This window comes from Megascapheus bottae, chromosome 13 (assembly GCF_031878675.1).
Source record: "Megascapheus bottae isolate mThoBot1 chromosome 13, mThoBot2.hap1, whole genome shotgun sequence".
In the NCBI taxonomy this organism is placed as follows: Eukaryota; Metazoa; Chordata; class Mammalia; order Rodentia; family Geomyidae; genus Megascapheus; species Megascapheus bottae.
In genome coordinates this window covers 20,299,668-20,415,976 of record NC_143521.1, presented here as the reverse complement: position 1 = coordinate 20,415,976, position 116,309 = coordinate 20,299,668, and the positions used below count along the sequence as shown (strand labels likewise).

The window sequence follows — 116,309 nt, the reverse complement described above, 5'->3', positions numbered from 1 at the left end:
CTACAAGCAAATCTTAAATGATTTCAGACAGGGTGTCAATACCACTCTATAGGAAAGGTATCATCCTCTTTTACCAAATGGTGTTAGAAAAATGGGGATCCAGAAGTTTGGTCTAGTGATAGAGTGCTTGCCTAGCATGCACGGAGACCCGGGTTTCTTGGTATCACATACATAAAAAAAGCCAGAAGTGCTGAGGCTCAAGTGGTAGAGCTCTGGCCTTGAGAAAGTCCAAGGACAGTGCTCAGGCCCTGAGCGTAAGCCCAGGACTGGCAAAAAAAAAAAAAAAAGAAAAATGGGATATCCACATGAAAAAAAAGTGAAGGAACTGAAGATGTGGCTAAGTTGGAGAGTGTCTGCCTTGGGAGAAAAATGCCATGCAAGAAAGAGTTTAAAGCTCCAAATTCCAGTATCAGAACAACAAAAAAAGGGGAACTGAAGTTCACAACAAATACAAGATGTAAAATAGGTTTAAAAAAAAGAAAAAAACCTAGTATGCTGAAAGTAGAATGCAAAAAAGAGTTGGCAGAGTGGCTCAAGTGGTAAAGTACCTGCCTAGCAAATGGAAGAATCGGAGTTCCAACTCCAATACTGAAAAAGGGGAGAGAGGTTTAAAAGCTTCAAGACATTGGATTTCATGATAATTTCTTGGACCTGTCACCAAAAATACAGGCAAGAAAATAATTAGCAAAGAGCTGAGTACCTGTGGCTCATGCATATAATCCTAAACTACCTTCATGAGGCTGTGATCTGAGGATCGTTGTTTGAAGCCAGTTTGTGCAAGAAAGTCAAACACGTCTCCAATTAACAACCAGAAAACTGGAAAGAGTACTACTGTGACTCAAAATGGTAGAGCACCCAAGCCCTGATCAGGTTCAAGCCCTACAATGGACACACAAAAAAATAACATTAAAGACATGTACAATATCAAGCCAAATATGGCAAAACCTGGGAAAAACCAAGAAGACAGGGCTTAAGACCAGCCTGGGCTATCTCAAACATAAGAAAAATTTTAAAAAGAAAAACATGATCAACAGTTTCGAGGCAACCTAAGTTTTACAGCTGCTAAAGGATATCACATGTATTGCAAAGGACATATACTTTAAAAACTCAACAAGAGGGGCCGGGAGTTTGGCCTAGTGGTAGAGTGCTTGCCTAGCATGCACAAAGACCCAGGTTTGATTCCTCGGTGCCACATACATAGGGGAAAAAAAAAGCCAGAAGTGGTGCTGAGGCTCAAGTGGTAAAGCTCTTAGCCTTGAGAAAGTCCAAGGACAGTGCTCAGGCCCTGAGCTCATGACCAGGACTGGCAAAAAAAAAAAAAAAAAAAAAGCAAATTACTTAATTCACACACACAAAGAACATAAATATTCCATATGCACAAGCTAAACACCAGTAATCTCATTAAAGAAGTACAGATCATAAAAACAACAATGAAATACCATTATGCATATTACAATGGCAATTAAGACAAAAAGTTAATTCGAGGGCTAGGAGTGTGGCTTAGTGGTAGAGTACTTGCCTAGAATGCAGGAAGCCCTGGGTTCAATTCCTTGGTACCACATGCACAGAAAAAGCCAGAAGTATTGCTGTGGTGCTGTGGCTCAAGGAGTGTTAGCCTTGAGAAAGCTCAAGGACAATGTCCAGGCCTGGAGTTCAAGCCCCAGGACTGGCCAAAAAAAACCACCAGCAACAAAAAAAAATAATTCGCAAAACAAACTGGAACTTCAGAATACTATCAGTGGGGATGGAAAATAAAGGGCTTTTTTTGCCTTTGAGACAGGGTCTCACTTTGCAGATCAGGCTAGTCTAGAATTCACACTATCCCCAGGCTGGACTTAAATGTATAATTCTCTTCCCAAGTGCTACAATTATCATAAGACATGATACCCAGTCACTGGCAACTTTCTAAAAGAACTAAATGCAAAACAATGTAAGACATCCAGGCACTGGTGGCTGGCCCGGCATCCTAGCTGCAAAGGGCAGAGACCTCAAGAATCAAAGCTCAAAGTCATGCCAGCAGAAATGACTATTTTCCATCTCCAATTAGCCAGCAAAAAGCTGGGCTAGAGGAAAGGCTCAAATGGTAGAACATCTGCCTATAAGTACAAGACATTTAGTTCAAATCCCATGCCAAAAATAGTAGCTCACACCTATTACCTTAGCTTCAAGAAGATGCCTAGGGCAGGAAATCCGTAACTTTTACCTCCAGTTAACCACCAAAAAGCCAGACATGCAGTTGTGGCTCAAACAGAGTACTACCTCTACTTTAAAAAAAAAAAAAAGAAAAGAAAAAAGCAGGTGGGGAGAAACTATCAAAGGAATTAAACAGGAAGTTCAGTTTCACTAAGGGCTCAATGTAAGTTGTTAGAGAAATCAAAATGCACAAAATATATATAATGCTTTAAATTATAGACTGACATCAAATGGTATGGATTCAGGCATATTTGGAACTCTGGGAATGTGAAAGAGGATAACATTTTGGCAATTAAAATTCAAATATGTTAACTTGCAGCTCAGGATGTTTTACTCTTAAGTGCTGAAAGAAATTAAACTGTCAAGTGCACAAAAATGATTGTACATGGTATTCATAGCAACTTTATTCACAACAAAAAGTGGAAACAGCCCCACTGCCCAGCAACTGTTCACCTAACAGAATAAAGGAAAAACTGGCATACCCATACAGAGAATTTTACTCAAGGACTGAAGAGAACAAAGCTAGGACACTTGGATGAATCTCAAAACGTGCTGAATGAAAGAAACTTATACAAGAATATAGATCCAATGATTCCATTAAATTCTAGAACAGGAAAAATTAAAGTTCTACCAAATCCTAACAGTGCTTATCTACAAAGGGAGAGAAGGGATAGGAGAGGTGCAGGAATTTTGACTACACAAAATAGCTTCCTGATATAACAGAACCATGCCATAGCTTTCTTGAGGAATTATACTACAGTGCTGTAACAGCTAAACTAATCAAAAGATAAACATTTGTAAATTTTCCTTTAAGAAAAAAAACCTCTAGTCATGATATGTATACACAAAGCTCCAGAGCCAAGAATATATATGCCTACAACTTTCACATACAAGAGAGCATAGTATGTGGACAGGTACATTCGATACCTGAGATAATATGACCAAATATTACTTACAGAATCTAAGTGATGAATAAAAGGCTTACTGATCATTCAAATTTTATATGTAATTTTTTATTTAAAAAATGCTTCAGGAGAATACCTATTTTAGTGCACAAGTGCAATGTGAGGGATTATTTGGATCCTGAGTTAAAGAAAAATCTTTAAACTTGAGATTCCACATAATTGATTACAAGAAATAATTTTTAGGAAACAAAGATGTACATTGAAATACTTAAGTATGAAATAATGTCATGTAAGATTTGCTTTAAAACAAATGAGAGAAAGAAAAGCAGGCAGATATGATGGCATGCACCTATACACCCAACTACTTGGAAGGCTGATATAGACTCACTTTATCCCAGGAGTTAGGAGACAGAAAGAAAGCTTTGCTTGTTTCGAGCAGAATCTTAAAAGACCAGACTGGCTTTGAGTTTCAGGTCTTCCTACCACAGCCTCCCAACTACTGGGATCCCAAGTGTGTTTCACCATACATCATAGACACTCTACACTCTATACTCTCTAAAATTTAAAAAAAAAAGGATGGAAGACAAAACAAAGCTCATCATATATATAGATAACTAAGTTATCTAATTTTGTGTTTGCAACAATAGTTTTTTAAGAAAAGGAAAAATGGAAGAGGATATTAAGACAATTCACGGAAAAAGAAGTTCAAAGGCTCTTAATTACAAAAAAAGAAAGACTGCTTCATCATGTCACACAGAGAATGGACTGCTAATCTACTATTAGTAAGACTAAGGGAAATGGACACTTGCACTGCTGGTGCAAACTATGAAATAACTCTAGATATACATTTAAGTTCAGATATAAATACGAGTACACACAATGTCACCATTTACCCACAGAGAAATTCATGTATATACAATATAAGTTTATACAAGGTAACTCACAGCAAGAATGGGAGCAATTTACATGTTCATCAGTAAGGGACAGTTTATATCTTATATATCCACACTATACAATCACAAAAGAATGAGTATTTTATATGCTGGTACAAAATAATTTTTAGGCTAACAGGAAAAAATAGAATGGAATTGGAAATTCTAATATTTGCTTACATAATACAGTAAAAATCATTACATCACCACAGAAACTGATATAAGAGCTGCCTGAGAGCTGAGTGGCTACAGTTTATAACGGGAGGAGGATACTCACTGAATATACATCAAACCTCTTTGTTCTTTCAAACAACAAAATATAAACAATCTTAAAGTTAGTCACTGTTTTTTATTGTCATATGATCAAGGCCTAAGACAGACTGAATCCTCATCCATCCCCTTTCCCAAGTTTAATAATTTCCCAACTAAAAAAATGAGAGCATACTTCAACCAAGATGATTAACAGCAATTAAGTAATGAAAAGGCATTTGACTCTTTATGGAACCAGAAATCATAAGTGAGCTAACACACCACCCCTATTTAGACAGCCAAAATCAAAGCACTGATACCATCAAATGGAGAGGACAGAGAATAAAGACTAGAGACTCATTCACTCATTGCTGGTGGGAATGTAGTTTAGCTACTTGGAAGACAGCAGTTTGCTACAAAACTATACTTCTTTTTCTATACAGCCTAGCAGCTATACTCCTTGGTATTTACCCAAAGAAACTGGAAACTTGTCCTCACAAAAACCTCCCTATAAATGTTCATGGCAGCATTTTTTCCTCTTAGAAATTTCAGAGATTATTTTCTAATCTGCTAGACTTAGAGAAGGGAAATAGATTTCTCTTACAGTACAACAGTGTTATTTTGCCAAAGCCCCAAGAACATGGACCTGCCTTTACTAATTTTGGTCCTACCAACCTGAAGTGCTTTCACATAATTTATGGGATATTCTTGGAAAAACAGAACAGTTTAAATTATAAAATAAATATTATGCAGAAGAAAAAAGTCTCCAAATAAAATTTATTAAGGAAAATTTGTTAAGGGCAGAGGATGCTATAGGACATGCTGGCTAACAAGCAAGATCACCACACACCATGTCACCTACATGGAAGTCAGTTTCATAAGCTTCTTCCTCCGCACAGTAGTCAAGTCTCAGGAAGGATTTGGGGCCTTCGCACATATGCTTACTCTCCCTTACCACAAGGAAGAAGCTTCAGCCATTAATGCTCTGGCTCTGCTTCATCTTCTGATATCAGGGATTACACTGGATCATGAACTTCAGGAATTTTGTCCTTGGTATTTCGTATACTTGTTATCAGAATTGTATTCCCTTGCAGTTCCTCTGCTAGGCCAAAGTGGAATATGGGTACAATGACCACAATACTCTTTTGATACATTTTTACAGCAAGGACTGTAAAGATATACAGCCTCCAAATTTAAGAAGGAAATTCCTTATGATTGTCCTTCAATAGAAAATCATGTAAGACAGTCTTAACAAATTTTGGTATGTAGAAATATATCTTTGGATATAAATATTGCTTTAGCCGGAAGTCGCGCTTTGGCTCAGGTGGTAGAATGCTAGCCTTGAGAAAGTCCAAGGGCAGTGCCCAGGCTCTGAGTTCAAGCCCCAGGACTGACAAAACAAAAATAAGAATAAATATTGCTTTAATCACTTATTCACTAACCTAAATTGTAACAACAACAAAAAAAGTGAGTAGAATATATATGAGTTGAGTTCATATGATGACTTCCCAATAATGGACCTGTTTTGTACCAAGAATTCCACCTGTACTAAGGAAGATACATCCCTTCAAGCTTACCCATAACAAAATCATTTAATGCTTTGGCTCTCATTCTCATCCCAGAGATATGCAATGACACTGACTAAAAATCAACTACTTACATATGAATTCTCCCAACCCCTGTTCAAACTGAAGTTACAGATCTCTCTTACAGCATCTTTGATACCAACTATGAAAGGAAGAAAAATGATCTCACCATAACAGATCATATAACTCTGAACATCAGTTCTCATAACTTGCTACATTCAACCACGTATGAAACATTTTCATTTAAGTAGTACAAGTGTTAAGCTAACTAAGTCATGTTTTAGTAAGATTTTGTAAAAAATAAAACTGAAATTTATCTATTTCTTCTTTTATTAATATACCAGGACTAGATGTAATAAAAAATATATTCAGTTGAGTCACACATTCCAATAATAAATACTCTTTTGTAATCTTCAGCCTGAAACAAGCCTTCATTTATTCATTACTTACAGTACAGTGATTTCATATTTTAGCTGGTAATCAAAGATGGTTTTATAATGAGAGAAGACATAATCTCTCTTCCAGGTATCACTTCTCTGAAATTTAGAAAATTCAACTTTAAGAACTTGTAGACTTGAATCTCCTGGTGGCAGCTGTCACCCTGAGAACAGGAACAAGGCAAGGAAAGTGTACAGGACTTCAATTCTCCTACACAGGTGCACATGAACTTAAGTTTATTAATGACTACATTTTGAAGCCAGCCATTATGTCCAATATCTAAATAACAAGCTGTTTAACATTAAAGCAGAAGGCACTGCCACAGTGTGACAGAAATACAGCTTTGTCAATAAACCCTTCACACAATTATACAGTAAATGCTATTTTTTAAGCAAGACACCCCTACTTGTTCTAAAATATGGGATGTGCTACCCAATGATAAAGCAAATGAAGAGATTAATTTTTTTTCCTTATCTAGAGCTGGTTTAAATTCAAGTGAAGTCATTTATGTCCTTATCAGGTTGGTCTGCCTTGATATATCACTTTACACAATTCCTAGACTAATAAACATCCTTAAAAAATATACCCCAAACCAAAAGGAGGTCACTCAGAAAACTTCTATGAATAGACCTCCCCCTTAAGTAGACAGGCACCAATGTTAAATGCCTTTAACATAAGGCTTAGAAAGACAAAACTCTAAAACTGCCAAGTTGTTATTAGCACTCACTAACCTGTGTGTTTTTTTGTTTTGTAACATTCCTACCCCTATTTATGCAATCAGACACAGCTAAAAGTAAAACTATATTGCCAAACCATACTTATTTAATGATCTGAAACGTTCTCTTGCATTGGTGTTTGGTAATAACAAATCATTATTTTACATGAGAAATTTTAGATTGGTGCTCTCAATTGGTAGGCCAAAAAAAAAAAAAAAAAACTGAACTGATTACTTTTGAAATGAGAGGAAAAAGACCTTCAAGTATAATGCAGAATATGTACTCTTTACAACTGGTAGCAAATCCTCTAAGAAAAAAAACTGTTTAACTAATTGTATAAAATAAAGACCATATTTTCTTAATCAAATCCTGGACAGTTTAAATGGAAATTTAAATTGGCGGTCTATTTCATAATTCTAAACTATCTTTTTAAACACTCCACTATGAATTTTTCTTATAAGTAATAAATCCAAAATCCCAAATCCTTTCTCTAGTAGTTGCTGTCAATAAACTGGAACTTAATATCCCACGTCCAAGGACGATGTGCAAATGAAATGCTTCTTGCTTCACCCTGAAAATAAGACAAAATAGAAACCGTTCCACATTTACCATTTAAAATTACAAATTCAAATAACTTTTTCTGATTTAGTCTAAGTTATATGAGGAATCAGTTAAAAGTACAGAAAACCAGTTGGAAATTGGTATATTTAGCTGGTATGAAGACTTTCAGAATTGAGCACAGAATGTATCTTCATAGAGAATTGAACCAAAATAAATATATAACATCATGGAACTGCAGAAACTGATGTTCTAAAGGAGCCCATGATAGTTATAGGAATAGAATTACCTGTGTACATTCAAAAACCAACAAACAAAATCACTGCACTAAGTGGTTCCAAAAAAAAAAACCCAACCAACAAACAAACAACAAAAACCATGTAAACAAATAATACGAAATATTCAAATATTTTATGGAAAAAGAACTGTACCACATCAAGTTAAGGCTATAGCTTTTTCTGTGTATGTGGTACCGAAGAATTAAACACAGGGTTTGCGCATGCGAGGTGAGCACTCTACCACTAGGCTACGCTCCCAGCCCAGTCATGTACTTCTTTAAGAAAAAGAAAATCACTTTCATAACCCTTCTTTTTTGTTGTTAGTCACAGGGTCTGAATTCAGCGCCTGCATACTATCTCTGAATTCTTTTCTTATTTTTTTGTGGGTCATGGGGCTTGAACTCTGCCTGGGCGCTGTCCCTGACCTCTTCAGCTCAAGGCTACCACCCTACTCCTGGGCCTGGGTGGTATGTCTGAGCTCTTCAGTTCAAGGCTACCACCCTACCCTTGAGCCAAGGCCACTTCCCATCAGGTCCTTTTGTGCTTTGAATCTTGATCCTCAGATCTCAGCCTCTTAGAGTAGCTAGGATTACAGGTGTGAGCCACTGCATATCTGTGAATTCTTTTTGTACTACCACTTTAAGCCACATCTCTGCTTCCAGATTCCTGGGGGTTAACTGGAAATTAAGAGTCTCATAGATGGGCCGGGAGTTTTGCCTAGTGGTTAAAGTGCTTGCCTAGCATGCATGAAGACCCGGGTTCGATTCCTCGGTACCACATATAGAAAAAAAAAGCTGGAAGTGGTGCTGAGGCTCAAGTGGTAGAGCTCTTCCCTTGAGAAAAGTCCAAGGACAGTGCTCAGGCCCTGAGCTCAAGCCCAGGACTGGCAAAAAAAAAAAAAAAAGAGTCTCATAGACTTTCCTGCCTCAACTGGCTTCAAACGGTGATCCTAGAGGCTGGAGATAGCATACAAGGGCTGGAGAAAGCATAACTCAAGTGGTAGGAAATACAAAGTCCTGAGTTCAGTTACTGTCAATTTACCTTATTATCTTTAGTCCACGAAGTCTTATTTTCCTTTTGGACATGAATTTAGGAACAGCTCAATATATCGATGCTCTGAAAACAATAGGAAAAAATAAATTAGTTCTAAACAGTTGAAATGCAGAAAAAATAGTGGGGAAAAAAACCTTGTATTGAGAAAAAAATAGGAAGCCGGCTGCTGGTGGCTCACGCCTATAATCCTAGCTACTCAAGAGGCTGAGATGTGAGGATTGTGGCTCAAAGCCAGCCTGGCACAAAAGTTCATGAGACTCTTATCTTCAATTAACCACCAGAAAACCAGAAGTGGCACTGTAGCTCAAAGGTGATAGCGCACCAGTCTTGATCTGAAGAGCACCCAGGCCCTGAGTTCAAGCTCCATGACAAAAAAATAAAGGAAATGCAAATAAAAACGACCCTAAGATACCACCTTACCCCAATAAGAATGGCCAAGATTTTGAACTCAGGCAATGACAGTTGCTGGCAGGGTTGTGGAGAAAAAGGAACCTTACTGCACTGCTGGCGGGACTGTAAGCAAGTTCAGCCACTCTGGAAAGCAGTGTGGAGGTTTCTTAAGAACTGAAAATTGACCTTCCCTATGATCCTGCCATACCATTCTGGGCATCTACCCTGAACATCATAACCCAAGATATGATAAGGACACCTGCTCAGCTATGTTTATCTCTGCACTATTCACAATAGCCAGGTGATGGAGACAATCCAGATGCCCTACTGCAGATGAATGGATACAGAAAATGTGGTGTGTGTGTGTGTGTGTGTATATATATATATATACACATATATATATGTATATATATGTATATATGTATATATACATATATGTATATGTATGTATATATGTATATATGTATATGTATATGTATATATATGTATATGTGTATATATGTATATACGTATATATATATATGTATATATATATATATACATACACACACACACAATGTATATATACACAATACACACACACACACACAGCAGCCAACAGACAAAATAATAGCATTTGCAGGGAAGTGGATGAATCTAGAGCAAATCATGTTGAGTGAGACAAGTCAAGACCAAAGGAACAAAAGGCTAATGGTATCCTTAAAATGTGGTTATTAGATCCAAATAGTGCAAGAGCGAGGACTCAATACTTGCATACCCAATGCTACGGACATGGTATTGGAAATATAAACATAACTACATAGACATAAAAACCTATGACTCTGGGGGCTGGGAGTTTGGCCTAGTGGTAGAGTGCTTTCCTAGCATGCACGAAGACCCGGGTTTGATTCCTCAGTACCACATACACAGAAAAAAAGCCGGAAGGGGCGCTGAGGCTCAAGTGGTAGAGTGCTAGCCTTGAGCAAAATAAAGTCCAAGGACAGTGCTCAGACCCTGAGCTCAAGGCCAGGACTGGCAATAAATAAATAAATAAATAAATACCTATGACTCTAGACATGTTTTATTTTATAAATTAATATGTATCTATGATATACAAACCCTTAGCCTAATTTTGATTATGTTCTAAAAACTAAGTGCCAATGATTGTATACAGAGCTTCCCTTCTTGAACACTTGTTTGTTAAACATGTCATTTGAAATATGATGTAAAAACCAATGTTAATAAATTCTTTAATAAAAAAAAAAAATCAATGGGCCGCGAGTTTGGCTTAGTAGTAGAGTTCTTGCCTAGCATGCATGAAGACCTGGGTTCGATTCCTTGGTACTACATACATAGAAAAAGCTGGAAGTGGCAGTGTGGCTCAAGTGGTAGCGCTCTAGCCTTGAGAAAGTCCAAGGACAGTGCTCAGGCCCTGAGCCCAAGCCCAGGACTGGCAAAAAAGAAAAAAATCAATAACCAAGTAGGTTACATTTAGAACCAGGTGGTTCACATCTAGAATCCTACTTTGAGCACACTAAGATCTGAGTGTCTATAATCAAAGCCAAGCCAATCAAATACTCTAGACATGTATCTACAATAAACCAGCAAGAAGCTAGAACTGGAAGTGTGGCTCAGGTGGTAGAGCACCAGTCACAAGCGGAAAGAGTTCACAATAAAAATAAAGTTGTAAAGAAGCAGGTGAGCCAAAAGACTCAATGTAAGATAAAAACATGCATTAAAAAAAAAGCTGTTCATAATACTACAGAATTAAATCCTTAACAACTTAGCATTACCAAGGAACAAGTTTAGACAAGTCTCAAAACAGAGGAAGGCGTTTGTAATCCTAGACAAGTATCAAAAGCCAACAGAGAAAAGCAAGGGTAGTACTTACGAACATGGGATCGATCCTTTAGCATGGCTGCCATAGCATCCTCATGGGTATCAAAGTGCACATCTGCTTCTCCAGTGGCCTTCCCACTGGAGCTGTACTCCATGGTGATTCTTACAGGCTTCAGCGGAGCAAAAAACTAAACAACAAATACAACAAGAACACATTAAACTAGCCCAAGGTCAGGCACCAGTGGCTCACACCTGTAATCCTAGCAACTCAGGAAGCTGAGATCTGATGATTCTAGTAAGTCGATGAGACAAAAAAAAAGCCAGAAGTAGAGCTGTGGTTCTAGTGGTAGAGAGCTAGCCTTAAAGCAGAAAACAGCTCAGTGACAGTACTCAGGCCCTGAGTGTAAGCTCCATGACCATCAAAAATAAGATTCCAGCAAGATAGGATAAAGCAAGCCTATAATCACAGCTACCCAGGAGTAGGAATCAGGAGTGAATTCACTGTTAGCCTAAAAAGTTAGCAATCTCAAAACGTAAAAATAAATAAATAACAGGGGCCTGGAGTTCGACCTAGTGGTAGAGTGCTTGTCCAGCAGGAACAAAAACCCCAGTTTGATTCCTAGGTACCACATACATAGAAAAAGCCAGAAATGGTGCTGTGGCTCAAGTGGTAGAACTCTAGCCTTGAAAAAGCCAAAGGACAGTGTCAGGCCCTGAGTTCAAGCCCTAGGACTGACAAAACAACAACAAAATAGTTAAGAAGTTTGGCTTATGTGGTAAAACACTTGCCTAGTCCTACGTTCAACCCATTAAAAAAAAAAAACTGGAAATATTGAGGCTTCACTAAAGATTCTACGTTGTGGGGCAGGGAGTCTGGCCTAGTGGTAGCGTGCTTGCCTAGCATGCATGAAGCCCTGGATTTGATTCTTTGGTAACACACACATAGAAAATCCAGAAGTGGTGCTGTGGTTCAAGTGACAGAGCTCTAGCCTTGAGGAAAAAGCCCAAAGACAGTGTCAGGCCCAGAGTTCAAGCCCCAGGACTGGCAAGAAAGGTGCTATGCTGCCAACACTGGATTTAAATGCAAGTTCAAGCAATACTCCTGCCTCAATCTCCCATTTTCCGGGAGTACAAGTGTACTCACTGTGCTTACCTGCACCATACTTTTCAGCTACAGAAATGATAGTCTCTGCAACAAGGCAGATGCTAGCTTACTGCCCAGACTAATGAATAATGCATTTTCCTCTCTTCCCCAAACAAATTCAAGTTCAATTTCATGGGTTTTTTCCTGGGAGGGAGGGAGGGTTGTTTTCCAGTCCTGGGGTTTGAACTCTGGGCCTAGGCACTCTCCCTGAGCTTTTGTGCTCAAGGTCAGTGCTCTGAGACCAGCTGAGCTACAACTTCACTTCCAGCTTTTTGGTAGTTTTAGTGGAGATAATTCTCACAGATTTTCCAGACTGGGCTGGCTTCGAACCATGAAACTTACACCTCAGTCTCCTGAGTTGCTAAGATTACAGGCATAAGCCACCAGCACCTGGCCAATTTTAGATTTTTGTTCAACCTTATTAGTATTAGTTATCTTACTGCCACACACATTTATAATGTCCTGGGCATTGGCTTGGAAAGGCAATCCTCTCATGTGGACAAAATGCATTGAAGGTGTAGTTCCAAAATCTACAGCCTCTGGAAGCTTTTCTGACATCTCTTTAGGCAATTCTAAAAAGTGGAACAAAAACACAGGTAAAGAAATAAAAGCTTCAAATCTATGAATACAATATAATCAGACATGAGCTTATGTCCAAACCTTCAACTCACCTTGAACCAATATCTCATTGCAACTCCCCTGGCTTAGCAAGTACTACCTGAATGAACGAACATATACATGCATTCCACACCTCACAACACTACCAAATACAAAACCTACCTTTTGCAACAAGAGGGAAAGTTAAATAGTCTTGAATTAAAACTATACAACAAGGGAAAATGAACAACAAAACAAAACTCACAACTTGGGTAATAAGAAAACCCCAGAGTACTATTTTTTAAATCATTTATGTAATTTCAAAGATCCTAAATATTGCTGTGGAATTAGGAATCAGAGAAAAAAATTCAGAAATAAACAAAAATTTAGCCAGTATTTGTGCTCTGTGCTGAAATCTTTCCTTACTTACCTTCAATGGTGACATTTCACTTCCTTTTCTTTCTACATTTTTAATGTAGAAAAATGATTAATTGAAAAGCCTAACAAGCCAGTGCAAATGGCTGCCTGTGATCTTAGTTAATCAGGAGGCTGAGAACTGAAAATTATAGTTCAAAGCCAATCAAGATGGGAAAGTCCATAAGACTCTTATCATCAATTAACCAGCAAAAACACACAAGTGGAGCTGTAGCTCAAATGGCAGAGCACAATCCTTGAACAAAAAATTTCGGGATAGTGAGTAGGCCCTAAATTCAAACACCAGGTTCAACATAAAACAAACAAAAATCAAAATAACTAACAAAATAGCTAAGCCCTCCTCCAAGTGCATTTATTCCATGTATATTCTATATTCCAAGACATGAAATATTTAACCCAATTCCTTTCTCCTGCAATCACAATTTCAAAAAACATGACAACACACAAAGTTGATCACCACCAAAAACATACAATATAATCCCAAGGGATTTTGAGAAGAGGCAGGCTCTTACCTATCTCCTTCTCACTTTCAAAAGCTGCCATGGGTCGAATATCCTCATTTACATCATGTTCTTCAAATACCATTTCTGGCTCAGTTATGTACTTAGTAGTAAGAGAAGATACCATTTTCTTTCCCTTATGAGAGCCAACATGTGTTCGAACTTCATTCCTTCTGCTTGGAAATATCTCTATGTATCTGTCAAAGTAAAAATAAATACGCACAATTGTTACTGGCTAATTTTACACTGAACTCCTCAAAAATAATCAGGTATATATCATATTTTAAAATACTTAAAATTATCAGGTATATATTTCACTGCTTGTGAGTCCAAAAATAACAGGTAGTGGAAAAATTTAAATTAGACATAGATTTGAAGGCATGAAAAGGTACTCTCAATAGGTCAATAAATTAGTCAATAAATTAATCTTTTTTGCTTCAAGGCTTTACCTTGAATAAATTTGCTTAATACTTTTTGTGCCGGTACCAGGATATGAACTCAAGGCCTTGAGTTTACTCAGCTTGTTGCTCATCTGGTACTCTAAGTCACACCTCAAGCCCAGTGTTTTGCTGGTTATTTTGGAGATGGAGGCTCTTGGATTTTTTTCTGCCTGTACAAAGTACAATTCTCTGTTGCTTGAGTAGCTAGGATTATAAGCATGAGCTACAGGTATCTAACCTATTTCCTCTCCACCCCCCCCACCCCCCCCCCAGGCCTGGAGCTTGAACTCAGGGCCTGGGTACTATCCCTGAGCTTCTTTTGCTCAAGGGTAGCACTCTACCACTTGAGTCACTTGATACTGAGGAACCTAATCCAGGGCTTCATGCATGCTACCTAAGCTCTCTACCACTAACCCACATTCTCAGCATCATATATATTTTCACAATACTTTTTACTGTTTCCCTTCAAAATAACAACTATACTAATGTTAATTGTGCGCATAAGAAATATTCTGGTAACAGTTATGTTTATTTGTTTATCAAAGTTTTCCATTTTGAGTTGAGTCACAAGAGTGAATATACTGGAACCTTAAGTGATAAGTGATAAGCAAAGAAATAACTGGACTTCTGTAAGCAGCATAGGCCAGTAATTCTGACCCTGATATCTCTGCTTTCAGTTCTAAACTATGTTTTGGGGTTTTTTTGCTTGTAATAGTTTAAACTCAGCGTTTTCTCCAGCAGCTTTTTTCGGGCACTCTACCAGTTAATTCTGCCATGCCTCAACAGTTCAGCCCTGTTTAAAAATGCTGGTTATAAGCTAGGCGAGATGACTCATGCCTATAATCCTAGCTACTCAGGAGGCTGGGATATGAGGATTGAGCTTCAAAGCCAGCCTGGGCTTGGAAAGTGAGACTCTTACCTCCAATTAGCCACTACAAAAGTGCAAGGGGCACTGTGGTTCAAGGGGTAGGTCAGTGGCCTTGAGCTAAAGAGCTCAGGGACAATGCCTCAGCCCAGAGTTCAAGCCCCATAACCAACAACAAAAAAAGATTTTTCAGTACAGAGGAGTAGTAGTACTTGCCTATACTCCAGGCATTAGGGAGGCAAAGGCAGAAAGATTACAAATTGGAGGCCAGCCTGGGCTGTAATTCTGTAAGCAGATGCTACTGAAATACACTGGTTTTGGAATGATTTTGTTTGTTGTTTGGGTTTTGTTTTAATTACAAAGGAACTGAGTAAAAAGACTGAAAGTGACTAAAACAGTAATTTAAGATAGGACGATTTTTACTCTTATCTCTAAACTGAGATTGACATAAAACACCTACATAATAATGTGCATTGTACTGTGAACAGAAGACACAGTGTAAGACAACTGACCCAATTCTTCCAAAGCCAATTGCATTTAAGAAAAGCAGAAACAAACAAAGGGGAAACACTCTAATAAGGATGAGAGATGTAGCAAATGTAAAATGTGGCTTATCTAGATTCTATTTCAAACAAATCAACTACTAAAAAGTCATTTTTGGCATACTTAAGAAAATTTGTTTATGTTTTACTAGATAATAAAACATTATTAGATGTGATAACATTTTGACTATGTAAAGTAATGTATTCTTGCCAGGCATGGTGGCTCATGCCTGTAATCCTAGCTACTCAGTAGGTTGAGATTTGAGGATCAAAGTTCAAAGCCAGGTTGTCACACAAGGACCTGAGATTCATTTCCAATTAACCTCTAGAAAAAAAAGGAAGTAGGGCTCAAGGATAAGGTGGTAGCCGTAACCTGAAGAGCTCAGGGGCAGCTCTCAGGCCGAGTTCAAGCCACATGACCCACCAAAAAAAAAAAATATTTTTTAAAATACATACAGGGCCAGCCATCAATGGCTAATTTATAATCCTAGCTATTCAACAGGCTGAAATGTAAGGATGGAGGTTTGAAATCAGCCCGGACAGACAAATTGTCTCCAATTAACCAGCAAAAATCCAGGTTCAGCTCAAGTGGTAGAACATAAAGAACACTAGTCATGAGTGGAAAAACCAAGAACTCTAAAAGCCCTAATTCAAGCCCTAGTACTAACAACACAACAACAAAAATACATACAAAACTGAATACCACAAGTGGTAACCTGCCTAGCCATTCAAAGATCTGAGTACTACCCCCTCCAAAAAGGCACATACGAAAAAAAGGAGAGAGAGCTGCGGAAGATGGCGGCGGTTCAGTGTGAGTCTTTATGAGCTCTTGCCAAGATTCCAGTTCTGGCATCATTGGGGAAAGTTCATACCCAAAGATCGATCTTAAGTAAGCTTTAGCACCACAGAGATCTCAGTCAGAGAGGAGAAAGGCAGGAAACCAGAGCAAGAAGACAACATGGAGCGGCGCTAATCACTCAGAGCTGCCAGGGAGACAAAGCCTCCCTCCAGCACCTAAGCAGACAGTGCTTCTTGGTAGCACAGAACTGCTGGCTCCAGACAGAGCCCGACAGAGCCTGCGCGAGCCCAGAGCCGTCACCTGGCTGTGGCGCAGACCTGTCAGCTTCACGGAACCAGAAAATACAGCAATTTGTGAGTAACTCCATGGAGAAGTTTCCTCTTCTGCTCTCAGAACAGCATTGGGAAGGAATCCCCTTCCCCACCAGCTGAGAGCTACGCCATCTTGACTGCTGTCAAAGACCCTGCCAAACCAACTGGAGCCTGAGAAGTGGTGCTGGCAGCACCGTCATTCAAAAGGGGAAAGGTTTTCCCAGAGGCAGCTTAGCCAGACGTCTGCTCCCAGTGCTGGCAGAAGATCCTTCTCCTGGGAGGGGCTGTGCTCCTGGTAAACAAAGCGCCTCTTGCAACTCCACCGGTTTTCTACTGCTGTACATTCAAGCAAACTGATCAGAAAAACCGCAAAGCCAAATTGCAGGAGAAAAAGACTTTTTGAAGTGTTTGGATGTTGAATTTAGTGGAGACACAAGTTTCCTATCCTGCCCCTGCCTCCCCAAAAAAACTGAAGAATACCCACTTTTTCTCAACCTTTTTTCATTTGCATTTTTACGTGTTTTTTTATCTTATGATTCTTTCCATTTCTGCCCCCCCCCCTTTCCTTCTGTCATTGTGGTCATTCCTAGAAATATAGTGACAGCACTGGGTATAGACTGGATACAATTGATATTTTTATTGATAGTCACCTGCTTTTAATCTGGTTCTTAACCCTAGTATTCCTTGACTAAGAAATCACAATTGTGTAGGATCTCTCCCACCTTTATTTTTTTACTTTTTAAAATTTTTATCATTTATCTTTCCTAGATATATCTTCCTCTTTTCTTTATATATTCTTCTTATTGCTCTTCTTATTTTCATAAGTTTTACCTTATTTTTTCTAAATTTCGTACTCAACTATTTTACCTTTCTATCACCTTAGGTCAGTTATCCTTACGCTATCCCATTTTTTGATTACTATATTAATCTTACGCTCCTACATTACTCTTTTCTTACCTCCCATCTTCTCTTTCATGCTATTTTTCTATCTCTGTTCCTCTGTTCATCCTTCAACTTTTATAATGCATAGATCTATAGTTGATGGTTGTTGAGTAATACTGTATATGTAGGTGTTCAATTATACTGTAGGTCCAGAGGGACTTAAATACAATAGAGATAGGATTATGGGGGGGGGGGGGTTGGTCATAAAACGGTGACTGGTGGTGGTATTATATTTGTAAGTGCACAAAAAGAGAAAGAATGATAGTACCAATCTAAACTTGTGAACATCTATTGTCTGACCAGCTAAAGAGCACTAGGTTGGTTATATCTTAAAAATTGTAATCTTGTGCAGTATTAACCTTGCTCCCATTTACAAATGGGCAGAACAAGAAACAAGAAAAATGGCAAATCAAGGAATAGCATCTCCCACCCAATATAAACAGGCAATGGAGCAGTCAATGGCAAAACTAGGGGAGTCCTCTAAATGCTACTCAAATGCAATAGATAAACATTATTAATGAAAAGTTTGAAAATATGCAGAAAGATACATGAGGAAGCCATATCTAAATGAGATGAAACCATAAAGAAGGTGATACATAAGCATGAGGAAGCTAAAGAAAAATGGTAAAATTCATAGAAGCCACAAACAAAAAGCTGACCAAACTCCAACAAATATCCAATGAGAGTAAAGCTGCTGACCTAATAACTCAAATGGAAAATCAAGGAGTTATAAGTCCATACACAATCTAAAAGAAGAGATGCAAGCCATCAAAAATGAGCAATTGGAAGTAAGGATGATGAACAAAGTAGAAAGTATTGATAGCAGGTTAGACAATGCAGAAGACAGTCTCCAGTGTTGAAGATAATCTAGTTGGTATAGAGAAAGGATAGAATATGAGTCAAACCAAACCTAGGAAATATGAGAGAATGCTTCAGGAGGTCCAAGATATAATTAGGAAGCCTAATTTAAAGCTAATCGGTACTGAGGAGGGCCTGGAGAAAAGAGGTCAATGGTATGGGAAATATACTTCAGGGAATCATCTCAGAGAACTTCCCAAATATCCAGAAGGGCAGGCCCATCCAGATACAAGAAGCTTTTAGAACCCCAGACTTGACCAGAAAAAGACATCCCACTGCCACATTATAATCCATACAGGATCAATAGAGACCAAAGAAAGAATCCTAAAAGCAGCCAGGCAGAAGAGAACAATCACCTACAAAAGAAAACCAATCAGAATAACCACAGATTTCTCATCAGAGACCATGCAAGCACAAAGAGATTGGAAGGATGTCATGCCCTTAAGACATAACAACCAACCAAGAATACTATACCCAGCTAAGCTCTCATTCATAACTGAGGGAACAATAAAAACCTTCCATTCCAAACCAGCATTACAGAAAATTCTCAAAGATGTTCTACACATTGAAAACCAACATAAACATAATACTGACAAAGAAATGGCACCTAAAAATCATACCAGCTAAAGTACTGCAAGAACTGTCAAACCACAGGCCCTAATGAAAGCTTTTAAAAATGGTTTCAATCCTAACCCTCAATATCAATGGACTTAGCTCTCCAATTAAACGGCATAAACTGCCTAGTTGGATTAAAAAGCAAGATCCATCATTCTGCTGTCTTCAAGACACACATCTTGCCCCCCAAAACGAACATTTTTTGAGAGTGAGAGGCTGGAATAAAGTTTATCAAGCTAACTGCCTGCATAAACAGGCTGGAGTTGCCATCCTCATATCAGATAAAATAGACTTCAAACTAAAATTAGTGAAAAAAAAACAAAGAAGGTTATTATATACTAATAAAGGGATGTCTCCTCCAGGAGAATCATCCTAAATATCTACACACCTAATCCCGGAGCACCAAACTTCAAGCAAACTTTACTTTCACTTAAACTACACACAGATCAAAACACAGTGATTGTTGGTGACTTTAACACACCACTCTCACCTATGGACAGATCAACCAGGCAAAAATTCAACAGAGAAACCTCAGAATTGAACAACTGTATAGACCAACTAGATCTAACAGACATCTGCAGATTATTTCACCCAGCAACATCACGATATATGTTTTTTTCAGCAGCACATGGTACATTTTCCAAAACAGACCCCATTTTAGGGCATAAAACAAACCTGTGTAGATTCAGAAACACTGAAATTATTCCCTGCATTTTGTCAGACCACAAGGGCATAAAATTGGAACTGAAGACCAATCTCCACCAACGAAAACGCTGTAACTCATGGAGATTGAACAACACATTGTTGAATCACCAATAGGTCATATCACGGAGATCAGAACATAAATCCAACAGTTTATGAAATTTAACAAAAAGGAGCACACAAAATATCACCTCCTTTAGGACACAGCCAAGGCAGTACTCAGAGGAAAATTTACAGCCCTGAGTGCTTACATTAACAAATCGGAAAAACTGCAAACCAAAAATTTAATGTCGCACCTTAAGCTCTTGGGAAAAGTGCAACAAACCAACTCAAATCCCAGTAGAAGGAAGCAAATTATTAAAATCAAAGCAGAATTAAATGAATTGGAGTCCAAAAAAAAACTATAGAAAAAAGGAGTTAGTTCTTTGAAAAAAAATTAACAAAATTGACAGACCCTGAGCAAATCTTACCAAAAAAAGAAGGGAGCTCACCCAAATAAAATCACAGATGAGAATTGTAATATCAGAAGGTCCAGAGCATCATGATGGAATACTTTTCAAACCTTTATGCCAACAAATTTGAGAATCTAGAAGAAATGGATCAATTTCTAGCCAATATTAACATACCCACACTGAACCAAGAAGACCTAATCCAACTAAACAGACCTATTTCAAGCACTGAAATAGAAATGGCAGTAAGAGACCTTCCACCCAAGAAAAGTCCAGGGCCAGATTGATTCACAACTGAATTCAAAAAGGTCTTTAAAGGGCCGGGAGTTTGGCCTAGTGGTTAAAGTGCTTACCTAGCATGCACGAAGACCCGGGTTCGATTCCTTGGTACCACATACACACAAAAAAGCCGGAAGTGGTGCTGAGGCTCAAGTGGGCTCAAGTGGTAGAGCTCTAGCCTTGAGAAAGTCCAAGGACAGTGCTCAGGCCCTGAGCTCAAGCCCAGGTCTTTAAAGCAGAGCTCACACCAACACTCCTCAAGCTCTTCAACGAAATTGAAAACAAAAGCTCTTTGCCAAACTCATTCTACAAAGCCACCATAACCCTCATCCAAAAACCATACAGAGACTCATCAAAGAAAGAAAACACAGCCATTTCTTTCATGAATATTGATGCAAAACTTCTCAACAAAATACTGCCAACCGTCTTCAGTAACTCATCAAAAAAATTATACACTAGGATAAAACAGGACTCATCACAGGGATGCAAAACTGGTTCAACATACGCAAGTCAATTAATATAATTCAACACATCAACAGGAGCAAGGACAAGAATCACATGATTGTCTCAATAAATGCAGAAAAGGCATTTGACAAGATCCAACATCCCTTTATGCTAAAAGCTCTGGAGAACCTAGGAAACCATGGAACATTCCTCAGTATAATAACAGCTGTGTATGACAAACCCACAGCTAGCATTATACTTAATGGCGAAAAGCTAAAGCCATTTCCTCTAAAATCAGGAACGAGACAAGGATGCCCACTCTCTCCTCTTTAACATAGTATTAGAATTCTTACCCAGAGCAATAAGGCAAGAAGCAATCATAAAGGGGATCCAAATAGGGAAAGAGGAAGTAAAACTTTCCCTCTTTGCAGATGACATGATTCTGTATTTAAAGAACCCTATAGACACCACTCCCAAGCTGCTTGAGCTGACTCAAAACTTTGGAAGGGTAGCAGGGTATAAAATTAACCCTCCAAAATCAACTGCCTGGGGCCGGGAGTTTGGCCTAGTGGTAGAGTGCTTGCCTAGCATGCACGAAGATCCGGGTTCGATTCCTCGGTACCACATACATTAAAAAAAAAGCCGGAAATGGTGCTGAGGCTCAAGTGGTAGAGTTCTAGCCTTGAGGAAATCCAAGGACAGTGCTCAGGCCCTGAGCTCAAGCCCAGGACTAGGAAAAAAAAAAAAAAAATCAACTGCCTTCCTCTATGCCAACAATAAGAGGAACGAGGCAACAATCAGGAAAGCAACGTTTTTTGCAATAGCCTCAAAGAAAATAAAGTACCTAGGAATTCACTTAACTAAGAATGTAAAGGGCCTTTTTGATGAAAAATTTTAAACCCTGAAAAAGGAAATTAAAGCTGAACGGAGGAAATGGAAAAACTTCCCATGCTCCTGGATTGGAAGAATTAACATCGTGAAAATGGCAATCTTGCCAAGGGCTATCTACAAATTCAACACAATAACCATCAATATCCCAATGTCATTCTTTAAAGAAATAGAAGAAGCAATCCAAAATTTCATATGGAATAATAAAAGACCCCGTATAGCAAAAATACTTCTTAGCAGAAAGAACAGCGCAGGAGGAATTTCAATACCAAACTTTAGACTCTATTACAGAGGTATAGTAACCAAAACAGCTTGGTACTGGCACAATAACAGGCCTGAACACCAGACATTAGCTCACAGACCTATGGCCACCTAATCTTTCATAAGGGAGCCAAAAAAATAGAATGGAAGAAAGACAGCCTCTTCAACAAGCGGTGCCGGCAGAAAATAATGTTGGATCCTTCTTTGTCACCCTGCACCAGGATTAACTCCAAATGGATCAAAGACCTCAAGGTAAAAGCAGATACACTGAAAACTTTACAAGAAGGAATAGGAGAAACACTAGGTCTCCTTGGCACAGGTCGAAACTTTAATAGGGACCAAGAAACAAATCAGAGAAAGGCTGGATAAGTGGGACTGCATTAAACTGCAGAGCTTCTGTATGGCAAAGGACATAGCTAGCAAATAACTAGAAAGCCTACAGAGTGGGAGAAGATCTTCACCAACCAAACAATGAACAAAGGCCTCATATCTAAAACATATCAACAGCTCCAAAAATTGAATCACTGCAAAACTCATCTCCAAAGAAACAACCATCCCATTAAAAGATATGCCAAACACTTAAAGAGTCTTCTCTAAAGAAGAAATAAGACACATGAAGAAATGCTCCACATCTCTGGCCATTAAAGAACTGCAAATCAAAACAACTCTAAGATTGCATCTCACTCCAGTTAGAATGGCCAGGATCAAGAAATCTAATAACAACAGATGCTGGAGGGGATATGGCCAGGAGGGATTACTACTACACTGTTGGTGGGAGTGCAAACTCATGCAACCACTATGGAAAGCAGTAAAGTAGTTCCTCAAAAGACTAAACAGAGAGCTCCCCTATGACCCAGCAATTCCACTACTTGGCATTTACCCAACCATCCAGAAACAAGGGCATGCTAAATCCACTAGCACAGTGATGTTCATTGTAGCACTATCTACCATAACAAAGATATGGAACCAACCCAGATGTCCCTCAATTGATTAGTGGATCAACAAGATATGGTATTTATATACAATGGAATTCTATGCTGCTGTCAAAAAGAATGACATTGCCCCATTTGTATGGAAATGGAAAGACTTGGAAAAAATCGTATTTTGTGAAGTAAGCCAAACTCAAAGGAACATAGGCTCAATGGTTTCTTTCATTTGTGATAATCAGTAGAAACCTTGGGCTCTCCTAGCAGAGATTTACAATAGAACAAAACCTAGATTCATAAGGCCATATAGAATGATGCTAAATGAAAGGACCTCCAGGATATAGAAACAAAAGCTGTATAATGAGTGATTGTTGTTCTTAATGTACTGTTATCTCCCATCTCTTTTGCTGTCCCTTGGTTATCTCATATTGTTACAGTATTTCACCTTGTTATCTGATATATTGTATATATGGGTATTTGTTTACTTGAAATTAGATAGCAAAGTGGGGAAAAAAACAAGATGAGGGGTGGGAGGTGAGTAATGGGGACCAAGACATGAGAAAGGGTATCAATGTATGTGAAGTAATGTACCTTCTATCTGGTGAATATAATGTAACCCTCTATTAATTACAATAAAAAAATATATGGAAAAGGAAAAAAAAAGAAGAAAGAAGCTGGGCGTGGTAGTCCATGTCTGTAATGCTAGCTACTCAAGAGGCTGAGATCTGAGGATCAGGGTTCAAAACCAATCAGGGCACAAAATGACCTGAGACTCCTATCTCCAATTAACCTCCAGAAAGGAGAAGTAGGAGTTGGCTCAAGGATAGGGCAGTAGCCTTGAGCTGAAGAGCTCAGGGATACCATCCAGGTCTAGGAGTAGGGTGGTAGCCTCGAGATGAAGAACTGACAGCACCCAGGCAGAGTTCAAGCCCTGTGACTGGGGAAAAAAAAAAGAAATGTAAAATACGTTTAGTCATTCAAGTGTTGGGCATTTGGAGACTCAGTATATATTTTCCCTCCTTTCTATGTTTGGATAATTTTCCAGTCCTATTAAATGCCTTCATCTTGATGACCTCAAGGGTAATACCACTGGCATTACTAGTATCTGCTTTACTTACCGGTTACCAATTTCTTCCCGGTGTTTCAGAAGAGCTTGGCTGGCCATTTCTGGCTCTTGAAACTGGACGTAGGCTTCTCCTGTTTTTCTTCTCCCTCTATAGTCCATTACAAAAGTAATGTCTACAATATTCAGTCCTAGAAGAAAATAAGGATTACAAGTTTGTGCTTCTCATACAATATTTATCTTTAATCCTTAAAATTAACACACCCCTTTATGTACTAATAAAATTTGCTGTTTGTATACTGTTTGGCCAAATCCATATGCTTAAAAGAGGAGACAGATTTATGCAGCCAAAAATTACCTCTTTTTTACTTGGATTTCCAGGATGTTTAGAGTCTACACAACTTTCTCTTCTTAAGGTTTTGGGTTTTTATGTTTGTTTTTGCTGGCCCTGGGTCTTAACTCAGAGCTATATAGCACAGTCCTGGGGCTTTCTCAAGGCTAGAGTTCTACCACTTAAGCCACAGTACAACTTTCAGTTTATGTGTTTGTGGTGCCAAGGAGTCATAACCAGGGCTTCATGCATGCTAGGCAAACACTCCCAGACCTTGTTTTTCATTTTGTTTTTACCCATTGTAATTGTTTTAGGGAACAACAGGCATCTAGTCTAACATCACTACTAATATTGCATATTTTTAGCTAGGTACCCATGGCCCATGCCTACAGTCCTAGCCACTCAGGAGGCTGAGACCTAGAGAATCTCAGTTCAAAGTCAGCCAAAACAGAAGTTTCTTTAATCCTCTATCTCCAAACCAACAAAAAGCAAGGCTGGAGGTATGGCTCCAGTCACAAAATGCCAGTCATGAGCAAGAAAAGCAGAGCAATAGCTGGAAGCCCTAAGTTGAAGCTACACACAAAAGGAAAACAATATGACAAAAAAACTGTATATTTTATAGTCAGCAATTCAGTAATACTGTGGGGAGGAAAGGAAGACTTAAGCTCAGATACTGGGTGCTGTCACTGATCAAGCTTTTTTGTTTTGCTCAAGGTTAAAACTCTATTACTTAAGCCACATCCCCACCTCTGGCCTTTTTGGTGGTTAACTGGAGATAAGTCTCATAGACTTTCCTGCCCAGGGTGGCTATGAACCATGATTTCCAGATTTCAGCCTCCTGAGTTACTGGGATTAAGACAAGTATCAGCCACTGACTCCCAGCTTAATATTTTAAAATTATACAAATTGCTCTAGAAAAATATGGCCACTATTCTAAAAAGGTATACTTTTCAATAGTTAAACCTTTGACATCCCAAAGGTTTACTTGACAGACAGAAACACTTCTAAGGATAAAAGCAAGAGATAGCTGAGTAGGATGGCTCAGACCTAGCAATCCTCGCTACTCAGGAGGCTGAGATCTGAAGATAGAGGTTCAAAGCCAGCATGAGCACTAAAATGTCCATTAGACTCTTATGTGACTCTTATCTCCAATTAATCACCAGAAAACGGGCAATGTCACTGTGGCTCAAGAGATAGGGTGGTAGCTTTGAACTGAAGAGCTCCAGGACAACGCTCAGGCCCAGAGTTCAAGTCCCACGACTGACAAAAAAAAAATAAATTCATAAAATAAAGGAAGAGATGGAACAGGGATAAAATATGAGACCCTCCAAAAAACAAATAACTGCAAAGCACCTGCAAAGAAGTCTATAATGTCTTTCTCAATGCAACTGTAAGGAAGTCCTCGCAAACGAACCACACCATCATTTACTACAGGTGATGATTTGACCTGCAGGTTCTTCATTAAGGCATCTACATCTTCATTATTTATCTCATAGACTAGAAAGGAAAAGGCAAAACAGTTGCAAAATTTATGTTACAAAAGAAGATTTTAAAGATTCAAATATATTACACCATGGGTTGCATTATTCAAGAATTTAAACACAGTTTTAATCCACATGTTCTTCTCTAAAGACATTAGCAAATAACATTTAATAATTGTGAGTATCAGAAACAACCCATTTAATCTTCACAACTTTAATATAAACTTAGTCATTCTCATTTAGGAATAAGAAACAGGCCAGGCTCCTATGGTTCATATCAGTGAGACCTTTATCTCCAAAGACGAGATGTGGGTCAAGTGATAAAGTGCCAATCTTGAATAAGCCAATCAATGTCTCAAGGCCCTGAGTTCAAGACACAGATCACAAGTTGTTATTACAACCACCTTACAATTGTCAATGATCAAATAAAAACTGCCTTGAGATAAAATCTAATGTGATATCTCAAAAGGCCAGGCTCTAATTTCACATACCTTCCACATACCGCTGGCCCATGTACATACGGTGCTTTTCTAAGGCTTTCTGCACATCCTGCTCTGACTCCATTTCAATTAAGGCATCTCCCCTTCGTTTCCCATCTCTATTTAAGAGGAAATGTATTCCATTCTCACTATTTCGGATTCTGCAATCTAAAGACAGATGAGTACAGTCAATTAAAAACAAATGAAACACACACCTCAATTATGCAAGTCACTAGACTACAATTTTCCAACAATGCCAGAACCAAAATGTTTATCGCACATAACGAAAGGGTGCTGTTTGGTGAATGATGGGAAGCAGTAGCAATATAAAGATTATAGAGATAATCAAAATACATCATATGTACATACACACACATGAGCACCATAACAAAACCTGCTAATAACTTAAAAAAGGGGAGAAGGAATAAGGGCAGGAGATTAAGAAAGAACAATAAAAATGAGTATGATTCAAAATACATTATAAGAATATGTGTTATCACAATAAAACCTTTGCATAATTACTTTTGCTAATAAAAATGAATTGTCCATTATTCTTTTTACAGAAATCCTCAGTTACTGAAGTCATCCAAATGCTAATCAAGTAACAGTAACTAAAACATTTATAATTTCAAACAAGCAAACTTTAGCACAGATGCTTATGCTCACCTAACCATTAACAGCAAGTGAGACTAGGCTCTACACAAAATGATTTGTACATCTCAATGTCCCAACATTAGTTCCAAATCACTTAAAGAAATGAAGTATGGGTTGGGAGGAGTTTGGCCTAGTATTAGAGTGCCTGCCTAGCATGCACCAAGACCAGGGTTCAAATCTGAGGTACCACATACATAAAAAAAGCCAGAAGTGGTGCTATGGTAGAGCTGTATCCTTGAGAAAGCCCAAGGACAGTGCTCAGGCCCAGAGTTCAAGCCCGGGACTGGGGGAAAAAAACAGCCAACACAAAATGGGGCAGGAGTCATGGCTCAAGTGGTAGAGCACCTGCCTAGCAAGACAGAAATGAGTTCAATCCCCAGTACTACAAACACACAAATATACACAAACACACACACACAAACATAATAAACCTTTGCACAGTAATTTAACTTTTTCTTCTTTTCATTACATGTCTATACTGTGTATTTCTCATAATGCAAGTCAAAGACATAAATTGCAAATGGCTTTATACAATGCTTAACTCACATATACTACGTATATTTAAGGCATAGACTCAGTTCTATCCTCCAAAAACCTTCTTAAGGGGAAAATTTAAGTATCACAGAAGCCAGGTTTCTGGTAGTTCATGCCCACAATCCTATCTACTCAGGATGGCGAGATGTGAGGACTGAGGTCCAAAACAAGCTTAGGTAGGAAAGTCCATGACAGTCTTATACTCCAATTAATCACCAAAAGGTTGGAAGTTATATTGTGCTTAAGTAATAGAACAATAGCCTTGAACAAACAAAAACAAAAAAAAACCTAAGAAACAGCACCCTAGGTTCAAGCCTTACGACCAGTACGAAAAAAGGAACTAAAGAGTAACCACAGTATTATTGTATTTGTGCATGTAATCTTCTACTCGAAAATAGGCATGGGGGGCTGGGAGTTCAGCCTAGTGGTGCAGTGCTTGCCTAGCATGCACGAAGACCTGGATTCAATTCCTCGGTACCACACACATAGAAAGAGCCAGAGGTGGTGCTGTGGCTCAAGTGGTATGGTTTTAGACTTGAGAAAGCCCCAGGTCAGTGCTCAGACCCTGAGTTCAAGCCGTAAGACTGGAAAAAAAAAAATGTGTATTATATAAACACTAATTTTTCTTTTTTCTTTTTGCCAGTCCTGGGTTTCAGCTTACAGGCTAAGCACTGTCCTTGGACTTTCTCAAGGCTAGAGCTCTACCATTTGAGCCTCAGCACCACTTCCAGTTTTTTTCTACATATGTGGTACATGAGGAATTGAACCCAGGTCTTCGTGAATGCTAGGCAAGCACTCTTCTACTAGGCTAACCTCCCCGCCCATAAACACTACTCTTAAACCTCAGTAAATCTGAGTTTTTGTTATGCATCATGCATTAAAACTTCAGAGAAAAGCGATTTAATACCCTGTATTTTTCACATTATTTCTGTTATATTCACAAAATCTTTACATCTGTACACCACCAACACAGTACCTACCTATCATGTCACATGGTCTGAATATATAACTAACCAGAATGAAACAATTCCAACCATCAAAAATGGTACCTCCTGCAGAGCTGGACTTCAGTTTATAAAAACCACATTTCATTCATACAAAATTTAAAAACACAAGTAATATATACCTGAGAAAAAGTTAAGCACATCCTCCACAGTGCATGACCAAGGTAATCCTTGAGCGCGAATGAGATAAACATCATCCACTTCTTCCCCTAACTTAGATGAGGACAACTCGTACTCAGGCAGTGGTGGAAGGTCTTCCAGGTAGGTAGTTTTGGAATCCTTTCAGGAGAAAAGAAATGTAAAAATATTTTTTAACCATCTACCTAGAAAACGTTTATTTCTACAAATAAATGTTCTAGATGTTCATATCATTTTGGAAGTGGGGGGAAAAATCATTTCACAAGGTGGGCATGGTGGCTCATACCTGTAATCCTAGCTACTCAGGAGGCTGAGATTTGAGGATCACAGTTCAAAGCCAGCCTAGGCACTACAGTCTGTGAGACTCTTTTCTCCAATTAACTACCAAAAAGCTGGAAGTGGTGCTGTGGCTTAAGGGGCAGGGCAGTGTCCTTGAGATGAAGAGCTCAGGGAAAACTTCACATCTAACATGTCACATTTGGCTTACATTGAATATACTAAATATGTGTAATGTAGTAGTTTGGAAGTCATGAATTTTATTCTGAGCTTATTCTTAAATTCATCAACTCCAAATTTATTTATTTACTTATTTTGCCAGTCAAACTCCTGGCCCCATCAACTCCAAATTTTACCTAGTGACTTTTTTGTTTTATGACAGGACCCTCCCTGCTCTATCCTCCTGCCTCAGGGATCCCAGAAATAACTGTTTTAGTTAAGGCAGTACGAGAAGGACCCTTTGGGACCAGGAGTTTCGACTAGTGGTAGAGTGCTTGCCTAGCATGCACAAAGACCCAAGTTCAATTATTCAGTACCACATATATAGAAAAAAGCCAGAAATGGTGCTGTGGCTCAAGTGGTAGAGCTCTAGCCTCGAGAAAGCCCAAGGACAGTGCTCAGGCCCTGAGTTCAAGCCCCATGACTGGCCAAAAAAAAAGTCCTTTCAATAAATGAGTGCATCCTACTGACATTGCACTACCATATTAATCCCCATCTCAAAGACTTTCGTCTCTTTAATGAGTACACAAGATAATATATTGTAAGGGATATAATCAACATACAAAATCCTATAGAAATTTAAAAGAGTACTAACAGAAAAAGAATCAGAGCATGAGGGGCCGGGAGTTTGGCCTAGTGGTTAAAGTGTGTGCCTAGCATGCATGAAGACCCGGGTTCGATTCCTCGGTACCACATACATAGAAAAAAGCCGGAAGTGGTGCTGAGGCTCAAGTGGTAGAGCTCTAGCCTTGAGAAAGTCCAAGGACAGTGCTCAGGCCCTGAGCTCAAGCCCAGGACTGGCAAAAAAAAAAAAAGAATCAGAGCATGAAATGAGCTCTGAAGGAAACAGCCATTCCAGTTTTAAGAAATGAGGGGAAAGCCAGGCATGTTAGCTCACACCTGTAATCCTAGCTACTCAGGAGGCTGAGATTTGAGGATCACGGTTCAAAGCCAGCCTGGGCACTGAAGACCACCGATTAGCCATCAGAAAACTGGAAATGGCACTGTGGCTCCAGGGGTGAGGCGGTAGCCTTGACTTGAAGAGCTCAGGGACAACATCCAGGCCCAGAGTTCAAGTCCCACAACCAACCAAAAAAATAAAATAGAGGGGAAGAAGCAGTATGAACAAAGGCGTACTTTGGGGGTGGGGGGAGAGGAGTCTGTCTTGGGGCTTGAACTCAGGGCCTGAGCCCTGCCCTTGGACTTTTCTCATGGATAGTGCTCTACCTCTTGAGCCACAGCACAGTTTCAAGCTTTATCAGTGTATGTGGTACTGAGCAATTAAAGCCAAAGCTTCATGCATTGTAGGCAAGCACTCAACCATTAGGCCACACTCCCAGCCCGAACGCAAACTTTTGTTTGGGATTTTTTTTTTTGCCAGTTGTGGGGCTTGAACTCAGGGCCTGAGCACTGTCCTTGGACTTTTCTCAAGGCTAGTGCTCGACCACTTGAGCCACAGCACCACTTCCAGCTTTTTTTCTATGTATGAGGAATCAAACCCCGGTCTTTGTGCATGCTAGGCAAGCACTCTACCACTAGGCCAAACTCCCAGCCCCAAGGCATACTTCTAAAAATGCAATTAATCCTACTTTTCTGATCGGCAGAACACAAACATGAGCCAAAGAAGATGACTGGCAAAAGGAACTTGGTACCACATAGCAGGAAGGCTTAAAGTGTGGGATTAAATGTGTGTCCTTCACTTGATAAGCAAAAGAAAGGTAATGAAGACAATGGTGAGTGGGTTAAGTCAACAAGGCAGCAGGAGGCCTTGGAAAGATCAATCTGTCAGACTAAATAAGGGAAATATAAAAGTCAATGGCTTCAGTGTGAGGTAACAGGAGCCTGAGACTTACCTAGAGTACTCTATTTTATGACTAAGCCAAAATGGTAATGTGGAAGTAGTTCTTACTACTTCCACAAAAAGCACGACATCCATTTACAGAGCAACAAGGCTCTAGTACTTAAAAATCTACGGGGCTAGGGTTAGACTATCTGTGCTCTATTCATGTTTCATACAAAACTGTCTAATTTTAAGGTCCCAAGGATGAATGCAAGCAATCTGGATACTAAATAGGTCTTGTCACCTTCGCTAATTTCACCGGGGGGTGGGGGGGAGGGGAGTATAGGGTAAGGGAAGCCAGTTGTTTTAAAGCAACTTTCCTCATTTTCCCAGAATTCTGTAAGCATCACAAGCTTTTGACAGAGAAGGGCAGCAGAAGCATTGGGCCAGGATTCAAAAAAAATTAGCTCAGCTACTGGCAAACAGAAGCCTTCATGATTAGCCTCCTAGTTTCCATAAATTCAAGGAGAAGCACAAATTGAATAAAATAAACACGACCCAAATAAACATCAGGAGGCAGGCAATCCAAAAGGGAGCAGACACTTCCCAGGTGCCACGTAACCAGCATCGAGAACGCTTCATCCGAAAGGCACAAAACAATTGCAATCTCATCTCTTAATATAAAATAAAATAGGAGATAGGGGGAAAGTATCAGAAAATTACAGACAATTGGGGCCCCCGAACACCCTCGCCCCGCACCCCTCCTCCCCCCACCAATCTCACAACTGTTCTCAGAGCCCGCAGCGACCCACAGTCCTAAAGCACCTTCTGCCAAAGGCCGTGGAGGTGCAAAGGTGACCTTCAGTAATGTGGGGCAGCCCGGCTCTCGGAGGGACCCAGACGGGGCACGTGGGGGCGAGCCCACGCCGCTCGGAGCGTGACCCGGGCCTCCGGGCCTAGAGCCGCGGCAGGCCGGGGAACTCCTCACCCACCCTCCCTCCCACCCCGCGGGTGCAGAGCTAGAAGGATGCGGGGTCGGGGAGCGTCGGCAATCCCGCAAAACCTACCATGGGCCCGGCGGAAAACAAGGCCTCAACATTCACCCCAGCCACACTTACACTGCCCAACCGACCGACCCAAGTGGACGGGGGGGGAGGAAGAACAAAACAAGGAGAAAACCCGAGGCCCTGAGACCGCGTCCCTAGTCCCCGTGCCCAATAGGAGGACGGAGGGAGGCGGGTGTGCGGCGCGGGGGGCCGAGCCCCGGGCGCGCGCGCGCCACGCACGCGAAGGGACGCGCGCCGAGGAGGGTCCCCGGCGCGGCGCCCACGTACCTGGCAGTAACCCTGCGCCGGCCCCGCCGCCGCGGCCAGCGCCTGAGGCAGCAGAGGAGCGCGCAGGGCCGCGTAGGAGGCGGCCGCAGGCGGAAGGCCCGCCAGCCTCCTGGCGGGCACGGGCCCGGAGTGAAGGCCCTGCGTCTGGGAGGCGGCGGCCGCGGCGGCCCCGAGGAGCAGCAGCAGGCGGCGCCGGCCCGACACTCCCGACGGGAAGGAGCCGGCCGCCGAGTAGAAAGGCAGACAGGCGGCACCGGTGCGCCGGCAGCTGCTGCAGTTACAGCCGCAACCCCGGAGCAGCGCCCCGAGGACCCAGCGCGTCCCGGCCATGGACTCCACAGGCGACCCGGGGTCGGAAGGCGGCGTTTACCGCGGCCGCGTGAGCGCGGGGAAAGCGGAACCCAAGGCGGGCGAGACGCGAGCGGCACATGCGCCGCGGGGGCGGTGCGAGGCAGGCGGGGGCGGAGGAGCGCGCGCAGCCCCGCCCCGACTCCGCCCCCGAGGCCGGGGCGGGGCTGCGCGAGGGCGAGTGGGGCGCGGGACCCTGCTAGAATGTTCTCCCTGAGGCTGGGAGACTGGAAGGCCCCAGGACCTTCCCCCTGTGGATGGGGCCGAGACGCGCAGGGCAGGACGTGCTCGCCCAGTCAGTGATAGGCGGGGCGAAGGACCTGTGCTAGGTAGGACTGGTGGCACCCCACTCACCCCCAACTTGCAGGAGGGCAGCTTTCTTTGTTTTAAAATGAAATGCTTGCTTTATGTGGATAATGCGAGTTGCAAAGATGAACCCTTCCCGAATGATACCTGGTAGTCACAAGTGCACAGGTGGAGATTGCCAAATAAATGATGACTGGCTGGCTCTGTTTTCACTTTACCTCCAGTGGCCAGACCCTATCAATGACGAACCTGATAAAGGTGAAGGCAAATGCAAAGTCTTAAAAGTTTAAAAAAGGGGGGCCGGGAGTTTGGCCTAGTGGTAGAGTGCTTGCCTAGCATGCACGAAGACCCGCGGTTCGATTCCTCGGTACCACATGCGTAGCAAAAAGCCAGAAGTGGTGCTGTGGCTCAAGTGGTAGAGCCCTACCACTTGAAAAATCCAGGAACAGTGCTCAGGCCCTGAGCCCAAGCCCAGGACTGGCACAATTTCCGGGCACCAGTGAATCTGACTCCAGTTAACCACTAGGAAACTGGGAGTAGCACTGTGACGCAAGTGGTAGAACACTAGCCTTGTGCTGAAGAGCTCAGAGACAGCACCCAGGCTCAGACTCCCACCCCCAACTCCCACCACCAAAAGAATCATGGAGTAAACATTGTGAAGATTTAATTTTTATATAAAGAGCTTAAAAAGTCAAGGTTTTTGAACTAAAATAAAATGCTTTTCCTGTTTTTGTAAGAGGCAAATTAATGTCTCCTTATCATCACATAAAATATCACACACACACACAGGCACTCCTCTTAGGGCTGGGGTATATAGTCCAGCAGTAGATGACTGGCCTAACATGCCCAACACTTGATTTCTATTCCTAGCACAGTAAGAGGGAGAGGAACAAAACTACACTTTTTTTTTCCTTTTGTTTTGCCGGTCGTGGAGCTTGAACTTAGGTCCTGGGCACTGTCCTTGGACACTTTTTGCTCCAGGCTAGCACTCTGCCACTTGTGCCAAAGTGCCATTTCTGGCTTTTTCTGTGTATGTGGTACCAAGGAATCAAACCCAGGGCTTCATGAATGCTAAGTAAATACTCTACCATTAGGCCATGCTCCCGGTCCCAAAATTGCCCTTTTTATTGTGGAAAATCATAGTATACAATGAGCTTCCAGAACAAAAGAAATTCTTAGCACTTTTTAATTTTTTTTTTAATGTTTCATCTTTCCTTATTTTCTTGTACAGAACAGGGTAAAAACTTCAGTTACTTTTTAATATTCATCTTAAAGTAATAATATCTTTTTTCTGTATAGAATCCTAATATGTAGCCCGGGCTGGCTTCAAACTCAAAATCCTCCTGCCCTAGCCTCCAGAGTGCTGAGACTGTAGAAGTGAACTATTATGCTCAGATCAGGTTTAAGGGAATATCTAAAATCTCTTGTGTACCACGGGTTCAGGAATAGAGTCCATGAATGAGCAATATCTAAGCCTAAAAAAGTCAGTTGTTTCAGTGCCAATCACACACAAAAAAATTCCCGGTTTTTTTTTTTTTTTTTTTTTTTGGTCTGTCATGAGTCTTGAACTCAGCCTGGGCATTGTCCCTGACCCCTTCAGCTCAAGGCTACTGCCCTACCCCTTGAGCCACTTCTAGTTTTCTAGCCATTGGTTGGAGATAAGAGTCTCACAGAGGACTTTAGTGCCTAGGCTGGCTTCGAACCATGATCCTCAGATCTCAGCCTCTTGAGTAGCTAGGATTACAGGTGTGAGCCACTGTGCCCGGCTAAAAAGTTCCAGTTTTTACAAATAAAAATGTAAAGTTGGGCTGAGAACATGGTAGCGTGCTTGCCTAGCATGCTTGAAGCCCTGGGTTCGATTCTTCCATATCGCATACATAGAAAAAGCCAGAAGTGGTGCTGTGGCTCAAGTGGTAGATCTCTAGCTTTGAGAAAAGCCCAAGGACAGTGCTCAGGCCCTGAGTTCAAGCACTGAGACTGGCAAAAAGAAAAAGGTCTTAACAATCTTATCCTTTTTTTGTTTTTAATATCAGTACTGGGGCTTGAATTTAGGGCACAGGGCATTGTCCCTTTTCTTTTTTGGTTAAAGCTAGTGCTTTGCCACTTGATCCATAGCTCCACTTTGTGCTGTCTCATGGTTAACAGAAGTTAAGAGTCTCACAGACTTTTCTGCCTGGACTGACTTTGAACCTTAATCCTCAGAGTTCAGGGTTCTGAATAGCTAGGTTTACATCATAAGCCAAGATTATTTGAGGTAGTGCTGACAAAGACCAGACAAAGCAGAAGTGAAGAAATGGGGAAGTACAAAATAAAAACTGCTTTTGTAGGCAAAAACAAGAATAAGGCAGTAGTAAAGTCTTGTTTTATTTGGACTGAGTGTGATGAAATTAGAGTGTGCTAAAAAGATGTTGGGAAGGACTTGGTTGATAAAAACTTAAGTAGCCAAGAGAAGATAAACATTGAGTTGATGTGTGGATCCTGAGTAAAGTAAAAGAAGGCATCAAAGCCCTAGTGTAAGAATTAGCTTTAAACGGAGATTTTTTTGCCACCCTTTCTATAAACCATAAGTCATACTGTTTTCTAGTATAGTTACTTTGCACTTATAGTAATCTTTACCTCATGGCACGTACAGGTTGTCATCTACTTCTTTGGTGGTTTTAGAGGCAGAACCAATTTTGATTTCAAGGAGAACAGGAGAAAGGAGAAAAACAATGATCTCTAGGAAAGTGATCAAAATAAATCCTCACAGTTATAAAGAGTACATTATTATGAGCTGGGAGAGAGGCTAGCAGGGAGTAATGGTTCTGGTGACTAATAAATACATGAGGAATTCATTTTATTATCTGTGTCCTTCAATTCTCAGAGGTGAACATGCTTTTCTTCTGATATGCAAGGAAGCTGCATTCATCTGAAAGGGTCCCACGGAACAACCTTCTTTGCACTTGAAAGAAGTGAAAAATCATGAACTATAGATGTCAACAAGCCTAGGGTAGCAAAAGGAAAAGGAATTAAAGTCACGCACCATAAAGAAATAGTGCCCATTTGTGTAACCTGTGATTAAGGAGCTATTCATCACTCAAGATTAAAGGAAGTTTATTAGGTTGAGTATATTCAAAGAGATAGGAGAATTGAGGTTACCAGTTATTTTCAAAGAAAGGCAAAGAATGCATTTTATAATCACTCTCATTACCTTATTCTCCTTTCTGACAAGAAAAAAGATCTGCCAGGTCCACAAACTCAAAGATTTGCTTTGACTACATTCTCATGTGTTCCTTAGATTAGCTTTGTAAGTGGCTTATATTCATTATTATTAAGCCCATACTTAAACAGCTTTCGTGACTGATACATGAAGTGCTTTTTTTTCTGTGAAGAAATAAAATACAGGTACTTTGGATTAACACCTAGCCAACCATTGCAACTTAAAATACTGTTTCTTAGAATCTTCACTTGTTGAAATTAAAATAGAGGGGGCTAGGGGTGCGGCCTAGTGATAGAGTGATTGCCTGGCATGCACAAAGCCCTGGGTTCAATTCTTTGGTACCACATACACAGAAAAAAGCCATAAGTGGTGCTATGGCTAAAGTGGCAGAGCGCTAGCCTTGCGCAAGAAATATCGAAGGACAGTGTCCAGGCCCTGAGTTCAAGCCCCAAGACTGGTTAAAGAAAAAAGAAATTAAAATAGAGTACTGGGAAAGATGATTGGCTGATTTGTTATCTAAATGAAATAATCCATCAAGAAATAGAAAAATCCTGGGGTGCTGAATGATGAAAGGGGTTACTCTGATTGAGATGTATTGTGCACATAAATTGACTTGTTAAACTGAAACCTCTGTACAACTGTCAAAGTAAAGAAAATGAAGGAAGAAAAGGAGGGGGGGCAGGAGTTTGGCCTAGTGGTAGAGTGCTTGCCTAGCATGCACGAAGACACGGGTTCGATTCCTCGGTACCCCATATACATAGCAAAAAGCCGGAAGTGGTGCTGAGGCTCAAGTGGTAGAGTGCTAGCCTTGAGAAAGTCCAAGGACAGTGCTCAAGCCCTGAGCCCAAGCCCAGGACTGGCAAAAGAAAAAAAAAAAAAGGAGGGGGGGAGGATGGAAGGGAGGAAGGAAGGAAGGACTTGAAAAATAAAAATGAAAGCATTGATTTAAATTGGAATAACATCTTTGTTTCTATTTTTCTACTTGATAAAGTTTTGCAGGCTTACTCTGGGGCTCAAATAATCCTTCCAGCCTCAACTTCCTGAGTAGCTGTGACTCCAGGCAAATGCTACCACATCTAGCTCTAAAAAAATATGTGGGACTGGGAGTAGGGCCTAGTGGTAGAGTGCTTGCCTAGCATGCACAAAGCCCTGGGTTTGATTTCTTAGTACCACATGCACAGAAAAAGCCAGAAGTGATGTTGTAACTCAAGTGGTAGAACACTAGCCCTGAGGAAAGCCCAAGGACAGTGCTCAGTCCCTGAGCTCAGTCTGCAGAACTTGTTAAAAAAAAAAAAATTGTACTTCCAGGTGCTGGTATCTCATGCCAATAATACTAGCTACTCAGGAGACTAAGATCTGATGATAAAGGTTCAAAGCCAGGGAGAGAAGAAGAGTCCTTAAAACTTTTATTTACAGTTAACAAGCAAAAAGCCAGAAGTAGAGATGAGGCACCAGTGGCAGAGCACCAGCCTTGAGCCAAAAAGCCAAGCAATAGTATGAGGTCCTGAGTTCAAGCCTCAGTAACACTACACACACTTCTTCCCTAGTAACACTACTTAACACTAAACTATTAAATATGTATATTGTATTTCTTAGTGAATCTTAAGTGTCAGCATCTTCAGTATCAGAATAATTATAAGGAATTGGTTTATTTCAGATAAATGAGGCAATAAGAAATGATTTATCTATGACTGTTAAGATAGTACTTAGGCCCTGAATTCAAGCCCCAGGACTGGAAGGGAAAAAAAGAGATACTTTGTGTCCTATATGCAGTTATTTCTATTTTTTTCCTGTGTTAGTTTTCTGTACCCTTTGTTTTATATATAAGCTTATCTGGTGTGTGGAAAGGAAAAGAAATCACAGAAACTGGAGAATAAAGGATTAACTAATGCAACAATGATATTCACTTGACAGTATGTTGCAAATGAACTATACAACTTGGGGGTAGGGGAGTAGGAAAACTAAGTGGGAGAAAATGAGGGAGAGAATAACAGTGTTTAAAAGAAATTACTCACTATCTTACTTTTATAACTGTAACCTCCCTGTTCATCATCTTTACAATAAAAATAACAATAATTTTTTTAAAAGACAGTAAAGTTTGGCCTACTGGTAGAGTACTTGCCTACCATGCACAAACACCAGGATTCAATTCCTCAGTATTATATACATAGAAAAGCCAGAAGTGGTACTGTGGCTCAAGAGAACTAGCCTTGAGGAAAAAGCCCAAGGACAATGCTCAGGTCCTGAGTTCAACCCCTAGGATTAGCAGAAAAGAAAAGAGACAGTACTACTATGTGAAGCTCAAAATGAAATGATGGAGAATAGATAGATAGATAGATAGATAGATAGATAGATATAATTTATTTATTTTGCCAGTCCTGCCTGAGCACTGTCCTTGGACTTTCTTAAGACTAGAGCTCTACCACTTGAACCTCAGTACCACTTCTGGCTTTTCCTATGTATGTGGTACCAAGGAATCTTTGTGCATGTTAGGCAAGCACTCTACCACTAGGCCAAACTTCTGGCCCAAGAATAGTTATATTTAGAAAGGTACAGTGTTAGTCTTTTGCAGTGTAGCTCCTAGGCAAGTCAGCAACTAGTAGTGTAAAACCAGGACCCAAGACTCTGAGCATCAAGTGAGGTAAGATATAAATGAAGCATGTGAAATCTCAGTGAACAGGCACTATGCCAAGTAATCATCTTTTTAAACTTAGCACAAAACCTAAAGCATGCAAAATTATGTATACAAGTAAGTGTGCAGATGCAAATAGTTTGCCTGTAACCACTGCACTCTAGCTTTCCAGTTATCAAAGGTACGTACTGTTAGCAGTTAGTTGGGCATCCTTTCAAAGATGATTTTTGCAGTGTTTTGTCACTTTTTAAATTTGATGATTCCAGCAGCTGCTGGTAGCTCAGGCCTGTAATCCTAACTAGATCTCAAGAAGCTGGATTCTGAGGATCAAGGTTCGAAGCCAGCCCTCTTGTGTCCAATTAACCACCAAAAAAAGTGGAAAATGGAGCTGTGGTTCAAGCGATAGAGCACTAGACTTGAGTCAAAAAGCTCAAGGACATCCCTAGACCCTGAGTTCAAAGTGTGTGTGTGTGTGTGTGTGTATGCGTGTGAACATACAAATTGATGATTCCTCTATGCTTGACATTTTGATAAGTTTTCCACCTACTATGAAAGCATGTTCTGAAGTCACTGATTCTAAGTTGAGAGCAAAAGGAAAAGGAAACAAAATACAAATGAGATTTTGTATCACAAAAACAAAAGACACTGTAGGAAAAAAGGATATGAAAGAGAAAGGTAATTCTACCTTTTGAAGATCAATCCCCCCTCTAAAAACAGAGTTTAGTTAGAGCTTAACTTTAAGCTTGATGTTTTCTTTTTCCATATTTTTTCCCAAGGAAAATGGGGAGAAAGCTTCTTTCAATCCGTTAAAGCCAAGAAAGATTATAAACAAATAAATAGTAACATGGAATTGGAAAGAAGTAGATCAAAATATAACACAAGACTTCAGAGTCAGACATGTAATAAAAATCTTAGTAGGGAAGGTAAAGAAGGATTAAGGGAGGATTTCAAGTACTTTGTAGATTTCCCTTTGACTTTATTTGCGCTCTCTTCTTAAAATTCATCTCAGTACAGTGCTAGATGATGTGTATATAGGACAAAATGTATAAATTCCCTTAGTCATCTTTTTTTTTTCCCCCTTAGTAGTCTTATGTGAGGTCAGGAAGCAAAGTTTCTCCTCCTTCACCCACCCCCACCCCAAGGTATCATAAAGTCCCAGATCCCACCATTAGCATTTCTGAAGAAACTACATCAAACTAAATCACATGAGGGTGTTAATGACATATTAGATAGATTTCATCCTGGCATTGGGACCCTGAGAAGTAAAGAGCCCTCAGTAAAAGAAAGAGTACTAAAAGGAGAGGAGAGGAGTAGCTGTATCAGTCTTTTTCTGTATCTAAAGATGAAATCTGGGGCCGGGAGTTTGGCCTAATGGTAGAGTGCTTGTCTAGCATGCACGAAGACCCGGGTTTGATTCCTCGGTACCCCACATACATAGCAAAAAGCCGGAAATGGTGCTGAGGCTCAAGTGGTAGAACTCTAGCCTTGAAAAATCCAAGGACAGTGCTCAGGCCCTGAGTTTAAGCCCAGGAATGGCAAAGAAAAAAAAAAAAAAAGATGCAATCTGAAGGATTGAGTCCTGCCATATTCCCCAGAGTCCAGCAAAGCACCTCATGCATGCTCTCATGCTTGTCTGCAAGCTGGTCATTCTGGCCCTGGCTCCCAGGAAACAATAGTCCCTGGGACTATTCCACCCACCTCCGCCCCAAAGAAACCATAGCCCATATTTTATTTCCCCCCCCCCCCCCCTGGTCATGGGACTTGAACTCAGCCTGGGCCCTGTCCCTGAGCGCTTCAGCTCAGGGCTACCACCCTACCCCTGGAGTCACAGCACCACTTCTAGTTTTCTAGTGGTTTATTGGAGTTAAGAGTCTCATGGACTTTAAGTGCCTGGGCTGGCTTTGAACTGTGATCTTCAGATCTCAGCCTCCAGAGTAGCTAGTATTACAAGTATGAACCCCTGTGCCCAGCCATTTTTTAAATTTTTTTTGCTTCCTTGTTAAGCACACCCCCAAAATAAAGTCCCTTGCACAACCTCCAAACCTGCGGGAAGGTCTGTGCCCCTAGCTGGCAATGAACAGTCCTCACCTGTTCATGATTGAGTCCAACCTATTCCTACTTAGTTCTTCTCCATTTCCCTAATATATGGTGAAGACCTAGAGAGAAAAAGTGCCAAAAATAACTGGGTCTCCTCCACCTGCCTTCTGGCAGTTCTCATCCAGCCTTCTACTTTTTTCTTTCTGAGGCCTTTCTCCACCTCCATTAGAGTGCAGAGCACTCTGAGCTTACTTTGGGCTGTCTAAAACAACCTTATGGCCATTGCCTACTTAAGCGGTGCATGCCTCGAGGACAGCCACCCAGCATGGCTTGAGATGTTATTGGTTATCAGTGAAAACCAAGAGAAGGCCTTATTTCTCCCCCTATTCTGTCTCCCTCACCCTGTCTCAGGACTCTCAGTTTCAGGGCAGGAAGCTCTTCACCATTTGACCCACTCTACCCACCATCCAAAAGCCTTCAGGACAAGGTAACCAGCCCAGCCCATGGTGGAGGCACTCAGGCACAGATCTAGGGACTCCAGGAGTCCCTCTCTCCCTTCCTGTCTGTGGGATCCTCAGAGACTCCAGGAGTCTCTCCCTTGCTGACCCCCTGACATTCTTTAATTAGGACTTTGGATATGTAATCTCCTAATTATTGAGATCCATCAGCTTGCCTTCCCAAAGCCCTCTGGTGATGCCTGGAGCAGTGGGACAGGTCCTGTAGTCCTACCAAATACTCCTAGAGACAACCCATTGGTTTCATTGTAGTCTAATCTTTTTTTTTTTTTTTGCCAGTCCTGGGCTTGAGCTCAGGGCCTGAGCACTGTCCTTGGACTTTCTCAAGGCTAGAGCTCTACCACTTGAGCCTCAGCACCATTTCCGGCTTTTTGCTATGTATGTAGGGTACCGAGGAATCAAACCCGGGTCTTCGTGCATGCTAGGCAAGCACTCTACCACTAGGTCAAACTCCCGGCCCTGTAGTCTAATCTTAAGACTCTCTGGCTGGCTGATTTACAAAGAAAACTTGTTTATGTACTGGAATCTGACCTCACTGTCACGTCAACAGTGGCCACAGTTGGCCTGAATTTGAGGAGCTGAAGTTTTAAGGGCATCTCTTTTCCATTGAGGAGTTGGTATCCTATTGCCATGAAGAACTTAACTCCATCACTGTCTGGGAGTTGAAAGTTTGGACCCATTCTTGGAGAAAATCAGATAGACATTTGATAAGACAGGGTCCCACAGGCATCACTAGTAAAGTCATGATATATGGGCCCAGGAAGGGGGTTAGCCAGGGACTCCAGGACATCTAGGCATCCTTCCACAAAGAGGAAGAGGAGGAGGAGCAGGAGGAGGAGGAAGAAGAAAAGGAGGAAGAGGAGGAGGAGAAGTAGGAGTAATGGGATGCCTCATACTGTTTTTATATTTTCTAATAGTTGCTTAGTATTTTCCATGACAATGCCAGATTGGTTGGTATAAAAACAGCACTAGTCTCCCAGGAAGGCACAGATTCCTCCCTTTTGGGCTGTTATTAAGTTAATCCTTTCTGGTTTGGAAGAACCATTTCAGCAAGTGAGTCCAATTGGTTCAAGGTTTTTCTGGACTAGAGAGAGGTTCTTGCTTACCTGGGCTTAACATTGCTTTTTACGCTTACTGATTTAAACACTTCTCCAACAAAATGGTGAGGGGTCCAAGGTCTCCTACACTCAAGTCCTCCCCATCTCCACTCCAAAGAACCCATTGCACTCTCTTGTCCCCCAGAGCCCAGGCCTCAATGACTCATACTTTGCCTGCCCAAAAGGGGTCAATACTTGTTATCCAGGGGACCAGTATAACACGGTTTTTCTAGCTCCAGACCTAAACATCCCATTTTGTCCTGAGGTTAATGATTATCTCACACAATGCCTAAGATGAAAAAGGGTCCTAGTTCTCTTACCTGTACTTCTAGGCCTGGCTCTGACCACCTCTACCGCCCCGATAGGGGAGAGGGCACTACCATAGAATGCTGATATTTTATGTATTCAGTGCAATACATTTTATGAAACTCTACCTAAGAGTTCAAATGAGAATCCACATGAATTCACATGTCCTATTCATATTATTATTATTATCTCATTCTTACCAACTCTAAACTAGCCAATAATTCTAATGTTACTCAAATTCTGCTAGGTCAGTAAACCTTAAGTCTTCAAAATGAACTATACAGTTCTGTAACTGCAACTCTTCTCTACAACTTGATTTAAATATTTGCTGTATTTTCCCATTATGTATTTAAACATAAAGTACAAGGAATTACATTAATGCAATGGTCAATTTTAGCATCATTTTTCATAGGTGATGTGTTTTCTACAGTGATATAAGATAAAAATGTACCATATCATTCATTGTAACCTAGGCAAAGATGTTTAACTTGAAGCTATGTAAATCTTTGCTTTTATTTGTTTGAGGTACTGGAGATCAAATCTGAGATCTTGTTTAGGCAAATGCTGTACCACTGAGCTCATTCCCTAAACCTCTTTGTAAGCCATTACATTGAGTATTCAGTTTATAGGAAATAGAGGGGTTAAAAACAAACTAAGGCTGGGACTGTAGCTTAGTGTAGAGCCTAGCACGCATGAGGCTTTGCGCTCGATTCCTCAGTATCACATAAGCAAATAATAATGATAATAGGAAGAAAAACAAACAAAATGACTTCATGATAAAGTCAGTTGACAAATTCTGAATGGAGTACTTTATATAGAGTAGCTGGCTCCTTCAGCAGTTCAGTGCATTGAGGAGGGGTGAGCTAGAACAAATCCTGATTCAGAGTATATCAAATATTTTTCACTATCTCAAAATAGTCTTTGGCCCCTTCACATTCAGGGCAAGAGAGCAGTTGTGGACAGCTGTTGAGAGAAGTTCTATAGAGCACCTAAATAAGTACCATCTAGTACAATGTGGGTCCAGCCATAATGGTAATTCATCGTATGCAGATGCTTTACAACTTGTCTCCTATTCACAGTTTTCCTGTCATGATGGGGCATGAGGTTCTTTGTTCTGCTGAATGTCCATGCATTTGAAACCCCCAAAATAAGTAGTAATGACTCACAGTGCAAATCTTTTGACTAAATGGAAATGAGTAGTGAGAGGTAGATTCATTGTTTTTCCTCCCCATGGGCTTTTCTGAAACACTTCATTCATCCAGTCTCCCAGAAGGTGGCCCCACAGGAACAAGAAATCAATCACCCTTCATCAAAGTCTTGATCAATTTGGCACAGTCCATCTTCCTAGTTTCCTTGTCTCCACTTCTGTTTCTCCTCCCTCCTGCTGATTCTAGAAATGGCCCTCATAAAGTTTGGCTTTAAGTTCTACTTTCTGGCTAAGGCAAACAGATATAGGGACAAGACTACCCTACATATAGTCCCATAAAAAAAAAAGAATTTTATGTGTATCACTGACAAAACAATACATTTAATAAAGTGAGATCAACCATAATTTAGTCTCAAGGGACCAGGAGTTTGGCCTAGTAATAGAGTGCTTGCCTAACATGTACAAAGACCCAGGCTTGATTCCTTGTTACCAAAAGCATAGAAAAAGCTGGAAGTGGGGCTGAGGCTCAAGTGGTAGAGCTCTAGCCTTGAGAAAGCCGAAGGACAATGCTCAGGCCCTAAGTTCAAACCCCAGGACTGGCAAAAATAAAGAAAAAAGAAAAGAAAAAAGATTTAGTCTCAAGATGTTTATATCCCTTTTCTAAATTACAGAGCTTTTGTTTTGTTGTCATTATTGTTTGTGTATGTCCTGGGACTTGAACGTAGCGTCTGGACCCTATCCTCTAACTTTTTTGCTCAAGGACCACTTGAGGCATGGCTCTATTTCTGGCATTTTTTGGTGGTCAAATGCAGATAAGCATTTCAGAGACTTTTCAAACTTTGATCCTCTGATCTCAGGGTCCTGAGTAGGTAGGATTACAGGCATGAGTCACTGGTGCCTGGCTCTAAATTATATTTTATTGAAATCTAAATGCTTGCTTCTTGAGGAATGAATTACCAGATAACTCAGACCTTTTTCTTCACTTCCTTCTTCCAAGAGTGTCTTACTGTATAATTAATGTACTACTACTACTACTACTTCTTCCTCCACCCCTTCCCTATTCTCCTTTTAGAAATGTCTAACCAGATAACCATGATTAATACCTTCCAGTCTTCCTTCTCTGATTCCCTCTCCCCTTCTTCTTGTGCTAGGTATTGAACCCAAGGCTTCACATATACTGCCTAAGGAATCTACCGCTGAGCTACATTTCCAGTCCCGATCAACTCTATTGCTAGTCCTCTTATAATTTGGAAGTTTTTGGAAGGGTGGGGGAGTTGAGAGGGGTATTACTATATAGCCTAGGCTGGCTTCCAGGTCATTATGTGGCCCAGACTGGTATTGAACTCTTGATTATCCTGACTCTGCCTCCTAAGTGTTGGGATTACAAGCATGCGCTAGCAGCCCAGCAACACTAGAATTTTGTTATACCTACCTAGTCACAGTATTACAACTACCTGGGTCCATTTCTCTCAAATTCAGGCTATGGGATGTGAGTAAAAGTGATTTCTGTCACTACCAGATACTTTCCTTAGGGAAACTATCATTTCATCATTTTGTTCTTTCTTTTCTGGTTAGGTACAAAAGTAAGCCAGTTTAGGACAAGAGGAAATAGCTATATGTTGACTATGGTAGAGTCTCTTATTAGACCACTTATTTCTATTATCACTATTAGGTGAAAGAGAAACAAAAGTCTCTGCTGTTAGGACATAGTATTTTTTTATTTATTTACTTACTTACTTATTTTGTGCCATTCCTAAGGTTTGAACTCTAGGTGTTGTCCCTGAGCTTTTTTTTTTTTTTTTGCTTTTTTTTTGCTTAAGACTAGTGCTTTACTATTTACCATAGCAAAGATATGGAACCAACCCAGATGTTCCTCAGTTGATGAGTGGATCAACAAGATGTGGTATTTATACACAATGGAATACTATTCTGCTGTCAGAAAGAATGACATCGTCCCATTTATAAGGAAATGGAAAGACTTAGAAAAAATCATATTAAGTGAAGTAAGCTAGACCCAAAGGAACATAGGCCAAATAGTCTCCCTCATTTGTCATAATTAGTAGGAACCTTGGGTTCTCCTAGCAGAGATTCACAATAGAACAAAATCTAGATACATAAGGCCATATAGTATGATGCTAAATGTAAGGACCTCCAGAATATAGAAACAAAAGCCATATAATGAGTGATTGTTGTCCTTGATGTACTATGTTATCTCTCATCTCTTTTATTGTCCCTTGGTTATCTCATATTGTTACAATATTTCACCTTGTTATCTGATATATTTTATATGTGCTTAATTGGTTGTTTGAAATAGGAGAGGGAAGGGGGAAATCAAGTTGTGAGGGGGGAGGGGAAGAGGGAAATGGGAAACAGGACATGAGAAAGGGTATCAATATTTGTGAAGTAATGTACCTTCTATCTGATGAGTATAATGTAACTCTTCTATTAATTACAATAAAAATATATGAAAAAAAAGAGACTAGTGCTTTAGCTGGGCACGGTGGCTCATGCCTGTAACCTAGCTACTCAGGTAGCTAGGATCGATGTTCAAAGCCAGCTGAGTTACTAAAGAATGTGAGGCACTTATCTCCAGTTAATTGCTAAAAAACAGGAAGTAGAGCTGTGGCTTAAGGGGTAGGGTGGTAGCCTTGAGCTGAGTTCAAGGCCCAGAGTTCAAGCCCCTTGACCCACAAAAAAAAAAAAAAAAAAAAGGCATGCTTTAACGCTTGAGTCACAGCTTTACTTCTGGCTTTTTCAGTAGTTAATTGGTGATAAGAATCTCATGGAGGGCCAAGACTGTGGCCTAGCGCTAGAGTGCTTGCCTGGCATACATAAAGCCCTGGGTTCAATTCCTTGGTACCACATACCCAGAAAAAGCCAAAAGTGGTGCTATGGCTGACATGGAAGAGTGCTACCCTTGAGAAAGTTCAAAGACAGCACCCAGGCCCTGAGTTCAAGTGGTCATTCTCAGGGCCTGCGAACTGTCTCTGAGTAGCTAGGATTACACATGTGAGGCACAAGCGCTGCCCTGTGGGACATTGTATGTTTAGATCTTTTGTTATATGTTAGGCCGACAATAATTACAATATCCACTGAAGCCAAATGTCTAAGCATTTTCATTTGCTCATATGCATCGCTTCTTGTTTACATATGAACACATATACAAACACCAAGGGCTTTGTGGGCATCATCATTCAATCACTAAAGGAGTATAGAAATAACTCATAAATATGACCAAGGAACTCTGAACCTCCCTTGGATTTTTTTTTTTCTGTTCACATCATTCCAAGGCTTACAACTTGGACTAAACTAAGCCATAGATGTATCATTACTTTCAAAAGAGAAAGTTTAATATACAGAGAGGAGACCACTAGTTTATCTAAGACCATGTGGCAAAGAGAATAATAATCCAGGAAAAATGCCTGCTCTGCTCTTTTGCTCTTTTCTGCTCCACTCGGCTGCTTTCCCTTACTACTCTTCTGATATTCAGAGTCTGGGAATTAAAACCATTATCATGTCATCCACAAATAGATGATATATGTATCTCTTCCATTCTCTGAGCTCTTCCATTCTTCTTTGTCATCTAGCTGTTAGGTATTGGTATTTTTAAAGTTCTGTTGTTTTCTACTTGAAATTTAGTTTTATTTGCCCAGAACTGAATAAAAGGTAGAATTTGAATTGCAGAAATGTTGAGGAAATTTCTTAATACAACGTAAGTGTACCTGAAAACCACCTTGATGTTAACTACTAGTTATGTCATTCAATTAAAAGAAAAAATAAAGTGGTATTTTTATGCAGTTAAATAGAAACATGGGTCATTTCATATTTCTTAGTAGATGTAGGCTTAACTTTTCTTTGATTTACTAGGAAAGTAAAACTGAGATAAATTGTTACAAAAATTAATCCTGAGTACATCCAATCCCATTAGTTGTTGGACAGACAGTGGTTTCCTTCCTTCCTTCTTTCCTTCCTTCCTTCCTTCCTTTGCCTTTCTTTTCTTTTTTGCCCATGGGCTTGAACTCAGGGCCTGGGCACTGTCTCTGAGCTTCTTTTGCTGGAGCACTCTACCACTTTGGGCCACAGCTCAACTTTTGATTTTCTGGTGGTTAATTAGAGATAAGAATCTCAAGGACTTTCCTTCCTGGGCTGGTTTCAAATAGTGATCCTAAGATCTCAGCCTCCTGAGCAGCTAGAATTATGGATGTGAGCCACTGGCTCCCATCAGAGTTCTTAAAAAAAGCAAAAGTCACAAATTGTATAGATTCTATTACACTGTATAGATTTTATTAATGTATTAACTAATTATCTTTTCTCCCTTCAGACTTGACCAACTTTTGTCAGAATAGAAAAATAAATCCTCTTGTTACTATTTTGTTTGGTTGTGGGGCTTGAACTCAGGGCGTGGGTGCTGTCCCTGAGCTTCTTTTGCTCAAGGTTAGTGCTCTACCACATTGAGCCACAGCAACACTTCCAGTTTTCTGATGGTTAATTGGAGATAAGAGTCTCATGGACTTTACTGCCAAGGCTGGCTTTAAACAGTTATCTTCAGATCTCAGCCTCCTCAAGTCTCCTAGCCTCAGCTGGAATTACAGGCATGAGTCACCAGTGCCAAATGAATATTGGAAATTTTAATTTTATTTTTAATATAACACTTTAATTCAGAATTGTGTAATATATAAAGCCAGCAATTATATTACACCAGTGCTTGTGTATAAACACACACAAAACACACATTTGATCCAACTCTAATAATTCACATATTGGGCTAGATCATGATAGTATTTCAGGAGAACTAAGCCCCTTTAAAATACAATGTTTTTCTCAGAAGGTAGGGTGAGAGTTTTTATCTTCCCAGCAGGCTGGATCCATTATTTGACCAAAAGGTAATTCTAAGGTAGTGTAAGAACTTACAAACCTCAGCTAGAGGAGTGTCCCGTCCGGCGGGACGTCAACTAGGGCCAAGAACCTAGAGGGAGGAATGAAAGGGACAGGAGACACGAAGAAGGCAGCAAGACAAGCGTTCTGATCAAGCTGCGAATTTTATTTTTCACACAGGGGTTTATATGCCTCTTCAGGAGAGGCAGGAGGGGGTTGGGGTGTGGGAACCGCTTGGGGCAGGGGGTGTGGTAATGGGATGTTTGCTTCTGCTCCGGGTAGAGGCCAGGTGGTAGGATGTTTGCATATCAATGCAAGCAGACATGCAGGCACCAAGAATTCAGGGAAGGGGAGAATGTCTCCGACAGAGGAGCAGTTCAGCAACTATTTCTTATCAGTATCAATAAAGGTAGTGAAGAGCCACAGTCTCCAGTACTGCCCTAATAAATGGGTTAGTGTAGTCCGCAGCTCCCAAACTCCTGACTCTTGAGTTCTTTATCTTTTATTTTCTTATTCAAATTTATCTCATACAAGACCTAATACGTGTCATAAAATAAAAAATTCTGGGGCCAGGAGTTTGGCCTAGCGGTAGAGTGCTTGCCTAGTATGCATGAAGATCTGGGTTCAATTCCTCAGTACCACATATATAGAAAAGCTGGAAGTAGTGCTGTGGCTCCAGTGGTAGAGCTCTACCTTTGAAGAAAGTCCAAAGACAGTGCTCATGCCCTGAGTTCAAGGCCAGGACTGGCAAAATAATAATAATAATATAAAAATAATTATTTTTGGTGGTCCTCATGTCTCGGAATAGGATGAAGGGAGAATTCCTCCCAATAAATTCTTGGTCCTGCTGATTCCTGCTAAATGTTTTTTAAAATTAATTCCCAGATTCTATCCATTAGAATAAGGCCTACTGAATCAGCACTACTATTTTCCCCTGGCCAAAGTTCAAAAGATCCTGTATCATGTGATAATACACCAAGGGTAATGAATAATGAAAGCTTGCTGACATTTTCCCCACTCCACTTCAATCAGCTATTGAGAAAATTTGGCTCACTTGAAATAGCAATTCTTTACTACCAACCAGATATTCTTTGTCCTAAGCAAAAAGTTAACAATGAAGTCATTTATCTTTGAGGATACAAAGTAAATGTTTCATCTTCATAGCTTAGAAAAGTAAGGGAAAACACAGTGTCAGCTCTGATGGCATAGAGAAATGGACTAAATTAATAGTAGAGCATACAAACATTCTTTGTGCATCTAACCAGATTAAAAGTGATGGTGAAGCTGGGTGCTATTGGCTCATGCCTGTAATCCTAGCTTCTCAGGAGGCTGAGATCTGAGGATAAGGGTCCTAAGCCAGCCCATGCAGGAAACTGTAAGACTCTTATCTCCAGTTAACCAGAAAGCAGGAAATGGAGCAGTGACTCAAAGTGGTAGAGCACCAGCCTTGAGCAAAAAAGCTCAGGGACAGGGCTCAGGCCCTAAGTTTGAGCCTCAGACCTGACCAAAGAAAGTGGTAGTGAAGTTCCTATTATCATTATTATCATCACCATCATCATCATTATTGTTGTTGTTTGTCAGTCATGGGCTGGAGCTCAGGGCCCTGGAGTTGTCTCTGGGCTAGCACTCTACCACTTTGAACCACAGCTCCACTTTTAGGTTTGTTTTTTTTTTTTCGGGTCATGGGGCTTTAACTCTGTGCCTGGGCACTGTCCCTGGGCTCTTCAGCTCAAGGCTATCGCACTACCGTTGAGCCAAGCCCACTTCCTGTTTTCTAGAGGTTAGTTGGAGATGTCTCAGGTCCTTGTGTTTCCGGGCTGGCTTTGAACCGCCATCCTCAGGACTCAGCCCCCTGAGTAGCTAGGATTACAGGTGTGAGCCACCGCCACCCGGCTTCCACTTTAGTTTTTAAGTAATTAATTGAATATAACTCAAGGACTTCCCTGCCTGGATTGGCTTTGAACCATGATCCTCAGATTTGAGCTTCTTTCATAGCTAGGATTACAGGCATGAGCCACCAATGCCTGGCCTCTTAGTTTAATATATCAATACAGCTTGTTTTTAAATTACAAATGTGATTACTGTGTGTTCTAAAAAGAAAAAAAAAACAAACACATGATTTTTAACCCTTCATTTACTTAGGCTGCAAAACTAGTCATGATTTGGTCCCAGGTAGCTCTGAATAACTTCCATTCCTACAGTTCTCCAATAAATGCATTTGCAACCTAGATGCCCAGTGGTCTAAATTGCTTTCTGAACAGACTTTTGTTATAATGTTTTTCTTTCATAATATAAAAGACATGCAGGCATCCTTAGAAAATGCTGAAATGGGGGAGGGAAATGGGGACAAAAACATGAATATGAATGTGCTGATACCTGATGAATGTAACTGTAACCCCTCTATACATTACCCTGACAATAAAATTTTTAAAAAAGAAAATACGGAGATAAAAGAAGGTAAAAGTTGTAATCTCACCAGAGTTAACAAAATGTTTGTCTTCAACTTTGAAAAGTTTTTACTCCTTAGCTCATGGAAAGAATGCAGGTAGCCTCCAGGAAAATATGAGGAAATAGATTCTGTCTGAGAAGTGTGGCTAGAAAAAGTGCCTTGAGGACACCTTGACTTTTGCACAGCAAAGACTTCCAGCCTCTGGCCTTCATAAATGTATACTAGATTTGGGTTCTTTTAAAGCTATCATATCTCTGATTATTTTACAACAGCAGTAGGAAACTTACATAACAACTTATAACATTTAATATACAACAAAACAGCATATTACATGTTTGTTATAGATTTTACTTCAGTAATAACATTTAATCATTATTTAGCTTCTTCCTTCCCTCCTTTCTTCCCTCCCTTTTTCCTCTTTCTTTCCCTTTCTCTCCTTTTCTCTCTCTCCCTCTTAGAGGCCAGGCTGGCCTTTAACTCATTATGAAGTCTCGGCTTGCTTTGAACTCATTATGTTACTACTGCAGCCTCCATAGCTCTCTGGGATTACATTTATGTACTATCATACCTGGCTTTGATCTAATAATAATTATTATTATTATCTTTAAATAGTTGTACAGATGGATGTGTCATTCAAATAAACAGTTTATGAATACACTGAATCTTGGCCAATGCCATCTCTTTGAACATTGTCACCCCTCCCTCCCAACCCCCTCCTTCCTCTCTTTTATTAATTTTATAATAACGTGTGCATTGAATTTTTTTTACTGTATTTCCTCCCTTTCTTCTTTTCATCTATCTCTTTTTCCTTGACTCTACCCCTTTCAAGTATCCCTTTCCTGGTATTTACTTTGAAGTAGCATTTCTAAGGAATATTGGAAAAGTTTCACACTGATATACAAATTTCACAGTGTTTAACAATGGCTTCCATTATAAACTAAAGAAAAAAGTTACTTATATAATGATACTACAGGGCCGGGAGTTTGGCCTAGTGGTTAAAGTGCTTGCCTAGCATGCATGAAGACCTGGGTTCGATTCCTCGGTACCACATACATAGAAAAAAGCCAGAAGTGGTGCTGAGGCTCAAGTGGTAGAGCTCTAGCCTTGAGAAAGTCCAAGGACAGTGCTCATGCCCTGAGCTCAAGCCCAGGACTGGCCAAAAAAAAATAATGATACTACATAGCAGTAATCCTGATTGTTATTTTATTTTAGGTGATTTAGTTTATTTAATTTTTTTAGTTTTCATTTTATTATTTTGTTTTATTTCATTTTGTAAGTACGTACTGGGATTTGAACTGAGAGGCTTGCACTTTCCAAGCAGGTATTGTACCACTTGAACCACACCTCCAGCTCCACAGACATGATTTTGGGTAGACACTATGTTGATTTTGTTCAGTAGTACACATCTGTACCTATAGAGTAAGATGTACATGGTAAGCATTCAGTAAATAGGTCTGGGATAAGCTGAATGAATGAAGTTAAATTCTTAAACATATTCCTGATACAATATGAATGTGCATCGATTGGCTATTATTGTGTTGTTTTGAACAGTGGCCATAGGAATAAGTGGACTTTTTTTTTTGTCAGTCCTGGGGCTTGAACTCATGACCGGAGCACTGTTCTAGGGCTTTTCCCAAGCACCACTTCCAGTTTTTCTATGCTTTTGGTACTGAGGAACTGAACCTGGGTAGGTAGACCTTTCTATAATGCCAAAGACACAGTTCCAATCTTTAAATAATACACATATGCACCCGAGTAATTGTAAAAAAAAATTGTATGAAAGAAAAGAAAGATTAATTAATGAAAGAAGAAACCCTTCAGAAAAACAAATGCCAAGATTTCCAGAGTTCAGCAGCTTTTCTGAGGTGAGTTTTGTTTCTTTGGCAAGATACACCCACTTATTCTTTCAGCTATTTGACACTGTCACAGCAGTTTACAGTGTAGACATTCCATGAGAGACTTCTGGACCAATTAGAATCTTTTGTTTCTACCTCTGGCAGAACTTAAGTCCTGGAAAGATTATTCCTTCCAAATTATTGCCACTTTAAACACTTCACTGACTACGTAGATAACCTTGTCTTCAGGTCAATTGCTTGAGTTGACTCCTGTTAACTCAAACTGCTCTGTTGTCATAGTGATCAAACCCAGGGCCTTGAGCATGCTAGGACAAGAGCTCTATCACTGAGCTATCCCTAGTCCCAAACTCTAGGTATGCCATGCAGATTCAGTGGATAAGAGAGAGGCTTGAGTAAAAAAGCTGGGAGCCAGGCACTGATGGCTCATACCTGTAATCGAGTACCTAGGATGTTGCAACCTAGAGAGTAGAGGCTGGAATCCAACTAGGGTAATACAGTCTGAGAGATTACATCTCCAATTACCTAGCAAAAAGTAAGCCTAGAGGCATGGCTCATATGGTAGAGTCCTAGTCATGAATAAACAAACACAGAACATGAGGCCTGAGTTCAAGACCCAGTAAGAACAGAAAGAAGGAAGGGAAGAAAGAAGGAATGAAAGAAAGATGGAAGAGAGGGAGGAAAGGAGGAAGGGAGGAAGGAAGGAAGGAAGGAAGGAAGGAAGGAAGGAAGAAAGGAAAGAAGGAAAGATGAAAGGAAAGAAGGAAAGATGAAAGGAAGGAATAAAATAATATGGTACTTTATGAGCCTTGTAAATGTTTAACTAATCCCTCAAGTCAGGACTTTTTGTTACAAGAAATAAGGAGGACAAAGATCTCACAAAATACGTTGTTGGAAACTTTCCTAGGATTTATAAGATCAGTACAAATCTAAGGATAAGACATGAAAAACAAAAAGAAACCACAGTTCTTTCCAGTTAAAAAAGACAGTACAATAGACAATTTTGGTGAGCTCAGAGTGGCCTCCACCATGGAGGGAAGCTTCTGTGCATTCTGGTGAATAGAACTAAGCATTTGCCTCTGTGGGGCTGCCTCCACAGTCAGTGCCCTGAGCAGGAAGATTGGTTTTCTTCTCCCTAGTTTCCATGGTAAAAAGGGATCATACTAGTCTCATACTAGTCGGGTGGATGCTGTGGTATAAGCCTATAATCCTATCTACTTAGGAGGCAGAGTGTGTGTGTTGGGGGGACGTTTCTGTGCCAGCCCAGCCAAAAAACTAAGTTTAAAAGATTCTATCTTTACTAATGGCTATCACAAATAGGGTTACAGTCCAAGGTGGCTGGGCATAAAGTATGAGATTTTACCTCAAAAATAACCAGTGTATAAATAGGCCTCATTGGGGGTGGATACCAGCAAGAAGTGGTAGGGACAACAGAGAGTATAAGTTAAGGTCAATATAAACTCAATATTTTATGTATATTTATGAAAATAGGATGATGAAACTTCTTGAAATTGTTTTAAGTAATGGGAAGGTGAAATGAGGTAGAGACATGGAGAGGATATGTTTGATAGATGTATACATTATATGTATGAATAGAAATGCCACCAAGAAATTTACCCTTTGTACAAGTAATATATGCAAATAAAGAAGAAACTGGCCACTACAAAAAGGGATGGAGGGAGGCTCAAAATCCAGGCCCTGAGCACTGGCAAAAAAAAAAAAAAAAAGAATATTGGGGCCGGAAGTTTGGCCTAGTGGTTGAGTGCTTGCCTAGCATGCACGACGACCCAGGTTCGATTCCTCGGTACAACATACATAGAAAAAAAGCCAGAAATGGTGCTGAGGCTCAAGTGGTAGAGCTCTAGCCTTGAGAAAGTCCAAGGACAGTGCTCACGCCCTGAGCTCACGTCCAGAACTGGCAAAAAAAAAAAAAAAAAAAAAAGCTGGAAGTGGTGCTAAGGCTCAAGTGGTAGAGCTCTATCTAGCTTTGAGAAAGTCCAAGAACAGTGCCCAGGACTGGCAAAAAAAAAACCCACTGGGCCTATGGCCACCTAATCTTTGATACTAATCTTTGATAAGGGAGCCAAAAAAATAGGATGGAAGAAAGACAGCCTCTTTAACAAGTGGTGCTGGCAGAACTGGTTAAACACCTGCAGAAAACTAAAGTTGGATCCTTCTTTGTCACCCTGCACTAGACTTAACTCCAAATGGATCAAAGACCTTGAGGTAAAAGCTGACACACTGAAAACTTTACAAGAAGGAATAGGAGACACACTAGGCCTCCTTGGCACAGGTCGAAACTTTCTCAATAAGGACCAAGAAACACAACAAATCAGAGAAAGGCTGGATAAGTGGGACTGCGTTAAACTGCGGAGCTTTTGTATGGCAAAGGACATGGCTAGTAAATTAATTAGGAAGCCTACAGAATGGGAGAAGATCTTCACTAACCATACAATGGACAAAGGCCTCATATCTAAAACATATCAACAGCTCCAAAAATTGAATCAATCCAAAACTCATCTCCAAAGTATCAACCAGCCCATTAAAAGATGGGCCAAAGAGACTCTTCTCTAAAGAAGAAATAAAAATGGCCTATAGACACATGAAGAAATGCTCAACATCTCTGGCCATAAAAGAACTGCAAATCAAAACAACTCTAAGATTCCACCTCACTCCAGTTAGAATGGCCAGGATCAAGAAAACTAATAACAACAGATGTGGAGGGGATGTGGCCAGAAGGGATTACTACTACACTGTTGGTGGGAGTGCAAACTCATTCAACCACTATGGAAAGCAGTAAAATAGTTCCTCAAAAGACTAAACAGAGAGCTCCCCTATGACCCAGCAATTCCACTACTTGGCATTTACCCAACCATCCAGAAACAAGGGCATACTAAATCCACTAGCACAATGATGTTCATTGCAGCACTATTTACCATAATAAAGATATGGAACCAGCCCAGAAGTTCCTCAGTTGATGAGTGGATCAACAAGATGTGGTATTTATACACAATGGAATTCCATGCTGCTGTCAGAAAGAATGACATCACCCCATTTGTAAGGAAATGGAGAGACTTGGAAAAAATCGTATTTTGTGAAGTAAGCCAAACTCAAAGGAACATAGGCTCAATGGTTTCCTTCATTCGTCATAATCAGTAGAAACCTTGGGCTCTCCTAGCAGAGATTTACAATAGAACAAAACCTAGATTCATAAGGCCATATAGAATGATGCTAAATGAAAGGACCTCCAGGATATAGAAGCAAAAACCATATAGTGAGTGATTGTTGTTCTTAATGTACTATGTTATCTCCCATCTCTTTTGCTGTCCCTTGGTTATCTCATATTACAGTATTTCACCTTGTTATCTGATATATTGTATATATGCTTATTTGGTTATTTGAAATTGGATAGGGAAGGGGGAAAAATAACATGAGCGGGGGGGGGGGGAGGGAATAGGGACCAAGACATGAGAAAGGGTATCAATGTATGTGATACCTTCTATCTGGTGAATATAATGTAACCCTTCTAATAATTACAATAAAATGTATTTAAAAATAAAAAAATCCACTGGGCACTGGTGAGCAAAAGGAACTTAAAGATAACATCCAAGCCCACGGTTTGAGCCCAAGCACCCCCCACCCCAAACAAAAAGACATTCATTATTAATCATTCAGGCCAGGAGTAATCTCATAAGCAGGCCCAATAGCCTCAAGTGGGTTGGATAAAGGACTCATCCTCCAAAAGGATGAGTTACTAAGTCAATGAACTTCTCCATTGTGCGATTTGAATTACAAATGCAAAAACAATTTTCCAGTTGAGATCAGAACAGAAGGAAAAAAGCTCTTGCTCTAGCTAGAACCCATCAAGGCAGATTTTATGCAAAAGTCCATGCACCCTGCTGTTGAGTGGTCAAGAATGGTCTTGAAAATAGACTCACTCACTGCAGTGCTTTGACACATTTTTGGTCTTACTAAGCCATTTCTATAATGTGGAGTCTTCATCATTCTGTGGCTACATGTACAACAAATTCCTATGAATGCTATAGTTAGTTGAGTGTTTTTTTTTAAAGTACTTTACTTTCCAAGGAAAGATACTGTATGAGTCAGTGTGCAAAGGAATTTCCTTTATATAATCTCAGCAATATAAATAGAAATAGAAATAAAGTTGACTAAACTGAAACTCAACTTTCATCACTGCTATTACATAACCTTGCAGAGATGAATTTCTAGCATCTCAGTGAACATGATTGAGTTTGAAATGTGGGGTCAGGAACCGAGGCCACTGAACTCTCTACCAGAGGAGGCAAGCTGGCAAAGGGAAGACAGAATCAAGAAAACCACAGGGACTGAGAGCCTGGGCCACTGTGTGAATATAACTCTGAGACTCTCCCAATCTCTCAGCTTTAATTCTGTGAACCTGTAAATTTTTCTGAACATTTCAGTCCATTGCAAGTGTTCATTTTTGCTGTCTATAATTGAAAACATACTAATACATATCACATCAGTTATGCATCCCAAAAGGTGGGCAAAAGGCCTTTCATAGAAGACAAAAGTGTCCTTGACTGGGGGAGGAGAAATGTGAGAAGTCTAGACCAAAGATGTTACCTAGCACTTGAGTATAGAGGCGGGGGGGGGGGGGGGGCAGGAGCAGTAGGTGTCCAGACAGTGAACTGATTAGAAGAGAAAGGAAGAGAATCAAAGAGAGGTGAGAGAAAAAATAAAGGAAAATGTCTTTGACTTAATGGCCCAGGATTTCCAAAGATGTTTGAGTATTTTCAGATAGGGCATTGAGAATGTATTAAACCCCAAAATAAGAATAGTGTACATTTTGATTTCTATAGGTCATTTTCAAATAGCATTGACTTAGAAGAGTGTTTTCAGTTTTTCTTACAATATTGTAAATGATTGTCATCTGTAAGTACAATGTTACACTCCATATTTTCCTATAAATCAATAGATACCAATTAGAGGTAGATTTTTTTTGCCAAGCAGGACATTTGACAATATCTAGAAATATTTTTTTTTCACCAAGAAGAAAGCAATATAAGCATGAATTGGATGGAGATTAGGAATCCTGGTGAAAGTACTCAGCAGAGCTGTGTACAACACTACTTACATGTAACTCAGTCTTTTGGGGTTTTTTTTTGTTGTTGTTTTTGGGGGGGTTTTTTGTTGTTGTTTTTTTTTGGGGGGGGGTTGGTTCTTTTCAGGCCCTGGGCACTGTCCCTTAACCTCTTTGTGCTCAAGGCTAGTGCTCTACCACTTCAACCATAGCACCACTTCTGGCTTTTTTTTTTTTTCAGTAGTTTATTAGAGATAAGAGTTTCACAGACTTTCTTGCCCTGGCTGGCTTTAAACCACAATCCTCATATCTCAGCCTCCTGAGTAGCTAAGATTACAGGTGTGAACCACTGGCACCTGGCTCTTTCTAAGTAAAGTCATGAATTCTGTTCTCTTTTCTTTTCCTTTTTTTTTTTTTTTTTTTGCTAGTCCTAGGGTCTGAACTCAGTGCCTGAGCACTGTCCTTGGACTTTCTCAAGGCTAGAGCTCTACCACTTGAGCCACAGCACTACTTCCAGCTTTTTTTTTTTTTTTTTTTTTTTGCTATATATGTGGTACTAAGGTATGGAATTCGGGTCTTTGTGCATTTTAGGCAAGTACTCTACCACTAGGCCAAACTCCTGACCCAAGAGTACATTTCTTTTTTCATTTTCTTAATGCTTTATGAAAAAAAGAAAACATTTAAGTAAATTCACTCAGAGCAAATGTCACTTGTAATCAGGCTGGGTAATATTGCTATTGGAATGTCTGAGTTTCAAGCATGTTTGTTGCTAAAAAGAAGAAGTATCACAGAGGAGTTACAGACTTACTAACAGCAAACCAAGACTTCATCATGTTAAAGGAAATAACCCAGACACAGAAAGACAGATACCATGTGTTCTCCCTCATCTATGGAAACCAAGAGGATAATCTCATAGAAGAATGGTGTGGAATAGTGGTCGCTAGAGACTAAGGACATTGGATGGAGAATGGGAGGAAATTATACAAGGGTCACCAAAACAGAGAGGAAGAATGAGTTCTGAGTTTCTATAGCACAGTAGGATAACTATTGGTTGTAATCACCATAATGTATTTAGAAATAACCATAGGAGTACAGAAGTTCTCAATATATAAAAATAAGTAATGTTTGAGGATATGGACATGTTTATTACTCTGATTTGATCAATGTACATTGAAAACATATCAAATTAACTTACTATATATCACATAATGATGGATAAATATTATTTTAGCAAAAATAAAAATCAAGGCTTTCTTATTAGTATAATCATAATAAGGAAATTTAAACAAGAAGAACTTTCCTAATATGTGACTCAATATTATGTAATGTCAGACTAGTTATGGTGGCTCATGACTGCAATCCCAACTAAATTGGAGGTAGACATCAGATAATTGCGGTCTGATGCAAGCTTTGGCAAAATGTTAGTGAGATCCAATTTCTAAAACAAATCAGGGATGTCAGTCATACCTGTATTCCCAGCTACTCAGGAGGAAGGGATGGGAAGATTACAGCCCTGAGCAGAAGCAAATCCTACTTGAAGAATGAACGAAAGCAAAATTGGCTGAGGGCATGTCTCAAGTGATAGAAAATTTGCCTAGTAAGTACAGCAAGTCAGCTCAAATTCCAGCATCACCAAATATGCACATACATACACATACATTATATATATATATATATAATGTTCCATTTGGTTACCACTTTATATACATATATGTTGGTTACCCCAGACACACACACACACACACGCACGCACGCACGCACGCACACATATAAAATGTTCCATTTGGGTACCACTTAAAATTAAATCTTTCAAGAGTAAAATATCCCAAGAGTTATTTTTTCATTTTTTTTGGTTTGTTTTTGCCAGTCCTAGGCTTGGGCTCAGGACCTGAGCATTGTCCTTGGGTTTTCTCAAGGCTAGACCTGTACCACTTGAGCCATAACACCACTTCTGGCTTTTTTCTATGTATGTGGTACTGAAGAATCAAACCTGGGTTTTCGTGCATGCTAAGCAAGCACTCTACCACCAGGCAAAACTCCCAGCCCCCCCAAGAGAATTTTACTATATAAATTCAGTAGACCTGGGTTCAAATTTTGAGTCTACTACTTACTACAGGTCATATATTACATGTTATTACATTTCCTCATTCACAGAATTGGAACGACACTCTGTGTCACAGGCTGTAATGAGAATTAAGTGAGATCTAGGGTTTTACAAAATTACTGGTGGAACATTACATACACTACAGGAAACAAATATTATTTCTTTTCATTTCCTGAAGATCCTGTGGTCTCTTTCCAACACTGGCTTAGATTCTGCTGTGCTTCCATGATTTCCAGGGCTTTTGATGAGCCTTGGGAAGACTGGAAAGCCACACTTGGCCCTAGCATATTTTGGGGAACAAAGAGTTGCTTTCAGTCTTGTGCAGAACAACCAAAGGCCATATGGGAAGAACTGGCCTGTGGATCCGATGGCCCTGTGAGGCACGGAGATGACCGAGGGAAGAATTATAGAAATTACCAGCATCATGATAGCCTTGTGACAGTGACTCTGATAAGTAACACAGGTCCCTGGAGGCTGACAGAAGATGAATAGGAGGTGCAGGCTTTGTTCCTAGAACACAAACACACACACACACACACACACACACACACACACACACACACACACACACACACAGGCTCCAATTTTAGAGCTGGCATTTGTCCATGCGGCTGCTGTGTTTGCAGCTAAAGTCTGAGCTATAAGGATTCAAAGCACCTTCTGTAGGAGTGGATTTGTGATTTTGTTAGCACCTACAGCAGATTTCAAATGAGCATAAGAAATGCTGCCTGCACGGTGAATAGAAGGTCTTTTGTCTTAAGGCTGTGATTTCAAAATATTTCCCCACTTCATTCATGATTCCTTAATTTTAAAAATTCTTTAATAAGACTTGCAATTTTCCTTTCCTAATTAGAGATAAAATACAAACATAGCTAGGGAGTTTTTATACCTACTTAAATTAAGAAAATTTCCTTCCAATTGGGTGTAAACTTATTGGCTATGGCGGTGCACATCTGCAACCCCATCACTAGAGAGGCCAGAGAATAATTGCAAGTTTCAGCCTGGGCTACACAGTGAGTTCAAGGACAGTCTGGTATACATTGGGAATCCTGTCTCAAATAACACCTCCCCCCCACACACACAAAAAGAAAAAGAATGTTAATGTCATGGTGCCAGACACTATTTTGTATATTACCATATAATACCTTGGTTTACCTAAGAAACTGGCATATACATTAATGCCTAAGAAACATGTATTGAGGGCCAAGAGTGTGGCCTGGTGGTAGAGTAGTTGTCTAGCATCCATGAGGCCTTGGGTTTGATTCCTTAGTACCACATACACAGAAAAGCCTGCAAGTGGTGATATGGTAGAAAGCTAACCTTGAAAAAGATAAGAGTCTCACAGACTTTCATGCCAGGGCTGGCTTTGAACCATTATCCTCAGATCTCAGCTTTCTGAGTAGGTAGGATTATAGACAACCCTTTGCACTTTTACAAAAGGAATCATCATTTAGTGCTTTAATGGTTCTTTACGTGCCACTCTCCACCACTAGAAATGGGTTCCTTGTGAGGCTGTGTTTCTGAATCCTCAGCCTTCAATGGCAAAACTAGTTTACAGTAGGGTTTATTAAATACTACTGACTGTGGAAGTGACTGGATGTGTTTCACAGAACTTTCCAGAAAGGTGCCAGACAGATCTGTCCTGGGAAATGCCTTACAAGATCCTTTCCTTTAAAAGCTCTAATTTGGATAGAAAAGCATCCTTCTTCTTAGTGTGGTTTTATTGTTGTTGTTACTGTTAATTAGTTGTAAAAGAAAAGTTATAGTTTATTTTTTCTTCCAGAAAGTCTCTTAAAGTGTGGTTCAGGTTAGTCTCAAACTTGGCCTACTGTCTTGAAGTACGGGATGACACTCATGTGCTATCATGTCCAGCTATAGTTTATTAAATCTTTCTCCTCTCTGTTCAAATTAAATGGCTAGTCTGGAAATAGAGTACAGTCAATAAATAAGGGATTACTTAGTTTTTCACCCTGGGGTTGCTTTGATATATAGAGACGTTAAGGATAGTGATATTGGCTATGAAGTGGTGATATTGGTGGACAATGTGAGAAATACCTTTTTTTTTTTGCCAGTCCTGGGGCTTGAACTCAGGGCCTGAGCGCTGTCCTTGGCTTTCTCAAGGCTAGAGCTCTGTCACTTGAGCCCACAGCACCATTTCTGGCTTTTTTCCTTTTCTTTTCTTTTTTTCTTTTTTCTTCTTCTTTTTTTTTTTTTTTTTTTTTTTGCCAGTCCTCGGCTTGAGCTCAGGGCCTGAGCACTATCCTTGGACTTTCTCAAGGCTAGAGCTCTACCACTTGAGCCTCAGCACCACTTCCAGCTTTTTTCTATGTATGTGGTGCCGAGGAATAGAACCCGGGTCTTCGTGCATGCTAGGCAAGCACTCTAGCACTAGGCCAAACTCGGACCCCTAGAAATATCTTTTCAAGTAAAATGATGGTTTTACCTGAAATAATCTGGGACCAGATTATTGTTGGTACAGGATAGCACAATTATGTTGTATAAAGTAGAATCTCTCATATCCAGCTGAAAGAGGATTGTGGCCTGCTCAAGTTGCTATGGGATGTGACTATGACAACTAGGGAAAACATGAGAGATGCCAAGAAGGAGGTGTGGTAAGAGAGAAAGAAATGGCCAACACTAAGGACTGCCTGGGATCCAAAACTATACACAAAGATCTGACTTCCACATTTCATTTTATATCTATATTGATGCAAAGTGCTAAAGTGCTCCTACATGATTGCTTTCACCCATTCAGCTTCTTGCTATTCCAGAGAAGGGATTAGAGTGGGGGCAAACACCATAGGTACCTAGTGTGTGGCCCAAAGGGCTGTAGCCTTTGAGAACAAGGACTATTTAATTGAGCCAACTGTGATTTTGTGTGGGTGAAAGTAACAGCTGCTGATCCCTGGGATATTTTTAAGCTGTACCCGGTTGGGATGTTCTCTATGTCTATATATGGTTCTTCAAGCTAAAGGACCTCATGGAGATGGGTGGGCTAAAAACACAGACTCCTTGACATTAACATCTCTAGATCTGACAGCACAGCAAAGGCCTGCTCTCTGGCAAACTTCAGCAAGGTTAAAAGTTAAGCCTCTCATCTGACAAATTAAGCAGTGACTCCAGTATTCCCCCACTTGGTTGCTAGGCTTTTATGACCTTCAAGAAGAGACTTATTTGTTTAGTTTCCATACACTTTCAAGCTGCTTAGTTACCAAGTCTACTGCACAACATGCTCTCTGGGAAAGTCAACGTTTTAAGAACACAGTGGATTGAAGCAACAAGCAAGCCTAGAAGACTGGGCCCCCTGAGTCCGTGTGCTATATGGAGCAAGCTAAAACACAACTGATGGAGTTAATTTTAGACTTTCTGATTTTGGCAATGTTCTATCGATTTGGGAAAAGCAGGTCCTCAAAAAGGACCTTCTTCCTCCTTCCTTCTCCACATGCATTTTACTAGAGAAGTAGCTATGGTGCAGAAAACAATTCATTGTAGGCAATATTAAGAAATAAAACTCTAAGTTAGGTGCTAGTGACTCACACCTGTAATAGTAACTACTGAGGAGATTGATAACTGAACATCATGGCTCAAACCAGTCCAGGGAAGGAAATTTTTTTTTTTTTTTTGCCAGTCCTGTGGCTGTGCTCAGGGGCTGAGCATTGTCCTTGGGCTTTCTCAAGGCTAGCACTCTACCAGTTGAGCCACAGCACCACTTCCTGCTTTTTTTTCTATGTATGTGGGGTGCTGAGGAATCGAACCCGGGTCTTCGTGCATGCTAGGCAAGCACTCTTCCGACTAGGCCAAACTCCCAGCCCCATGGGAAGGAAATTTTTTGAAACTTCTATTAAGTACCCAAAAAGTTGTAACTGAGGCCAGTATGAATGCTCAAGCTTGTAATCCTACCTGTTTAGGAGGCTGAGATGTCAGGATTGTGTTTTGAAGCCAGCCCAGACAGGGAAGTTCATGAGACTCTTCTTTTCAATTAACCACCAAAAAGCCAGAAAAAGTGCTATAGCTCAAAGTGTTACAAAAAGTACAGGCTTTGAGCACAAAATCTCAGGGACAGTGCCCAGGTCCTGAGCTCAAATACAAGGACTGGCGTGTGCGCACAATAGCAACAAGTAGAGCTGTGGCTCAAGGGTTAGCTTTGAACAAAAAAGCCCCAAGTTCAAGCCCCAGGACTGTTACACACACACACACACACACACACACACACACACACACACACACACCCTATATCCATATCTATATTAATTGAGCAAATGTAAAAAAAAAAAACTTCTAATTTTTGAACTTTTGTTCTGTGGACTATAATTCTCACAATTATACTGAAAGTGACTTTTTTTTTAGAGAGCTCTAAAAGACTGTTTTATCAAAAAACAAAACAAAACCTTATTTTCCACATTGCAGTGCTTCCAAACATCGTGAGTTGGTAATGATGAAAAAGATTTTTTAGAGTACACTCTTTTTCTTTTTTTCTTTTTTTGTGTGTGCTTGAACTGGGCCTGGGTGCTGTCCCTGAGCTCTTCAGCTCAAGGCTACTTCCCTTGAGCCAAGCCCCATTTCCTACTTACTTAGGAGGCTGATATTTGAGGATTGCAGTTTGACATCACCTTGGGCAAGAATGTCCTTAAGACTCTTATCTCCAATAACTACTCAGAAAAAGGTGGAAGTGATACTGTGGAACAAGTGACAGAATGCCAGCCTCAAGGAAAAGCAGCTCAGGGACAGTGCCTTAGCCTGAGTTCCATCCCTAGGATTGGGGGGGGGGGGAAGGGAAGCTACAAGGAGATTAAAATAAACAACTAATTTTGTGTAAAAACAAAAAATAAATAAATTGGTAGATATATTAAGTGGGCTTTATAACATACTAATGTTCATTTAGAATACATTTATTCTGGTTTAGCTCAGCAGATATGGTGGTTCACTCCTATAATCCCAGCGACTCAGCAGACCAAGATTGGGAGGACCATGATTTAGGACAAGAGCTCAGGGACAGAGCCCAGGCCAGAGTTTAAGCTCTACGATTGACAAAAAATAAACAAGCAACAACAACAAGATTTTGCTGGTTATATCCATGTAGTATAAATTTAATATATTGAACTTAGAACCTTGATCAGGTTGAGGTTCTACTCTAGCAAGAAAAAGATTCAACAGATGCCTAATATTCATACTTTGCTTGGTCTATTTTATCTGACGTATACATTCATCTTTTCTTTCTCTTCCCTCTCTCTCTCTCCCTCCTTCCCTCCCTCCCTTTCCTTCCTTCTTGCCAGTCTTGGGTCTTGAACTCGGGCCTGGCCATTGTCCTTGGGCTTTCTCAAGGCTAGCACCCTACCATTTGAGCCACAGCACCACTTCTGGCTTTTTCTGTGTATGTGGTACCGAGGAATTGAACAAGGAATCATTTGATTCCTTCCTTTCCCCAGGCCTGACAACTGATTTTAAGTGCTGTTACCTCAAGATTTTAAACTGTTGCTGTTTTATGTCAAGATTAGCTCTTCTTTCTAGGGCTAATGAGAATCCTGAATAAAATCACAATTGTTGAAAAACAATTGGTGTATTGAAAGTCTTTGGTTTCCTTTCTACTATAAGGGGTGCCTCTAGGGAGTTCTCCACCTGAAATGCTAATCAGGGGTAAGGATTATGAGCTGTTAGATGAATTTATTCAAAATTTTCAAAATGAAAAAAAGTGTCAGTCAGGCTCTAGTGGCTCACTGCTATAATCCTAGTTACTATGGAGACAGATTAGAGGATGGCATTTTGGTTCAAAGTCAGCCTGGGCAGGAAAGTCCATGAGACACATCTCTACTTAACTGCCAAAATGCCAGAAGTGAAACTGGGCAGAAGTAGTAGAGTACTAGACTTAAGCAAAATAGCTCAGGGACAGTGACCAGGCCCTGAGTTTGAGCCACTGGACTGGCATACACACACAAAAAGTGTCATTCAGATTTGATTGGATCTTCTTTCCAGCTTGTATCTCTGCTGAGTTCTCAATGCTCTTAGAATAAAATCAACTGTCTTGTCTAGGTCAAGAAATGTCAGCCTGCTTTCTGTCTACAAGTCCAGTCTCATCTGACTTTTGCTCTTCTCCTTGCTTACTCTGCCCAGGCTATAACAGAAGCTGGAGTAATGGATTATGCATGCCCTGTAATTCTTTCTTCCTAGGAAGCTGAGATCTGAGGGTCACAGTTTGAAGCCAGCCTGGGCAAACATAGGGCTATAAGATTTGATCATTACAAAATCTTTTATTTTATTTTTTGTTTGAGACAGTGTCTTGTTATGTAGCCTAATGGGCTCTATAGCAGACAGTCCTTCTGCCTCTTCCTCCTGTGATGGATTAAAAAAATGTGCCAGTGCCTGTGGCTCATGTCTGTAAACCTGGCTGTTCGGGAGGTTGAGATCTGAAGATCAAGGTTCAAGTCCTTGATCTGAGGATCGAGCCTTTGAGACTTATCTCCAATTAACCACTCAGAAACAGGAAGTGGTCCTATGGCTCAAGTGGTAGAGCACTAACCTGGAGTACAAAAAGGCCCAGAGTTCAACTTCTACAACTGACAGAAAAAAAAAGGAGGAAAGAATGTGTCATACACAGTAACAAGTCAAACTGAAACTATTTGTACAAGTATTACAAAGTAATAACTTTTTAAACTGTGTCCCTCACATTCATCTAAGAATAACTTTTTTTGTTGTTTTTGCTTGTGTGTGTGCATACTGGTGCTGGGGCTTGAATTCAGGAAGTGGATGCTGTCTCTGAGCTTTTTTGCTCAAGTCTAACACTCTACCACTTGAGTTACAGAGGTGTCAGGCTTAGGAATAACTTCTTAAAATTGAAATTTTAGTGAATTCAACCCATAGCAACACACATACACAAAGTGAAATTTAAGGAAGACAGTGATATGAATAAGGATTAGTAAAGGAGAAATCATAATTTAAATATCTATTAGGCTGTAGTCTATAAAATTTTCAATATTTTCAGTATGCTGAATAAGTTTAAGTAATAGTCTTTGATTGAAAACCTTCTAGAATTACATTCTGCATTATTAGCCCAGCACCTCCCTCATATTTAGGGTTTCTATCTTTAAGTTTTAGCAGATGTTAATTCCAGGCAACATTCCTAGTAGTGTGATAAAAAAGTACTTAGCAGGTATGTTTACAGGCTCTTTTCTGCCAGTCTTTTTCTGGATTCAGTGTAATAGGATATCTTAAAATTATATTGACTCAAAAGGACTACTTATGCCCAATCAGGCGTAGGTGGGAAATTGAGTGCCTCTTTTGAAGGATGTCTCTGAACAGAACTTTAAAACAAAAAGGTCTCTAATAGATTATTTAATAAAGGTCTATTTCATTTTAGTATTTTTGAGACAAGGTATTGCTGTATAGCCCAAGCTGCCCTAAAATAAGAGCTTGCTTCTGTCTCTTGAAATGTGGGATCACAAGACACAGCTCCAAGGCCCTCATTTTCAAGGGGGTAAAAGGCTCTGACATGTTACTTAAATTCTTCTTCCCAATCACAATTTCCTTACCTGGTAATATAAATCTCACTTTTGGAAGACCTTTACAGAATCCTATACTGTGTGGTTAGTACTATATGAAAATCTGGAATGTAGGATTTTCATGTTATAAATTTATTGTTTTCATTACATTAAGATGAAATTCTCCCCCTTTCTGCTTTCCTGGTATCTTTTCAGCCTATAAGTCTTCTCAAATTACTCCAGTGACCCTTGTTACTTTTCAGATTGTGCAAGGTTCCTAATATTTTCTCTAATTTTAAAACCATTTTTACTAATATATCAAACTAATAGGGTATAAGCACAATAGAATAGGCTTCATATACCTTCTTCAAGGCTATTCTGTCCTTTGGAATGATAAATCAAAGCAGGGTTAACATCCGCATATAATATGCTTTGTTCAGATTCTCTGAAAACTTACCTGTAGATATGATGGGTGTTGTGAATAAATATCAACCTGATGCCTATTTCTCATGCCTGGAACTAATCCTAGCTTCTCCAAAGGCAGAGATCTGAGGATTGGGGATGGAAGCCAGTTGAGGCAGGAAAGTCTGTGAGACTCTTGCCACCGAAAAAAAAAATTAACCACCAAAAAGGCTGGAAGTAGAACTGTGGCTCAAGTGGTACAGCGCTAGCAGGGAAAATAAATGCATAACCCAAATCTCCCATGCTCTAGTGACACAGTCAAAGTCTTCCAAGAGTTTGGTTCTGTTTTGAGGTAGGGTCTCATTGTGTAGCTCAGGCTGGTCTCTAATTCATATCAGAATGAAGTGCTGTGGTGTGCACTTCCACATCACATCCAAAGCATTCTTTTTTTTTTTTCTTTGGAGGGGTGGGTCATGGGGCTTGAACTCTGGGCCTGGGCGCTGACCCTGAGCTCTTCAGCTCAAGTCTACCACCCTACCCTGGAGCCAAGCCCAAGCCCCACTTGCCATTTTCTAGAGGTAAATTGGAGATAAGAGTCTCAGGTTCTTTTGTGCCAGAGGTGGCTTGAACCTTGGTCCTCAGATCTCAGCCTCCTGAGTAGCTAGGATTACAGACATGAGCCGCCTCAACACATTCTATTTATTTATTTATTTTTGTGGCAGGACTAGAGGCTTGACTTCAGACCCTCCTCAGACCTCAGCCTCCTGAGTAGCTGGGATTACAGATGTGAGCCCCCAGCGTCCGGCCATGTCCCGGGTCCCTTCGCCACGTGAGAATGGAAGTCCAGCTGCGTTGGGCTGAGGGATTTCTGGCTTCCAGGATGTTCTGTGAATAGTCCTCATCAACGGTTCCCGTTTGTGGGCCCCGACAGCCCGCTCCAGCTTTCCTCCCCGGACTCCCTCAGCCCCTTTCGGTTCGGGTCCCTGCACTGGACAGCTCTCACGAGCGCCCCGTCGGCAGCACCACACCTCCACCATGCCAACCGGATGAAACGTCCGAGAAAGCGTTTCACCACCCGGCCTGGTCCATGGCCGGAGACTCACTGGGGGACAGAACTCCACGCCGTCCGGCCGGTGACGCTGGCACACTGGGCTCGAAGCCCACGAGGGTGACCGGAAGGCGAGGGACGCCTGAGGCCCGGCCGCCTCAGCCGGGACGGGTGGGGGGGGGGGTGGAAACGGGAACACCACTCTCGCGAGAGCTGGCGCGGTGGGAGTCGCGGCGGGTTGGAGCGGAGGACGCGGGGCGGCGCCGCGGCGGCGGCCGGTTCTCCTAAGAGCTGACGGGGCGGGCGGCCCTTTCCCCGCCTCCCTTCTCTTTCTCCTCCCACTGAGCGATCCGGGCTCGTGCGCTTCCCATTTCCGCCCCCTTCGCCTGCCGTTGGGACTCGCGAAGCCGAACTAGTTGTGGTCGCCGAGCCGCCGGCCGTCCCTCTCCCCCCTCCCGCCCCTCCGCGTCCTCGGCGGCTTCCTGCTCCCTCCTCGGCGGGTCTTTCTCTCGCCCGTCCTCCGCCGCCGCGCCCGCCGAGGCCTCGCCCCGCACCGCCCGCAGCCCACGCCGCGGCCGACATGAGCTTCTTGTTGTAAGTAGCCAGGCCCTGCGCGCCCCGGCTTTGTTTCCGCGCCACCGGGGACCCCTCCCCACCCCGACCCCCGCTGCCCGCTCCGGGCCCGGCCTCCCAGCGGCCCTGCCCGCCCCGCCGCTCGCTGCCCAAGGCCGGCTGCTCCCGCTGGGCCGGTCGTTCCCGCCGAGCCGGCGGCCCTTCTGTCCTGAGGAAGCCAGTCCACTCACCTCCCCGAGGTGCCCGAGTCCGCGTCCGGGGCTCTCCAGCACCCCGATCTCTGCCTCCGCTCCTACCCCGGGGTTTGTTGGCATCCTCCCCTCCAGAACCCGTCTCCCATGCGTGCCCGGGCTCTCACTGCCCTTTCCTGGTTCCCTAAACAGAGAAGATAGATCATTTCTTTTTCTAGCACCCAGAACCCTCCGGACGTCGTAGGTCTTCGGGGTGGGAAGTTGGGGCTGACCAGTGAGGTGGAGGGAATGTCACACCGAGGCTGCTTGAGGCGTAGGACGCGCAGGAGACAGCCTGGAGACCAGCCGCTTGGGGCAGCCCCCAGGGGACTCCTACGGTCCTGATGAGCTGGGTTTGTATCTTTTTTAGACCATCACCAAATAGCGTCTGAGGAGCGTTCTCTCGGGTTGATTAGGTCCACTGAGTTTTTTTGCACATCATTTGTTAGTGCTGGCCATTGTTTTAACTTCAAATAAGTTTGGGGTAGGGGTGGGAGTGTGATGGAGGAAGGACAGGAAAGTGTGATAGCCTGGTGACCGTAGGAAGGCAGCGGACAAACCTCAGGTCTTCCAAAACAGGTTACACCCTGTGGAATTACTCTTGGAGGTGGCCTTGTGATTCACCCATGTGTTTAGTAAGGTTATCACAACTCACAGGTTGAAACAAACCGCATTTACAGGTTTTTTTTTTTTTTGGTACAGATTTCGCTTCTTTTCCCCACCTTCCATAATTTTTGCATTACGTTTGTGTCTGAACGCTGAGTATTTAACTCACTCTTTTTGTCAAATGCTCGAATCTATTCGAGTGTTAATGGAAAACAGCTATCCTAGAAGGTACACTGCCAAATCGACTTGCTCCTGTTTCCAGTATGATCCAGAGTCCAGAGCGACCAGTTCCTATTTACAGCATACCCTGGGAGCCTGGCTTGTGTCAACCTGCCTGACAGTTTGAGTCTGTGAAACCTTTTCCTTAAGTTCATCCCAGCACTTGATTGTAAGTTTGTCACAGTCAAGTACTGCTGCTGAGTGAAAGAATGGGCTGACTTTATTTTGTTTCATATTTCTAATCAGCATATCCAGGCTCCTCACCTTGACCCTTCTCATTTTGAGTGTAATCTTATATTGCTTATGTTTTATTATCAAGAGCTTAAAAGCTGTTCAAAATAGCAGTGTTACTGGTAGTGGGCTTGTGTCTTTGGAACATAAGCTAAATTGGGTTGCAGCAAGGAAAGAGCCATATTTGGCCGAAACTAGGGAATGGAGAAGGTTCTAGTGCTATTTTCTGAATATAAATACAATAGTGTCCTATTTTTATGTGGCTCAGTGTGTGGTAGATTCAGAAATGTGGATTAGTTCCTTTTTCCTGAAAGATGTTGCATACATATGGAAATCTGTAACTAATGTATATAGTAGTGTTGACACTTTGCAGTACTTTGGGCACACGTTTTCAGTCAGATCACAAGAGGCATTGAATAAATTCTCAGCATACTTAGGTCATATACTTGGCAATCAAACAAAATAAAGCAGGCCGCTGGTGGTTCTTGCTTGTAAGCCTAGCTACTCAGGAGGCTGCAATCTGAGGATTGCAGTTCAAAACCAGCCCAAGCAAGAAAGTCCATGAGACTTTATTTCTTTGTCTTTTTTTTTTTTTTTTTGCAGGTCCTGGGGCTTGAACTCTGGGCCTGGGTACTGTCCTTCAGCCCAGAGATTTTTTGCTCAAGGCTAGTTCTCTACCACTAGAGGCACAGCTCCACTTCCTGTTTGTTGGGACAGTTTAGCAGAAATAAGAGAGTCTCTTGGACTTTGCTGTCAGGGCTGTCGTCAAACCATCATCCTCAGATTGCAGCCTCTTGAGTAGTTAGGATTACAAGTGTGAGCCACCAGTGCCTGGCCTTGAGACTCTTTATCTCCAATAACCCTCTCCCCCCCAAAAAAAAAGAAAAAAGAAAAGAAAAGAAAAACCCATAAAAACTGAAAGTGGTAGAGCACTAACCTTGAGCAAAAGAAGCACAAGGACAACACCTAGGCCCTGAGTTCAAGCTCCAGTACTGCAAAAAAGAAAAAAAAGTTAAGTGTTTTTAGTTTTGATGTCTGTTCAGGTAATTTAAAAAAAGCAAAATAAGAACCAGTGCCAAGAGGCTGAGATCTGAGGATCAGATGCAAAGCCAGCCTGGGCAGAAAAGTCTGAGACTATTATCTCCAATTAGCCAGTAAAAAGCCTGAAGTGGAGATATAGTGCAAATGGAAATGTCAGCCTTGAAGAAAAAAGCCATTGGACAGTGCTCAGGCCCTGAGCACAAGCTTTAAAAAATCCAAAGTGAAGACTACATAGACATGATTGTTATCAGAAGTGAAAGAAGAGTTTTGCTTTTTATAAATCTATTTGTTAATTGACAGTAGTTTCCTGAACATTATTGTTCCTGTAAGTGAGCTGAGATAGAGTTAAAGCTTACAAGTACAAATATTTTCTTCCAGTTCTTGGAACCTTCTTAGGAAGGCTACTGCAAATGGCTAGAGCAGAGGAAACTGGGCAGTGAGAGATAGGGTTATGAAGGTGATGAGTCATGTCTCTTGAGAGCTGTAAGATAGAAGAAGGAGAGAATTATTGATTTAAAAAAACTTTCACTATGCCTGGCACTGTTGCCTATACAAGGTATCAGTTATGACAAAACAGACACATGTCTGCTTTTGTGGAGCTTATGTTCTGGGTAACTACCCATAAATTAAACACCAGTAAATTCATAAAACAAGAGAGCAGGGTGAAGTGGTTTTGGGGGCAGGGAATTGAGGGAGTTTAGGAAAATCCTCAAGGGTGTGGAGATCATATTTAGGAGTGATACCTTTGTGTAGCTTTTGTACAAAAACTCTGGATAAGTTTGCACTGCATATGTAGGTCACCTGGGACAAAGCTTCAGTTGTTCTGCACATTGGTCTCTGTGTGTCTTCAGATGGTGTCTATGGAAACTTCACAGGAACCAATTAAACTTTGTGGACTCCAGTCTTTAAACACATCCTGACATCAGGCAGTATATAAGGCATGGGACAGTAGATATTGTATCAAGTAATCTGTAGTAGATGCAACATAGTCACAGTGGCCCAATGTAAAGGAAGCAATTTTTTAATTTTTATTAAAGAATTTATTAACATTGATTTTTACATCATATTTCAAATGACACATTTAACAAACAAGTATTCAAGAAGGGAATCTATGTATACAATCACTGGCACTTAGTTTTTAGAACATAATCAAAATTAGGCTAAGGGTTTGTATATCATAGATACATACTAATTTATGAAATAAAGCATGTCTGTAGAGTCATAGGTTTTTATGTCTATGTAGTTGTGTTTATCTCCAATACCAATAGCATTGGGTTTGCAAATATTGAGTCCTCGCTCTTGTACTGTTTGTATCTAATAGCCACATATTAAAGATACCATGTGCCTTTTTTCCTTTGGTTTTGACTTGTCTCACTCAGCATGATTTGCTCTAGATTCATCCATTTCCCTGCACATGCCATTATTTTATCTTGTCTGTTGATTATGTAGAATTCCATTGTGTGTGTGTATATATATATGTGTATATATATATATATATATATATATATATATATACCACATTTTCTGTATCCATTCATCTGCAGTAGGGCATCTGGATTGTTTCCATTGCCTGGCTATTGTGAATAGTGCAGAGATAAACATAGCTGAACAGGTGTCCTTATCACATCTTGGGTTATGATGTTCAGGATAGATGCCAAGAAGTGGTATGGCGGGATCGTAGGGAAGATCTATTTTCAGCTCTTTAAGAAACCTCCACACTGCTTTCCAGAGTGGCTGAACTATTTTACAATCCCACCAGAAGTGCAGTAGGGTTCTAAAGGGAGCAATTTTGCAGGAAGGTTTTGTGTAAGGTGAACAAGATTTCTCTGAGAGAAAGGAAAAATGGAAGATTTCAGCCATAGGAAATGTCAGTGCATCATAAAATTGCCTGTGAATTATCTATTAAAAAGCATAGAATTTTGAAGCAACTAGATGGGCTCTGTCAGTAACATAGCCTACTTTCTTCTTTTTGCTAAAGAGGCAAGATCAGCCTCATTTTTCTGACCTAATCTTTGTCCTGTACAATTTGAACTCAGGTCTTTTGACTTAGGGATTTTCCTTTCCTGATATTTTACGTATGTAAAATGTCAGGGACATTTAAGATAAGGTAAATTGAACTCATAGTAATCATTTATATAGTATATTGAATATTCTAGCATTTTAAAATTGCCTTTGTAGTTACAAAGGATGTGTGATATATGATGGAATTGCACACAGTTGACTTGGAAAAGACCACTGTGAAATTTCCTAATTTTGGAAATTTCCTATTTAGTTGGAATTGAGTTAGAACAAATACAGTTAACTTGAACTTGGGGCCTGGGTGCTGTCATTGAGCTTTTTTGCTCAAGGCTGGCTTTAGTTTCTCATGGACTTTTTGGCCTGGGCTAGCTTGAGACTCTGATCCTCAGATCTCAGCCTTCTGAGTAGGTAGCTTGTAGATGTGAGCCACTGGTGCCTGGCTTACAGTTTACTTTTAATGGATAGCTATAGGAAAGGTGATATGGATGTGAATAACTGTGAAACATGTCTATTTCTATATCGGAAGAAACAAATATGGGTTGAAGGAAGAAAGTAAGGAAATATTTATTATCATTGTTCCTTCCATTTGTTGTTCATAATGGTAGCAGCTTAGGAAATAAGATACAGGATTTTAGTTGTATTTGTGTGTGCTTGTCTCACTTTCTCACCTTCCCTGCCACTCCCAATTCTTTCCTAATCCTTATGCCAAAAAAACAGCTTGTTTTCATACAGATAGCTTAATTGATATTTAGTATACTTTGGCATCCTTACCTGTTAAATATTTAATAATATTAATAGAAAATAAAATAATAGCTTGCTGAACCTTACTGTATACTAGTCAATTATTATCAGAAATCTCATTTTATAATATGGAAATTGGCATTGACAAGTTACATAATTTGCCCAGAGTTATGTAGCCAGTAGTGGAATAGCTATTTTGAATACTGGAAGTCTAAACTCAGAGATCCTGTCTTATCCAGACTTGATAAAACTATATCTATATCTATATCTATATATGTATGTATGTATATTGGTTTTTTTGGTGTTCCAGTCCTGGGCTTGAGCTCAGGGCCTGAGGGATTTCTCCAAGGCTAGAGCTCTACCACTTTAGCCTTAGCACCAATTCCAGCTTTTTCTATGTATGTGGTACCGAGGAATGGAAAGGCAAGCACTCTACCACTAGGCCAAACTCTCGGCCTATGTATCTATTTTTAAAGGTATTATTCAAGTAGGCCTATTTTTTTTGTTGTTGTTTTTTTTCTCCTTGAGTGTGTGTATAATCAGCATATATATTTATTTACATTACTTATACAGGAAGGATTTCATTGTTACCTTTTTACACATGCTTGCAACATTCTCAACCCCTAAATCATTCTCCTTCCTTTCTTTCCTCTTCTCAAAATAATTTCAATAGGTTACATTGTTTTAAATGAACTGTTTCAGCCATATTCAACCTCTTTTATCTTTGTTAGTTCAACACCCTCTCACTAGTACCCACTCAAGACAGTTTCTCTTTCTCTCTCTCCCTCTGTCTCTCTCTCCCCATCTCCCCAATCTCTCCCCCACCACTCCCACTCTCCGCCCCTCCCTCCTTTCCCCTACTCTTTTATTGTGCCATTCCTACAGCTTGAATGCAGGGCTTAGGTGCTGGCCCTGAGGTTTTGTGCTCAAAGTCAGTGCTCTACTACTTGAACCATAACTTCATTTCATTTTTTATTTCATTTTATTTTTTGTTGGTTGTGGGACTTGAACTCAGCCAGGGCCCTGTCCCTGAGCTCTTCAGCTCAAGGCTACTGCCCTACCTCTTGAGCCACAGCGCCACTTCCAGTTTTTTGGTGGTTAATTGGAGTTGAGTCCCATAGATTTCAGTGGCTGGGCTGACTTTGAACCTTGATCCTCAGATTTCAGCCTGCTGAATAGCTAGGATTACAGGCATGAGCCACCACACCTGGCTTTGTTCATTTTTTACATAGTCTATATTGTATGCCATGACTGCATTAATTCCATAATCTCTTGAGAGAATTTTCCCCCAATGACATAAGGGCCTCATTTTAGGTTCCACCTACCAAAGCTTTTTACCACCTCCCAACAGCACTATCCTAAGGAACAATCCTCTAACAAGCATAGTACCAGTGCACAAAGTTTTATGTTGAAAAATTTTCTGATCATCAGAAAACTTGTGAATAGCACCAAGAACTTCCATGTTTTCAAAAAAGATACAGTTATAAATACTATGTCATACTCAGTTAAATCTCTGTAGTATATCCCTCTCTCCTCCCCCACAACTTCTGGAATGAGGGACAGAACCCAGGGACTTGATTTCGTGAATGTTAAACAGGTGCTCTACCATTGAACTTCAGCCTCTGGCCTTTCCACATTCAAACAAAAATCGTTCTTTCCTTCTTATATTTTGGAGGACTACAGGCCCATTCTTTTGTACAATGTCCCTCAGTTTAGGTTTGTCTGATGTTTTCTTATACATTAATTGTACATTTGAGTGAGGATTATCACAGAAGTGATACATATTTTCTTGACTGCATTTAATCAGATTCACATAGTCTGTGCATCTATTATTGGTGTTAACTTTGATGTTTTGATTAAAGTGTTTTTCACTATAGTTTATCTTTTTTTCTCTTTAAGATTTTACGAGGAGGAAATATTTTTTTTTTCTTTTTTTGCCAGTCCTGAGCTTGGGCTCAGGGCCTCAGCACTGTCCTTGGATTTTCTCAAGGCTAGAGCTCTACCACTTGAGCCTCAGCACCACTTCCAGCTTTTCTCTATGTATGTGGTACTGAGGAATCGAACCTGGGTCTTCATGCATGCTAGGCAAGCACTCTACCACTAGGCCAAACTCCTGGCCCGAGGAGGAAATATTTTGATGCTCTATAACTATTCCATTCTTCATTCTATTCTTATTCACTGAAAAAAAAATGAGGCTTCTTGTCTAGTTAATTGTCTAGTGGTAATTGCCAGAGTTCTTACTTTGTCATCATTTTTTTTTTCTCCAGTACTAGGGCATGAACTCAGGGCCTGAGTAGTCTCCTTGAGGTTTCTCAAGGATAAAGCTCTACCATGTGAGCCACAGCACCACTTCCAGCTTTTTCTATGTACGCAGTACCAAGGAATTGAAACCAATTCTTCATGCATGCTAAGTAAGCTGTACCACTAGGCCAAACTCCCCACCCTTTTGTCATCACTTTGAAATTGATGTTTTTTAAATTTTTCTCAATTGCAAACGTAATTGTAAGGTGTTGGGACTGTGTAAATATGTATATATACAAGGTGTGCATATACACCTACATATAGTCACAGTTATACTTGCTAGAGATATCTTTACCTTTTCTCTGCTAGGTAAAATGCTTTATGTCAGAAAAATGGTTACTCCTCTAGTGACTGGAAGTACCCCCGAGACTGAGTAGATTATTATCTGTATATACCTACAATTAGAACTTCACAGCATGACCAAGGAGCATGTTGGAAATGAGATTTCAGGTACTGATCCTTGGATCAAAATGTATGTCAAGAAGATTCTCAGGTGATTTATAAGCACTTTCCAGGTTTGAGAAGCTTTATATGATAGTAAATGGGAGACTTCTTCCTATATGTTAATTTAATTTATATTAAGTATGGTAAAGAAGAAAAAATGATGGGTTTCAATATAAGATTACTAGTTATTAATAGAAAACTTCTTGACTAGGTTTCAACATGATCCCCTACTGTCATTACATGATTTAAATACAATTTTCTCTAAATTTTATGAGCGTTTACCACTATATTTCTCAGAATGTTGGTACATTTATTGGCAAATATTTTTTCCATTTCCACTTATATATACATTAATAACTTGAGGCTTGTCATGGAGAGAGCAGTGGTATATAATTGGGAGAGTTGGTTTCACATCTTTGGTTTGTCATGTGTCCTCAGGCAGATGATGTAATTTCTTAGCCTGTGCCTTCTCTGTCCACTGCAGGAAAAATGCTTATTTTTTTTTTAAGAATTAAATGACTACACACAACACACACACACACAGGCACACATGCACATGAAAGCTTCTCAGAAAGTCCTATGTAAACACTGTCATTAAGCTTGCTTACGAAATGCCAAAGCCCATTACATGAAGTTTGTGCATTCCAAGTTTGTTTAGCTGCCTTATTAATGCATGACATTATTGCTCAACACTTGAAACATTTGACACTCAGTTTTATAAAACAAAGTGTTAGGTACTGATGACTGAGGAGAAACGTAAGATATCATCTGGCCGCTGATGATTTATACCTGTAATCCTAGCTAATTTGGAGGCCTCTTTTGAACATGTGGAGGCTACCTCCCTTTTGTCTTTCTCCTTTTCTTCCCTCCTTCCTTTTTTTCTTCTTCACAAGGTATCACTGTATCACATATGCTGGCCTAATTCTATCCTCTTGCCTCAAACTTCTCAGTGTTAGGACTACGATAGTAATAGATACCTGCCACCATGCCCAGTACGATACCACTTGACCCACAGTGCCACTTCTGGCTTTTTCTGTCTAGGTGGTACTGAGAACTTGAACCTAGGGCATCATGCATGCTAGGCAAGCACTCTGCCACTAAGCCACATTCCCAGACCCATGCAGTCCTTTTTTCTACTTGTGAAGATTTATGGTGAGTACAGCTGATATGAATGAGATCAAACCTCTGGATAAACAGTGTGTGTGTGTGTGTGTGTGTGTGCGTGTGTGTGCGCACATGCACGCATGTGTGCACAAATATGTGTGCTTCACATACATGTGGATGAATGTGTGCAGGTCTGAGGCTTGAACTCAGGGTCTGGGCACTGTCTCTGAAGTATTTTGTTTTTACAGTGTAAGATCTTTTTATTTTTATTTATTTATTAATTTTTTGCCAGTCCTGGGCTTGAGCTCAGGGCCTGAGCACTGTCCTTGGACTTTCTCAAGGCTAGAACTCTACCACTTGAGCCTCAGCACCACTTCCGGCTTTTTTGTATGTATGTGGTACCAAGGAATCAAACCCAGGTCTTCGTGCATGCTAGGCACTTTAACCACTAGGCCAAACTCCTGGCCCAGGATCTTTTTATTGTCAGGGTAACTTTTAGAGGGCTTACAGTTACATTGGTCAGGCAGTAAGTATATTACTTCTTTTTTTTTTCCTTGGGCATGGAGCTTGAACTTGGCCTGGGCACTGTCCTTAAGGCTACCACCCTACCCCTGGGCCTGTGCCTTGTCCGTGAGCTCTTCATCTCTAGGCTACCACTTTCCCCTTGAGCCAAGCCCCACTTCCCTGTTTTCTAGAGGTTAACTGGAGTTTAGAGTCTCATGTCCTTTTGTGACTGGGCTGGCTTTAAACCTTGATCCTCAGATCTCAGCCTCCTGAGTAGCTAGGATTATAGGAGTGAGCCACTGCATCTGGTAGTGTATTACTTCTTAAACATAGATACCCCTTCTCGTATTTTTCTCCCACTTTCTCTCCCTTTCCTGTCCCTGAATCTTTTTTTTTTTTTTTTTTTTTTTTGCTCACTTCTAGCACTGAGCCACAGCTCCACTACACGTCTGCTTTTTGTTGGTTAATTGGCGATAAGGTATCTTGGACTTGCCTGACCAAGTGGACTTTGAATCTCTTCATATCTCAGCTTGCTGAGTAGCTAGGATTGGATGGGCCACTGGCTTACAGCCTAAAAAAACAACCTCTTTTTTTTTCCCCCTTGTTTCTTTTTTGTTGCCTAGTTAAAACCACTTGGAACTCTTTTGTGAGTGGTGTTGGTTTTGACCTCAGGGTCTTATGATTATAATGCAAGTACTCTACTACTTGGGCCATGCCCTTAACACCTCCCCCAACTACCCCCTCCTCTTGTTTTTTGGCCCTGACTGGCATTGAACTACAATCCCCTTGCCACCTATTCTCACATAGCTTGCTTGAATTATAGGCATAAACCACAGTACCCATCTCTCTTTTTTTTTTTAATTTATTTTTTATTTATTTATTTGTTTATTTATTTATTTATTTATTTATTTATTTATTTTGCCAGTCTTAGGCTTGCGCTCAGGGCCTGAGCACTGTCCTTGGAGTTTCTCAAGACTAGAGCTCTACCACTTGAGCTTCAGCACCACTTTTGGCTTTTTTCTATATATGTGGTACCGAGAAATCGAACCTGGGTATTTGTGTATGCTACGCAAGCACTACCACTAGGCCAAACTCCCAGACCCTGTTTTTTTATTTTTGCCAATCCTAGGGCTTGCACTTAGGGTCTGGGTACTGTCTGCAAGCTTCTTTTGCTCAAGACTAATGTTCTACCACTTGAGTCATAGCACCACTTCTGGCCTTTTCTGATTATGTGCTACTGAGGAATCAAATGCAGGGCTTCATGCATGCTAAGCAGACAACTCTGCCACTAAGCCACATTCCCAACCCTAGTAATCACCTCTTTAATGTGATAATTTTGGTGTTTAATTCCATATCTCTAACATGTTTATGACTTATTATTTGCCAATTCTGGGGCTTGAACTCAGGGTCTGAGTCCTTGGGCTTTCTTAAGGCTAGAGCTTTACCACTTGAGCCACAACACTGCTTCTGACCTTTTCTGTGTATGTGGAATTGAATGCCAGTCTTCATGCATGCTAGGTAAGCATTCTACCATTAGGCCAAACTCCCAGCCCACATTGTTATTTCTTGAGTTCTTCATTTCTTGATTTTATTTTCATTGTGAAAATAAAGGATTTCATCTCATTTATATCACCAAATTCTACTTACAGACATACTGCACGTCCTGCTATCTTATTTTATTGTTGTTATTGGTGGTGGTGGTAGTGATGGTCAAGGGGCTTGAACTCAAGACCTGGGTTCTGTTGTGGAGCTCTTTTCTTAAGGCTCTACCACTTTGAGTCACAGCTCCACTTCTGGATTTCTGGGGTTTGATTGCAGCTATGATTCTCACAAACTTTCTTGCCAGTGCTGAAATTCTGGAACCAGGATCCTCAGAGCTAAGTAGCTAGGATTATAAGCATGAGCCCCAGTGCCCACCTTTATGTCTTCATTATTATTTTATTATCATTAAGTAGTTGTACAAGAGGTTCCAATTCCATAAGCCAAGTTATGAAAACAGTGCATCTTGTCACCTTTCCCATCGTGCCAATTTATGGAAACAGTGCATCTTGATCAGTGTCACCTCTCCCATCGTTCTCCCCTGTTTATTCTTTTCCCATCCCTACCCTGAAGTCATATAGTTTAATTTTTTACATAGGAATGTAATGACTGCATTTGTTCATCCTTCCTCACTGTATTCAAATGCCTCCTTCCTTTTTATCCTTCCCACCTAGGACATGTTTCTGCTGTTAAATAGTTTGTTGGTTGTTCAGAGGAGTTAAACCATTGGATTAGTATCCTTTAGTTTGTGTGCATATGTGAAAAACCTGTATATATTATCATGTATGCTTGTATTTATAGAATTCAGCTATGAATCCTTTGGGACTTGGACTTTTCTTGTTGGGATACTCTTTGATTTCACTTCTTGTTATGAGTCTTAAATTTAAGTGGTTTATATCCTCTTGGTTTATCTTTGACAGCTTGCATGCTTCTAGGAATTTATCCATTTCCTCTAAATATTACATCTTATTTGAGTATAGATTTTTTTTTTCTAGTCCTGGGCTTGAGCTCAGGGCTTGAGCACTGTCCTTGGAATTTCTCAAGCTCTACCACTGAGCCTCAGCACCACTTCCAGCTTTTTTTTCTATGTATGTGGTACTGAGGAATTGAACCCAGGCTTTCATACATGCTAGGTAAGCACTCTATCACTAGGCCAAACTCCTAGCCCCTAAGTATAAATTTTTAGAATAGTCCTTCATAATCTTTTGGATTTCTTGCATATTTGTTGAGATATTTCCTTTTTCTTTAATTTTGTTGATTTGGAGCTTTTTTTTTTGGATCAATAATTTTTTCAACTTTTGCTCCATTGACTTTTTTTCTTTTTATTTTTTTGCCAGTCCTGGGGCTTGAATTCAGGGCCTGAGCACTGTCTTTGGGCTTTCTCAAGGATAGAGTTCTACCACTTGAGCCATAGCACCACTTCTGGCTTTTTCTATGTATGTGGTACCAAGGCCTGGAACCTGGATATTAGTACATGCTAGGCAAGTACTCTACCATTAGGCCAAACTTCCAGCCCAGGATTTTTTTTGGGGGGATAGTCTCTAATTCATGAATTTCTATCCTGATTTTTACTCTCTCTTTGTGTCTAGTAGTTTTGGGGTTTGTTCCTGTTTTTCTAGATGTTTTAGCTCTGCCACCTTCTTAATCAATATTGACTAAACACACAGATAAGTAAGCGTAATGACTTTGTTGTAGCTTTTCTGGACAACTTCATACTCTCTGGAATTACTTAACTTTCTACACACTCATTTGTCTTTTTAACATTGAAATTGTGTTCACATTCTTTTAGTTTATCTTCTTGAACAGGTCTCTTGGAGCATTCTGACGTGTTCTATTTTGTGTAGCTTCCTTTTTGCAGGTTTCTGCATAGCTGTTAAGTTTTAAATTTCTCTTAGTGTAGGGATATTGCTTATATAAATCATGGATTGGATTTGTTTAGTTTGTTTTTTTTTTTGTCAGTCTTGGGCTTGAGCTCAGGGCCTGAGCATTGTCCTTGGACTTTCTCAAGGCTAGAGCTCTACCACTTGAGCCTCAGCACCACTTCTGGCCTTTTTTTTTTTTTTTTCCTATGTATGTGGTACCGAGGAATCGTACCCACATCTTCGTGCATGCTAGGCAAGCAGTCTACCACTAGGCCAGACTCCTGGCCCCAGATTTCTTGTTTATTCTTAATCTCATATTTTTTTTCTCAATTTACTGCTTTTGGCAGTGCAGATTCTTTAAAAATGCGAAAAATAAGAGGAATGCAATCTTTTCCAGTGTGTGTGACTGTGTGTGTGTGTGCCTATGTGCATTCATATGTGTGTATGCATGCGTGCATGTGTGCAGTTGTTTGTGCACCTGTACTATTGCTTGAACCTTACGACCTCAAACTCTTTAGTGTCCATTTTGCACATACTAGTACTCTACCACTTGAGCACATCTGTATTCTTAGCACTCTGAAAGTTGAGTCTGAAAGCTAAGGAACAAGGAATTTGAGACCAGCGTGGGTTACATAATGCTTGACCCTGTCTCAAAAAAAAAAAAAAAATCACCAAAGCAGCAATGCTTCCTGTTTTTTAAAAATCTTTTCATAAAGCAATGAACCTTAATCAGCTGCATTTACAATTAGATTTATAGGAGAAAACTGTTTAAAGTTTTGTATTTATTTTGCCAATAGCGTGTGTGTGTGTGTGTGTGTGTGTGTGTGTGTGTGTGTGTGTGTGTATGCCTAAAGACTGACATTTAGTAACAGTATCTACTAGGGTACTATTAGTTTTCTTGTTTTGTAGTGCTGAGGATTGGACCTACGACCTTGCACTTGGAAGGTATACACAAGTGCTATTCTTTTTTTTTTTGCCAGTTCTGGGCCTTGAACTCAGGGCCTGAGCACTGTCTTTTGGGCTTTCTCAAGGCTACAGCTCTACCACTTGAGCCACAGCACCACTTCTGGCTTTTTTCTATGTATGTGGTATTGAACCCTGGTCTTCATGCATGCTAGGCAAGCACTCTACCACTAGGCCAAACTTCCGGCCCCAGGTACTATACTTTTAAGCTACAATCCTCAGTCCAGTTTTTCAATTTTTTTAAAAATAGGCATGACCATAGGTTTATTTTTCTTACACATACTAATTATAATTATTGAATTTTTTTTTTTTTTTTTTTTTTTTGCCAGTCGTGGGCTTGAGCTCAGGGCTTGAGCACTGTCCTTGGACTTTCTCAAGGTTAGCATTCTACCACTTGAGCCTCAGCATCACTTCCGGTTTTTTGCTATGTATGTGGGGTACCGAGGAATCGAACCCGATTCCCGGGTCTCCGTGCATGCTAGGCAAGCACTCTACCACTAGGCCAAACTCCCTGCCCCCTGAATTTTTTCATTAAAGAATTTATTAACATTGATTTTTACATCATATTTCAAATGACATGTTTAACAGACAGGTGTTCAAGAAGGGGGAATCTCTATATACAATCACTGGGACTTAGTTTTTAGAACTTAATCAAAATTAGGCTAAGGGTTTGTATATCATAGATACATATTAATTTATGAAATAAATCATGTCTGTAGAGTCATAGGTTTTTATGTCTATGTAGTTATGTTTATATTTCCATTACCATGTCCATAGCATTGGATATGCAAATATTGAGTCCTCGCTCTTGTACTCTTTGAATCTAATAGCCACATATTAAGGATACCATGCGCCTTTTGTTGCTTTGGTCTTGAGTTGTCTCACTCAACATGATTCGCTCTAGATTCATCCACTTCCCTGCAAATGCCATTATTTTATCTTGTCTTTTGGCTATGTAGAATTCCATTGTGTATATATCCCACATTTTCTGTATCCATTCATCTGCAGTAGGACATCTGGATTGTTTCTATCGCCTGGCTATTGTGAATAGTGCAGAGATAAACATAGCTGAGCAGGTGTCCTTATCATATCTTGGGTTATGATGTTCAGGGTAGATGCCCAGAAGTGGTATGGCTGGATTGTAGGGAAGGTCAATTTTCAGTTCTTTAAGAAACCTCCACACTGCTTTCCAGAGTGGCTGAACTATTTTACAATCCCACCAGCAGTGTAGTAGGGTTCTTTTCTCCACAACCCCACCAACAACTGTATTGAATTTTTTTTAAAAAACAGTAGCTTGAACTTTAATATACTTTTTTCAAATATAATAAAAAATTTTCTGCTAGCTGTTGAATAGAAAAGGTATGATATAAAATATGATTTTTGTTCACTGACTGAAAAACCTAAATTCGTCCTAAGATGTATATGGCTTTATCTGAAAGAATATCTCTATAGGATTAGAGAATATGTGTAGAATGAAGATTTCAGGGAAAAAATATCTGTGTTCTTATCATGGGCTGAGAGAAAGGCTTTATGTTATTGGTAACAGATAAGGTACTACACTGGATAGTAGAATATTTCTGGAAGTTATTCCTATAGCCAGACTAGCAGTACTCCAATCATACATGGAAGTGATTGCATATCTCATAGAAATGAAACTAATCATATTCACAACTCAGATTTCTTCTTGCCAGACATCCAGAATACTATACTCTCAAAGGAGTAGCTGTGATACCGTTCTTAGGTATCAGTTACTGTTGGATTACCTGTACAATTTTTGTGAAAACATGATTAGGGGAACAGTGTGTTAGAATCCTTTGAGCAATTCTAACAGTCTTCAGTTGAAGGTCCCTGCAATTAAACTGTTAAGTATCATGGTAAATCCAATACTACAGTTTTGTGCTTGGATTCCATTTGTTCCATTATACTTTCACTAGACTTCCAAAGTGTTAGTTTAAAGCATAAGATACATATTATGCTGCATGCATATTAACAACTGTGCAGCTTATATGTTATTCCTGTTTGTATAAATTGAAAGTCGAAATCTTAATAAATATCAGTATTTGCTATATTTTTGTGGTGGTGGTTGTGCTGATGTTTAGATCAATTAAAAAAACTATAAAGATCTATTCTTACCTAGGCTTATGCTAGGTTCTGAACATGTAGTAATAACTTAGACACATTCCTTGCCTTTGAGAAACTGTATTTAAGTAATATCTAATATACATAATGCAGTCTAAGTACTGTATGAGTAGGTATTGTTCTCATTGAAACAGTGATAAGGAAAAGTTTGTGTATGTTCAGTATGGATTCGTTATTTCCTAGATATTGTCATTTCTTGTTTATTTGAATCCACAGATGCTGAACTCTAAGATACAGAGAGCTCACTGTATGTATAAGTATATACATGTGTACCGGGTGTACATTCAAAAGTTTGTGCAATTGCCATTCTATTGCCTGGATACTTAGCTATTCAGGCAGATTTCTGGATTTATTTATTTATTTTTCTGGATTGATTTTTGATTCTTTTCTTTTCATTTTTTTTTCGTGAGTCATGGGGTTTGAACTTGGCCTCAGTGCTGCTGTCCCTGAGCTCTTCAGCTCCAGGCTAGCGCTCTACCCCCTGAGCCACAGCGCTTACTTCCTTTATGTTCTATTTGTTTAGACATATCTTTATGCTGGTTTTTGTTTTGTTTTGTTTGTTTGTTTATGGTGCTGGTATTAGGGATGGAACTCAGGTCCTCAAACTCTTGATTAGTTTTGTGGCTAAAGGCTAGCCACTTTCATAATTTCAGCTGTTCTTCACTTCCTATATTTTTATGCTTGTAAGACGGTAACAAATTTGTATTAGAATGAGAAATAGTGATGACAAAGGAATAAAGTGACAATTTTTTGTATATTACAATCTATAATCTGATTAATTTGTTGTTAGGAGCTGGATTTATTTTAGCTGTTTTTTAAAATAATTTTTAAATTGTGATTAATAGAAGGGTTATATTATATTCACCAGATAGAAGGTGCAGAACTTCACAAACATTGATACCCTTTCTCATGACATGGTCTTCATTTCCCTCCCACCCTCCCCCCGCTTATCTTGATTTCCCCCTTTCCCTATCCAATTTCAAATAACCAATTAAGCACATATAAATTATATCAGATAATAAGGTGAAATATTGTAATAATATGAGATAACCAAGGGATGGCAAGAGATGAGAGATAACATAGTACATTAAGGACAACAATCACTCATTATATGGCTTTTGTTTCCTTATCCTGGAGGTCCTTACATTTATGGTCGTACTATTTGGCCTAATGTCTCTAGGTTTTGTTCTATTGTAAATCTCTGCTAGGAGAGCCCAAGGTTTCTACTGATTATGACAAATAAGGGAGATTATTGGGCCTATGTTCCTTTCAGTCTGGCTTACTTCACTTAATATGATTTTTTCTAAGTCTTTCCATTTCCTTACAAATGGGACGATGTTGTTTTTTCTGATAGCAGCATAGAATTCCATTGTGTATAAATACCACATCTTGTTGATCCACTCATCAACTGAGGGCCATCTGGTTTGGTTCCATATCTTTGCTATGGTAAATAGTGCTGCAGTGAACATCATTGTGCTAGTGGATTTAGTATGTCCTTGTTTCTGAACGATTGGGTAAATGCCAAGTAATTTTAGCTAATTTTTTAAACATTTCTCTTCATGAGTTAAAAAAGTAGAGAATGTAGAGAAAGTTTGTAGGTGTTTGGCTTGAGAACACAGTAGTTTTACATTAGTTCTGTGGGTAGGATTTATTTAATACAGTGGTTTAGATTGAATGCTGGACAGACAGAAGTATTTTTGCTCTTAATTTATGGATGTATAAGATCACTTCTATGTTATTTCAGCCAGTAACACAATGTAATAGATATTATTGATGGCATTGCCTTAATAATGTTTTTTTTTTTCTTCTCCTTTTGTTTTTATAGTGGCAGTCGCTCCTCTAAAACTTTTAAACCAAAGAAGAACATCCCAGAGGGTTCTCACCAGTATGAGCTCTTAAAACATGCAGAAGCCACACTTGGTAGTGGCAATCTCCGCATGGCAGTCATGCTTCCCGAGGGAGAAGATCTGAATGAGTGGGTTGCAGTTAATAGTAAGTAGCTTTTCTGTTTTTCAATAGACTGAATTAGGTTAGTCACCTTGTTGTAAGGAGATGTTGAGGTGCCATCTGTTCTAAGAATATATATAGTTACGTTATAACCTACCCCTGGGCCTGGGCACTGTCCCTGAGCTCTTCAGCTCAAGGCTACCGCCCTACCCCTTGAACCCACAGTGCCACTTCTGGTTTTCTGGTGGTTGATAAGAGTCTCATGGTCTTTAGTGCTCTGGAAGGCTTTGAACTGTGACCCTCAGATCTCAGCCTCTTGAGTAGCTAGGATTACAGATATGAGTCACCATGATACTTTATTTCTGAATAAGAAATTTTATGAAACACAGTTCTTGTTTGTTGTTAACAGTATTTATCTTGTTTGTTGTTAACAGTATTAACATTTGGCACTCTGTCTTTTCTATGTGAATGATATTTTATCTTTAACTTTGCAATTTCATTTGTTTTTCCACGAAAAAAAAGTCCAGTATTGATTAAAAAAAATAGAATCGGTCAATTCTTAGCCCCTAGTAACTCCTAGTAAAAAGTCAATATGTTTGTTTTATGCTTACTTGTGTTTAGGGCTATGCACAGTGGGGCGTCTAATCCTAGTTTATGTTATAGCTTTAGTGCTATAGATAAATAAAATTACTTTCTGAGTTAAACCAGAGAACCTTGGGGAATAAAAGGTTCAAAGTTTCTGGAACTTTTTATTAGTGAAAAAAATTAATAGAGTTTTGGTTTTTTTACGATTTTACTTTTGACTTAAGAAGGTATCTCACTATTTTGCCTAGGTTGGGCTCAGATTTATAGATTCAACTGATCTTTAATCTCTTGAATAGGTAGAAATCCAAGCAACACAGGTATATACTTCCACACCCAGCTGTTAAAACTTGTTTCCCCCATTTGATTTTAGGATTAAAGATAGAACATTTACTTATTTGTTTGTTGGATATGGGCCTTGAACTTGGGGCCTAAGCACTGTCTTTGAGCTTTGTTCAAGGCTAGTGCTCTCCACTTTGGGCCACAGTGCTATATCCAATTTTCTGGTAGATAATCAGAGATAAGAGTCTCATAGACTTTACAGCTTGGGCTGGCTTTGAACCACTGTCCTCAGATTTCAGCATCCTGAGTAGCTGGGATTCTAGCCCGGCAAAGATAGACTTTTATAATTATAATATGTTATAATATAATGACTGAAAAATGTGTATGAACTAATGATACAAGGTAAATGAGATTTAATTAAAATAGCTATTATTTAATTGAGGAACACTAAACAGTATTTTTGTTTATTGTTTTGAGAAAGGATCTTACTATATATCTTAGGCTGGCTTTTATCTTGCCACATACCTGTGGCTGCCCTTGAACACTCTGTCTTCCTGCTTCAACCTCCTGAATACTGAGATTTCAGGCAGGCACCACCACGCCTAGTGTGCGCGCGCGCGCGCGCGCTCTCTCTCTCTCTCTCTCTCTCTCTCTCTCTCTCTCTCTCTCTCGCACACACACACACACACACACACATTTGATGGTTATGTTACTATAATTTGGAATGTTATTTGTTTAGTAAATTGAGCTGCCACTCACTTTTATGAACCAGAATGATTTTATTCATACATCTTAAAGCCTAATTGTAATAGCATTTCTTTAAGAGCAATGCTATCATAAATGTGACTGGATCCAGAGAGTTTAGTTATTGGAAAAAAGTGATTTGTTTGCTTTGAATGAGACCCATCTTATTTATATGATGACTCTGTGGTACCTTAAATATTGCATTACTATAATTTGTGTAGATCGTTTTTCATTCATTTGTGTCTGTACCATTTATTTACCAATAAAAATATAAGAATAGCTGAAAAGAACATCTGTACAGAGATTGTCTTTTCAGCATAAAAGTGTATAATTACGTTTTGTTTGTATTATCTTCCTGTCTTAGTTGCCACAACTGTCTGTACTATTGAAATGCCTAAAAATTTTAAACTTCCACAATTCTGTCTAGCTGGGTAAAATTTAACTTTGAACTGGATCATTGGGACTTGTGCTTCTGGACATATTTGAAAATATAACATTTGACTGAAATGTTAGACTCTTAAAATTTTCCATATGTATAATGATCCTCCGAAATTACACCTGCTAAAGTGAATATGGTTTGAATCTAGTTATCTAGTTCCACTCAATGGCACTGATTAAGTAAAGCGTTTTAGCTATATTAAAAAGTAAAGGCCAGGAGTTTGGCCTAGTGGTAGAGTGCTTGCCTAGCATGCACGAAGACCGGGGTTCGATTGGAAACAATTGCCCAATAGCCAGAAGAAACCAGACCTTAATTTTGAACACTCTATTAGTGGAAAAATAGAAAACAAAGTTTTTCTCTGAAAATCTAGACTATACATTTTAGGCTTTAGATTTATAGGTATGCTGTCTTAATTATTTAGCCACACTGCTTTTAGATAAAAATCATTTTAGAAGTGTGTAGCCAAATAAACATTGTTGTATTCCATTAAAACAGTTAACCAAACTAGGTGGTATGTAACATTTGGCTTTTGACTATAGATTGTTAACCTCTGTTCTCAGGTAGGAAAAAATTAATAATTAATGCATGAGTACATATCTAATAGAGAAAAAATAGACTAATCCTGTAGAAAGCCAGCACCGGTGTCTTGCACCTGTCAGCTTTCTCAGGAAGCTGACATTTGAGGACTGGGATTCAAAGCTAGTCTGGTGAGAAAGCTTGTCAAACTCTTATATTTAATTAACCACCAAAAAGCTGTAAGTGGAGCTATGACTCAGGTGGCAGAGCTAAGATGCCCTGAGTTCAAGCCCCAGGATAGGCGTGCATGCATACACACACACACACACACACACACACACACACACACACACCACACACACACACAAAATCCTATTGAACATAGAAGAGAAAAAGAATTATAAACAGATTGAAAATATTACCATAGTATGTAGAAATCCAGACAGAAATTATATTAAATGTAAAGGACAAAAATGCTTCAGTAAAAAGACGGTGATTGGGGTTGTGATCTGGGACTGTGACTCAGTAGTCAAGCACTTAATTACTGAGTTTGATTCCTAGCACAGAAGTTGGGGGTGGGGGTGGGGTGGGGAGAATGGTGATACTGTCAGAATGGTTAAAAATAAATACAATTCTGAATGCTGCTTCTAAGGGAGGGAGTGAAACAATAAATGGGTCAGTTCACAATGAATACATAAAATATATGCCTTTAATAATGTCTCAAAATGTATATGAAGCAGGCATGGTGGTACATGCCTGTAATACCAGTATTCCAGAGGCTGAGGCCAGGAGGATTGTGAGTCTGTAGGATAACCTGTGTCAAAAACCAAAGCATAGCAAAGCAAACCAAAAGAAAATGATTTAAGTCTGTTGTCTAAGCTGAAAGAAGACAAATCCACAGTGAAATGGGATGTTTTAGCTCTTGTTTCAGGGAACTGATAGAATATGTAGAAGAAGATAATCAACAAGGAATTAAATTTGACATGGGAGCATATGACCCAAGTACCTCAAATTATATTTGTACACATTTTCAAAAACTGAAGTCATTCTCTGACCCCATTGGAATTTAGCTAGAAACCAGTAGCAAAAATCCTAGCAACCTGTATGTTTGGTAAGAGTACATCTTAATGAAAATTGAAATATATTATAAAATATGATGGATGCTATATATAGGTACCATGGATGTTGGTAAAGCTGTGGGAGCTGGGAATTTAGAGTTTTATTCTCATGCACTAAAAAAGATACAGGGGCTGGGAGTTTGGTCTAGTGGTAGAGTGCTTGCCTAGCATGCATGAAGAACTAGGTTCAATTCTTTGGTATCACATACATAGAAAAATTAGAAGTGGATCAGATTTCACCATGGCGTACCGTGGCCAGGGCCAAAAGGTGCAGAAGGTGATGGTGCAGCCCATCAACCTTATCTTCAGATATTTGCAGAATAGATCTCGGATCCAAGTGTGGCTCTACGAGCAAGTGAACATGCAGATAGAAGGCTGCATCATTAGTTTTGATGAATACATGAACCTTGTGTTAGATGATGCAGAAGAAATTCATTCTAAAACAAAGTCAAGGAAACAACTGGGTCGGATCATGCTAAAAGGAGATAATATTACTCTACTACAAAGTGTCTTCAACTAGAAATGACCAGTGAAGTGAGAAGTTATTAAGAATCTTATACAGTTTTGTTTTTTTTTAAGTGTTCTTTGCTGGGAATCTAAGAAAACATACGTTCATATTGTATAATGAGCCCTGTTGTTAAGATGTAGTGTGCACAGTTCTGATGACTTTGTGTTATCAAGTGACAATAAATGCCTTGGGATTGGAAAAAAAAAAAAAGAAAAGTTAGAAGTGATGCTATGGCTCAAGTGATAGGGCTCAGGTCCTGAGTTCAGTCCCCAAGACTAGGAAAAAAAAAAAGATACTGAAAATTAATAAGCCAAGCACCATCTTCAGAGATTAGAAAAAGAACAACAAAATACAAGGAAAAGTTACAAAAATATTGTAAGTAAAGGAAACAGAAATGAATACAACATAAAAAATAAATATAGCTGCGCACCAGTGGTTCACACCTACAATGCTAGCTCTTCAGGAGGCTGATATATGAAGATTGCAGTTTGAAGCCAGCCCATCAGGAAAGTCTCCAATAAAGTACTCAGAAAAAGCCAGAATTGGTGCTGTGGCTCAAGTGGTAGAGCACTAGCTTTGAACACAGAGAAGCTAAGGGACGGGGCCCTGCTCCTGCGTTCAAGCTCATGGACAAGAGAAAGAGAGAGAGAGAGACAGAGGGAGAGAGAGAGAGTGCACGTGTGCGCGCTCATGCATAATATAAAAAAAAGTAAGGCCAAAATTAAATTCTAGTGAAGAATTTGTGTCCAGTGAATTTACAACCCCTGGTAAGACTGGTAGAATAAAAAAATAAGGAAGTACATGTACCATTTATTAGGAATGAAAATATGAATGGAATATTAATAAAGGCCTTAAAGAACATTAAAACTTATAGGGAAGTTCTGCAAACAGCTGACCATAAATTGAAATTGTTAGTAAATAGAAAATTATAAAATTCAGTTTACCAGAATTAAGTTAGAATTTATAAAATTTCATCGATATAAAAAAAATTGTAATGTATATCAGAGTCTTCCCACAGATTTCTAGGCCAGGAGTGTGGCCTAGTGGTAGAATGCTTGCTTAGCATCCAGGAAGCCCTTGGTTCAATTCCTCTACCACATACACCAAAAAAGCTGGATATGGTAATGTGGCTCAAGTGGTAGGGAGCTCGCCTTGAGAAAGCTGAAGGACAATGCCCAGGCCTTGGAGGTCAAGCCCCCAGGACAGGCAAAAAAAAAAAAAAAAAAAAAAAAAAGAAAAGAGGGGGGGAGGGAGAGAGATTTTTGTTACACTTTTTGTTTTTTGAAATAGGGTCTTGCCAAGGCTGCCCTTGAACTTAGTCTGTATTCTAAGGTGACTGAACTTCCAGTCCTTTTTTTCAGCCTTGTGAGTGCTAGGCTTACAGATGTATATCATCACACCTGGCCCTCTACCAAACATTTAAGAAGGAATGTCAGCCTTTGGCTCTTCAAGATAGTGGAAGAAATATTTATGACATTGTAAGGCATAACATTGGAAGGAAACTAGATCCTTTAACCTATGGATTTAAGTGTAAAGATTGTACTAAAATATCCTCATTCTGTATAGCAATATTTCAAAAGTATGTCATATTATCATGTCCATCAAATTGTTTATCCAAGAATATAAAGTTTAAAAAAATTATTGGCTTTTAATACAACTTGGTTTTCATCGCGTTAACCAAAAAGTATTTGATAAAGTTAAATATTTTTAAGCTAATTAACTTTGTTGTTATTATAGAGATGATGAACAGAGGGGTTGCACTTACATTTGTCAGGTAATGAGGACATTTCCTTTTGTACAATACCTTCTATTCCCTCATTCTCTCCCAGTCCCTCCCTTCTGTCTCCACCCATATATAAAGACAGTCTCATCAAATGCTTAAAAAAAGAAGTTGGAGTTTGTTTCAGTATGTATATTATATAAATATGAAGAGGCACTTAGGCATTGCATCTTTGTGTTTCTCTCCTAAAAATAACTTCTTTTGGTCTTATTGTGTGTATCTAGAATCCTATGTAATTTGTCACATTCTAGCTCATTTTTCATCTATAAAGATAATTTTTTAAACCTATCAAGTAATAGATGAGAACTTCTGATAAGGCCTGTTTGTAAATATTTATAATAAACAGCTGGGTCTGATGGCTCACACCTGTAATCCTAGCTACTCAGGAGGCTGAGCTCTGAGGATCACAGTTCAGAGCTAACCCAGGCCCTAAAATCTTTGAGACTCTTGTCTACAGTTAACCACCAGGAAACCAGAAGTGACACTGTGGCTCAAGGGATAAAGCAGTAGCCTTAGTAGCCTTGTGCTGAAAAGCCAAGGATAGCGCCAGGCCCAGAGTTCAAACCCCACGACTGAACCCCTCCCCCCCAAAAATTTGTAATAAACATCCTAATAGTGAAGTGTAGATACTTTTTCTCAGATTGGAAATGAGTCAAAGATACCAGTAGTGTCATTGACAGAGTCAGCCAGTGCAGTAAGGTAGGTAATTGAATAATGCGTGGCTGCAAAAGAATGGTGTTTTCATTAATGGCTACTGTGTGTTTTTTGAAAATCTGAAACACCATGATGTTATTACTATATCATGACAGTTAACAGGTAAATTATAAAAGGTTGCTCAGAGGTTAATGCAAACGTTATGAACAGTATCAAATATATTAAAATATAAAATACCAGGAATAAATCTAATGAGCAATATAATTTCATAATTTGTATGATTTGTACTCTTCTTAATACATCCATGCCCAAGGCCATGGACTATTTTCTCAGGCTCTTAACCTTTTTATTGTATTGCCTTTTACACTGAGAGAAACAATCATTTGGAATTACTTTTTTGGATATATTATTAATAAAGTCCTTTCTTCCTCCATTTTTCTTCTCCCTTCTTTTGGAAACAGTTTCACTGTGAGGTCCATTCTGGCCTCTTAATTCTGCATTTCTTTTGCTTCATCTTCCTAGGTGTGTTTGAAAAGCTTTCTGTAGTGATAATGAACTGACTTAGAAATATTTGTGGAAAGTCTGTCTTTATGCTACTACTGTTCCTTAGTTATGGCTTTGTTGTAAATCAAGTGTTTATGTATACTGAATCTATTTTTGGTCTCTATTCTGTTACCTCGTTCTAAGATCAGATTTTATTGTGTCTTAAAAATCTTTTTGGGGCTGGGAGTTTGGCCTAGTTAGTGGTAGAGTGCTTGCCTAGCATGCACGAAGACCTGAATTCGATTCCTTGGTACCACATACATAGAAAAAAAAAAAGCTGGAAGTGGTGCTGTGGCTGAAGTGGTAGAGCTCTAGCCTTGAGAAAGCCCAAGGACAGTACTGGCAAAAAAAAAATACTTTTTGTGCGTGCTGTTAGGGAGGCTTGAACTCAGGGCTTTGTGCTCTGGCTTAGCCTTTTCACACAAGCTTGGTGTTCTGTTACTTAAGCCATGTGATGTACTTCCAATTTTTTTTGCTGGTTAATTGGAGATACGAGAGTTTTGTATACTTTTCTATCTCATCTGACTTTAAACTGTGGATCCAAAGATTTCAGCCTCTTGAGCTAGGATTACAGAAGTAAGCTATCAGTGCCCAGCTCATACACCTCATAAAACGTTTTAAAAACCTTGATAACCATTATTTTCCTATAAGAATCTGCTGGGTAGTGTTGGCTTTTCAAGTAAATTTCAGCCTCTCAGGGTTCTATAGAATGACATCCCACTGTGATTTGAATTTGCAGTTCCATGATTACTGAAATCTTTCCAAAGGATTTTTTTGATCATCTAGAAACTTGTGAGGTAAAGTTCAAACTGTCACATTTGTTGAATGTTTTTCTTAATTATCTTCATAATTCTTTGATATATTCCAAATGGAATGTTTTTGTTGTTTATTTGTATTACAAATACTTTTAAAACTTGCTATATATCTCTCTTAATAGAGTTTCTTGATGAGCACAGCTTCTAATTTCAGTGTAGTCAAAATTGAGGCTTCTCTGTGTTTTTCACTTGTTCACTGATTATAGGTTAAACCATGCTATTTCACTTAAAACTGGTATTTGCTTTGCAGCTGTGGATTTCTTCAATCAGATCAACATGCTTTATGGAACCATTACAGACTTCTGTACAGAAGAGAGTTGTCCTGTGATGTCAGCTGGACCAAAGTAAGAAGTGGTTAAAGATCAGTCCCCCCTCTCTCCCTCTCCCACTCTCTTCCTCCTTCCCTCTTTCCCTCTCTTTTTTTCCCCTTTCACTCTCTCTGTCTTAGGGATTGAACTTACAGCCTGGGCACTGTCCCTGAGCTTTTATGCTCAAGGCTGGTGTTCTGCCACTTGAGCCACAGCCCTGATTCTAGGTTTTTGGTGGTTAATTGAAGATAAGATTCTCACAGACTTTGCTGCCCTGCCTTGGCTTTAAACCACAGTCCTTAGATCTCAGCCTCATGAGAAGCAGGGATTATAGGCATGGGCCACTTCTTTTGTTGATTGTGGGGCTTGAATTCAGGGCCTGGTGCTATCTCTGAACCTTTCTTTCAAGGTTAGCACTCTTACCACTTTGAGCAACAGAGCTACTTTCAATTTCTGGTGGTTAATTGGAGATAAGAATCTCACGGACTTTCCCTCCCCAGGCTTGCTTTGAACTCTGATTCTCAGATCTTAGCCTCTTGAGTAGGTAGGATTACGGGCATGAGCCACCAGTACCTGGTTTGAAATTTACTTTTATTCTTACTATTAATAGCAATGACAGGTGCTATTTAATTATACCTAAACATAAACACTCTAATGTATTATATATTTTATATAATTATGTATTTTGTATGTAATTATATATTACACATATTTAGGTAATCTCATGCATTATATAGTTTACAGATTTTTTAACCAGATAACCACAAAATAGTGCCTCATCTTAAATAACATAAAGCATTTAGTCAGTAAATCATAAGGTTGTTTTTTTTAATATATTTTTTATTGTAATTAATAGAAGGGTTACATGGTATTTGCCAGATAAATGGTGCCTTAATTCCCACACATTGATACCCTTTCACATGTCGTGGTCCCCATTTCCCTTCCCTCCTCCCCCACCCCTCATCTTGTTTTCCCCGTTCCCTATCCAGTTTCAGATAACCAAATAATCATAAGGTTTTTAACAGAGGTAGAAGAGGGGGTGGTCATACCATATAAAGAGGTAAGAGTAAAAAAATGAAAGGAAAAGGTAAGAGAGTTGGAGACATTTGTATAGTCACAATGGTGTGACCCTGTGAGTCTTCATTTCCTCCTAGTCCACAGAAAGCTGTAGAGGTTTTTCAAAGTCGAAGGCCTCTCAATCCCTTCTTTCCTTATTGGGCCTCTTCTGTTAGCATTGTTTGGAGTTTTAAAGATCTTAGGGGGCTGTTTATTTGGTGAACTGTGGATTTTCTAGTTGCAGGTGTCCGCTTTGTCTTCCCTCAGCTTGTCTGAGTTTACATGAATTAGGTAGCTCTGTGTTTTAAATTTGGTGGTTCAGAGATACAGGTGTTTCCTCCTTTCACTGAAGAATGAATTTCTGTTACTCATTGTTTTGAAAAGATTTCTTAAAGGAAAAGGGATATTTTAAAGTGAAATCCCTTTTAGTACTTAATTCTGATTATTTTGGTGTTCACTTCACTTCAGTTGAATTAGACCTATAGGTATAGCTCTCCTGCCTGTCTACCTGTCTGCCTTAATTGATGTCTTCTTCCCTGTCTTTCTTCTTTTTCCTTTATTTTTGGAGAATCTTGATTTTGCTTATCTTCAGTGCTAAAAATACGTAGTTGTTGTGTTTATTTTTTACTATTACAATGTTGTTCAGTCTTAATGAGTTACAGGATTTTCTTTTCTTTCTTTCTTTTTTCTTTTTTTTTTTTGCCAGACTTGGGGCTTAAACTCAGGGCCTGAGCACTGTCGTTGGGCTTTCTGAAGACTATATCACTCTACCACTTGAGCTCCAGCACCATTTCCAGCTTTTTCTATGAATGTGGTATTGAGGAATAAAACCCAGGTCTTCATGCCTGCTAGGCAAGCACTCTACCACTAGGCCAAACTCCTGGCCCCAGGTATTTTATTTTTCACAAGTTTTTAGGCTATTGAAAGTTAATTTTTTTTTTCCAGTTATGGGGCTTAAACTGAAGACCTGGGTGTTACTTCTGAGATTTTTTGCTCAAGGCTAGAACTCCACCCCTTGAGGCACAGCTTCACGCCTGACTTTTTGATATTTAATTGTAAATGAGAGTTTCATAGACTTTCCTGCTAGACTGGTTTCAAACGGCAGTTCACTGAACTCAGTCTCCTGAGTACCTATCACTGCATTCATGAACCACCACTGCCCAACTTGAGATCTCTCTCTCTCTCTCTCTCTCTCTCTGTATGTATGTATACATATATATATTTAGCAGTACTGGAGTTTGGAACTTTGGGTCTTATGTTTTCCAAGTAGATGCTGTGTCAATTGAGCCACCTTTTTGCTTAAGTAATTTTTACTTGCTTAAGCCTTTTTGCTTAAGTAATTTTTAGTTGTGGCTCTTAGTCTAGCGGCTCTGAACTGGTATCCTCCTAATTTTACTTATTCCCTATGAGTGATACCTGGCACATAACACCAGTCATGTAGATTGAGGTAGGTTCTTGTGAACTTTTTGTTGTACTTTGCCTCAATCCCTACTCCTCCTGATTTCTGCTGCTTGAGTAGCAGCTATCTCACAGACATGAAGCACAGTACCTAGTTAAAAGTTACTTTTAAGAAAAATCTTGGATATCTTTTTTTAACCATCCTTGTAGAACTTATGTAGAATGTGCAGTGTGTAAGTAGTTAAAATTAAAAAGTATTTTCACTTACAGTGACATTCATCAGATAGTGGATACATTACTTCTTGAACACAGATACACTTCCTATGTTTTTCTCCCACTTTTCCTCCCTCCCCCCAGTCATCTTGTTTTCTTTTTCATTAATCTTACTTTGAAGTTTCCATATTATTCTTTATTCGTAACTCAAAATTTGAAGACTACAAGTTAGAGAATTGTGTTGTATAAGGAGAAGTGTGGGTTTTTTTTTTTTGTGGGTTTTTTGTTATTGTTGTTGTTTTTTGCCAGGCCCAGGGCTTGAACTCAGGGCCTGACCACTGTCCTTGGGCTTTCTCAAGGTTAGATCTCTACCACTTGAGGCACAATACCAGTTCTGGCTTTTTCTATGTGGTACTGAGGAAACGAATCCAGGTCTTCATGCATACTAGGAAAGTACTCTACCTCTAAGCCAAACTGTCAGCCCCAAGAAATGTGTTTTAAAGAAGAGAAAACCATAAGGCTCAAGGATAGTCATCACAGAATTGGGAAGTCAATTAGTTTTTCTAATTCAGCGGTATGTGATTCTGCTGTATATGAGGGAAAACTGCTTACTAGAATTCATACACATAAGCCAAGCATCTGATCACAAAACATGAATTTTGTGGAAGTGACCCAGTGGCTCAATGGGTAGTGTGGTAACCTTGAGCTGAAGAGGGACAATACTCAGGCCGAGAGTACAAGCCCCACGACTGGCCCTCCTTGCCCCCCCAAAAAGATGAATTGTGTGTCAAATGCAAAACAATCCTCTGGCAATTTTAAAATGTTTCTTTATTTGGAAGAACAGATTGTTTAACATATGCCTTGGTACATTCATAATATACATACTTCTATGATGAAAACTTTAGAAACCTGAAAAAGAAAATTAAAGCAGATTTAAGGATGTAGAAAAACGTCCCATGCTCCTGGATTGGGAGGATTAACATTATGAAAATGGCAATCCTACCAAAGGCCATCTACAAATACAGTGCAATACCCATCAATATTCCAACATCATTCTTTAATGAAATAGAAGAAGCAATCCAAAAATTCATATGGAATAATAAAAGAACCCAAATAGCCAAAATAATCCTTAGCAGGAAAAACAGTGTTAAAGGAATATAAATACCAAACTTCAAACTCAATTACAAAACTGTAGTGAAAAATTAAAAAAACACGCAAAATAAAACAACAAAAAACACAGCTTGGTACTGGGACAAGAACAGGCCTTACGACTAGTGGAATAGGACTAAAGATCCAGAAATGAACCCACAGGCCTATGGCCACCTAATCTTCAATAAGGCATCCAGAAAAATAGGATGCAAGAAAGACAGTCTCTTCAACAAATGGAGCTGTTATAAGTGGTTAATCACCTGTAGAAAACTAAAGGTAGATCCTCATGTATCACCTTGCACAAGAATCAATTCCAAATGGATTAGAGACCTCGGGGTAAAGCAGATACCTTGAAAACATTACAGGAAAGAGAGATACGAGGGCACCTTGGCACAGGTTGAAACTACAAATCAAAGAAAGGTTGGGCAAATAGGATTGCATTAAGCTACAGAGCTTCTTCATGGCAAAGGGCATAGCTAGCAAGATAAATAGAAAGCCCACATATTGGGAGATCTTCACTAGCCATACAACAGACAAGATTAAATTAAAAACACCCCTCCACCCCCCCAAAAAAAACCCCAAAGTCTCAAAAGAAACAAGAGAGACGTCTCAGAAGTAGTAAGAATGGCCAATAGACACAAGAAGAGATGTTCAGCCTATCTGACCATAAAAGAAATGCAAATAAAACAACATTGAGATTCTACCGCACCCCAGTTGGATTGGCTATTATCAAGAAAACTAATAGATATTGGTGAGGATGTGGCTAAAAGGGAGCACTGCTACACCGTTGGTGGGAATGTTGACTGGTTCAACTACTCTGGAAAGCAGTATAGAGGCTTCTCAAAAGAATAAATTTAGAATTCTTCAATGACCCAACAATTCCCCTTTGGGCATTTACCCAAATGACCACATACAAGGCCACAGTAAAGCTACCAGCACAACCATGTTCATTGTAGCATTATTTATTATAGCTAAGATATGGAACAACCCAGAGGCCCCTCAGTAGATGAACAGATCAAGAAAATGTGGTGTATATATACACAATGGAATTTTATGCTTCCATTTGTAAGAAACGGAAAAAAAATCATATTAAATAAAGTGAGCCAGACCCAAAGAAACATACACTCCATAGTTTCCCTCATTTGTAATAATTAGTATATGTCTAGGATAGTCTTAGAAGAAGATCATAATAGCTTAATAGCTATGTACATATGAATGTATAAAATGATACTAAGCAAAATAAACTCCAAGATGTAGAAAAAAGGTTTTCTTAGTTGTTGTTTAATGTATTATGTGAAGGTATTTCTATTTTCTTTTGTCTCCCCCCCCCCCTTTGATTTATCTTCTATTGTTACTGTATTTGATTTTGGTATCCTGTGTCTTGTATATATATTTATCTCAATTGGGGAAGGGAAGGAACAACAAAATGGTGAGACAAATGCCTAAGGGTGAACCAGTATAGTGATACTTCTAAGACGATATGTTGGAAAGAACTTTACAACTTAAGGGTAGGGGTGGATTTGGAGAGTAGGAAGTGGGAGAAAAACGAAGGAGGGGGCAATAATGTTCGACAAGAAAGGTACTCATTACTTAAGAATGTAACTAACCCTCCTGCACATCGTCTTAACAGACACAAAAAAAGTATGTGTGCTTATTTAACAGTATAGACTGATATTTGGTGTACTTTCAATTTTTCCATTGCAGATACGAATATCATTGGGCAGATGGAACAAACATAAAGAAGCCTATTAAGTGCTCTGCACCAAAATATATTGATTACTTGATGACCTGGGTTCAGGACCAGTTGGATGATGAGACATTATTTCCATCAAAAATTGGTATTATTATGTTATATAGTTGGCTTCCATCTTGGTTTATCTAATTTTATGTGTCTAGAATTGTACTTGTTTTTCCTACCCTATCCAGTTTGAGAGTTCTTTAGGACATGTTGATGTACATGTATGTTACATAGTCCCAAGAAGTAAAGTTTTCTCAACTAGTTGTTAAACAAGAACTATCTTGCACTGGTGTCTGGTGACTCACGCCTGTAATCCCAGCTACTCAGGAGGCTGCGATCTGAGAGTCATGGTTCAAAGTCAGTCTGGCATGGTAGTCCCTGAGACTCTTATCTCCAGTTAACTATCAGAAAACCGGAAGTGTTGCTATGGTTCAAGTGGTAGAGCCTTGAGCTGAAAGCTCAGGGATAGCACCCAGGCTGAGTTCAAGCCCCATGACTGGGGTGGGGGGAGAACTAGTTTGTTATAAGTTGATTTTTTAAAATTTAGGATTTTAAAATATTGCTTAGTTGCAAGGTCATTATGTTTATCAGATAATAAACTGCCTTTCAGCTTATTCAAGTTGTTGAGGTTTTCAGTGATATTCCATATTAAAATGTTATTTAATGTACTTTATTCAAAAGGACCTTTTCTGCTGGTCGTGTTGGCTCACGCCTGTAATTCTAGCTGCTCAGGAGGCTGAGATCTGAGGATCAAGGTTCAAAGCCAGCTGGGGCACAAAAGAACCTGACTTTTTTTTTTTTTAATTTTTTTAACTTGTCGGGGTAATATATAGAAGGGTTATAGTTACATTCGCCCGGTAGTAAGGTGCATTACTTCACACATTGATACCCCTTCTCATGCATTTGTAAAAGAGGTTTTTTTTTTTTTTTTCTTTTGTTGTTCGTGGGGCCTGAACTCTGGGCCTGGGTGTGCTGTCCCTGAGCACAGAGCCACTTCCAAGGACCTAAGATTCTTACCTCCAATTAACCTCTAGAAAATGGGAAGTGGGGCTTGGCTCAAGGTTAGGGTGGTAACCTTCAGCTGAAGAGCTCAGGGACAGCACCTAGGCCTAGGTGGAGTTCAAGCCCCATGACCCACCAAAAAAAAAAAAAGTCCTTTTCTATTTGCTTTTGTCATGTTTAAAAATTAGAACGATGAAGACCCTTTCAGTAGAAGGTTGCAGTTAGATGCCTTTCTCTTCCAGGTAACACACCAATCAAAATATTTCTAATCTCATAAACTTAAGCGTGCTTTAATTTTTTTCATACCAGGATGAAGAGAAGATACAGGATGAGCAACAAAATCTAGTTTCTGTTTTAGAAAAGATGGAGAGTAGGCACCTACTAATACCTTAATAATATCTTCAATAGTCTTGTTTATTTCTTATTTGGGGAGAGTTTGTACAGCTCGTATTATATATTTGTGGCAAAGAGATAATTTGATTTTATGAATCTTTTTTTTTTTTCTTTTTTTTTTGCCAGTCCTGGGCTTGAGCTCAGGGCCTGAGCACTGTCCTTGGACTTTCTCAAGGCAAGAGCTCTATCACCTGAGCCTCAGCACCACTTCTGGCTTCTTTTTCTATATATGTGGTACCAAGGAATTGAACCCGGGTCTTCGTGTATACTAGGCAAGCACTCTACCACTAGGCCAAACTCCCGGCCCTACAATGTGAATCTTAAAGAACCTTAAATCTATGTGAAAAGAGAATTAAGATTTGAGACATTGGCCTATTGTCAATTAAATGGACTTGGCTGTTTTTGTATTGTTTTTAAGGGCCAAACTTTTAAGTGGTGATTCCTATTCATAACTAGAGAGTCCGTATATTTTTACTTTTTCAGTCTTTTTAAAACTATGTTTTCTTTCAAAACTTAGGTGTTCTCTTATAAATAGTTGGAGTATGTTTCTGACTACATTTTATACTTTTAGTTTAAAAGAAGGATGTGGTAGAGAAGACAATGTAAGCAGTTACTGTTCGGCAGTGTCAATATGCTAACCACTTTGAACCATTAATAAAAAGCTACCTTTTCAAATTGTATAATGTATACTGTATTTCTTATATTGTATTACTTATATCGCAATAATTTTTGCATTCTTTTTTTTTCTTTTTTACTTTGTCAACATTGGGGTACTCTACCACTTGAGACATGACCATAGCCTTTTTTGCCTTTTAGTTAGTTACCTTTTGCCCTTTCCTGGCTTTAGACTACAGTCCCTGTTTGGATTGAACCCTGAACCCAGGGTTTTGCATTTGACAGACAAGTTGTCTACCTCAGAACTCCATTTCCAGCCCTTAGTGTTTTGAGGCAGGTCCTAGCTGTAATATAGGTCAGATTGTTTTGTGTCTTTTGGCCTCAAACCTTAGCCTCCAAAATGCTATATGTACCATGCCCAGCTCAGGATTTCTTTCTTTCTTTTAAACTTGTCCTGGGGCTTGACAACTCAGGGCTTAGGCATTGCACCTGAGGTTCTCTTGAGCAAGGCTAGCACTCTACCACCTGAGCCAAAGCACCACTTCCAGCCTTTTCTGTTTATTGGGTACTGAGAAACAGAACCCAGGCCTTCATACATGCTAGGCAATCACTCTACCACTAAACCACATTCCCAGACCAATTCCTTCCTTCTTATAGTTGAATAATAATTGTGTTTATGTGTATATCTTACCATATATATTTTATATTTTTATTAAAGAACTTATTAACATTGATTTTTACATTATATTTCAAATGATGTATTTAACAAACAAGTATTCAAGAAGGGAATGTATATACAATCACTGGCACTTAGATTTTAGAACATAATTAAAATTAGGCTGTGGGTTTGTATGTCATAGATACATATTAATGTATGTAAAAAAACATGTCTATAGAGTCATAAATTTTTATTTTGTTTTTTTGCCAGTCCTGGGCTTGAGCTCAGGGCCTGAGCACTGTCCTTGGACTTTCTCAAGGGTAGAGCTCTACCACTTGAGCCTCAGCAGCACTTCGGGCTTTTTTCTATGTATGTGGTACCGAGGAATCAAATCCGGGTCTTCATGCATGCTAAGCAAGCACTTTAACCAGTAGGCCAAACTCCCGGCCCAGAGTTATAAATTTTTATGTCTATGTAGTTGTGTTTATATTTCCTGTACCATGTCCATAGTATTGGGTACACAAATATTGAGTCTTTGCTTTTGTACTGTTTGGATCTAGTAGCCACATATTAAGGATACCATGCGCCTTTTGTTCCTTTGGTCTTGACGTGTCTCACTCAGCATGATTCGCTCTAGATTCATCCATTTCCCTGCAAATGCCATTATTTTATCTTGTCTGTTGGCTATGTAGAATTCCATTGTATATATATACTACATTTTCTGTATCCATTCATCTGCAGTAGGGCATCTGAAGTGTTTCCATCACTTGGCTATTGTGAATAGTGCAGAGATGAACAAAGCTGAGCCAGGTGTCCTTATCACATCTTGGGTTATGATATTCAGGATGGATGCCAGGAGTGGTATTGTGGGATCAGATCGTAGGGAAGGTCAATTTTCAGTTCTTTAAGAAACCTCCACACTGCTTTCCAGAGTGGCTAAACTTGCTTACAGTCCCACCAGCAGTGCAGTAGGATTCCTTTTTCTTCACAACCCCACCAGCATCTGTCATTGTCTGAATTCAAAATCTTGGCCATTCTTGTTGGGGTAATTACCATATTTTTTTAATTTGTGGTACTGGGGTTTGAACTCAGGGCTTGCAGTCAGATGTTCTGTTGCTGAATCATGCATCCAGTTTTTTTTTTTAAAGATAGTCTCACTTCCTTTTAATGACTGAGATTTACCTCTTTAAGCTTCCCAACATCTGTTTGAAAGTTTCTCTTGAACTTTTCTGCTGAAGATGGCTTTTAACTGTGACCCTCCATATCTTAGCCTCACAAGTAGCTAGCTTTACAAGTGTGAGTCACTGGTATGTGGCTCATCTCCTGTATTTTTTAATTAGTGTATCTTTTCACAGATGCCTACTTTGTTTCCATGTCTTGGCTTTGGTGAATATTACTGGAATGAACATGGAAATACGTTGTCTTTCTGATATGATGATTTTCTTTCCTTTTTTTCTCACTCATTTTTATACTGTTTTAAACATAAATTGCATATTTTTAAATGTATCATTAATAATACAAAGAAGTTTTCTGGGATAATTTTGTAGATGCATATACTCCTTCTATTATATTCCCTCGGTATTCCTTGGTGGTTTAATTTTGTTGTTGTTGTTGGTCATGGGGCTTGAACTCAGGACTGGGATGCTGTCACTGAGCTCTTTCGCTCAAGGCTAGTGCTCTACCACTTTCACCCACAGCTCCTCTTCTGGTTTTCTGGCGGTTAATTGTAGATAAGAATCTCATGGACTTTCCTGCCCAGGCTGGCTTTGAACCATGATTTTCAACTCTCTCTCTCCTGAGTAGCTAGGATTATAGTGTGAACAACTAGCACCATGCCCTTAATGGTTTTGGTGTGTTCGCAAAATTTGGATTGTTGAGTTACTGATAGTTTTATTGTTTCTTTCAGAACCATACTAGTCTGTAACTACAAACAGTGTGTAAGGGTTCCAGTTCCTTCTCAAAGATTTTCTGTTTTTCTAGTTTTTGTATTTGTTTAATGTTATAAAAGTGCCCTAATATAGAAAAAAAGGAGAAATCACGTAATTTATTGATTAGCTAATTTCAGGATGAATAAGACCTGCAGTTATAATGGAATTACTTATATAGGAAAAAGTATAAGATACATTACAAACACATAGAACAACCGAATGCTTAATACTTCACTACCATTTTAGGTATTTGTTTAATTTTAGTTAAGTGGTTGTATATTAAAGATGTAACAGGCAACAGTGAAGAAACTCCATAGGCTCCATAGAAGCTGTGGAGTTTATTTTATTCGAGTTATATTGAGAACTTCTGAATAGTATAATAGCTATGTAGATTAGTAATTCATAACTACTACTTCTCAATCTTGTCTGGATAATTACTGTTGGTATTTGCTGCTAATAGAAAGGGTTTTTTTTTCTAGGTGTTCCATTCCCAAAGAACTTCATGTCTGTGGCAAAAACTATACTTAAACGTCTCTTTAGGGTTTATGCTCACATTTATCATCAACATTTTGATCCCGTGATTCAACTTCAGGAGGAAGCACATCTCAACACATCTTTCAAGCACTTTATTTTTTTTGTACAGGTAAGTTGAATTGGAAGGCCTTTGCTGCTTGTTTGCATTTATTTTGAGAGTGCTAGGAGTACTCCATATTCACAATCAGAATTTGTCTTATTTCATCTGCCTCCTGTTTTCCTCTATGATGACAGTGAATATCTTTGTCTTCTGAATTTTATTATTGTCCAGGTGATAGCAAGCAAATCTAAAATATATCTAAGAGGTCTTACCTTGAATTTGTTCCATGCCCTAGCCCATATAGAGAGGCTAAATAAGGAACCTGACTAGTTGTTCAACTCTGTAGATGAATTTAGTCTATTATTAGCAATCTTTCCATTCTTCTTAACCCTTTTTTTCTTTTTTGTCAGTTGTAGGGCTTGAACTCTGGGCCTGGGTGTTGGCCCTGAGCTCTTCAGCTCAAGGCTATCACTCTACAACTTGAGCCACAGTGCCACTTCCAGTTTTCTGGTGGTTAAATTGAGATAAGAGTTTCACAGACTTTAGTGCCTGGACTGGCTTTGAACTATGATCCTCAGGTCTTAGCCTTCTGAGTAGCTACGATGGCAGGTTTGAGCCACCAGTGCCTGGTTAACCCTTTATTTCTGTCTGCACTGGTTTTTGGTTTTGTTTTGGTAAATCTTGAGTTTTTAAATATTATTATTGTTATATCCTTTGATAATGCTATTTTTCTTAAAAATTTTTAAAAATTGTCAGGGTGATGTATACAGGGGTTACAGTTACCTTGGTAAGGTACTGAGTGCATTTCTTCTCAGATATTATTACTCCTTCCCATGTTTTTCTTTCATCTTCCTTCTCCCCACACCTTCCCAAGTTGTAAAGTTCACTTCCAACATATTGTCTTGTGAATATCACTGTTACATTGGTTCACCCTTTGTCCTTTGTTTCTTTTTGGAAGTACTGGGATTTTATTGTAAATATGATATACAGTGCAGTTGCAGTTACATAAATCAGGTAATGAATGCATTTCTTGTTTAACAGTGTCACCTCTTTCCTACATTTTTTTCCTCCTGACTGCCCCCATGTTGTATTGTTCACTTTGAACACAGTATCCAATGAGCTGCATTTGCTCACCCTTTGTCCCATCAATTCTGTGGTTTTCCTTACTAACCCCACAAACAGATAATGTACATACAAGACAAAAGGTACAGATGGAAAACAGTGACAAAGGAGAAAAAGCAAAATAACAAAGAACCTCTTGTTTCCATTTTTTGGAGTACATTTTGATAAGCTTCATTTTTTTTTGAATTTTTTTTTATTGTAATTAGTAAAAGGGTTACATGATATTTGCCAGATAGAAGGTGCATTAATTCACATACATTGATACCCTTTCACATGTTTTGGTACCCATTTCCCTCCCCCCCCACACCCCCCACCCGTCTTGATTTTCCCCCCTTCCCTATCAAATTTCAAATATCCAAATACAAATAAATTCAATATATCAGATAACAAAGTGAGATACTATACCAATATGAGATAACCAAGGGACATCAAAGGAGATGAGAGACAACATAGTACATTAAGGACAACAATCATTCATTATATGGCTTTTGTTTCAATATCCTGGAGGTCCTTTCAATTAGCTTCACATTATATGGCTGATAAGCTTCATTTTATGAGATCATATGCACATAGCTTTTGAGCCTTTGTGGTCCTCTCCTAAGAATAGCGTCTTGCTTTGTGAATGTTTAGAATCCTGGTTATCCTGTCCAAGTGTAATTTTTAATAATATAATTGTATTTTATTGCCGGAGTAACATATAGAGGGGTTACGGTTACATTTGTCAGGTAGTGGGTATGTTACTTCTTGAACATTGATATCCCTTCTCATGTTTTTCTTCCACTTTCCCTCCCCCACCTTCTCCCAATCATCTTGTTCAAGTGTAATTTTTTTTTTACCATCCATTGTTTACTTGTATATTTATGGGCACATTATAATTTCCACAAATAAGGGAAATCATGAAGTTTAATTATTTTTGTAGAGGGGAGTCTGGCTAAGTACAATTTTTCTAAGTCTTGCCATTTCCTTATGAATGGGGCCATATCATTCTTTCTGCTGTTCACCAAGGGATATCTAGGTTGATTCCATGTCTTGGCTATGGTAAATAATACTACAGTGAACATGGTTGTGCCGGTAGCTTTGGTATGGCCTTGTTTGTGATCATTTGGATAAATGCCCGGAGTGGGATTGTTAGATTATAGGGAAGCTCTATGTTTAGTTGTTTGAGGAACCTCCATACTATACTGCTTTCTAAAATGATTGAACAAATTTACATTTCCACCAACAGTGTTGTAATGTTCCCTTTTGGCCACATCCTTATTAGCATCTGTTATTATTAGTTTTCTTGGTAATGGCCATTCTTGATAGTGGAATTTTGATGTTTTAAATTTGCATTTCTTTATGTCCAGATATGTTGAACATCTCTTCTTGTGTCTGTTGGCCATTCTTACTTCTGAGAAGTCTTTCTTTAAGTCTTTAGCCCATTTATTAGTTGGATTGTTGTTTCTTTTCTTTCTTTCTCTTTTTTCCTTTTTGTTCTTTTTGCGAGTCCCAGGGCTTGAACTCAGGTCCTTGCGCTTTTCTCAAGCCCTAGTGCTTTCTACCTGAACCACAGTACTACTTCCGGCTTTTACTATGTATGTGCCACTAAAGAATTGAACCCAGGTCTTTGTGCATGCTAGGAAAGCACTGTACTCACTAGGCCATGTTCTCGGCCCCATAACTAGAAGTCTTTTAGTGCCCTTCCTATTGGTTGACAAATTTAAGTGATACTTGGGTTCTTTTCAATAGGAAACAGCAACTTTATGTATTGAAAGTTACTATGTTCCACTTATGTAAAGTTAACATCTGTTTTCACATTTGTTTCCTACAGTTTTTTTTGAAGTAAGTGTTATTCTAATTTTGCATTTGTAAAAACAGTATTAAACAAGATTAAACTGTTTGCCCAGACACAGCTGGTAAATTGAAAAAAAACTTAAGCCTACTACTTTTACTTATGTCAAAAAGTAATTTTCAGCAAAGGTTAATGGCAATCTGCATTGTAACTAGATGTGAATAATAACTTTTGCTATTTCTTTTGTCCCTTTTTTATGCACAGGAATTCAACCTTATTGATAGAAGAGAACTTGCACCGCTCCAGGAACTGATTGAAAAACTCACCTCTAAAGACAGATAAAAAGATGAAAGAATATGCAAATTGTTTCTCAAATGAAGCAGTGTGGAGTGCATTTGGGGTTTTGTTGTATTTTCGTTTCATTTGGATTGTTCTTGATGGGTTTTGGGGGGATTGCTTGGGTTTCCTTTTCTCTGTTTTGAATATATGAAACCATATTCTTCTGCTATTAGAAGCCAAGAATCATTTGCTACATTTGAAAGGGAGTAAATTTTGTCTTAGTGGAAAACAGTATTTTTTTTTAACCTGGCATTGGTTACTTAAGGACTTTTTTAAAGAGAAAATCGTGTGTGAAAAAAATGTTTACTGACTGAACTGCTGATGTGTTGGGGTCTGTGTTGTGTAAATTGTGGCCCATTTTTGAAGTCTCCAGAAGATTTATGTTTTTAAGTGCCTTGGCAGGCTCACTTCTGAGGTGCAAAGCACGGACATAGACCTGAACAGAACTCGAAATAATACTAGGATTACTACCCAGGGCACTTACTGGTGCATGTTGTAAAATAATGTCATACAAGCCATAGTTTACCTAAATTGATGATCTTCAGCTTTTATTACATTGAAGAAACATAATTTGTAAAGGTGTGCATGTAGAACAAGGAAAATTTATTTCTTAATTATTTTTTATATTGACAGTAATGTATTCTGTTCAACAAATACTTAAAGTTCTACAAGCAGGTCTTTTTCCATCTCTTAATATCTGTGATATTGAAACTTGAGGATGTTGAAATGTAATACCTATTGCATTTTGGCTTCTTTCTACATATTAACTGCACTCTGGTAAGTGTAAAACTTCAGGTTATATATAGGATTGCCATCTTCAGAGGTGATACTGAACTGTGAGGTTTCCTAGCAATTGCCAAATGAGCCATAAGTCTGCAAATCCCTTTCTACTTCACAGAGGAAGGAAAAGGAGAGTATGCTTGATTTGGGGTAGTTTGGGGAATTAGAGAGTCAAGTTCTAGAAAGTCCTGTCTTACAACCCTGACATAGAATGGTATGAGATTTTAATAAATTACTTATAAACAGAGTCTTAGAGACTTCCTTTTAGGAGTCAACTTCCATGAGAAGTTAAAAATAAATTATTAATTTTAGGTACAGATATTAACCATAGGAAATTAATCACTTTTTAGCATTTCCATTCAATGAATGGAGCTGGTATTTGCCTATCATTTTAAAATGATACAGTACCTTTTTTGCTTATTATAGGCCCAGTTTGAAGCATTCTGACTTCTGATTTTTCCACTGTGAAAGGAAATCTTTTTCTTTGCAGTAATATCAAACAATGAAAATGCTAACTCAGTAATTACTATTAAATTCATTATAACTTCTAGTGAGTTACTACAATATCAATAACCAGAAACAGTTTTTAGCATAAATATTATTTTTTCCTTTAGTTTCAGTTTTAAAAGACTTTACAGATTTCAAGTTTTCAAAATTTTGGTTAATTGTGATAAATCTGCTTCATCAATTAGAAATAAATACCATTCCTTCAATTAGAAATATGTACCATTTTCCTGGTAGGGTAGGAATGCTTGCTCTGAAATTGTATTGATTCTAACTGCTTAGTAGGAAAGAATCTAGGATGAACTAAATTTATTTCAGATGTTATTAGAAGTGATAAAATTTAATATCCTTGCAATAATAATCATTGGAACTGCCTTTTATCCATTCATTTCTACAAGTCTTTTTACCCATCAAGTACTATTAGTGTATCAGGAGACCCTTCAGAGGCAACTATATTGGGCATTTATTGGCAATACTTATGAGAGCTATCTGATTCCCTAAATCTTTTAATATTTGAAGAAATAATATCAACCACTATAGGCTAATTGAAAAATAGAATGTAATGTCATAATTTTTGAATTCATTCTATTATAGGAATGAGGTAAATGGTAACTCAAATTCTCTTCCATGCTATATTTGACTTTATAACAATTTAGTAATGAAAGAGTTACAAGAGCTGAGTGTAGAATGAAAAGTGAAAAGATTTTCTTGTTCTTCAAAGTCTTAGATAGTAATACACAAAAATGGAAAAATATACTGTAAATTATGATTGGTAGTAGGATTTACTTTCCTAATACATGTAGCTAGGATTTTGTTTTCACTGTAGTAGAATCTCAGGTACCTGTTTCCAAGTATTCACTTAATCAGTTTTGGGGAGGTAGGAGATCTGTATGCCTGTGTTAACAAAGCATTTAAATTCTCCTAGGTCTAGAGGCCTGGCCTTTAAGGTCTATGATGTTAGATGAAAGGATGTAAAAACACTTGTCAGAGCACAGATTTGACTGCATAAAATTAGTTTTAATGTGTTTCTATGAGAGAGAGACCATTAAAAACATCATGACAGCTTGATTTTGCATCAGTTTGTGTAAACATTATTAGATTTTTTCACGCCTTTAAAAAATTATAAATTTTTATTTTATAAATTTTTACTTTTCCTAGTTCTTTATACCAGGTAACAAGTAGATGTTAATTATTTTCTCTTTCTTTGATTTAAAAAATCTACAATATATAAAGTAGTAAGTTAACAGTGTTGTAACTCTCTGATTTTGTTAAATGTGATGATGTAAGTTTTAGCAGTTATTTTAGATGGTGGACTCATGGTAGTGAAATTGAAAGAAAGAGTAAATTTTTTCCAGTAATAGAGTTTGATCCAAGTCTTGCCTTTGCTTGCTAGACAAATACTCTTAGGCCATGCTTCCATCAAAAATAGCGAAAAAATTTTAAGGTCACTACTGGCTTTCATTTGCTGACTTGATTTTAACATTTCCCCAAAAAACATTGCATTAGAGTACTCTGAAACATTAAATGTGCTAGTGGCTAGCGGTCAGTTTACCATAAAGTGAAAGATTTTAGGGCTGGGAATATTGCTTAGTGGTAGAGTGCTTGCCTTACATGTATGAAGCCCTAGGTTCGATTTCTCGGTACCACATAAACAGAAAAAGCCAGAGAGTGCTAGCCCTGGGCAAAAGAAGTGAAGCTCATATACAGTACCTAGGCCCTAAGATCAAGCCTCAGGACTGGCCAAAAAAAAAAAGTGAAAGATCTTTGGATTGCTGTCTCTCTATCTTTCCTTTGTTAGTCATTTGTAAATTCTAAATGGTCAGCATAAAATTAATAGGTAAAGAATATACTGCTAGTATATAATGTATTTCAGACTGAGTAACTACCTGGCTTATCATGAACAATGAAGCACTACATTCTCTTATCAGGAAACAACTTGTATATTTATATTTTGCACATGTAATCACCGAACTTCATTATATGTTACATTTTTCTTACTTACGGGAAAATAGCAAAATTACAGATTTCTTTTATAGCTTTGTCTACACCCTCTCTGAGAGAGGTTTTAATAACCACTGAAATGGTAGAATATATGAAATATAAATATTAAATAGATCTTTTTCAAATGAATGTTATAACAATATCCAAATGACAGTTGACCTTCAGTGTAGTTCTCTTAGGAGCACTACTTAACTCTTTTTATGCTGAAGTGTGATATTTTTAGAACTTCCATAAATACCACAAGAAACAGATTGTGGTTAGGCAAAGAATCTATCATTTTAACTGTACAAAAAACCTACTTTAATCACAAGTACAGTAACTTTGCTGATCCCTGAGAACTAAGCTAGCAGGGAAATTCAAAAGAATGTGTATTGGTGCTTAATATGCAGAAAAGTTTTTTCAGCATTGATGAAATCACAGAGTGAAGGAATGGTTTAATATCACTGTTTTGAAGTAGTTAATATCATTAGTGTGTTTTTTTAAAAATTACAGCTAAATTCCTCATAAAATTTTAAGAATATACTTCTCTAGGTATATTCTTTCATTTTTGTTCCTTTTTCTTAAATTTTTTCTTTACTGTATAATAATTTTTTACAGTATTGAAAAGTGAATACAATAGAGCTTTTACCCTTTTTTTTTTAAAAAAAAGGGTATATTTTTACTAAAGTGAACAATTTGACTTTAGGATTGGAGATAACTGTACAGACAAATTGGAATAAGTTGTATGTGCTAATTATGCCAAGTTTGAAGCATACATGTCACAAAGTATTTAGAATGGTAAAACTATTTCATGTATCATAACTTTAAATTTGACTGTCTTTTGTAAAGATTAGAGACCCAAGTATATCTGTAATTTGGAAATGATAGCATACTGGGAAAACGTACTTTACTTTGAAGCCTATCTGGGATATTAAAGAACATACCAATTCCTGCAAGCAAATCTATACTTCAAAGAACACTTCTAAAATAACATATATCAGAATTTTGTCATGATATTAAGACTTACCATAATAATCACCGTTGTCTAGTTGTTAGCTTAATTGTTACAAACAGACAAATGTTTAGAGGTAACAAAATTCTGATTGCAAATGACTTGCAGTTTTAAGGTCCAACTAATAAAGACAATTTGTCTGGAAGGTATAAAATTGTAATCCATGTTGGCCACTCATAGCTCAACTTATTTGTGTTTTAATAACAACAAAAATACATATTAAAATATTGGGTATTCTGTTTTACAAGTGCAATGCAAGACCCTATCGTTCCCTCCCTTCTGTCATTTTACATATTATTACATAGTACAAAGCCTGGTCTACAGTCCTCAACCATAGATGGGAAAATCACTTTCCCCCACCCTCCCAGGCCTTTGTTTTCCTTTTCCCCATCCTCTTTCCCCTTTTCTCTTTCTACACCCCTTTCTCTCCCCAACACAGAAACAAGTTAGTGGTTCTGAAGTACTTACTTAGGTTTCAGTTTGTTTTAGCTGACAGTTTTTTTTTTAAATGTCACTGAAACTAAATTTAGAAAGTCAAAGTTAGTATTTCTTTTGCATATTATTAATATTCTTACAGCTTGATGTTTCTTAAGTTTTGCACAAATTTTCATTTTTTTGTTTCTAAAATAATTTTGCAGGCTATAAGATAGATTTGTTTGTACACTTTCATTTAACAATACCTTTTCAAATTTTTCTGGAGAAATGACTTTTTAGGGAAGATAATTTTGTTCTTTTTAACAGCCACTAAATTATGCATTATTTTTCTATGTGAATAACCAGGGTGATGAGGTTACTGATTTTTTTAGAGAATATTTTCTTCTGTTTGAGTTTTCTACACATTTAAGTTATTATTTAACATAACCACTAGGAAGAGTTGCATGAATTATGAATGAGAGTATAATAAGTACTAAAACACTTGAATAGAAATCATTTCTGAAGACAAAAGCAGAAAAATATTGTCAGTGCCAATTGTTGGAAGCATAAGGGCAGTTTCCTAGTGTTGAGGTATTGAAGAAACTGCACGGAGACAAGATCCAGCCCTGGTGTTTGGGACAAATGGTCTGAGATTGGAAATGTAACTTGGGCATTGTAAGCTGTGCCTCAATTATGTAAGTTGTTACTAATGAAAGTTTAATTGCATCATTATTTTAAAGAGGATATTGACAGAATGTCAGAAGATCTGTAATATGTTTTATTTGAAAGATGTAAATAGTGTATACAAACTTGTATGTGATGGGTTGGGAAGTATTTAAATTCTAGTTTTTTTCCTTTTTTTTTTTTTTAAAGAAATCGAATGTTTATAAGAAAAAAAAGCCTAATAAATAGTTACGTTTGACCATGAATCATGATTGTGTATTATTGCATGATTGTGTATTATTTTATTATAGATAGTCTCACTGTGAACACATTCCAAGGGAAATTGAAGATACATGGAATGAATACATTGGACATTTCAAATTTGCTAGATAATATTTTCTTTTTTCTTTTTTTTTTTGGCAAGTCTCTGGGTCTCGAACTCAGGACCTGGTTACTGTCCTTGGATTTGATTTGGTTTTTTTTTGTTGTTGTTTGTTTGTTTTGGTGGGTCTTGGGGCTTGAAGTCTGCCTGGGTGCTGTCACTGAGCTCTTCTTCAGCTCAAGGCTGCCACCCTACCTCTGGGCTTGGGCATTGTCCCTGAACTCTTCAGCTCAAGGCCACTTCCCTACCCTTGAGCCAAGCCTGATTCCCATTTTCATTTTCTAGAAGTTAATCGGAGATAAGAGACTCAGGTACTTTTGTGCCCCAGGCTGGCTTTGAATCTTGATAATCAGATCTCAGCCTCCTGAGTAGCTAGGATTTCAGGCGAGAACTACTGTGCTCCGCTCCTTGGATATTTTTTGCTCAAGGCTTGAGCTCTGTCACTTGAACCACAGCGCCACTTCTGGCTTTTTCTGTGTATATGGTACTGAGGAATTGGTGAGCACTCTACCACTAAGCTACGCTCCCAGCCCTCTTGGGTAATATTTTCTGTAGTGTTTACAACTGTACAAGTTTGGTATGTTAGTGTTTGACATAATAGGAAACCA

General features: G+C 39.3%; 2 protein-coding genes and 1 pseudogene across 3 annotated transcripts; 2 read left to right on the top strand and 1 right to left on the bottom strand.

Annotated features, from left to right (window-relative positions):
* Positions 1–7,349: 7,349 nt before the first annotated feature.
* Grsf1 (G-rich RNA sequence binding factor 1) lies at positions 7,350–70,183 on the bottom strand. Of its 2 annotated transcripts, none has more exons than XM_090343457.1 (10): positions 70,062–70,183; positions 28,782–28,938; positions 26,480–26,635; positions 25,861–26,004; positions 24,232–24,367; positions 13,805–13,989; positions 12,711–12,832; positions 11,169–11,304; positions 8,897–8,971; positions 7,350–7,590 (listed from the first exon to the last, which is right to left on the bottom strand). In XM_090343457.1, the coding sequence occupies exons 1-9, from the start codon at positions 70,143–70,145 to the stop codon at positions 8,922–8,924; spliced, it is 1,170 nt and encodes a 389-aa protein (XP_090199583.1). In that variant the 5' UTR covers positions 70,146–70,183; the 3' UTR covers positions 7,350–7,590; positions 8,897–8,921. The 2 variants fall into 2 exon arrangements, with proteins under 2 accessions (XP_090199583.1, XP_090199582.1); XM_090343456.1 differs by lacking the exon at positions 70,062–70,183 and adding an exon at positions 32,407–32,770.
* Mob1b (MOB kinase activator 1B) lies at positions 69,578–115,585 on the top strand. Its single transcript, XM_090343459.1, has 6 exons — positions 69,578–69,852; positions 87,600–87,766; positions 95,953–96,046; positions 101,531–101,664; positions 106,640–106,803; positions 109,892–115,585. Exons 1-6 carry the CDS (start codon positions 69,839–69,841, stop codon positions 109,967–109,969), a joined length of 651 nt encoding a protein of 216 aa, XP_090199585.1. The 5' UTR covers positions 69,578–69,838; the 3' UTR covers positions 109,970–115,585.
* On the top strand, positions 91,345–93,151 carry LOC150055635 (small nuclear ribonucleoprotein E pseudogene; annotated as a pseudogene).
* Positions 115,586–116,309: the final 724 nt, after the last annotated feature.

Excerpts from the sequence above, each read along its gene's own strand:
- Mob1b (XM_090343459.1), top strand. Across the intron at positions 87,767-95,952 it reads TGAGTGGGTTGCAGTTAATA|CTGTGGATTTCTTCAATCAG; the intron begins GTAAGTAGCTTT and ends TTTGCTTTGCAG. Across the intron at positions 101,665-106,639 it reads ATTATTTCCATCAAAAATTG|GTGTTCCATTCCCAAAGAAC; the intron begins GTATTATTATGT and ends TTTTTTTTCTAG.
- Grsf1 (XM_090343456.1), bottom strand. The coding sequence starts at position 32,736 with ATGGCCGGGACGCGCTGGGTCCTCGGGGCGCTGCTCCGGGGTTGCGGC. Across the intron at positions 13,990-24,231 it reads CGGGAAGAAATTGGTAACCG|ATACATAGAGATATTTCCAA; the intron begins GTAAGTAAAGCA and ends TTACTTTGACAG. Across the intron at positions 12,833-13,804 it reads TGAAAGTGAGAAGGAGATAG|AATTGCCTAAAGAGATGTCA; the intron begins GTAAGAGCCTGC and ends TCCACTTTTTAG.